We start from the raw sequence: 144,179 nt of genomic DNA, 5'->3' as shown, positions 1-144,179 counted from the left end.
GAGGGAGGCTTCGGTCTGTCAAGCATCGTCGTCGATGCGTCGCTAGGATTCCCCGTGACTATTACCCAGTGGTTCTTGGTCTCTTCAGCTTTATGGGAATCTAAGTAGGTGTGGCAGCTGACTTCGCATTCTTTTCCAAAGTATGTCCTTGAAAAAAAAGCAAAACCACCACACAAAAACCTAGACAGAAACTCCAAAACAGCCTTTTCAAAGCTGGCTCCGAGGTCCCTTCCGGCCCGGATCATGAGAAAGAATTAAAGCTAGTTTAAAGGTAGGTTGTAAACCTGGGGATGCCTGGGCTCACCTTATCCAGAAGGTCCTAGGAACTGCGAGTGCCTGATTTGTATGGCTATGGGCAATGACAACTTTTGTATTGGCCTAGAAAAATGAACAAGAAGGGGGAGGCTTTAAATTTCCATATTTTGATTGATTGATTGATTGGCCCTTGGGCCCTATTAAAGTGCAAAGTTCCAGAAACAAAGTATTACTAAAATTTGATCAAAGCAATTTAGAATGGAATTAGATAAAATACAATTCAAAATGAAATTGGAGTAAAATGAAATGAAACTGGATAAAATACAGTCTAAGATGAAACTGGGAGAGAGTACAATAATTTAAGATATGGATAAAATACGATAAAATTATATTTCGGTGTTAACCCCTGCAATCTACCCCAATCAGTCCCACATATGCAGATCTCAGCCGGTCCATTTGGCTTATTTTATTTGCTTATTTCAGTCAATTATAGCGGCTCAGAATTTTCAAGCATAGAATATAAAACACATTTCCTAGTAAACGTGTTTGGCATACAAGTATACATAGTCCTTGACATAGAACTGGTCGCTGAGCAAGAGTTTGAAGTTACAATGGAAGCCCCCCCCTCCAAAAAAAAAACTACTTACCATCCATTTCTGAAGTTACAATGTCTGCCTATCCCAGAGTCATGTGACTGCATTTTGGGCAGTTGGCAACCACCTTGCATTTACGGCTGTTTGCGGCACCCCACAATCACACAACTGTGATTTATGACACTTTGTGGGAAACCAATGTTTACCTCTTCTGAGAATCACAGTGTTTGCTTTACGACAGGGGTCTTCAAACTTGGCCCTTTTATGACTTGTGGACTTCAACTCCCAGAATTCCTCAGCCTGCCTGCCTGGTAGAGGAATTCCGGGAGTTGAAGTCCACAAGTCATAAAAGGGCCAGGTTTGAAGACCTCTGCTTTACAACTACGGCTTTCATTTAATGACTTCTGCAAAAAAAAAAAAGGTGGTAAAATTGGATCTGGTTATCTGATGGCCCGCTTTGTGACTGTTATGACTTACGATCATAATTATGGGGCTCAGTTATGGCTGACGACTACCTGTATCTTTACATCTCTTTTCTATCCCTGCTAATATTGACCATATGTTTGGGGGCTAATGCTAATGTTACCCTGTCCCTCTTGTACTGTATAGTACAAACAATAGCATAGAGTTTAGCTACTGGCTAAGAAAAATCTGAATGCTGATGTCACTCATGTACACATAAACCCAGACTGATGTTGTCCTGAAGTACAAAAGCTAGGAGCAGGAAATAATAGATGGAGAAGTAGAATATTAGCTTATTTCAAAAGCTGTAGAAAAAGGGCTGTTATGCAAACTGGAAAAGGGCTGGATGAGGCTGATAAAGTTAAAGAGGACATTTAAGACAAACCCAGGGACGCAGTGGCTCAGTGGGTTAGGATGCTGAGCTTGTTGATCAGAAGATTGGCAGTTTGGCGGGTCGAATCCCGAGTGCCGCATAGCAAAGTGAGCGCCTGTTACTCGTCCCAGCTTCTGCCAACCTAGCAGTTCGAAAGCACGTAAAAAATGCAAGTAGAAAAATAGGGACCACTACGGTGGGAAGGTAACGGCGTTCCGTGCGCCTTTGGCATCTAGTCATGCCGGCCACATGACCACGGAGACGTCCTCGGACAAGCGCTGGCTCTTCGGCTTTGAAACGGAGATGAGCGCCGGCCCCTAGAGTCGGAAACGACTAGCACGCATGTGCGGGGGAACCTTTACCTCTAAGACAAACCCACCAACAAAGCTAAGAATGAAGTTCAGAATGTCTATGAGATTCTCAGTCATCCAGGACACGGTTGTCTCCAAGATGTTTTTTTCAAGAGGCAGCTGGACTTTCTTTATTTTCCCTTGAAGTCATTTCACTTCTCATCCAAGAAGCTTCTTCAGTTCAGGTCCAGCACTGAAGGAGCTTTTCGAATGAGAAGTGAAAAGTCTTCAAGGAAAAAATGAAATGAGTCGAGTTGCCTCTTGAAAAAGCACTTTTGGGAAATTCAGCATGGCTATCCTTTAAGTTCTCTCTCACACACTCACATTCTCTCTTTACAAATGCAGATGTTTTCTTACAGGGATTGGCAAACCTTCATATTCCAGGCGTAACTGTGGATCTAGGAAGATAACTTGCCAGGCACACAGGTATGAAAGTTCATCCGTCATGAAGACGGGCTGGAGAGAAGATTTCTTGGCCAGATTCTGAAATGATCTATGGTCGCTGGCCAAAAACAGCTGGAAGTGAAAACATAAGGAAGTGATTTGCCTGGAAATTAGATCACCACTGTTGAAAATTGACAGAAACCAAAAGGGGAAAAAAATACCAGTATATTTACTGTTCCCTGTGATCTAAGATGATCAGAGTTTGCCCTCTCCCATTTGCAAATCTGAAGCTGAATAGATGGGGGGTTCTGTATAGTTTCACAGAATGGGAGTAGATACAGAAATACAGCTACTGTATATTGAATCAGAAGCTGGGACCTTTGCCAAAGTTACACTGATCTAAAATTTGTGCTTGGGACACAGATGAAATTTTGAAATTGAACAATAGGATCCACTCATGGACATCTCCAGGGAAGGGGAGTTAAGAAGAAAAAAAAGGTCAAGATGCAACAATGCATCTCGGGTTATAACTCTGAACTGGATTAGGGAGTATATAAAAGTTGGAAAGTGTTTCTTAGGTGGTTTCATCCTATATCAGATTATTTTTAACTCAGGCTTATCTAACTAGACTTCAGTTCTCCTGACAAATGCATTTACTATTAACTCCTCCCAAAATGGTTTTCTTTATGAAACATTAGACTTATTAAAATGATGTTGTTTATCACTAACCATTTTATCCTGAAATCCACCAGCTGCTCCAAGGCCAAAATTCTGCCCGAATCTAACAGGTTCCCCCATGGCTTCTCCTTCGAGGCTTTAATATAAGGAGAAAAATATCAATGCAACACAACACAACACAATACAATACATTTACTTTAAAGCAACTCCTTTAATTCTATATACAGGAAATGTTTTTCCCTGGGAGTCTAAGCAAAAGGGGAGGGAAGAGTCACTTGGTTCCTAAAAGTTTCCAGTTCAACTTTTCATGGGGAGAAAGAGAACTTTTGGGAAGGAAAGGTAGAGACTTTGCAAGATATTTCAATCCACAAACTTGATGGCCTTCTTTACAAATTTTCAACCTACACAGCAATAAAAGGCTGTGAAGCAGCCATCATAAACCAGCAGAAAATGTGTGTGTGTGTGTGTGTGTATACGTGTGATGGTGTGTATAAGAGACAGAGAAAAAGGATTGATTTTAAACTGGAACACCCATTGAAAATGATAAAATTACAGTACTGCTAAGCACTCATCAAGGAGTTAAAAAAAACAACACACGCCTGGAGTCAAATCTGCAGTCAGCGATAAGGATTTCATTTCTAACTAAAAAGAAGGCAATTCCAGGTAGGGTGGGAAAACATTCTGATCTGGAAACTTGGAAAAAAGCTGCCAATCAGGGATGGCAAGGAGCTGATTCATCATCTCTTCATTTCCCTACATTTACATGATACATTTAGAGCAGGAATGAACAGAAGGACTGTCCAGCTAATAAATGGGGCCGTATAATATGCAGGGTAGATTTGGCGGTAAATTTGGGAGATTCTGTGTCTGATGTGCCTATTTTAGGAGTCGGTGAGAAGTGGTACTCTCAATTTTCAGCAATTGTAACCAGACGAGGAAACCATTCTTGCAGGTCTTGGAGAATCATGTTGCCCACCTTTGACTTACTGTTTTAAGGCCATATGTGACCTTCAGACTAATTCCATGTGGTTCTCAGGCCAACTGCAAACATGTTAGGTTCACCCTACCAGCTGCCCTCGGTGTGACATCATCATCATGGCTCCTCCCACAGTGACATCACGGCCACATCCATTGCTCCCTCCCTTTCCCTCTCAACATTCACTAGGCTTGGTCCTTTACCCATCTTACTGCTAAATCTTTTTGCAAGAGAATCCCACCTTAAAATCCGAAATGCATTCCGCCCCACGGGGTTCACATGATTGATTGCACTCAAGTCACAGGGAGCTGACAAATTATCACCCGTATACAGAGTCGATATATCCGGATTCACAGCCAAGGACAGATTTCCACCCATAATAAAAGCTTTTTCCTCCGGGAGTCTAGTGACGTCTAGGTTCATTAATAGAACTGTGTCTCCAAAATGAATAAATCCATCTTTTGAAATGGAAAGCTGCTCCTGTGGGTGAGAAGAGAGAGGAAGATGGTTAAGTGTGCACACCCTTTGCCTTTTCCACAACACACGGCCATTGAATTTGGTGGCTGGAGCAAAGGAGTAGGGAACAAAATGCAAGTATTCTGGAGAATTAGGAGAACTCTCAAAAATGTTTTGTGATGTAATACCTTCTTGTAAAGAGTATCTTTCAGTCTTCGGGATTTCTGGATTAGCAGTTCTCCATTTTCTCTTTTATATAAAAAATCTTTCAACGATTCCTATTTTTAAAAGAAAAAAAAGCTTCAATTAGAATTTAATCTGTATCCTGTATATTACTGCAGCATGATCAGTTGTATAAAGTCTGCCACCTTAGGAAATTCAGCCCAAATGGCTAAATCCCATATAAAGAATGAAAACGAAGGCATAAAAGAACTATGAAGAGGTTTTCCCACCTATGATGACAGAGTAAATGTGTGAAGACAACAATATTTTGTAGACATGCACAGTGAGGATGCTTGAGGAATATAGTTGTTGTAAATTCTTGTATAAAATAATTTGTTGAACCAATGCAACAGAGTAGAAGGTGATCCAACAGCTTCTGCCTCTTTCTATGGCTCATAGAAATACATTTTTTAAATAAAAAAAAAGAGAGAGAGAGAGAATGCACATTTAGCATGCAGGATTAAATCCCTATTTCTGGAATACACCAAATAACTCACAAAATAACACAGAATGAGATGGAAATTTGGGTTTAACAAAACAAGGCAAGTATCAGGCTGTAAATAAAGAAAGACTGCTGCTATAAGAGTCAGCAAAATCTAGAGTTATTGCTATCAAATCTCCCTCTCCTATTGTGCTCAACAAAGTTGCTTTTGAGATTTGCACAAAGAGCAAAACACGAATGGAACAATGTAAAGGGTGGAGTGTTTTTATTTACCTCCTCTAGGCACACGTCTTCAAACCAATTTCCAAGAAGCACACCAGGACTGTATACCCGGCCACTTTTACTTGTACGAACATTGATCATCTGGAGAGGATCAGAAGTGAGGTCACCAGGCTGACTTAAAGAAAACGACACTTTGAACAAGTCCACGATCAGCAAAATAACTGATCAATGTTGGGTTTACAGGTCGCTATGGGGACCAGGATTGGCCAGGATTGGTCTAGTGAGACTGGGCTATTAGCCAATCAGAATCGATCTGACTAGAATGGATGAGGGAAGATGTGAGAACTTATCTGCATCCTTTTAATTCCAAAGCGGGACTGGAGACAGCCACAAATGAGACACATTTTTGTAAAGCAAAAAGAGGAAGAATGCGAAAGTACAACTTGACAAGCTTCTTTGAGAGACAAACACACGTATGGATATTCCAGATTAAAAATAAGTGAACCATTCTTTCTCACAGCTTTACAGTGAATGATATTGTGTTTTCAATGAAGGCAATATTTTTTAAAAAAATAAATAAATGATAAATAAACAAGATAACATGCACAAGAAGAAAATCAAGGAAGTGAAAATTGTAGTTAACACTGGGGAAGAAAGGGATAAGCCAAGTGCTTGTATCTCAAATTGTTTGTGTATCTCCTTCCTTTTTATAGTATTTAAGTCATCTATTGATACGTAAGAAGAAAAAAACCCTCCCTTTTTAATGATCCTGTAACACTTTAATTGGGGTGGAGTCAAAGCTATTGACTCTACCCCAAATTAATAATAATATCCCAAATTAACAATTGTTATTGATATGTAAGAAACACATAATTAAATTCAGAACAAAGGCATGGTTGTTAATGTATTGGCTTAAAAAAACCCAGCATCCATTCAACACAACCATCACAGTTTAAAAGTCAGTTTTAACTTGACCACAAATGTTTTCACCTGCCAAACAAACAAGGATAAATTTAGCCTGATCTTTCTGTGGAGGACTTCCACATCTTGAGAGATGCAATAAAAAAAAGAAACATTTCAAATTTAACAAGCTGTTGGGGTTCACACCAAAGTAGACGAAATGCCAAGTATGGAAATTTTACATAAACAGAATACTAGTTGTGAGGAAGGAAAGTGAGAACACCCAAGCTGGAAAACAAAGATTTGTGATTTCACAGTATTTACACTGTCATAACATAACAATGTGGTAGCGGATATATGAATTCTCATAATTCAAATCATGAATAGTTTGATATTCTCATCAAGAACTCTGTTCCAAACAAGCTTGCTTTTACTATATCCAACTTTAAAACAAACAACTTCTAAATATAAAAACAGAACAAAGGGTTTTGTGGCATTCTAAAGAGCGAGAAGTCTTTTCCAAATGAACATTTAGTGTGTTGTTGGTAAAGACTAAGATACTACAAATTCCTATTTATTTTGGTCACTTATTAGAGACATGTACAATGTACATCACTGGCATTGCATATTTTTAGGATATCTGACATACTGCAGATCATATGCAGTACTAAAATATCATTTGTATATTTAGTAGGACAACCCATTTAAAAGTTCTCAACTTTGCAGCAGCAGGATTATTAAGGACTATACAACAGCTCCATCTTCTGGAATATATAAGACAATGCACAAGGTGACTAAATTTATTTTAAAACTGATCCCTAGATTACAAAACTCTCCTGCTGGATACTTACATAAGAGAGTAGATAAACATTTGTTTTTGCTCAAGTTTATTTAGAATTCCTAATTAAGACTTTGGAACCAACTTGTAGAGATTGCCCCATTTATAGTAATCTGATTAAAATGCCTAGCATCATAACAAGACTGTTTTTGAATTCAAACTTGTTTTTTTAAAAACCGTTTTAATTAGGTTGGCTGGTTAATCTCTGAATATTTGTACAGAAGATGTATACAAACCATCTTTAAAGGGAAGCTGAAACTTAAGTCTGCAGTTTTATACATGTTTATCTTGAAGATCTCTCTCTCTCATTAAAATCAAAGGGACTTGTTTTCAAATAAAATTGGGTTGTCCTGGACATTACATATTAGCTATACAGAATTTAATTTCTGGGTAATTGTTATCCTATTTCTTCTGCAATTCAAGCAAAGCTTAGTGAAACATTTTTTTTTCTTTTGCAAAAGTGCTATATATCAAATCTTCTACAGTTGCTTTAATAATAAACAAAAGAGATTCCTTTCAGAATGCTTTCCTGTGATTATCCAGACATTCTATTAAGCCATTTTAGCTGGGTATCAAGACACATTAAATGCACAACTATATTTTAGTCTAAAGAACTGTGCAAACTTGGCCACTGTGGTTCATTTATGATTAAGTGTATCATGTGAGCCCCCCAAAAGGAATTAATTTAAGAGACACAGCTGAGCGAACTAGACACATAACTGTGTGACAAAAACCTATCACAGAAAGGTAGAGAAAAGGAGGGAATTATTTTAAATAAACAATTACTTCCCATATGTCACCATCAATACATCAATGGCTAGTAACCCATTTTATTTTGCTTTATCATAGAAAACGATTGAAAGCCTGTTTTCCAAATCCTAAATCATGAAATGGATTTTGAATTTGCCTTTATCCAGAGTTGGAATTGGATCAATTCTGTTTTTAATCAGCATGATCACACCAAATAGTGGGGGGGGGGGTTGTTTTGCCATTGGGAGAAGCATGTCAGTTAAGTGCATCTTTGAACACCCATTTGGACCACTCATTTCCTCTTTGGCAGGAAGTTCCCCATCAAGGGGATTTTTGTTTTTTAAGTTTTCCACCTATTCATAGTTGTTGGGAAGGACACACCCAGGCTGAGCCTCCTTCCTATATGCAAGTCATTCTTCTCTTCACAGCTGGGAAGAAAAACTTCACAAAAGTACCATGGAAATTGAGGACTGTCCTTGACTCCTTTAACCACTAATCGCCTCTCTCGTCCTTGCCTCCGCTAATTCATTACCCATAATTACTTTTATTTTTTTTTCCCAGTTTCCCCTTCAAGGTGCTGGTGATGACCTATAAAGCCCTGAATGGCGAGGGTCCGGGATATCTGAGGGAACACCTGCTGACGGCATCAAGCTCCCTTCATCCTGTGCGCTCCCACAGGGAGGGTCTTCTCAGGGTGCCGCCGGTAAAAGATTGCCGGCGGATAACACCCAGGGGCAGGGCCTTCTCTGTGGGTGCGCCTGCCCTCTGGAACCAGCTGCCCGTGGAGCTCAGGACTGCCCCCGACCTCCGTTCATTCCGCCGGGACCTGAAGACCTGGCTCTTTGAGCTCTCTGGCCCAGGCTGAGAATTTTTAACTGGGGCTTTTATTTTCAGGGATAATTTAATCTTTTTAATTGTCTTTTAACTTTTGTATTTTGTATCGGTGTGATTTTAAAATGCCCTGTAAACTGCCCTGACTCCTTCGGGAAAGGGCGGTATATAAATCTAATAAAATAAAATTAAAATTAAATTAAATAAAAAGAGCAGAAGAATGCAAACATTTACAGCCAGTTTGATGTAGTGGTGAAAAGCACTGTATTAGGAACTAGGCGACCAGGAGTTCTAGTCCCACTTCAAGGTACAAATCTAGCTGGGTGGCTTTCAGCCAATTCCTCCCTCTCAGCCCTAGGAAAGAGGAGGCAGGGGCTAACCACCTCCAAAAAGTTACAGTAGGAACAAAACTGCAGGGACTCGTCCAGAAGTCAAGTCCAGTTTGAAAGTACACACAAAGAAGCAGGGCTTTTTTTCTCATAGAATGCTCAGAACGGCGTTCCGGCACCTTTTTTGGATGGAACCTTGTAGGGTAAGGCAAGGCGGGTTGTATGACATGTGTGAGTTCCGGCACCTTTTTCTTTTACAAAAAAAGCACCGCAAAGAAGGTTACTATTAATAAAGGTAGGGCGGCTCTGAAATTAGGCAAAATAGGGTGATTGCTTTAGACCAGAGATTTTGACTATTGGAACATGACAATAAACAGCTAGCTATTTATCCTTAGACTCAAAACTCTGCAAAAAATGACTGGATAATGGACCATGGAAGGAAATTTGTAGCAAAGAACGTGTGTGGGTGTGGGTGGGTGTGTCTGTGTGTGTGTGTGTGTGTGTGAAGACTCAAGTTCTGGTTTTTGTTGCTGTTGCTGTAATGATTATTGTGGATTGTGACTCCTACCTGGCCAACAAGGTCCCAAGATCCCCCCTTTGCTTTCCAAAGTGGTTGTCTCCAAACAGAGATCCATGAATAGCAAGACCAGGTTTTCAATCATTACATTTTGGGTAGATGCCCTGTATAAATCGTCACCCCATTTTAGGTTTTTGGTGTGCACATATCTGTCAGTTGCAGGACAGCCCTGGAGAAGGAGAGCTGATCCAGAGTTTGGCGTTTCCTTTTTCTTTCCTTTTTCTTTTTAAATCGTCTAACTTGGCCTCTTTTTTGAGTTCCCACCCAGTGATATAATTCCTGGGAAAAATGCCCTTGCGAGAAATATGGGACACAAGGATTGGAGCTAATGCTCCATTCTTTTGGGACACCTGCAGATGTTCAGCGTTTGTTAAGCCATGGATTAAAAGGAATGGAGAATTTTTGTTGGGGTGGTGGTTGGACAAGAGGATAAACGGGCAAACAACAAAGCAGGCATTATGAGCCTCAATCTTGATTGGAATGTGAAAGATTTTTGTTACTAAGGAATCTAAGTCCTGTCCAAGTTACCTTCTTAATATTAGCCTCTCCAGCAGGGCCATTCACAGCCATTATTAGAAAAAAATAAAAGCTTGTGCTTATTTTATAGTTAATCAAAGCTTAGTAGGTCAATCAATTTATTACAGTCTTAGGCCAATACAGATAGTCCTCAACTTCTGAGCACAGCTGAGCCCAACGTTTCTGTTTTACAACCTTTCTTGCCATAGTTGTTAAGTGAATCACTGCAGTTGTTACGTTACTAACGCGGTTGTAAAGTGAACCTGGCCTGCCCATTGACTTTGCTTGTCAGAAGGTCGCAAAAGGGGATCACGCATAAATATGTTCCAATTGCCAAGCACTGAATATTGATCACGTGTCTATGGGGACGCGGCAACGGTTGTGTGAAGTTAGTCATATGCCACTTTTTTTTGCAGTGCTGCTGTAACTTTGAATGGTCACTAAACCAATGGTTATAAGTTGAGAACTACTTGCATTCATCTCGGTCAAAACCTACATTTGGGGTCTGATAAAACCACTTTGCGACCCTTTGTTTTAATGTTGTAATTTGTTCCGACTTGCCGCACTATAGCTTTCCGTGTGCTTTTTAACCCATCTGGGGACCAACGAAGAAAGCTTACTTTAATTTGGCCATTGTTGTCTGCTTCTAATATTAGAACGCTGGAAGCAGTTCAAGTCCTGGAGGAATCAGCCCTGCATTTCTTCGTCAAAGTTCCTCTCCTTTCCTTTCTTCCCTCCCAAGTCGTATCAGTGAGCATGTGGAAGCAATTACGATGAAGAGCTTGCGATTATATTCAAAGTTCCACGTGATTTGTAGTGGTTAAATGTTTTGCTGGGTGGGGAAGGAGGATGTTTGAAAGAGAGGAGGGAAAAATTGTGTCCTTGTTATTCGTTACTGGTACTTTTTAAAAATTTAGAATGATTGCATATCCGTGGCAAAGATCTCTGCAGATTAGGATGGATTTGGAACTACATAATTTCAGCTCTTAAGAGGGTTCAGGGGATTAAATGTTATTGTGTATTCTTTGGAGTTATTTTAAATCAAATATAGTTTAGAGTTGGCAGTTTTACTTTTTCCGCATCATTTCCACCAGTACTCTTATTAATGGTAATATCATTAAGGGTAGAGATGGGGGGATTCATTTTCATCTGCAAATTCATTTTTTCATTTGAAATGAATGTAACATTCTTTTGTTTTCATTTTACACGATCAGGCTAATAAACAGAAACTGCCTTTCAAAATTTATCTCTCTGAATGTTGCATTCAGTTGCCAACTTGGAAAAAAACAAACCCTTTGGTATGAAACAATTAAAAAAGTACATATCTCCACAAAAGTCACATATAAATATTTCCCATTTCAGGCAAGATAGTGTAAAAAGGCCGTATATTTCAGCAAAATTATGGACCAAAATATAACGCTTTGAGGAAATCTACTGTATATAAAAATATGCATTTTGGTGCAAAGAGTTTTAAAAAAATAAAAAATGGGAAGTGCAACAGATTGAAGTTGACAGATTAGAAACGGAAGAAATGGGGAAAACACTAAACGGGGTGCCTTGAAGCTGAATATTGAAAAGTAGAAATTGAAATTGATTTTTCTATAAAAGAAATGCCTCCGTTTCCCTGATTTGTATTAACTATGCGAAGGTTGCAGTCATTGATTTTATAATGAGACTTTGGGCATCTTTTGGAGCCTTAGCAAGACCAAATCCACTGCAATGGATAGCAGAATATAGACAGCAAATTCTTTACTTTGTTTTGAAATCAGCCTGACTTTGCGACCTCCAGCACAGATGGTTGTTTGCAAAAGGCCCCAGGCCTGTCTCTACTGCCTGGTGCTTTCCAGATGTATTGAAATTCTTGGAGCTGTAGGTCAAAGCATCCGGATGACACCAATTTGGGGAAACCTGCTGCAGAAGAGCAGCAGATGTACTTGCTGGATGTTAGACTTATTTCAGCTAGTTTACATTTCAATTCATTTCTCCTCCTACCGACGGAAGGGATTCCTACACTTTAATGGCCAGTTAGTTACAGATGCTATAAGGCAACTCCACCTAAATTCACAATGTCACAAGAGGTGTGTGTAACACCCCTGAATTTCACTTTATTACTCCCTCCCCCAAATTCTGCAGCCTCTCTGCTTCCCATACCCCACACCTAAAAAAACAGTGGCAATTGTATTGCACATCATGCCCTTCACCTGGTAGTAATTTCTGCTTGTCTGAATGTTGACTATTGAAGGGCAGGGTTTTTTCTCCTGCTCCCTTTAACACTTAGCACTGTCCTTTCCCCTCCAAACCGGTCACTCCTAATTCCAGCTTCAGAGAACTGGCTGAGTAGTGAAGCTAATACAAACCAGCAGGATACTTTTGCAGCACTGTGTACATTTTCTCCCTGTGATGTCACCCCTGCTGTCGGCTTGGGACAAGCACTTCCCACTCCACCGTTGTTGGCGGTTTTATTTATTTAAATTTGCCATCAGAGAGGATGGATCATTGGCTTGTTCTCATCCATGTCGGGGATTTAATGCATGCATTAAATATGAATGAAAGGAGAGTTGTTGGGGTTTTTTTTTAACATCGTTCCCAATGTAATCTAAACCTCCATCAAAATCACATTCCCCGCCCACCATACAAAATGAAAAGCACACAGCCTGCTCTCAGACAAACAGGCAGGAAAACTGATGACATTCCCTAAAATACAGCACACATTTATTTGATTTTTTAGATGTATATTCCACCTTTTGTGCAGAAAGTGCACAAAATACAGCATAAACTTATTTGATTTTTAAAAAAATATATATATTCTACCTTTTGTGCAGAACTGCTTCAGGTAGATTATATGGTGCTTCATGCTCCCATTTTTATTTATTTTATTTATTAAATTTTCATGGTGCCCATCTCCCCTAAAAGATGACTCCGGGCAGTGACAACAACAATTCTATAAGGTGGATTTGGGTTGAAAATGGCTGGCCCAAAGTCACCCTCAGCTTTAGAGGGTGGATAAAATAATGCATTCTTGGCTCTTGTCTAGTGCCTTAAACATTAGTTGGCAAAACATGACTCATAACCTATTCAGCTGATGCAACCATATTTTAAAACATATCCAGGTGATTGAGTAAACCATGATAAAGCAATCTGTAGTACACTGTAAATTTAATGAGAGTCATTCGCACAATGCACAATTATAGCTTAGTGTTAGCCACAAATGAGCCAAAATATCTTGTTCAACACGTTAAGGGTTTTCATCACATTCGGAATTCCAGTACAGCCCGAGTTATGAACGTTTGCGGGCTAATTATAATTCAGCTATCTTCACATGGAGCTTCTTTTCTGAAGTCCCTTTGCTTAAAAACTGTTTTAATGGCAAGATAGGCAGCAAATAAATTTAATAACAAATAATGTCAGTGTTGTCGTCATCATCATCATCATCATCATGTTTGGTTTTGGAATATCGCTGTTTCTGACATTGATGCAGAAGGAACAGACAGACAGCCTGGGCATAAGTCAAGAGAAGAATCAGGCTGGAGTCATTACATGACCAAAAAGTCTAAATTAGCCCCTCTTGAATTCTATTGATTCTTATCTAGTGACAATTTAATGCTGACCATTAGTTGACTAGATCCTCGTGTATAGACATGAGCAATAAATCAGCTTAGTTGGAACTTAACACATAATCCCGATTCTTTGCGCCTGACATCAGACATTGATCATGATTTCAAACTCTTTAAAACTTCCATTTTTAATCCACTTCTCAGCTTCTGTAGACTAAAGTCTCCCCTGCCTTTTGGTGTGTGTGTGTGTGTGTGTGTGTCTGTGTGTGACGTGAACTCCCTTGCCATGATGGCACATGTTTCTGATTTGAACACTGTTGAAAGAAACGGGAAAGCCTAGTACCACAGATGGGTTTCTAACCAGGCAGGTTTCAAGAACGATCTGGTGACACAGAGCACACCCGATTCGGAGCTCTCGTTTGGGTTGCAACACAACTGTGTTCTCTCTTCCTCCACCCCCGCACTGGTTTTTTCATTTAATAGTGGAGATATTTATAGAAAGCTTTTTCATGCAACAATCTGCCAGAGCAGTAACGTCACGTGAACATGCTGTCATTAAAATCAGGGCGAAAGGGTAAGTAAGAGGAAAATATAGAAATTACCCACCTTTTAAATGTTTGAACTTGGCAACAACCAGTTGGGTGGGTCCAAGATAAAGCTTTTTTGTCCAAAGTTTAGCAGAAGGGAAGGGTGGGAAAAATTTTCTTAGTCATTCCACAGCCTGTTTTGTTAAAAAAAAAACAACAACTATCTGACCCGCTGTGTGATTTACACGAAGGAAACTCATCTACTATTTTGAAATATAGAATTTAAGGAAGTCTCTTTCTGTTGGCCAAGTTTTTATTTTACCCTTGAAGAATTGTGAATGAATTCTGCACTACACATGCAGTTGGGGCATGTGATAGTTAAAACAATTAATCAGTGGAACAGCCTGTCTCTAGAAGCTGTGAATGCTCCAACACTGGAGGTTTTTAAGAAGAGACTGGACAGCCATTTGCCTGAAATGGTATAGGGTTTCCTGCCTGAGCAGGGGGGTTGGACTAGATGACCTCCAAGGTCCCTTCCAACTTTATTATTATTGTTGTTGTAAGTTCCTTTCTTCCCACCCCAATTTAAATCCTACATCAGCCTAGCCATTCTAGGCATCTGATGAAGAGAAATGCAGCTCACCAAAACTTGTACTTTTAAATAAAATTTGTGAGATGGAAAAGATGCTGCTTGACTCTTGATTCATTCAGTCACACACACACACACACACACACACACACACACACACACACACGGTTACTGGGCTACTGTGTCTAGAATTTGAGTTTTGCCTTGAGCTCTGTATTAAATTACCCACTTTAAACATCTACATGGAGTATCAACAGCTTGTTGAACCAGCATCAGATTGGAACTAGTGAAAATATGTCTGCTGTACTTGAAATGATTCCTGCCCCTCCCCATTTGCATGTAAGGGAAATATCCGTAAGTGAAGCAAGCAACTAAATCAGCATTTTTCAAACTTGGCAACGTGAAGATCCGCGGACTTCAACTCTCAGAATTTCCCAGCCAACATGGCTGAGGAATTCTGGGAGTTGAAGTCCATGCGTGTTCAAGTTGCCAAGTTTCAAAAACATGGATGGAAAAAGCTTGTCTGGAAGCACGCGGGCATCCCATCCTGCCCCAGAGAGAACCTCCTATTGTCCTTTAAAACCAGCTTGGCATGTTTCTGAAACTACCCTTTTCAAAGGACAAAAGAAAGAAAATACAGGACACAGAATCATGGTCTCCAGTTATAAGAAAAGCGGCACAAGTTGAAAACTGGAGAAAATGCCGTAATGGGGAGAGGAATTTGATGGCGGACCCAATGGTCCTTTCTTTTGCCCCATGTCTTCAAGGAGATGTAATTTATTTAATTTATTATGGATTTTGTCTAGGTCGGAGAGCTTGAGCTCGTCAGCCACAAAAGCCTCTTTCAACTCTATAATTCAATCACTACAAAGTCCTGCAAAGACCAGTGTTAGAAAACAAATTAAGCATTAAAATGTGAACACACACACACACACACACACACACACACACACACACACACACACACGGAGCCTTCTATGAATAGCCCAAGAGAATTAGTTTAAACTCATTACATTTAATTGGCTCTTAGGAACTTAAGAGGAACATAAATAGTGTAGTCTCTTTATGGCATCAATTATTGCTAGCCCTAACCTATCATGGGAATTTTTTTCTTCCTTTCTTTTCTTTCAATTAAGTACTGACCTCTTTCTATTTGGGGCAACTCTGCTCTACGTCTAAGAGCATTCTTGGTGAGAAACTCTACCAAGCTCTGTGTAGAAGATCTATTCCAGCCTAAATCGGCCAACAGGGCTGAAATAGTTTCGCTCATTCCCTGACCACGCTAAAGGAATCTTTTTCATTCAGAAAAATCAGATCCAAGGTAACCTACCGTCTAATGTGGAGGCGGGGGTGTTCCCTCAAATCTTGGCAACTTGAAGACATGTGGACTTCAACTCCCAGTATTCCCCAGTCACCATTCTGGGAGATGAAGTCTATATCCTAAAGTTGCAAGCTTGAGAAACACTGTCTAACAGGTTAACGCTGCTATACATTGAGGTACGTGTTTTTAAGCTGCGATCCCAAAACCCAGTTTGGCTGCATTTGCAAAGGATGGCAAAGGACAAACTAGTCCAACCTGATTTATCCAGGCATATTATGGAAAACCATCCCCAAAAGGATTTAATAAGAAAGCAATAGATAAACCAAGAGAGCAAGAGTGGGTGTGCATAAATAGCCTCATTGAAGAGTCCTCTTCATATTTTTCAGATGTGGGATGTAGTAGAGGGCGGTTTTTGTTCTTAAGGCTATTTTTTTGCCTGGGCCCAAAGATTTCCTTACTGCAATGTAGATCTGACATGGCAGCTTTGCATTCACATGCTCAGGTATTCATGGAAAGGACCTCACCTCCTGAAGCCATAACCACGAACAAACCATTGCAGTTGCACTCATCCATCACACTAAGTTGGTACCAAGTCTGTTTGTTTGCTGCCTTGGATATAGTTTTTGACTTCTGGTGACTTCCTGGACTATCCGTGTAGTTTCTTAGCAAAGTTTTGGTTTTTTTTTTTGCTATTGCCTCCTTCTTCCTAGGCCTGAGGGACCGTAACTCTAACTGACCCAATGTCACTCATCTGGCTTCGTGCCTAAAACAGAACTACAACTCCCAATTTCCTGGTCTCTATCCTGATGCCTTAACCACTACACCAAGGTAGTGCTGGTACTTACCTTTAAAGCCCTACATGGCCTAGGCCCGGGATATTTGCAGGACCGTCTGCTGCCGGGAACGATCTCCCATCGCCCAGTGCACTCACACAGAGAGGGCCTCCTCAGGGTACCGTCAGCTAGACAATGTCGGCTGGCGACCCCCAGGGGAAGAGCCTTCTCTGTGGGAGTGCCAGCCCTGTGGAACCAACTCCCCCTTGAGCTTCGGATGGCCCAAGATCTCCGGTCCTTTCGCCGCAACCTCAAAACATTCCTTTTCCATCAGGCTGACCTGGACTGACGACAGGGATTTTTAAAATGTTTTAAATTTTATTATTGGGGCTGCTAGTTTAATCCTTTTTAAACTTTTGTATTATTGTATTTTTTATTGTTGTTAGCCGCCCTGAGTCCTTTGGGAGATAGGGCGGCATATAAGTCCCAAAAATAAATAGATAGATAGATAGATAGATAGATAGATAGATAGATAGATAGATAGATAGATAGATAGATAGATAGATAGGCTTGCTAAGTTTGATGGCTTAATTAGAAATCATGGTTTGAAAAGTCACTTGGGCAGCTCATTCCCAAGTTGTACACCTGTTGACAGAGCTTTTGCTCTTCAAAAAATAGAGATTTTTTAAAAACACAACTCATCCCACTTGCAAGTGAAATAGCTTTCACTTGGAGAGCTCTTCCCAAGTGAAAAGATGGAAAGACAGCTCAAAGGGAATTCAATCGGCCTTTTTTCCTCCTTTTACAGGAAATGGATGAAGTCTAGGCTGAAATAATTTCTCAGGCTGTTTTTTAAACTGCTGCTGTGGAGGAAACATATCCTGTTAACAACAGGAAACCAATCGCCTTTGCTAAGTAACCGAGTTCTCCAGCATAACTGAGGACCAAGATAGGGAGGCGGGAAAAATGCAAACTGGGTGCCTGCTTGAGGATGAAAGAGAGCTATTAAATGGCCTGGAAACTCCATGCAAATGCAGCCAGGCTGATGTGGAATAGGGCACATGATCCCTGTGGGACCCAGACTGAAGAAAAGGACTATGTGCGGGAGACATTAAACATTGCTATTTTATAATGGAGAGTCACAGAAGGGAATGCACTTCTTCAAAATAGGGAATGTTTTCCGGAAGAGGGTAGCGTGTTGCTTTCTTCCCTTGTGAATTTTATTCCTTTGAAGAGCATCTTCTCTAGCTGTTCCTCTTTTTTTATGGCAAAGATGTTATCTCCATCCAGCACCGGATCCATAGTTTTGGTTGTATGTATGGGGATGCTAAGAGTTATGGGCCTAGCCTTCCCTTACATTATGGCCTCTCCTAAGAGTCCTGAGACTGATCAGTTAGGTCCCTGATTCTGGGCATTTTGATCTTAAGTGTTGGGTATGTTGTGTAGTAGTGCTGCCATGGATTCTGGATCTATGGACATAAAGAGTGCTCCCGCAAGAGAAGCTAAGAACGTTATTCAAATGAGTGCAAATACTGGCAGGGGAATTCTGGGAGTTACAAATTCACCCATCTTAAAGCTGCCAGGTTTGAAAAACAGGGATGTAACCCTTTTGCAAGTGGGTGGAAGAACACCAGTTCTATGGAGCCACGATTCTACCATTTGCACGCTTAACTTCAGAGCAGTCAAAATTTTGCCACAGATAGGGAGGGCCTTGTCATAATTTGTCATTACTGTTTATCTTGAGTAAATGATAGGAATTCCAAGGGCACTTCCTTTCACCCCCTGTTCCGCTATTTCAAATTATGCTCCCAGCAAAAACCTCTCAAGGTAAAGGATAAGCACATATCCCAAGGTTGAATTATCTCGGTTTACTCACAATAACATTAGAAGAGACATGGTCAAAAAGGAGAATTTGAGCTGCTCAAGTAACAAATTCAAAGACTCAACCAGCAAAGGGTCCAGAAGGACAATGGCAAAGCTGGGACACAGAACTCCGAAGAAGGCTGTTGATGAGTTACTCTCTGCTGGGGGAGGGGCTTTTCTTCAGGAAGCTCCCTCCACCCCACCCAAGTCCAGCTGTTACTCATTATTTTAAGGCTACAGGGCTACTCCTAATTCCCAAATAGACAATTGTTCTTCTGGTGGCCTTTGAAGTTGCGGGTTCCTCCTCAGATAGCAACAGCAACCCAAATATCATGTTTACAAATCAGGCTAAGCCATGATGTGGTTGATTTTTTTTTTACCATAGCACAAACCCAACTACTGTGCTTTAACTATGGTTTATAAAATACCTTAACCTGGCCTCCAGGGATTAAACATAGAAAAACAAAGAAAAGCTTAGTATGATGTGCAAATTCAGCCAGAGTCTGTCTCTGTCTCTTTCCCTTCTTAGAAATTGGCGGCTGACACAAAAAGAGGTTTTATTTGGGGAATTGGGATTGATTTTCTTTTTTTAATATTCATGCAAGAAGGGGATGTACAGTGCCATGTCTGCAGTTTGAATCCCTTTGCACCTGACTCCAGTCGTGAATCTTAAAAGTGACACTAAAAAAATGGGAAGAGGTTTTCCCACAAGCTGAAACTTTTATATTGCAACCTCCTATGTTATTTCTATAGTGGATGAGTTAAATTCAATTTATTAGACATACAGGAAAGTCTCAAGAAGTCTGGCATTTTATTTTTAAGCAAAAACGACCCCAATAAAACCAGTCAGCTATGCTGACTGAGGAATTTTGGGAGTTGAAGTCCATGAGTCATAAAAGAGCCGAGGTTGCCTATCCCTGCCCTATATCATTTCAGACAAATGACTGTCCAGTCTCTTCTTAAAACCTTCCAGTTTTGGAACATTCACAGCTTCTGGAGGCAGGTTGTTCCACTGGTGTTCTAGCTGTCAGGAAATTTCTCCTTAGATTCGGATCCATATATTATCTGAGAGTTTCTGGTGATGCAGTAACTGCTCTTCTGTGGAAAGCGACATGAACATGACAGAACAAGAGAAAACGGAAAGGTGATGTTTCATCTGAGTCCATATCAATTCACAGACCTTTTCAGAGCGTTTCCACATTGTTTTCCTTATGACAATGCAAAACGAGTTAACTTCATTGTGTTTTTAATTCGCTGACCAGCACACCACCTTGAGATGTCCTTTATGCCATGGTATTTCATCCAAATGCTAATCAGGCCTGATCCTCTTAGCTTTTCAAGATCAGCCAAAATCAACCAGGCTACTCAGATGCAATCTGATCTGTTCTTCATCATTTTCCTATTTTAGTGCTGTACATTCCACTAGCCCAAGCAAACGGCCAGATTTTTAGTTTATTTTGAAAGATATAATGCTCAGCATGGCCTGATGAACCACGGTTTGCTGAACAAATCATCCTTGCTTGGCATTAGCATGTTGTAAAGAATGAATTGGAAGCCACCAAGGTCAGATTCACAGAACTAAAGCCAATGACATTATGGCTTAGTTGCATACGAGCGAGTCTTAAAACTTCAAGTTGTTATCCTGTTAAAGTTATTTTCCCAAGGAATAATATATCCAACTGTTGAGAATTGGAAACTGTTCTCCCTGCTTAAAGAAGTTGGATTGTTTCCACTGTTGCTAGTGAACGGCATATTTTGTAATGCTACAGGACTTAGTTCCGAATGCAACACTTGTGGCCAGTGACTATTCTGCCCAGTATTTCAAATCTGGGTAAGAAATTATATCAGACAGTTCTCTATCTTTAACATGAAATACCTAAAAAAAATTGCATCTGATGGGTCGGGTGAGGGGAAAAAAAAGAAATATGACTGTAAGGGCTTCAAATTATTTTCACAGTTTTTGCTGTTTTGTTATTTTGGACCAAAGAATTACCAATAAATTTGGTACAAAATTGTAACCCCGAGAGGAAATTGGCAATGAAATCACAGAGCATTTACTTGAAGCAATTCAACTCCCCCTTTTTTACGACCCTGTAGTCCCTTAATTTGGGATAGAGTCAAGGTGACTGAATGGAGCTGAGCATTTACTGGCCGGATGCCCTTCCTGAGGCCTACAGAGTTCACAACAGATAATTTTCTCTTTGCACCCTAGGAGAGAAATATCTGCCGCTACCTAAGATTGAACTCTCAACTTTCCGAGTGGGAGGCAAGCATCTTCACCACTAAGTCAACCCCAAATTAAGGGATTATTAGAGGGTTGTAAAAAAGGAGCTTTAAAGGGAGTTTGAAGCAGTTCAGACCAGAAGGAAAGCCCAATGACCAAGAACTTTACACCAGTGAAAATACTCTAAATGTATCTAATTGGAAACTGGCTGCTTAGTTTCTCCCCATCTGCACACATGGACTGCATTCCCTTGCAAGCTCTTGACTCATTTCTTTTAAGTAGGTCTTCCTGTTCTTAAATCAAGGGCAGCAGCAAACAGTTATCTCTAGCTTCAGCAAAATGCCCAAATACAAACGTTTTAAGGGAGAGAAGACAGCAGTTCTAGACTTAAAACAACAGATGGACTTGCTCTCTTGCTGAACACGCCACATCAGAGTGCACGGAAAATGGAATTCAAAAGCTTTTCCAAACCGCAGCCTGGGTGAAAAAAATAAATAAAATAAATCTGATCAGAGCGCTCTAAAGTACAGCTTATCCCCAAACAACATTTGCCAGAATTTTAACAGTAGCTGAATAAAACAACACCTCCACCTTATGAGGCCAATAGAGGCGGGGGGGAGGGAATAAAGATTTAAGTCCATAGACTTTATCCTAAGAATTTCTTTAATTAAGAAGGATCAAAGTCAGGCATTTTGTGTCCCGAAAACACAAAACGTGACTCACACGTCATCAGGGCAAACACACAGACATCAGAAGGAGAGGAAGACAGAGCAAAGGCTTCAAACCCTGACTTCAGCAGGAAGTCAGTGGGAAAAGGAAGGGTGGGGCTCAATAGGGTGTAAAAACACTTACTTCTAGGAAAAGATTTTTTTTGAGTTCTGGGCAAGATGCTGAATTTTTGGAGACTGCTTCATTTCATTGTCATTGGGTGTTGTTGTTGTTGTTGTTGTTATTATTATTATTATTATTATTATTATTATTATTATTATTATTTTATTTTAATCCCATTTATATCCCGCCCTTCTCCGAAGACTCAGGGCGGCTTACAATTTAAGCACAAACCAATGTGCTTAGCAGTAGCCTTCATTCTATGTATATGCCTGCTTATTAGGGCTTTCACACAAACCCCCAAGCGGCATTATTACAAAGTCAGCTTAATTGCCCCCAACAATCTGGGTCCTCATTTTACCTACCTGGGAAGGATGGAAGGCTGAGTCAACCTTGAGCCTGGTGGGATGCGAACCTGCACTAATGGCAGGCAGCTGGTGTTACTTAAGGAGGCATTAGCCCACTGCTCCACCAAGGCTCCACCAATTCACACAGTCAGCCAGATGTTCAGACTGGATTTGGCATTTTTGTTTACCTATCAAGTCCTTACCAAGGACCTGGGATAGGCAGATGCCGATGTTTGAATTGATGGTATTACAGATCTTGTTGCAGGATGGAAGCTGTTCCTACTAAGGCCGCCTTTTGCAATTGACTGATGGCGAATTTGTCAATGCCAATGGTGTCCAAGTGGTGCTCCAGTTGTTTTGGAATTGCACCCAAGGTGCTTGTTACTATTGGTACCACCCTTGCTTGCCTTTGCCACAGTCTTTCTATTTCCATTTGTAGGTCTTTGTATTTTGTTATCTTCTCCAGTTCTTTCTCGTCTATTCTGCTGTCTCCAGGTTCTGCCATGTCCACTATCCAGATGATGATGATGATGATAATGATGATGATTTTAAAGAGCCAAGGAACAAGCTACATATTATGATAGCCGGGCCAGAAATGAAACCTTTGCAAAAAAAATTTGCATGGGGATAAGAAGGAAGAGGCAAGCTTGCAGGGATGATGCTATGAATGAAAAAAGGATCATTTTCGTAACACTCATTTTAAAACACATACTTCACTTTTCACTTCGGGTTGAAACTATCCAGATTAGTCAGTCTGTTTAAAGTCAAACCCAATCAGCATCCATTCATCTTTGGAAATGTCTGAAAATGGCTTCTCCCCAACCCTCTTATTATTACTTTTTTTCCCCTCTCCTCGGGCTATTTGAGAACTTTTAAAATATTTGTCTTTGTGTTGTTTTTGAAATGAGGCAGTTTGTTGGAGTTATGTTGAGGAGGTTTGCTGGGACACCTTTTTCTGTGGCATAGAAACCCAGATGCTTGCTTGGTTGGGAGATGCAGTCAAAACCCTTTATCCAGGGGTTCCTCCTGATTCTTCTGAATCAAAGTGTGGGGTGCCAAGGTGATTGTAAAAATGAGACTGGGCAACCGTTTGAGCAGGATGGTATAAGGTCTCCTTCCTTGAGCAGGAGGTTGGACTAGAAGACCTCTGAGGTCCCTTCCAGCCCAATGATTTTCTACGTTTCATGTTCGAAACAGGTGGCACAGCCGTTCACTCATGCCCTCCCTTCTCTGATCCAAATCAAGGGAAATGCAGGAATCCTGCACCTACAGTAGTGGCCTAAATTGTGGAAACCTTTTGGGAAAAGTGTACAGTAGCAATGCCACCTTTGGTTAAGTTTCCACCCATTTTTTCTTCTAATTTCTTTATAACTGTAGCCTTGTTCACTTAATACTACTATTTTACATCGCTTTCTGGGCAACCAGTCAACTCTTTGCACCATTACTTTAATTTTATTACGTTTTACAAGCTCACTAAATGAAAGAACCCAAAAAAACCCAACCAACTTGATAGGGATCACGTAAAACACGGACAAATGTCCTCCTCTCAGCTTCAATACATGACATCAATAACTGAGTCCCACTGTGATCTGATTGGCTCATTGCCAAAACACAATGACACCTCTCTAAACATGCTCATTGGCTACGATCAGATGAAGGAAAGCTACCTGATATCAACCTAAGCAAGTTGTGGTTCCTTTTTCTGGTTATTTGGCTGTACCTTTTCATAGAATACAGTACAGATGATTGAACAAACTATGTTGCTTTACGTTCTTGATTAAATTATCTTTCCATTGATATATAAATTTATGGTACTACTCCAAAAATAAAAAAGTGGTGTTATTAGCCATTAAGCCTCAAAAGTACACTTTCCCCAAAAGGTTTCCGCAATTTTGGCCACTACTGTAAGACATAAGACAAAATTCTGTTTTGATGGAGATGTTGGAAGCAAATTCTCTTTCGTCGAATGAAAGCTGGCAGAAAAATGAAGATTTCTGCTCTGCACTGCTAAAAATAGAATAGTGGGATATCAGTAGAATGAGACAATCGAGTCTCTTGTGGTAGTCAGCTTCACTTAATGCTATTTCAGGAAGGCCTTCCATGCTGTTGTCCACCAGCAGCCTACATCCATTTAAAATCAATAGTTCCTGACCCGTGTTTCTGAAATACAGTCATATTGAACACTCCCTCCACCAACTTCCTGTGTACAACAATCCTGTGGAGTAGATTGAGACAAAAGATAGCAAGGTCATCCAGTGACCTTCCACCACCAAGGGCAGACTTAAATACAGAGTACCCTGTGTTGCGTTCCTTTCTCAAATATTACATTGGAAGGCCCTTGAGGAAAAAAAATATCTTTTTTTTAAAAAAAATGTTGGTTCAAAGAAGAGATGGTCAAACTTTTTTCAGGCTCCACAACCTGTTAAGAAGAAGAAATTTCTGAGCAAGAGTTAAAATTCTAGTGATAAAAAAAATGGGCTGACTTCAAGTGAACTTTTTTCCCTTTGTCATGGGACATCACCGAGTTGAGCCCTAGCAAGTCCATGAAACAGATTGGAAAAACTCAGTAGAAGGTATCAAGAATACTACAGGTAGCCCTTCACGTACAACCATTTGTTTAGTGACCTTTCAAAATTACAACAGCACTGAAAAAGTGACTTACTTGCACTTAAGAACATCATAGCATTCTCCCATGGTCACATGATCAAAATCCAGGCGTTTTGCAATCAGCAATGTACAGTAGTGGCCAAAATTGTGGAAACCTTTTGGGAAAAGTGTACTTTTGAGGTTTGATGGCTAATAACACCACTTTTTTGGGGGAAGTAGTACCATAAAGTTATATATCAATGGAAAGATGATTTAATCAAGAAGGTAATGCAACATAGTTTGTTCGATGATCTGTACTGTATTCTATGAAAAGTTATAGCCAAATAACCAGAAAAAGGAAGCATAACTTGCTTAGGTTGATATCAGGTAGCTTTCCTTCATCTGATTGTAGCCAATGAGCACGAGTGTTTAGAGAGCCAATCAGGTGTCATCGTGTTTTGGCAATCAGCCAATCAGATCACAGTGGGATTCAGCTATTGATGTCATGTCATACTGAGAGGAGGACATTTGTCAGTGTGTTACGTGATCCCTATCAAGTTGGTTGGGTTTTTTTGGGTTCTTTCATTTAGTGAGCTTGTAAAACGTAATAAAATTAAAGTAATGATGCAGAGAGTTGACTGGTTGCCCAGAAAGCGATGTAAAATAGTATTATTAAGTGAACAAGGCTACAGTTATAAAGAAATTAGAAGAAAAAATGGTGGAAACTTAAACAAAGGTGGCATTGCTACTGTACACTTTTCCCAAAAGGTTCTCACAGTTTTGGCCACTACTCTATTTATGATGGTTGCAGTGTCCTGGGATCATGTGTTCTCCTTTTGCAACTTTCGAAGCCGGTTTCTAACAACCAAAGCCAATGCCAGAAGCCGGACTTGCTTAATGATCATGCGATTCACTTAACAGCTGCAAGGAGCGGGGTTTGAACCTATAACAATATCCTGATCAAGGAAGTACCAACTCAGACAAACAATCAAGCAATAATCAAGGAAGTACCAAGGAGAAAAAAACATTACCAGCACCGTCAGGGCAGGCTACTGTATATCAACAGGATGCAAACCCCACTCCCTTCTAGCACGGATGATGTCACCTAGTTGGGTAATGAAACTACGCTGTTCCCTGACACCACGGGATGACCTCGCCAGGGCTCGTTGCCTTGGAAGAGTGAGGAAGATTCTCAGGGATGACTCACACCCTGGACGGTATCTCTTTACTCTCCTACCATCCGATAGGAGATATAGGAATATAGCCATCCGTACCAACAGGCTGAAAAATAGCTTTTATCCGTGGGCTGTTAGGCTTTTAAATGGGACATAATCTTATGCGGAATTGACTTGGGAGGCCGGTGTGTGGTATAGTTGGTTCACATAGTGTGGTAGGATGGAGGGTTTGTTGTCACTGTGTGTTGGGCGGAGAGAGCATGGGGGGGAGGCTCAGCTAATCTCAAAGTACACATGTTGTACTTTGATAATAAAGGATTATTATTATTATTATTATTATTATTATTATTATTATTATTATTATTATTATTATTATTATTATTATTTGCACGTAGGTTCAGAGAGCACCACGGACTCCATAGTTCAACCTTGAACTACATTTATTCTTTCCTATTGAGATTGGACTTTTGTGTACTCTCCGCTGCCATCTTACACCCTTACAAGCACAAGCATACCAAACTCCACCCACAAGAATTAATTTCCTGGTAAATAAAGTTCAAAAAAACAAATTGTCTTTCATCAAACTGAATGAGGGGAAAAACACAGACACATTTATATGACTAGCATTTTAAAGAAAATGAGAGGAGAATTATCTGGAATGCTGTATTTCTTTCCAAACAGAAATTGAAACTGCACATTTTCTAAGTCTGTAAATTTCCCCAATTTTCCTAACTCGGGGGTGGGGAATAGTAACTTTCACTTCCATTTGAAGTAACCAAGGCAAGAATAAACAAATATTCTGTCTCTCCAAATCTTGATGTTGCAGAATAAAAATATAACCCAGCTGCAAAATGCAATCATAGATATTTTCATGGATGGTGGAAAACCCTGAACAATCCCATAATAATCTGTGCAGAACATGATCAAATGGAGTACCAATGGGGAACTAGCTGAAACAAGCAGAAATGCTTACTGAATTACAGTATACTAGTGAAATGTGCCATTTCTACGCATCCATGCAACATTTCAACACACAAATTTATGGTCAATCCTGCCACCTGATATATACCATCATCACAATTGGATTTAAACCCCCCCCCATAAAAAGCACGCTGCAATTGCAAAGAAACTTACTAAACAGAAGGCTCTGTTCACACAACATGCTAAACCGCTTCTTATTTTACCATAGTTGATTGACTAAACCACAAGAGGTTGGATTCACGCAACACTCTAATCCAAACTAAACAAAGAGCATTACAGTTTAGCACAAACGAGCATGGGATATATTCATGTCTTGATTTATCCCCTTTTCATTTCAAATTAATCCCAAGACCTCAGACTATTTAAATTCCATCTGCAATGGGAATTACTTCTGAGTGAGTATCTAGGAATGTGCTATTTTGCCTATCCAAATCCCTTGGTTTTAATAGGCATTAGCTCACTTAGCTTTGCAAACAATCAGGCTTTCCAGATCAAATAACCTATGCTATTTTTTTCCCCACTGTCCCACTTACATTTTAAACAGGAACACCTAATATTTTTTAAAAGCCTCTGCAGATCAATATTTTATGATGAACCAACCTATTCCAAAGCAAGTTACTTTTCTCTAGCTCCAAACACTTAAAGAAACGTAAGTATAGAGACAACTACAACGGAAGTTAGGAGTGTTTCCAAGAGTTAGGAAAGAAGCCAAAGCAAAAACACTGGGCCTAATCCAGCGTATATAATAGGTATAATGATAAAGAAATTGTTAAAGATCAAGACCTATTGTTGCCCAAATGGTCAATATTATTTTTATTTTAGGCAGTTCCCACTCTGTTGTAGTGGAACAACCAATCACTAAGTTATCAGGGAGAACCAATGGTTTGTCACTACCATCTTCCCCAGTAATCCATCCCGGCTGGGTGATGACAGCACAATAAACCTGAGTTAATCAAACATGACTCCTATTCATATAGGTTATTTAATCTAAATGAACCATGCTATGGCTTCACATGAAGTTTGGGTTAGGACGCTGAGCTTGTCGATCAGAAGGTCGGCAGTTTGGCGGGTTGAATCCCGAGTGCTGCGTAGCAGAGTGAGCGCCTGTTACTCGTCCCAGCTTCTGCCAACCTAGCAGTTCGAAAGCACGTAAAAAAATGCAAGTAGAAAAATAGGGACCACTACGGTGGGAAGGTAACAGCGTTCCGTGCGCCTTTGGCGTCCAGTCATGCCGGCCACGTGACCACGGAGACGTCCTCGGACAAGCGCTGGCTCTTCGGCTTTGAAACGGAGATGAGCACCGGCCCCTAGAGTCGGAAACGACTAGCACGCATGTGCGGGGGAACCTTTACCTTTACCTATCATACTCAGGAAGGGGTTCAAGAACATGAATGCAACAGCACTTAAGACTTATTTACCGCTCTATAGTTCTTTACAGCCCTCTCTAAGCGGTTTACAGAGTCAGCATAGATGACCCCCAACAATCTGGGTCTTCATTTTATCGACCTTAGAAGGATGGAAGGCCGAGTCAACCTTGAGCCCTGTCGGATTGAACTCCAGGTGGTGGGCAGAGTTTGCCTGCGATGCTGCATTCTAACCACGGCACGTCCTATCCACCAACACCTCTATTTTTCCCCATCTAGCAGAAAGAAAACCGACTTGTTCAGGTGTTTTTTTAATTATCAGTGTTGGAGAATCAAGGGCTACAGTGAGCAGAGAAGTGACAGACAGAAACGGCAATGATGGAATAGCTGGGATTTGGGACCTTCCCACTCACCCCTAATGTCTGCGTCTCTATTCCTGCTCCAGTTTTCTCTAGCTGCATTAAATGCATCTCCTGAATGCAACGTGGGTTGTCCTATTAGGGATAAAACAGAAGTAGGAGGCAGAAGCAGTGCAGGAAGGAAACCTGCCTGCTCCACCCCTGAACAGCGTCTACGAAACTCAAATTGGAGGACTGCAAGGAGCATTCATTGAACATCAGTGTAGTTAAGATATCCATGGGTCAGGTGTAAGTGACATCACAGTTCTACATTTCATCATGCAAATATTGCATGCAATATTATACTGTATGTAAGTATATATGCCAGATGAGGGAGTCAAGCTATTCTCCAAAGCACCTGAAGGCAGGACAAGAAGCAACGGATGGAAACTAAAACAGAGAAGCAAGCTAGAACTTAGCAAAAATTTCCTGGACGTGAGAACAATTAATCAGTGGAACAACTTGCTTCCAGAAGTTGTGGGAGCTCCATCACTGGAGGTTTTTAAGAAGAGACTGGACAACCATTTGTCTGAAATGGTATAGGGTTTCCTGCCTGAGCAGGGGGGTTGGACTAGAAGACCTCCAAGGTCCCTTCCAACTATTATTATTATTATTATTATTATTATTATTATTATTATTATTATTATTATTATTATTATTGCTTATGCTTGAGATCATGGCCATGATTAGGAAACAGCTGAAAACCCTAAACCTGACTTGATTCCAGTTCAACCATGACTTTTTAAAACAGTTTAAGAAAGGGAAAAAAATAATTGGATACAAACATCCAGCCTGATGCCATTGAGATTTCCAAAGGTAGGCTGGTCACTTTTGTTTGCAAAAGCCCTTTGGGTAGATCTTCTACTGGTAGAGCCAGGAGAGAGGTAAAGTTCAAGAATAGGTTTTGCCAGTTACTGATCTTTGTCTTGAAGCAATGATTAAGTCCACTCCCATTAAAACAGCGGTGTCCAACCTTGGCAACTTTTAAGATGTGTGGAGCAGCTCCCAGAATTCCCCAGCCAATCATGCTGGCTGGGGAATTCTGGGAGTTTTAATCCACAATTTGCCAAGGTTGGACACCCCTGCATTAAAGTATTCTCTGGAAATTAAGTCTGATATATATATTAGTGACACGTTCATACACCCTGCTAAGCCAGTGTTGCTTTAGTTATGATTTGGATAAACCACGACTTTATAAATAATGGTTTGCAAATCATAATTACTACAAATTACGTTATGTCAAAAGGAAATAAAATTACACGATGGCTTAACACGATGCATGAATCCAACCGTTAATCTACTTTCTCTAGACAGCCAACTAGCACAGAGATTAGGATGTTGGGAGTAGTATTGGGAAGACCCAGGCAGCAGCCTGCTTCCATTATGGAAATTCTTCAGTTAACTTTCAGCCAGACGACTCTTATTAGGAGAATAAAATTAGGGAAGGTTGCCTCGAGTTCCTGAGAAACAGGATGATAAAAAGATATTACACACATTGTTCTTGACTTTTAGAACCATTCATTCAGTGACTGTTCAAAGTTACAATGGCGATGAAAAAAGTGACTTATGACCGGCCTTTACAATTGCGACACATGATCAAAATTCAGCTGCATGGCAACCCAGCATACATTTATGACAGTTGCTCCCTCCCAGGGTGCTTGCCATTTGCAATTTTCCCCATTGACTTCCGCCAATGTAAAGTCAATGTGGGAATTGACTTTAAGCTGATTTGCTTAATGACCACAGGATTCACTTAGCAGCTGCAGTTATCCGCTTATAAAACTGGACGTGACTCACTTTCAACACCCACTTTGCTTAGCAAATTCTAGTCCCAGTTGTGATCATAAGTCGGGGAACCGTCCTGTACACTAGTGCTTCCATTTTGTGATAAAGGTTTTCAAGGAAAATATTTTATCTCATGTTTCAAAATCTTATGCATACATCAATAATCAGATCACACAGGCAGGCATATGTGTGTACGTGAATGCACAATGTTTCTGTTTATTCCAAGTAAGATCACCAACGCAATGACTACAGTGGTTGTGGCTCATTTCATGGCACAATCCTGTATCTTATACAGAAGTAAATTTGACTTCAGATAAACCTAGGGATTAATGTACCGCCCGAGTTTCTTGCAGACAAAGAGGTACGGCTGGATTACAAACACACTCTAGCCACAAAGGACATAAATAAGCACCGGCAGTAGAAATCCTCTTTTACTACTCTTTAATGTGTTAAGTCTTTCTAATAAAAGTTTACTGCAAATTAGTAGAAGCCAATCAACGTTAGCCTTTATTGTCTGGTTGAATTTTTGTTTGTTTGTTTGTTTGCCATTTATAAGTGAAGCAAGTCTAATAAGCTGAGTTAAAACAAATTGTAAAAAACATGAAAGAACTTGCCCCCCCCCAGTGGATCCTACTGGTTGATCATTTTATTAAAGATGCCAAGAAAGAAACTCCTTTCCTTTGCAAATAGCTAATGAGAATTCTTTTGCTCCGATTGCAGAGGTTTCTTTTCAGGAAAAACATGCTGGCTAAAACCAAGCCATCATCCACTACAACAGATATCAAAGGAGAAGTGACTTTGCCAAAAGCATGACAAATGCCGATATCCATGCTTTAAAGGAAACAAGATGCGTTTCTTGAACCAAGGGAATCACTCCAGATTATCACTTGAAAGGATGGGAACAATCCCTGGTCCAGAAAGGCTTATGTAGGTATGGTTCATTATTATTCATGACATATTATTGCCTGCAATACCTCTGAGGACATCAGAGGTAGCTGCAAATCCTTTCCTATCTTAGCACCCTAACACCTTGAAGATTTGCTAAGGTAAGCTGCATCCCAGAACAGAAATATTACTATGACAAATTCCCCTTTATTATCATCATACGAAATACTCTATACGGGTAGCTCTCGACTTACAAGAGTTTGTTTAATCGCTATTCAAGGTTACAGCAGCACTGGAAAAAGTGACTGATCACCGTTTTTCACATGACCATTGCAGCATCCCCCATGGTCAGGTGATCCAAATTCAGATGCTTGGCAACTGACTCGCATTTATGACAGTTGCAGTGTCCTGGGGTCACTTTTGTAAACTTCTGATGAGCAAAGTTAATGGGGAAACCAGATTGACTTAACAACGGTGGCAAGACAGGTTTTAAAATGGAGCAAAACTCACTTAACAAATGTCTCAGCCACAAAAATTTTGGGCTCGTAAGTCGAGGATTACCTGCAATATGGTCACCAGGTCTTGATCCTACACACCTAGGACCATAGGCTTGCCACACAATTTTGTCTACTCCAAAAGCAAACCTCACAGAGCAGGGCTTACTTCCCAAGATGTCCACATCTAGAAATCTGTATTTTAAGGCCGAGAAACTCAACATGTTACAAGGAGAAGCTCCTAAGTGAAAACATGAAGGCTTGTTTCTGAATGAATATATCTAAGGTCTGAGTGGACGCTTTTTTGGAACATTTGGATCAGATACAGTACAGCTCATTTGGGAATATTCTGGAAAAAGAAAATAACCATTCAACTTCTCAAACTCCAACTTTGGCAAAGAAAAATGCAGGTGAACGCAAGCGAAGGAGAGGAAAAAGCAAAAGAATGTGTCGTTTTTTAAAAAAGTCAAGAGAATTCAAATCTGCAGAAGCTCATAGTAAAATAAAATCTCCTTCCGAATCATCCGCTTTTGGGGGAAGAAGTCACACTTATACAACGGAGGATATTCTTTAAGTGTTGAGAGATTCACAAAAGGCTGAGAAAACAACATTTTAATAGATGAAATAAATACTCCAGTACATGCAAGTTTAAAAAAAAACCACTGAAAAAATAATTAAAACCCAAAATCACTCGTTATAGTGTAATTTACCGAATCCCTATTTTAACACACTCACAGTAGCTCCCCCATTGGAAAATGACACCCAGCCTCATTGCTTTCCTTGCAAATGCACTTCTAACCCATCACTCGATTCAAAAGTAACCATACAAATCAAAACTAAAGTCGTAGCTACACCCATTCGTAAAAGTTTTCTTTCTTCTAGAGTGTATGAAAACTGAGGTAACTTTTTTATTTTTTTTTCCTTTTTCATCTTCCTGCTCAACTAAACAAAATAAAATCTAGGAGATTTTGGTAGAGCCACCCTCCTCCCGCAAAACCCCCCATCTCCTAACATTTTAAAAATCGCATCCAGCACGATTAAAGCTTGGACCCCCATCAGCAAACCTTTCCTAGGACCGCTGTAACCCCTGCTTGGCCACTGGCTTCAACAACAACAAAAGAAGCAATGAAGCACAATCAGCTTGGATGCAGCCTTAGGAATAATTCCAAAGTTACTAGCCTGGGCAAGGTCCTAGGAGCCTGCTGACAGCCAGCAATAGAAGAACAGAGAATTTAAATCATTTTGCACAAGGCCTACGAAAGAGGAGAGCCTTGTCCTCCAAGAACTGACCTTGATTTTGGACCAAGCAGAAGGATATGCGGTTGCTCGCTTGCCTGAGCAGAATTCTACCTGCCTGTCTCAGGCCACTGCAAGCCACCTACAGTTCCATGCTTAAATTGTAAGGCTGCTTGGATGATTTATAGATTTGGAGTGTGTGGGGGGAATGTACAGTCCCATTCCTTCCCCAGATAACAGACATCCATGCTGATTATGACATGTAAGCTAAAAAAAAAGCATGGTTTTACTGCCTCCTCACACTATTATTTTAGCAATAATAATAAGAATTAAAGGACTGCGCTACACAAATTCTTTGGTATACAAAAAGAAAACCTGGGGCAGAAAAGGGGTTTTCTGTTAGAGGCGGCCATGCAATCTAAAACTGAATAGATTAATTCACAGAATTTGCATTTGCTGGCGGTAAAGTCCGGGGTGACGAGCGTTCCCTTAGGGCCTGAGATAACAGGTTGCAGCCGTCAGAGACCGCACACGCCGAGTTCCTCAACCTTTCCCTATATTCAGTCATCTTGGTGCTACTGTCGTTGTGTTGGGCTATATCCCTGAGGCATTGAGTAAGGAGCACGCAAGCCGAGACGACACTCATTGCACCACCCAAAATGGCCGTCTGGACAGATTTGCCCTCTGGGTTGATGGTGGCCGCTCTGCCCAAAAACTGAGGCTCTGTGGCAAAACCCACCAACGCACACACAGACTGCACCAAAGGTCCACTAAACAAGACGCACCGGTTGCGTGTCAGCTCGTTGGGGGATGTCTTGACCTCCCGGACGCAGGCCAGGAGAGCAGAGGCGCTGGTGCTCATGCATTTGACGCTAAGTTTGAACTGCTCCTTGGCAAACCTATCCTTGGACTTCTCGCTGGCCAGGACGCAGGCGTCGGTCAGAAACTTCAAGTTCTTGGACATGTTCTGAGAGACCTCCAAAAGGAGCTGAGGGCTTAGGTCAGCGAGAGGGGTGGTCTTCAAGATCCCACACCCATGTTCCACCTCGTGCTTACATCTGGTCACCTTGTAGCGATCCACCAAGCCGGGTGAAGCCGGCTGAGCCCCTGGCGTCTCCACCGCTGCCAGGTAAGCCGCGTGGGCCGAGCACTCTGTCAAAGAGACCACCAAGTCCCCCATCTCCCCCAGGATGTCTCCCACTTCGGTGAAACGGCCCATATTGAGTTGGCTCTGGACGTCATGGGTCAAAATGGAGAGGCCTTTGGTCCTGGCGATGATGGTGTCCCTGCACTTTTCAAAGGATTCTCCGAAGACAGACAAGCTCTCCGTATGGACCGGCCGGCTCTCGCTGGATAGCAGGAGCAGATCCGCTACCAGCTGCATCTTGATCTTGCAGAGGTCACAGGTGGCCACAAGCTTCTTCCTTGGCAAAGAGCTGCCGCTGGGGGTGGATGTCTCAGTAGTGGACTTGCCAGAGCCGCCGCTAGCCATGGTGCCGGAGGGGCACACGCATGCCTCTGGGGACCCCACTGCTGCCACCACTCCGCTTCCAGCTGCCTCCCGAGGAGTCCCCGCTGAGCCCGGCAGGATCGCTCTGCCCTTTCCGCACCATCATTCCATTAATCTGCACAAATAAACCAGAGTCTCGGAGCACCAGAGGAAGAGAAAGGGGCTGGCCGACCCACCACCAAGTCGGAAGCAAGCGGGCGGAAGCAGTGGCCAGTGTCCCTCCACCTTCTCCAGAAAGGGCTGCCACTCCAGACACCGGTCACAACAACACCCAGCCTGCGGATGAAAAATGCTGCGGTGGTCGCCACTGGCTCATGGGACCCTCAAACCCTCGATTCTTTGAGGGCATCTTCGCGGCTCCGGCTAACTTTTCTTTCTTTCGGAGAGGGGCCAGGAAAAATGGGATGCAGACCTGCCAATAGAAAGAGCAAGGTTAAAACTTCCCGGCTGGCTGCCTGGCTTCATTCGGCAAAGATCTCAGCCAGGCGGCCACCCGACCCACCCAACGCCAGCCCCGGACAGACTTCACGCCTTGCCAAGGGAAGCTGGCCCCGCGGCGCAGTCAAAGCGCAAGACCGGCGCACCGCCCGTTCGCTCCGCCGCCGCCAACCCCCCTCGCGCGGAAAGCGGGCGGGCACCGGTCTTCCTCTCCCCGCTATCAGGAAGAGCAGGCGAGGGTGTGGCCGGGCTCAGCTTGAGCAGCAACGGCAGCGGGCGGAGAGCGAGGGAGGGAGGGGAAGGGAGAGCCGGCTGGGCTCGCCAAGAAGCGTTTTTACGCGCTCACCTCCGGAGCAAAGGAGGACACCGGCGTCCGGGGGAAGGAGCGGGCGGGAGGTCGAGGCAGCGTCTCTTGCTCGGCGGCCCCCTTCTTCCTTTCTTTCTTTCTTTCCTTCGCCGACCCGGAATCCTCTGGGCCGTTTCTCTCCTCTTTTTGCCCCGATCACGCCACCCACTTGGCTCCCCCGTTTCCGGGAAGACGCATCTCCAAGGCGTTGGCGCATCCGCTTGGCGGGCGGAGAAGTTCGGGCTCGAGTCCCGTCCCCCCCCCCCCCGCTCAGGTGGAGGGCTGCTCGGGGAGTCCCGGGGGACGGGATCCTGGCCGGCTTCGGTCCCCTCCTCCGGCCATAGCTAGCTTTTCTCCCTCCCCACCACCCACCCACCCGGGAGGACGGCCCGACTTCCAGAAGGGTGGAGGGCTCCCGAGGCCGGAAAGCAACACTTCCTATTGGGGTTTTGGAGGGGGGGGTTTCCCTCCGGACTTCCCAACTTTAAAAAAAAAGTGGGGGAGGGATGCCTGCTAAGCGGCGCCCGCCTCCGCCGTGGCTTCCACCGCCCGGCCGGGATGCCTTGGCTGCTGCATGGCTGGGAAGGGCGGGCGGCCGTGCGCCCTAGCCGACGCGCCTGCTTGCTTGCTTGCTTGCTTGCCTGCCTGCCTTCCTCCCTCTCCCTCCTTCCTCCGCCGCCCTTTTCCCTCCCGTTGCCTCCGCTGCAACCTCGCCTTAAGCCTATAGCAATCTTTTGTGCGGCTTGTCGCCGCCCTTCCTTTTAAATGCCCACGCCCGCTGCTTACGGAAAACTCCTCCCCGGTGGAAGCAAAGAGAGGAAAGGCGGGGCGGCGGCGGTAGCAGCAGCGACGCCGGGCTCCAGCTTCGCGTCGGCTGCTGCGCTCCCGGGTTGGGTTCGGGTTTGCGCAAAGCTCGCCTTGGCTTCTCCCCTCTCTCCTTAAGGCAGCGTTTCCCAACCGTAGGAACTTGAAGATGCGTGGACTTCAACTCCCAGAATTCCCCAGCCAGCATAGCTGGCTGGGGAATTCTGGGAGTTGAAGTCCACGCATCTTCAAGTTCCTAAGGTTGGGAAATACTGCCTTAAGGGCCAGCGCGGCTGCTTACCCGCCCTTGACACACACACACAGGCGGCTTCGGGCGCCTGTCCAGCTTGATCGAAATTGTGCATTCAGTCAGGACCAAGTCCTTCCCTTTAAAAAAAAAAAGAAAGAAAAAAGAAAAAGTTATGACTGCATTAACAATCTGAGGACCCAGATTGTTGGGGGCAATTAAGCTGACTTTGTAATAATGCCGCTTGGGGTGTGTGTGTGTGTGTGTGAAAGCCCTAATAAGCAGGCATATACATAGAATGAAGGCTATTGCTAAGCACATTTGATTTGTGCTTTAAATTGTAGGCCGCCCTGAGTCTTCGGAGAAGGGCGGGATATAAATGGGATTAAAATAAAATAAATAAATAAATAATTCTCCCCGCCCCAGTTATCTTTAAAAAGGGACTTCTCCCTTGGAGGACTTTAAAGTAGGATAATGCACGTGGCTGGGAGGGCTTCCTTTTTTTCCCCTTTTCCTTTTTCGGGGAAGGGTGGGTTTCAAATCGAGGCCATCCATTATTAGTCCTAATAATCCTCAACTGCTAAGCTTGTAAGCCGCCCTGAGTCTTCGGAGAAGGGCGGGATATAAATGGAATTAAAATAAATAAATAAAATAAAAAACTCCATTAGTTGGGCAGACCTGGCCCATCTACCGAGAGGCTGGCAACACTGATTGATGTCTAACGATGCCAAGGGAGTTTTTCCCCAAGCCGGCTGTTTTGTTTTGATTTTTTTTTCTGCCCCCCCTCCCCTCCCCTCCCCTCCCCTTCTTCAAGCTGGAAAAAAATAAGGGGAGGGAAGGCGGAGGGAGGAAAGCAATAATAACAATGCAAACTACTGAGGTCAGCCCATTGGTCTCGCAAGCTGATTGGGCCGCGGTTTTGTTCCTCTCGGCCAATTAGGAAACAGCACAATTAAAAAAAAAAAAAAAGACCTGCGCTGTCTTTCATTCTTGGACCAGTTCCCGATGTTTAAAAGAAGGGTGGGGGGTGGGGGAAAGTGTGCATGAAACCGTTAAAACAATAGGTCGTAAAATGAGTAGCAAAAAAAAAAAAAACAGCACCGTACTGTAACACCTCCGTGACCGCCACAAGGTTGGTGAGAGGCTGCAGGCTGGTTTTCATCCTGCAGCTGGTTTGGGGAAAGCATTTCTGAGAACTGATTGGCTGGATTCAGAGGCAACATATAAGATAAAAGGAGTAGTTTGTTGGTCTGCAATGTATGGAGCAAATTCTGCCTGGTTTGGGGGGCGGGGGTGGTGGTTATAGGCTTCATTTATGGATTGTTTGGGGGCATGCAAACACCCGGGAAGTTGTGTTAACTGCAGTGACAATCTTGCTCTCTTCTCCTTCCTCACAATCTAGACTGGCACGTCTCAGCAAGCCATTGGGGGGCATTGCTTTTGATTTAGCTTGTGCCAGCCTACCGTACTGTTTCATATTTGCTGGTGTTTACTTCCAGCGTTAGCAAGTTGTGTAAACAGAAGATTGTACAGTTAAGCTGCTGAATTCCATCCTGTGGTCTTCATGAATCAAAATCAAAGCATCCCTAACAGATGACTGAATCTGTCTGGTGGAAATAAATAAATCCGTTGCTTTTCCCGTTCATATATTGTACAAGCCATGGATCATCTGTGTTTTGTAAATAAACTGTAATCTGAATGTACCCACCTTGGTTTGCAAACTATGTGGCTCAGGGTGCCACATAGTGTACCAATTCACAAAGGTGGGTAGGTTCACCTCCATCCCAAATGAACCACGTTATGATTTTTGGTACCTGTATCCACCCTTCCCAGATTATAGAAGACTAGTGATTTCTTTTCTTACAAATATGATCAGAATTCTACACCAAAATGAATAAATATGTTTTGCCTACAGACCCTGAGAGATTCTCTGGCTTTCGGGGGTTTCAGAAACCTACCCACATTTTTGTAGATACAGGTAGATCTCAATTAGTGTTGATAATGAACCCCATGAAATGGTCAAATTATTTGAATTTGCACTATTGAGAGAGATTTCTATGGAATATAGGGCAGCTGGTTACAGCCTGACAGAAACGGACATGAAAAACTTTAGACATATTTTTATAAATGTATTAATGTAACAGCAAAACATTTCACAGAACATACCTACAACTTAAGCTCATCTTTTTACAAAGTCACAGAGTAGCTTCTTGTTTCTAGAGCAGTTCTAGAAAGCAAAATAAAGACAAAATCTAAATATCATTCCCATCTCTTCTAGTTAGACAGATCCCAGAAAGACTTAAATAATTCAAACGGAAGATACAGTATCTTTATATACTGTATAAAGCTTTCTCCTGTATTCTGCTGTACTTCAAAATGAGCCTTTGCTATTTTTTAGCTTTCCCTTGAAAGGATTCTTCCTTTTCTTCATTTTGCGCACATTTTAAAATTATCACCATATTTATCAGATCACATCGTATTGCATGCGGATTAGTGTCCCAAACTCCAACGCATAACCCTCACACTGGATTTTGGCTTGCATTAATGCAACCTGATATCAAGGTAGGATTCACACTAAATATCTCATTAATCAAACTTGTGACCAACATTGTACATTCTCCAAGGCTAGGGGGAGCTTCTTTTTGCTTGAAGGGAAGTCAAGATATTAATTCTGCAAACGAATGAAATGCTGATCAGAAACTCTCTGGTTGCACATGAAATTTTAGCGATCAAGAGCTGTCAGACTAATAAAAGTGACAACTACTTTGTGAGTTTGCATTAGGCAACTATTACATTTGGGAGGCCTCTGTGAAAATCTTGCCATACATTTCAGAAAATATAGATTGGGTCAGGAAATATAGATTGGTTGCTTCTGCCACAGAGCTGGGCAACATACGGGTTTGGTTATACACAATGCAAGTCAGGAAGGGTGGGAGCTGACTTAATTTCTACTCAAATGTTGTGAACTCCTTTGATGTTAACAAAAACAGGCCCAAAAGGGAGTCTCCAATTCCTGTTCCCCATTTAAACAAACAAAAAACAACAACAACCAACCACACTGATATTCTGATATGAACGCCCTTTTAAAAAAATATCCGAAGACCAGCAAAGTCATCTAAAAACATTGCCTGGCATCTGTGATTAAAAGATGATGAAAATATGTATAAAAATATAAATTATTTATCTATTTACTTATATTCTGTCAGAGAATTGAGCAGCAGCTACCCAGGTAAAATCAGAGACACTAACAGGAACTTGTAGTCTTTTAAATATGTACATTTTTTTATTGCTCAACATTGTGCAGAAAAAACAAATGCGAGATAGGGACACGGGAACATCATGAGGTAAATCAAACCCACAGAAGAAAAGGTTGGGAAAAACGGGAAACTCCCCCTCTATACTTAACAGCAACCAATCAGAGTGTAGATTGCCTCATGCATGAGTCATCACTCTCTCATTAATCAACTACAACTGTGTGTTCTGGGCCTATTGCACACTTTGCTGTTCCAGCTATTAACAGAGTATTATTAAAATAAATATCTATAAAAATAAACATCTATAAAAACAAATTATTTATTTATTTAGTTGTATTCCACTTAAGGTGGCAAACATATCCAACACCTCTTCCTTCCTCCTCTTATTTTCCCCACAACAACCCTGTGAGGTGGGTTGGGCTGGGTTGGACTGAGAGTGTGTGAGTGGTCACCCGAGCTGGCTTTCATGCTTAAGGTGGGATTAGAACTCAAAGTCTCCTAGTGATTGGTCCAAAGTCAGCCAGCTGGCTTTCATGGCTAAGGCAAAACTTGAACTCATGGTCTCCCACTTTCTAACCTGGTGCCTTAAGCCACTGTTGTAGATAAACCAAACTGGTTCTCCATATGATTGATTGATTTATGTATTATGTATAATGTATAACTATAATTTTAGTACAGCAACTAAAAAAATGATGTATCCGTGCTGTTGTAAGTTTGAACAATGGCTAAACATACTGTTGTAAGTCAAGTTATACCTATTTATGATAGCGGTTCTCTAGGGTTTTCCATCCAAAAAAGGCTACAATATGTTGCAAACTACCTGGAAGTCAATAAATACAAAGACCAATAAAAGAAAATAAACATCTGCAATTGCCAATGTGTAGCAAACCAACTTCCTGATGCTGTACCATGAAGATTGTGTTTACAAGAAAATAACAGACTGCATCATTTATTTGGCAGTTCCCTTCTAAGCATGTGGATTCAAAAGTAAAACACCTACATGCCATGGAGCTTCCTCCCAAGGAAGTTTATACAAGGTTACAGCTTGGGATAACTGTGAATTGGGACTCTAATGGAAACTGAATTCCTGCTTGCTTTTTTTAAAAAGAAAAAAAAACACGACAGCAATAAAACGAGCGTTTTTTTACAATAACCAACCAAATCCCCCCCCGTTGGAATCCAAAGTAGTACAGCCCGCCTCCCCCCTTTCCTTCTGCCCCACTTGTACAGCTCCTCGTTTTAAAAAAAAAAACCTGCTTGTCGCGCCCAGCTCCTCCCGATTTTTTCCGGTTTGAGGCCTGCTGCGCCTGCGCAGTAGGTCTCCCCGCCAGGTGGGCGGGCAAATCCCTGACTTCCTGCTCCGCTTCCCAGCGGCGGGAGAAGATGGCGGCGGCCGGATCGTGGCTGTTCCTGGTGGGGTTGGGGTTGTTGCTCTGCGCCTGCTTGGTGGCTGCGGAGGAGCCGAAGAAGAGCCCCGACAAGCCCGCGAAGAAGAAGAAAGACATTCGGGACTATAACGATGCCGACATGGCGCGGCTGTTGGAGCAATGGGAGGTATAGGCGAAGAGATGGAGGAAGAAGAAGAGGAAGAAGAGGGGGAAGAAGCTCCTTAGAAGCCCCCACTGTCCGTTTCCCCCTTTGCTGCCCTCTCGAGAGCGAGGCCTGGATTCCTTTGGTTCCACCAAGCAGCCTCAATCCTGGCTAGTGCAATAAGCCGCCATTGGCTAATGCAGATAACGTGTGCATCCTTAAGCCATGATTTGCAAAGCCCAGGGGTCCCTAAGGTGCTCTTTCACGAGGCAACTGGGCTTTCTTTTTTCTCTTTGAAGACGTTTCGCTTCTCAACCCAGAAGCTTCTTCAGCTCTTGACTGGATGGTGAGGAATGGAGTCAGCGTGCAGTCAGAGCTGAAGAAGCTTCTGGGATGAGAAGCGAAACGTCTTCAAAGAAAAAAGTCCACTTACCTCGTGGAAAAAGCACCTTTGGGACAACCGTGACCTGCATGATGGAAAATCTCCATAGACATAAAGCCCAGGGATCATTTCATCCAGTATGGTAAGCCCAAAGTAAAAAAAAAAAACAACCCTGCATCTCAGGCCATTTAGCAAGGCTGGGGCGGCACTATTTTACACACACACACACACACACAGTGCTGCTAAAACCATCCTGGGCGTTGGGTGGATCTGGCCATTGTGATCATTTTGCACCCAATCACTTCAGGTTCTGCTTCCCTGGGGGGGGGGATGTGGGTGGTCTGAAAATGGGAGGGTGCGTTCAATAAATACATGCATTTTATGTATTTATTCAATCTGCCCATCTTGTTTGTGTGCCTCTGGGTGGCACACAGCCGATAAACAAAATGGAGATGCTTGTTGAGATGGATGGCTATAGGAATCGAGTAAAATACAAAAGTCAATTTCAAGAATTAATCTCTTTTCACCTGTTTTGTCACCCCTCCAATGCTTCAGTACAAAACCATTAGTTAAACATTAGAAATAAGCGAAATAAGCTTTTCCAGATCTGGTGCTGGGTTAAGCTCGATGTCTGGTTGGCTGAAGGTATGGGTAATTATAATCCTGTACATTTGAAGGGAAGTCTGTTGGGGGAAGCTGGATTATGGTGCGGTATAATTCACACGATTGGCATTGTTTTGTTGGTTTTGCAGGGGTGATGTAATTGATTAACAAATTGAGTGTAAAGGATGCAAAAGGAATAAGTGGGTCTATTTTTTTCAGTAATAGGCTTATATCACTTGGAGATGATTAAGGCCTCTTTCTTTTCAAAGTCTTTTCAAGGTTCTTGTTCTGTTTCAAACACAGGAGGATGATGATATAGAAGAAGGAGATCTTCCTGAGCACAAGCGCCCATCTGCACCGATAGACTTCTCCAAGATTGATCCAGGCAAGCCCGAGAGCATCTTGAAAATGACCAAAAAGGGGAAAACTCTCATGATGTTTGTTACTGTGTCAGGAGAGCCAACTGAGAAGGAGACGGAGCAAATTACAAACCTGTGGCAAGGAAGCCTTTTCAATGCCAATTACGATGTACAGAGGTAAAAGCCTTTAGAGTTGTGTGATTTCTCCCCCTCCTCCCCTGATTTCTTTTTGCTGGAGAAAAAAAAAGGAATAGGTAGCATTCTCCTAGTTATAGCTGTGATTCCCTGTGTCCCATTGTAAACATAGCTCATCTTTAGTGCTGGTTGCAATGCTCCATGGTCATGTGTCCATGATTCACAGTGTGTGTTTTTTTTTACAGTTTCTTGCAAAAAATGCCCTTAAGAATACATGGATTTTACTTAATGACACCTGCAAAAATAAAATCGGGTCTAGTCGTGTGAGTGCCTTGACTTAATGACAGAAATTTCAGACTCCATTATGGTTGTAAGTCAAGGATTACTGAAATAAATTTAACCTGATCCCCATATTTTAAGAATTAATTTATTTGGGGAAGAAAAATCACTTTCCAGGTAAATGAGCCTTGGTGGAGCAGTGGGCTAATGCCTCCTTAAGTAACACCAGCTGCCTGCAATTAGTGCAGGTTCGCATCCCACCAGGCTCAAGGTTGACTCAGCCTTCCATCCTTCCGAGGTAGGTAAAATGAGGACCCAGATTGTTGGGGGCAATTAAGCTGACTTTGTAATAATGCCGCTTGGGGTGTGTGTGAAAGCCCTAATAAGCAGGCATATACATAGAATGAAGGCTACTGCTAAGCTTGTAAGCCGCCCTGAGTCTTCGGAGAAGGGCGGGATATAAATGGAATTTTTTTTAAAAAATGTAGTATTTTATCAACTGAGCACTATACATTTGTGTATGTAGCTAGTTTTCCTCTCTCCAGTGTTTTTTCTCTGATCTAAATTGACACCTGCATGCATTTTCTGGGGAGCAAACCTTGGTGCAAGGGTTGTACACTTCTTTGTTTCACTTTGTGTGAAATGAATACATATTTTTACCTCTGGGAGAGGTCATACATTATATGCCCTAAATAACTGGGGTTGATTGCAGTTGGATTTTAAGCACTAATCCAGTCTTGCCATAGGTCTGTTTTAGGTTATTCAGACAATACTATTTCCACACAGGTTTGATGCAGATGTTTAGTATTTTACTTTGAAGTACCACAGGATGTGTGTGTAGTAATAGCTTTTAAGTCATCACATTGAAAAACAGTAGCTTTTATGTCGTCACATTACTGAAATAGCTTCCTATCTATCTATCTCATGCCAAACTTGCATATAAGGCTCCATTTAAACCAGTGGAAAAAGTCTTAAAAAGGTAAAAAAAAGTATTGTATGCTGTAATAAATCCCAGTTTGAGCACCGTTTACTTTTTTAAAAACGCAGGTGTGCCAGTTAACACTTGAATATCCAGATTCTGGATTTATTCATTAATCATATTTATATGACCGCCCATCTCACACAAACTCTGGATAGCACATGACCATATTTCTGGATTTCTGCCTCCTGGAATGTAGTTTAGAAACGACTAACCGCATATCTTCTAAAATCTAGGTTCATTGTGGGTTCAAACCGTGCCATCTTTATGCTGCGTGATGGAAGCTACGCGTGGGAGGTCAAAGACTTTCTGGTAAATCAAGAGAGATGTGAAGATGTTACTTTGGAAGCTCAAGTCTACCCTGGTAAAGGAGGCGCAGGAAAAGAAAAAAATAAACTGAAGCCTGACAAATCCTCCAAGAAAAAAGACGTCAAACCTGGAACCGTTACAGAGAGCAACCATGCAAGCAGAGTAAAAGAAGATCTTTGATAAATGCACCGAAATACTGTAAAAGAGATTTGGAACATTTCAGAAAGAAAAAACGGGGTCGGTTTTGCAAATTTCAAAGCATTAATGGTTAAGGGAGCAGTTTACTTATTAATGGGTGGCATTCTTTGAGAAACAGCAGTCGGTGGTTAATGGCTGTGGGCTCCTTATATTCAATCAACCATTAAGCCTCCACTCCCTGTCAGTATTATGGGCTGTGTCCAGGGGATGAGAAGGATGGTTGAGGGGGGTCTCCACTTGGGAAGCTGATTTTTCCCAGTGGTATTGCAGAGGACTCAAAAGAATAGGGAGAAGGAAAAGCAGAACTTAGAAGCCGCCTGATTTCTCAATATTGTGATTAATCCAAATGAGCGATGACACTTTCACTGCATCTTAAAATTTGTAACTTGAGATTTGTCACTGATTATACCAAAACAGATCCACAGCGACTGTAGTTGATTTGCTTCTAAAGTACTGATAATCCATTATTCTGCACCGAAATGGGAATAAAATTTTCTGTTAATTAGCTAATCGCACTAAATCAATTAATGTACTTATCGATAGTGTAAAAAGGGAAGAAGAATACCCACAGATAACAGTCCAGTTGATTGCCAAAATAAGATGTGTGGGAATGTAGTATGTTTTTTCTGCGATAAACCTATCCACGCAAATGGATATATTACAGGTTGCGTTATTTTCTTCTAAGATGTTAACAAAAAAAAGTTCAAGTTTGCAGCCATTATGTTGGATTTCATTTGCTGTTACAGTTCTATATTCAGTGCCATGAAAAATGTGCAATACTTGGCAGGTTTTTTTTTTCTTTAAATGATTTTTTTAAGGTAACTAAAAAAAAAGTTGCTGTCTGTGTGAATGCTTCTTCCAAAACTTCAATAAATTTCTATAATTTTTTTCAGAAGAGATTGCTATTTGGAATTCTTTATTCTCTTACTCTGGTATCTGATGTCAGCCCAGACTATCCACATGGTGGTGCTGTCTGTATGCCAAATAACAGGAAATGTGCTTGTTTTGAAATCTGGCTAATGTAATGTGTAACTCTCTTCCAGAAGCTAAGCCTGTTTTAACAAATTGACATTTTACACATGAAGGTTGTTCTATAAAAGCTTTGCTGCTTTGAACTTTGGATGGTGATTGGAGTGATAATTTACTGTTTTTTCCTTGATGTTAAATTTATCTGCTTCTTCTCTCTATTCCCCCCCCCTTGATTTTATTTTTGAAAGAGTTTTTCTGGCATTCAGTTCACAAGAACAAGGACAAATAGGTGTATTATTGCTCCAGCAGGTCACAAGATTTCTCCTGGGGTGAAATGGTGCTGCTTAAAGAAAGGCAAAATACTTTGCTTTGTATTTTTTTAAGACCTCGAATGAGAAGCCAAAGGCAAGATTAGAAACATGCCTGATGGTTTGTTTGCATGAAGGATAAATTTATTGTTGGCTATTTTGGATTGTTTGTGAAATGGGATTGCAAATCCTGAGTTCCGGTGCAAGACTTTTGTCAACCAGTGTAACCGAGAGAGGGAAAAATGGCAGAATGGCAGAACCATCTGTAAGGTAGCAGAAAAAGTAGCTTCAACATATTAACAATTTTATAAAGAGCTTTCAAGGGGCAGTGTGCCGACTTTTGAAATAGATCTGCAAACATCCCAAAGGTGCTTTTTCCAAAAGGCATCTGGGCTGTCTTGGTTTTTTTTCTTTGAAAAAAACTAATTGAAAAAGTTTCTTGGATGAGAAGCGAAACTTTTTTAAAGGAAAAAAAAAGCAGAACAGGTTGCTTTTTGGAAAAAACTTTTTTGTGACAACCTGGATGATTGAGAATCTCCATGGACATTTAGATGTGCAGACATTTAATGATGCCTTTACCTGCCTTGTATTTTTTTAAATCTACACTGGGCTTGTGAGAGACGTAGAGAGACACCAACATATTTGAAGGGGACAAGGTTGGAAATGTAGATAAGTCATGGTTTAGTGATGATAATTGGGACTGGTAACTTGGTTGTTAAATGAAGTGGCCACTAGTGACTGCTTACAATCTTACTTCAGCTATCCCTTGCTTTGTAAGATTTTTAAATGGGAGGATTGATTGTAAAATTACTTTTTCATCACTGTTCAAACTACAAACGATGACTGCCCAAGGCAGTTGTTAAACTACGACTATCTACACTTTTCTTTCTATATTATGAAATACATAAGAGCATCAGTCTTTTTTTTCTACAGAAAAAAAGGCTTCCAGTGTCAAAGATGTGGTCACTATTAAGAGCTGTTAATAATCTGTTTTATGCATATTCATTTTTTTCTTCATCCCCCACGCCTTCAGAACTGATGAAGCTTCTTGGATGAGAAGCGAAATATTTTCTTCCTCCTCAAGGAAAAAACAGTTCAGTTGCCTTTTGAAGAAAGAAAAAAAAACTCCTTTGAAACAGCTTGGCAATCTTGTTTACCAGCTTCCATTGAAGAACTCCACTAAGCACATTAATTTGTGCTTAGATTGTAAGCTGCCCTGAGTCTCCGGAGAAGGATGGGATATAAATGGGATTAAAATAAATAAATAAAATAAAGAACAAGCATAAGATAGATGGAAGATTGCTGTATTAGCTTGTGTTGGCCCAGCTCGTCAGCCTGTGGTTGAATAAATCAAGTTCACTCAGTTAACCCAGTTGTTTAGGCTTGCATGAGAGGCTGACGTACAAACCAGGATAGTACCATATTCTAGCAATGCCTGTTGTGCAAATCCAGCCACAGCTAGGATTTATAGAACGTCTCATGGTTAGGAAGTAGAAGCTGCTTCTCAGCAACATTTTAGCCCTTTTGTTTCCCAAAGTAATTTCTTTCAATTAGGGCCACAGACCAAAAAGATTGGGGTTTCTTTTGCTTATGTGGGCTGCTTAAAATACCAAAAGTGAATCTTGACTGTTTGGGAATTGGGACTGTAGAAGTGAGTCACATCTAAGTAAACAGTGAACAGAATGCCAGTTTACATAGAACAGGGTGAAGACTGTGGTTGCATTCCTTACTTTCACCAACTGCTTGGAAGGAGGTGCCCAAATGCAGCTTTTCATTATTTTATTTATTTCATTAAATGTTTATGCCGCTCATCTCTCCTATATGGTGACTCTGGGGGGCTTTTTAAACGTGTCCTTCATTCAAACGGTGAGAAATTGCTCTTGATACTTTTGCTGTGGCATGTTAGTTTTTGGTTTTTAAAAAAAGTTTTTAAAGGGATGCTTCGTATACATAGATGAAGCACAAAAAGTAAATAATTTTTTCACTCTTAATAGTAGAGAATGGGATGAAAGGTATCTTAGTAGTTTAGCATAATAAAGTCACCAAGCAGGGATAAACAATTGTCAAATTGTGTTGAATTGTTTATTTCAATAAAATGGGTATTCCAAACCACAAAACGTTAAGTTGCAAGTGAAAACATTTGGAAACGAGAGGTGTATCGTATTTTTTTTTTAAAAAAAGGATTTATGTCAAGAGACCGTGTACCACACCTGCGGCCATTAAAAAATTTCAACTGCAAAGAGAGCACTCCCTACATTTTTTTTAATTTTTTGGCAACCCCCCCCCCGCCACCGTTGTATCATCTTTGCTCTCTTCGGTTATAACCCTTTTTGTGCCTTTGCAATAAATAAATATATCATTCCCCCGTCAAGATTATTATCATTTTTTTTTCTTTAAAAAATATACAAAATGCTGTACATCTTGTTCCGAAAAAGGACCAGCTATTTCGGGTTTAAAAAAATTTGAACTGACATACGGACAAAAAACAAAAGATCATGTAAAGTGGACTGTTAAATGAAACAACTTGCTGTGGATATCACTTCAGGAAAGTCCCGGTTCAAAGAACGTAAATGGTCAGTTGGATGTCGGAAGCCTTAAAAGGGTCACTCTCGACTTACAGCCATTCATTTAGTGACAACACTGCAAAAAGTGGCTCATGACCGTTTTTCAGGCTTAAGACCGTTGCAGTATCCCCAGGGTCGCGTGATCAAAATTTGGATGCTTGGCAACTGATTCATACTTAAGACGGCTGCAGTGTCTTGGGGTTGTGTGACCGTCTCTTGTGACCTGACAAGCAAAGTCAGATTCACCTAACAATTGTGGCAGGAAAGGTCGTAAAAAGGGGACAAAATTCATTGAGCAGATGTCTCAGCAACAGAAATGTTGGACTCAATTGCAGTCTTAAGTTGAGGACTACCTGTACAGAAGGGCACAAGCTGGAGGCTCTTGGGTTAAAACTGCCCTTAATTACTATCACCATTGTACAATATTCCCCCTCAAGGGCTTTTGAGATTTTTATTTGCTGATCCAGGAATGTGGGCAGGGGGCGTATACACAGCCCTGTTTGCCTATAGCTCAGTATAGTTTCAATTATTATTAAATATGCGTACGAGGGAAGAAGTAACAAGTTTCAGGCTAGGAAAAAGGGTAGGGATTCCTCTTTAGCCAAATATATCCTGTACATTCCAAGTAATTGTTTCATGAACGACGACTTCCTATGACGGGATCTCCATGGTCTTGTCGTGTGAGATTCCCACCATCTCAGCAACAGCTTTAATGCAACTGGCAAACTTAACACTATCCTCGCGTTTGAATGAGACAAGAAACGGCGTCTGTAAAATCCCCCCTCTTGTTCACCCTGCGCGGTGCCCGTTAACCAGTCTCGCAATACTGGCCACCTCTTGACATTTGGCAGTTCTTGCTAGCTGTGCATATTGGCTTTAGCTTACACTTCCTTATTTACATAGCCAGCAGTACCACGTAAAAGTGGGATTCATTTCCTGAGTCTGCGTTTGAACATTCAAGATGAGTGAAAGGCTGAACTGGAGAAGAAGAAGAAGAAGCACCTTCTGCACGTCCAAAGAATTCAGGACCACAGTGATCTACAAATCAACCAAGAGGTGGCCACGGTGCCTCATAGAATTGAGATGAGACAAGATGAGACCATTTCTTTAAAAAAAAACAAAAAACCAACAACAACAATAAAAGCAAACTGTTGCCCTGAACCTGCTGGCAGGACACGGAATCTGTTAGTAATCAAACGGATCAAACCAAGTGGACTTGTTTGATCAAGGAATGTTGGTGGTTCAAGGCGAAGGCTTATTTACAGTTAACTTCTCTCTTATGTACAGCAACAAAATATATTACATCTTCGAAAAGCCATCATTCCTCTCATCCTTTTTTTCCCCCTCTGGAGGGTGTCTTCAAAGAGAGATGCTTTCTCAGAGTTTCATTTTCTTGACCACGGGAACGGGCAGTGCTTGGAAGATTCTCACGGCCTCCTCATTGGTCTCCAGCTTGATCCAGAAAGGCTGGAAGCTGCCCTTGTAGCCAACAAAAGCCATTTTATCTATAGATAGATAGATAGATAGATAGATAGATAGATAGATAGATAGATAGATAGATAGATAGATAGATAGAAAATAAATAAATAAATAAATAAATAAATAAATAAATAAATAAATAATTAAATAAGAGTCTGCAGTGAGCAAAACTGATCCGGGACACTATTTATAATCAATACTCTGCAGAGAGTGTTTTTCAGCATCATCAGAGGCCGTTCCCATGAGTGCCACACTTTAAGCCAGCAGCATCTTTTCCTGAGAATATGCATGTGGCTTTCTCTTCCTTTGCCCTATCAAGAACCTTTTGGAGATCATAACCAAAAGCATCAAATAGAAGAAGAATTGACTGGTCGTTATTTTTTTGCATATTGAAGGTGGTTGATCCTTTCCATCTCCACGCTTCAATTAAACTATGAACAGCCCTTTCCCCCCCAGTTTAATGGAGATTAGATATTTTTTTTTTAAAGTGAGTGGGATGAATAGCAGTTGAACATGTTGCCATTCTGCATTTGGTGATGCAGAATTTCTAGGAATGTTCTGAGTATGGAGAACCTGGTGCTTTGTAAAGTCTTTTCTCTCTCAGATGACCACGTTGGGAAAGATGGAGCTGATGTGTGGAATACTTAAAATCCCTCTCAAATGCACTTTACCTTCAGTAAAAATGTAGTATTTTTGAGGGCTTTTCCATCCAAGTTTACTTTTCTGATGCAGAAACTATACAATCTTTGTTGCTCGAGAACGTAGGATTTCTAGACTGATTGTATTTGAAGCACAGATGAATTTTATAACTAATATTCATTCTTTGGTGGGGTGGGACTGCCTTTGAGTCTGTCTTGATTCCTGATGGCTGCCTGGATAAGTCCTTGGTAAGTTGCCAAGGTAAGTTCATGGCAAAATTTCAGAAGTGGTTTGCCTTTGTCTCCATGCTTGGGCTGAGAGAGACTGACTGGCCCAAGGTCAACCAGCTAAGTAAAGGTAAAGGTAAAGGTTCCCCCACACATGTGTGCTAGTCGTTTCTGACTCTAGGGGCCGGTGCTCATCTCCGTTTCAAAGCCGAAGAGCCAGCGCTTGTCCGAGGACGTCTCCGTGGTCACATGGCCGGCATGACTAGACACCAAAGGCGCACGGAACGCTGTTACCTTCCCACTGTAGTGGTCCCTATTTTCTACTTGCATTTTTACGTGCTTTCGAACTGCTAGGTTGGCAGAAGCTGGGACGAGTAACAGGCGCTCACTCTGCTATGCGGCACTCGGGATTCGACCCGCCAAACTGCCGACCTTCCGATCGACAAGCTCAGCATCCTAACCCACTGAGCCACCGCGTCCCTTGCTTGGGCTGAGAGAGACTGACTGGCCCAAGGCCAACCAGCTAGCTTCATGCTAAAGGTGGGACTAGATTTCACAGGCTGGTTACTAGCCTGCTGCTTTCACCACTACACCAAACTGGCTCTCCATATCAAACCATCCTAAAAGAAATTACTGAATTTTTGGCTAGAAAAAGGGAAAGCTAAAAACTCTCCTCTCCAAAGCTTCCTTGCCTTAAGGATTTCAACAGTTCACCAAAATGAAATATTTGGAGTATTTTCAGATGTTAAAAAAAAAAACAGACAGACAATTCTTAACGGTTTTACCATCTCTTTTTTTCTCTCTACTAGCCTTCTGTGTGAAAAGACACAGGGCAGTAAGAAAAAAAATGATCTGAAAAGAGCAGCCATAGGAGAGCAAAACTGGCTACAAAAAGTGCTCTTTACAAAGTCAGCCATAACAGAAATATAGCACATTTCATACCATATTTTCTGATATTAATAATGCATTACCTTTCAGTTTAAAGCCTGGTTTTGCTCCAAGTGTCTCCAGGACTTTGGTCCATGGACTTTTTGAAACAAACCTTCCTTTTGAAGTCATCACCACTATAGAACTAGAAGAAGGCAGAAAAAAAATTACAGGCATCATTTGATTGAATCGAGTTGTTCGCCAAAAACTGATGAACTGAACAGCCGTACTACAGTCATGGTCATAAAAACCCACAGAATTTAACAAGAGTTTTCCTTTCTCCAATCGCCCCAAACTTGCTCAGTAAGCCTATTTAAATCTGATTAATTTATTGTGGACGTTCTTTTGATTGTCGATTATACTGATGAATAATTCTGGTGCTAGAGGCAGGTTGCGTACTGCAGTGTGCATGATTTTACAAGCATGCCTTCTTTCTGAAAGCCTTACTTGTTTCGAATGTTGTTGACATAATTGATGATCTGAGCTGGGATTCCTTGTAGAATAAGATTTCTGAAACTCTTCCGGTCAACAACTTTTCCCTCGTGACCATCAATCACCACTACTTGAATACCCTCTTCAGAAAGATAGAAGGACTTGCCATCAACCTACAGAAAAGGAAGGGATTATTCACGATAATCTCAGTAAAGCATCTCTCTACTTATTAGTGCATATCTTAACCGCAGCAAGACTGGCAGATGCCCAAAAATGGAAAAGAAAGGAAACAGCCACTGAAGAAGAAATAATAGATAAAATTTTAGCCTGCGCTGAAAGGGATAGGTTAACCCTAGAGATGAAAAATAAGAACGAAACAGAGTATTATGAAATTTGGCAAAATCTGTACAATTGGTTAGCGCAGGGGTGTCAAATTCAATTTCATTGAGGGCCGCATCAGCATTGCGGTTGCCCTCAGGGGGCCGGGTGGGTGTGGCCTGGGTGGGCGTGGCCTACTGGGTGGGCGTGGCTAGAGTGCATATGGCCTACTGGGTGGGCGTGGCCAGCTCTACATCATTCACATCAAGGGTGCCTATGGGGGCCTGGGCAGGAGTGGGACAGATCTGAGGGTCTCTGGCAGAAGGAGGGTCTCTGGGCCAGGGCCAAGGCAGCGGGGGCCGTTCCCTCACTGTTTCCAGGATGGCTTCGCAGGCCGCATGAAACCACTTCGCGGGCCGGATCCGGCCCCCGGGCCTTGTGTTTGACATGTCTGGGTTAGAGTTAAGGAGGATCGTTGAGATGACCATTGTTTGATTGGTTGATAATGTAAGGCTTTCTTATTAGCACCTATATAATGGACACAACTGAGTAAATATAACGCTGAGGACTGAATGACAGTTTACTAAAAAAATCGACAGATGTTATACGTATGTACAGTCTGTTATACTCTGTCCTGTTATGGACTGTATTTTAGGTTTTTGTTATTTCTTTCTGTAACATAAGATAATACTAACAGTAGTGTTGTAGCTAGGGAAGTTGAATCATGTCCACTTTTGTTTTTAAATGTATATTTAATAAAAATTTTCTAAAAAACAAAAAAACCCTACAGGAAAGGAAAAAGCGATCCTTAACATCCTCCAAGAATGGAGGTTTGGGAAAAAATGGCTGCTTGTTCTGAACGCTTTCTTTGATGCTTCATTTTGGATTTATGTGGACTGCTTACAGAATTCTAAATTGAACCCAAGACGAACATCCTTATATAAAAATAAATTAGCAAGTTAACAAGTATTTTTTTTAAAAAAAAAACAAGCAAACATATTTGGGGAGCAATCACTTACTGAGATGTAGGCAAAGTCATCCTTGAGATGATAATATTTGGTTTTGTAGCTGTCTATCTTCAGTTCTACAAAATGATCCTTCTTGTTCTATTTTTTTTAAAAAAAGAAAGAAAGAAAACGGCGTTTGCATCTGATCTTCAAGGATTTTCTAAAGAAACTTGGAATATTGAATCAGATCTGCACAATTTATGGCCTTGCTTTGAAGGCCTCATGGGCAAGATTCCAATAAACCTCTTTGCTTTCCTTCTGTGGTGTAAAATTAGAAACTTTCACCCAGGTGGAAGATGATATAATAGACTGAAATGTTATTAACACTACAAAACTAAAGCTAATCACGAGAAAATCCTCTTGGCTTAGATGATCCAGGACTGGGGTTTAGTTCTGTAACTGTGTTCACATGTTATGCTGAACCACAAACTGGTTATATGGTTTCAGCCTGCATGGTTAGTTCTTGAGTCAGTGGCTTGGGCGGACTGGAACATTTTATTAATTGAGCAAACAAGTATTTAATTAACCATGGCTAAAGGATATTGAGTAAATACAGAATATGTCAGATAGGATCCCCTGTCAATAAACCTCTCTGCCAACATATGAGGAAAGTTTCTCTACTGAAGCCAACAACACTAAGAGAGACTCAAATCCAGGCCCCCAGGCTTAACATACTCTGAAGCTTTCACTAGAGTAGGGGTCTTCAAACTTGGCCCTTTTATGACTTGTGCCTGACTGAAGAATTCTGGGAGTTGAACTCCACAAGTCATAAAAGGGCCAAGTTTGAAGACCCCTGCACTAGAGTCAAAACAAAGCCTTGAAAATCCAGGAGAGAGATTCCCCCAAGGAAATTACACAAGTAAATAAGTAAATCAGTGTACCATGTGTGCACTTGGCAGTTTTTTGGGCATCGGCACGTCCACTGTTGCCTTCTCGGCATATTTTGGATAAGCTAAAACTTCACAGTCACTGGTACCAGTTTGCTTAGGGATATTGGCTTTGATCCTGATCCGTTCACAGCCTCGGATGGAACAGAATGCAAATGGCTCCTTCTCGTGCTGAGCTTTCAGTTTGAGAAATAACAACCTATTAAAAGAAAAAAAATGAAGAAGGCGAGAGTTGAAGAGCCATGATTAAGGGCATGATATACTCATAATAATCTAAATAGGAAACAACTCTTCCTGCCAGTGGCAAAGATGTAACTCCACAGGTACTGTCCAGTGGAGATGCACATCTTTTTTCCTTCTACCGGGAGCCTGTATCCATAAGGGATAAGTGTCAATGCTGCTAACGTCGGATGTTCTTGCTTTGACAATGTATGGAGATGCAGCTATTTTCCTTCTTATGTTTTACTCTTAGAATTAGAGTTAGAATTAGATGATATTGCGGGGGAGGAGGAGGAATGCACATGGGAGTTAGTTAGACATAACAATATTGTAACAATGTGAGATGCAAGGTGTTTTGTTTTTTTTAAAAAATAAGAGATGATAAGAAATGGCAGGTTGGAGAACTGGAGGGAAAGCCTGCATTTCAAACTAATTGGAGAATGTGATTTATGACTGTTAATTGGAGGAGGGAATTGTGCTTGATACTATGTGTTCAGGGAAGGGGAATTCAGTTTTTGGCTTCAACTATGTTAAGTGCCGATATTATGCTACTCAAATAAAGATTCTTTAAGGTAAACAATGCCTCCAAGTTCTTTGAAGAGTTTCATCTGTTGGAACCACGACATTAGGATTGATTGTTTTCTCTGGGGCAGGAGGGACTGCAAGGGACAGGCCTCTAAGATTTTAAACCAAACACTCTTCCGGTTTGTGTGAGTTCCCATTCTCTTTTAGATGGCAAAGAACAACTCTGGACAAGTGTGAAAAACAGCTCTCTCCATGTTCTCATGAACATTTTTTTAAAAACCAGTGAAGGTAGATGCAGCTAACGTATTGTCCCATGGAATGAAGAGGTTAAGACTGCTGTGTGACAAAGTTGCAAGGCCACATGTGGTATTGTTTTTCTTGTTGAGGATGTTCCCATCAAAAAGGATGACAATGGGCAGGATTTGAACAAAGAAGAAGTCATAGGGATGACTTAGCTTGTCATGCATTCAAATCCAATCAGAAACATCTCTTTCTACCGCAAGCCCAGGAAAATTTGAGAATACTTGTTAATTTCTTACCCAGTGTCTTCATCCCAATAGTAATAGCCTTTGGTAGGATATCGATATTCAAGTTTGTCCATTTGAAGAGCTGGATAGAACACCCCAGTTTTGTAGGTTTTCTTCAAAAGGCGATTGTGAATATCTGAGAGAATGGAAAATGTTGTCCCTTTAGGATAACAAAATCCAACTTGGATCCAGTCATTCCTAAATAAATAAAAGGAAAATAAGCATTACTAAAAACAAAAAGTTCAACCCCAAATCTCATGACTATGACTTTTCTGGAACATGCCACAAGCCAAGTCAAATATTTAGCTTTTTTAAAAAAGTGATTCTTTCCATGCTGGCTTAAAAGCTTAGATGCTGGTGCTTAAATAGTTCCAAAATGATTTAAAGATCCATTAAAGTCATATGGAACAGTTCTGCAGTGGTAGGTCTTTGGCTCTGAGTAAAGAAGAAGATTGACCCATTTTGTGTATTAAATCATTAAATCATGACTGCTTTGCCTCTCTTTTGCAAGAACTTAGAATATTTAGGTAAAAAGATGGTAAAACGTAGAATGAAAATTTTGAAATTATGATGTCAGAGCTAGAAAATTATAATGTCTTTCAGGGGTCCCAAACCCCTGGGGCTGCAGCCCCGTACTGGACCGTGGAAACAGCTGGCAAGTGTGTGCCCACATACAGCTTTACTTGCACCCACAGTGGGCAGGTGAGTATGTGTGTGCAGCTCCCTTTGTGTGAGTGGCGCCACTTACACAAATGAAGCTGCATGCACGCACACTCATCCGTCACTTGTGCAGAACCTTCCATTCTCCCCACCGGTCCACAAGGCTGGAAATGTTGGAAACCAGTGCCCTAGATGATGGCCATTAAAAGTTCAGAAAGTTTTTTTTTAGGGCTTGCATGCTCACTTATTGAAATTGATGAGCCAGATAGCTAATTCCTCAGGAGCTGCCTTGTCCCAATGGATGGTGTAGCCTTTCTGTAGAGTGATCACAGGCTGGTATTGTTGATAATGGGTACTTTTGCTCAGAGCGCCTTCTAAATACAAGGGGTGTGTATAGAAGTCATTTTTGATGATTTTCATCTTCAGATTGGATGATTTATATGCTTGGATGTACACCTGTTCAGGAAAGAAAAGAGAAAGCCCCTTTTATAGTATATTTAATTATAGTATAGTATAGAATGAAGTATGGGACGCTAATTCTGGCAACTGCCAGCAGTTCGATCCTGACCAGCTCCAGGTTGACTCAGCATACCATCCTTCCGAGGTCGGTAAAATGAGGACCCAGATTGTTGGGGGCAATAGGCTGACTTTATAAACCACTTAGGGAGGGTTGTAAAGCACTGTGAAGCGGTATATAAGTCTAATTGCTATTGCTATTTATTCCCAGGGGTTTTTAAATTCCTGCCTTCAAAAAGGACTTTCTGTCCATCTCTATCTTTCAGGCCAATGGCATTGTTTTTCTTTTTAAGCTATTTAAATCTTTCATGTTGCGTGAAATTTGGCTTCCCATTCAGCTATTAGTCAGTGCATGGAAGAAATGGAGCCTCATAGAAGGCTGTAATTGAGTTTATTGGGTTTTTTAAAAAAAAACTTCTAGGAATGGGGCTTGATGGAAAAAGCTTCATTTTACTAATTCTGTTATATCTTAGGGTTCCTATTAGATTGCAAATAGCTCATAAATTCAATTTTCACCCTGTCCTAGGTGTGGCAGGGAGCTGTGAACCAACAGCCCTCCAAATCTGTTGCGCCCACCACTATCCCTACTACCTGTGCGTAGCGTCCACTACAGATGGATCCTCTCCAGTCTGGAACTTCAATGCAGTCTCGATGTTTAATGAGCCAATTGTCCTCCTTGATAAGGTATGATCCAGGGTATTCTGACACAGAGCCGTCAACATCATGGAAAACTGATGTTTTATCGCCATCCATGTCCAACCCATTGAACCAAGGTCCAGGTTCCCCAAAGAAAACTCTAGAGGAAATCTACAAGTGAGAACAGAGACCTACGGCTTAGTAAATGTTTGAGGCGGAACACAACTTGCTCCCCATGTGATGACCTCCGCATATATATGCTCATGGTTCTTCTCCCAATAGTGGAATAGATGTTCATCACTTGTTTATTTAGACAGACATTTTAATTGAAAAGTGTGATCATGTGACCCCGGGGTGCCAAAGGCCATTTTGATCATGTGACCATGGGGACGTTGCAATGCTTGTGTGAGGACAAGTCATAAATCACTTTTTTCAGTGCCATTTTAACTTTGAACGGTCACCAGACGAACGGGTATAAATTGAAGACAAAGATAAATCCCTAAAATGGGATTATGATGGCATCAACAACAAAATCACTATAAACATAGCCAAAACCAACTTGTAGATCCTTTATTTGAAGCTAAATCCAAACTCAGTTCAACGCACCAATGGCAAATGTACAGGGAGGAAATTCTGTCATTGGGGCAGAATTTCCTTTGCAAATTCTGCTGGAACTCGACTGTGCCTCCAAGATTTCTTCTTGGCACAATCCTTCAATCCATCAACCTACCGTGAAGACAAACTCACCGGGACATCTTCGAAGAACAAATTTGTGACGTTGTTATTGGGACAACTTTGCCAGGCATTGTTCAGGCGGAAAGCCAGAGCACTGGTATGTCGGCCTTCTAGCGCAGCAAATTTTCGGAAAGTGCAATTCTGAACGTTGATTGGCCCATCGTAGAACTGGATGCCTCTGATTGGGAAGTTCCTGAAACGTATTGGTGAAAGATGTGCATTAGGTTCTAAAGGATTGCCAGAAAGCACAAGTGCACTGATGTAAAAAAATGTTGAGACTCTAGAAAGAGTGCAGAGAAGAGCGACAAAGAAGATCAGGGGACTGGAGGCTAAAACATACAAGGAACAGTTGCTGGAATTGGGTATGTCTAGTCTAATGAAGAGAAGGATGAGGGGTGACATGATAGCAGTGCTCCATTATTTGCAGGGCTGCCACAAAGAAGAGGGAGTCAAGCTGTTCTGCAAAGCACCTGAAGGCAGGACAAGAAGCAACGGATGGAAACTCATCAAGGAGAGAAGCAACCTGGAACTAACAAGTAAGTCAATAGGCAATGATACATAAAACCTGCAGGTTACTTGAGCATTTGAAAACTTAGGTGAAGAAATTAGCTTCTACAGTCTTTCAAGTGTATATGTAGGAAGGTTTCAGACTCCTATTAACACACCTCAGGTTTTTAAAGCTGTGTTCCACTTATGAGTAGCCCTGTACGCCTCTGTGTTGAATATTTTATATTTCAACTATGGGGGACATTTTTGGCTGTGACTGTACCATTTATCCATCCATTTATCGAATAAATGTGCCAATCCCTTAAGAAGCAATATATTCATTCTTTCATTCATTCATTCATTCATTGCATGAAACATTTCCCAAAAAAGATTCTCAATAAGTGACTACAAAAAAAAACCACAACAGAAGTTGGGAGAGGAGGATGGGAGAAAAGAAGTCAAAAGCAATGGCTTGGCGCTTTTAAATTAGCCAGATAGCAACTCTTGTGCCCAAAACTAGTTTAATTGGGTGTTTGAGAAGTTGAATGAACTTCAGTTTGGACTGATTTATTGAAATGGGAATCTCAAATGTGTTATCAGTAGCTGTTCATTTGTAGAAGAGCAGAACAAGGAAATGTCTTTTTTCATTTATGGTCTCTTCAAGTGGCAGCTTTAGAAAAAAGAAAGAATAGAATTAAATTCTAGACTGGTTTGGAAACCTGAACCCAACAAGAAAATTTCCAGAGAGACACTCACTGTCCAATGGGTAAAGTCCGTCCGCCGTGGTCTAATCCTCCAGGTCCCCAGATGTTGTTGTCCATCGTTTCGGTCCCTGTATTCCCACTTTCACCAACAAAAAGGCTGTTTTTAATTTCTTGTTTTGATCCGTCATCATGCGGGAAAGTTCCACCACTAGGAGAGATCAAAATGGCTGGTCAGCATGGCTTCTTGGGCCAACTCCTGCTTTTCTGTAACTGCAAGAGGTGAAAAACTCTGAACAGGAACCAAGAGTGCTTACCTAGCCAGAGTGAGGCCAATGCCGTTGTCAGCAAACCTACAAAAAAAGAGAGAGCATTCCTGAGTTAGTGTGGAGCAGACATGTCAAACACAAGGCCCGGGGGCCAGATCCGGCCCACGAAGTGGTTTCATGTGGCCCGCGAAGCCATCCTGGAAACAGTGAGGGAACGGCCCCCGCTGCCTTGGCCCTGGCCCAGAGACCCTCAGATCTGTCCTACTCCTGCCCAGGCCCCCATAGGCACCCTTGATGCCAACGATGTAGAGCTGGCCACGCCCACCCAGTAGGCCATACGCACTCTAGCCACACCCACCCAGTAGGCCACACCCACCCAGGCCATACCCACCCAGCCCCCTGAGGGCAACCGCAATGCTGATGCGGCCCTCAATGAAATTGAGTTTGACACCCCTGGTCTGGAGAACTGGATTCCTGTCTGTGCTTAATGACATTATTAGTTAGGCTGTTCAGTTTGCTTGGTTCTCAATAACATCCCCCCATTGTTGCAGTGAAAAAAAAATCATGATTTCTTAGAGTAAACAGGCTTCTTTGAATATTCAAGGATGCGGAAGGAAAACTCATTATAAAGAGGGTTTACAATCTGAATCTATGTGTTATTCAGAAGTCCTGATTCTCCCAGTGTGGTGTTAGATTACGAAGCATCAAGGGCGTAAACAAGACCACTATTTATTTCACTGCACTTTTCAACCAGTATTAAACATAACAGGAGCTGTAAACCTACAGTTAACTCAATAAAGGTATTTCTTTAATAAAACCCGAATTTTGCAAGTCACCTACCCCCAGATCATTTTGATGAAATCTTTCTGTTGGACCTTCATAACCAGTCCTTTATATTCTTGGAAAATTGTGGCTCTGATCCTTGTCATTTATTCTGAACTCATGCCATAAAGTTGAATGACAGTTACAGAGCATGAAGTACAATAATGCAAGGTTTTATTTTATTTATTTAATTATATTTTTATACCGCCCTTCTCCCGAAGGACTTAGGGCAGTGTACAGGGCAATAAATATAAAAAAGCAGAATACAAAGTTAAAAAACGATTAAATATTTAGCCCAGTTTAAAACAGTATTAAAACATATTAAAACCTCAACCCTAACCCATCAGACCAGGTCAGAACTGCTCGAATAGATATGTTTTTAAGTCGCGCCGGAAGGAGCGGAGGTCAGAGTCCGTCCGGAGCTCAACCGGCAAGCGGTTGCATAGGTCTGGAGTGCCCACAGAGAACGCTCTCCCCCTGGGGTCCACCAATCGGCATTCTTTGATTGGAGGCACCCTGAGGAGGCCCTCTCTGTGGGAGCGCACTGGATGGAGGGAAGTTGACGCCGGCCGCAGGTGTTGCCGTAGGTAATCCGGACCCATGCCATGTAGGGCTTTGTAAGTCATTACTAACACCTTGAATCTCACCCGGAGGGCAACCGGCAGCCAATGCAGCTCACGGAGCAAAGCTGTAGCATGGGAGTATCGGGAGACCCCCAGCACAACTCGCGCGGCTGCATTTTGCACCAGTTGGAGCCTCCGAGTGGACTTCAAGGGCAGCCCCATGTAGAGAGCATTACAGTAGTCTAGACAAGAAGTCACGAGCGCATGAGTGACTGTACGCAAGACATCCCGGTCTAGATAGGGTCGCAACTGGCGCACCAGGCGAACCCGGGCAAAGGCCCCCCTAGTCACAGCTCCGATATGCTCTTCTAAAGACTGCCTAGACAAGTCTCTACTGTTTTCTTGGCAAGATTTCAGAAGCCATTGCCTTCTTCCTAGGGCTGAGCAAGAGTGACAGGCTCAGTGTCACCCACCTGGTTTTTCTTCCTAAACTGGGACTAGAATTCATGGTCTCGCCATTTAGAGCCCAGCACCTTAATCACTACACCAGAATGCACTTTACAGTCTAACTTAGCTGCAGGATTTCCCGGTGTCTCCATCTATTTACTATTCAGATTCAATCCTGCTTATTTTTTAGACCAGAAAGTGGGTCTAAATTTAATTGTAGGAGAAAAAAAAACATTATGGGATAGAAAGACAGGAGAACCCCTTAAAATTATTAAATTAAATTAAAATCACTGCATTAAAAGTGCAAGCAAGTGATGTTCCTGCTTTAAAGCCAATTACTCTTGCCTTCCCAAGTTGCTGAACTAATAAATCATGTCAATTGCAATATACTTTAGCATACATGCTGTCGCTCTAGTGTAGTAACAAATATTAAAAACAGCTAGATCCCTACAGCTATAAAAATACCTAAGTTATGAAACCTGGAAACTTATTTGAACTTGGCCTGGATAAACACTGCCAAAAACTTAACAAGCTGGAAAAAAAAACTTTCTGGGATTTGAAAAAAAATAAAAAGAGCTGGGATATTCAAATTGATTGTTAATATACAATTACAAGGGGTGTTTGGGTAAAAGGAAACCCGAAGGCTAAAAGGAAGAGAAACAAGCCTATACAATACATGATTCTTCCTATTCTGGTGAGCCTTCACTGCCATGTGGCACATTTATATGTATTAAATCTATATTCTACTAAAAGTCTCATTGTCATGACTGCTAACTGGGTGAAACAGTGCATCATAGGGCAACAATTTGAACCAAGGTATCTCAAATGGGCTAACTGACAGAGTGTGTCCAACATCCAGGATCTATGACAACCAAGGGAATGAAATTTGAGGAAAATTGTGGCTGCTTTCATGCTACTGGCTGCTACTGGGCTGCTGGGCTGATGCTGTGGTCACATGATCTTTATTTTCAAAGTTCCATGACAGTTTCTTAGCCAGTCCCATAGTCCTTTGCTCCCTCTCTCACTCAGCACTGACCTGCTTGCTGAAAAGGGAAGGGAAGGAGATTTCCGATGCTCCTTGCCAGATTCCCAACAAGGAAACTCAATGAGGAAGCCAGTAGGAAGTCGGAAGTCACTCCTACTTCCACAACTTTTTTTGGGCCGCCTTTGGTCATTCTGTTTTTCTATTCAGCTAAAGAAATATCTCTGAAACAATGACTCAACAAGGCACTGGTTGTCCAGTAGCAATTAAAATTAACTACTGCAGCATCATCTTCTACTGTGGTTTGAAGCTAGAGTAAATAAAGCTCCTTGTTCCAAGGAAGTTACTAATCTAAAGGTCAACAGAAAGGAGAATCTGCCTTTTGTGACTTGAAAGCAAAGGCAGGATAAAGAGGATAAGCAAAGTTTAGGACCAGTTTAATGCTAAATGTGTATTACACATTTAAGCTAGTTTTAATAGGATTTATGTCTATAAATGTACATGGAACTATCAAGACAGCCGGCTTGGAATTATGGTTAGGTGCTAAAGTTGAAACCAGGAGATTTTGAGTTCTAGTGCTTTCTTAGACATTAAAGCCAGTCAGACTAATTTCGCTCTCTCAGGCCAACCCATCTCACAAACGTGGGTTTGTGGGGAAAATAGGACACAGGAGCACTAGGTACACTATGCTGTGCACTGTATATAAAACAAAGGTGGGATGTCCGTCTAAGAATGAATAAAAAATTAAGAGCTGCACGGAGAGGGAACACAACTCAGAGGACACCCTGTGTAAAAGCCTGGAGGCCAATCCTTGGCATTTGCAATTAAAAACAAACAAGCACCAGCTACAGGTGATGAGAAAAAGCTCTGCGTGAACCACCATGGAAAGTTACTGCCAGATGTAAATGCCAAGACTGAGTAGGATGGACAAACAGTAAGGCCTATTTTAAGGCGACTTGTCAGTTCTCTGAGGCAGCAGTATCGCCAAATTCCCAGAATCTTTTTCGTTATAAGAATTATACTGAAAGATACGTGTCATCCTGCAATTGTACCATCTAGAGGTATTTTTTAGAGTGAACTCTCTTTGGAAGAAAGGGAGGGAGAGACCCCAATGAAATAATATAAGAGTACGCCCTTCAAAGAACAAATAATGATAATCAAAGACCTGGAGGCTAAAACATATGAAGAACGGCTGTGGGACTTGGGTTTGGCTAGTCTAAAGAAAAGAAGAAATGGGGTCAACATGATAGCAGTGTTCCGGTATTTGAGGGGCCGCCCCAAAGAAGAGGGGGTCACGTTATTCACCAGAGCACCTGAAGGCAGGACGAGAAACAACGGTTGGAAACTGATCAAGGAGAGAAGCAACCTGGAATTAAGGAGAAACTTCCTGACGGTGAGGACAATCAACCAGTGGAACAGCTTTGCCTCCAGACATTGTGGGCGCTCCATCACTGGAGATTTTAAAGAAGAGACCAGACAGCCACTTGTTTGACACAGTATAGGTTCTCCTGCTTGAGCAGGGGGCTGGACTAGAAGACCTCCAAGGTCCCTTCCAGCTCTATTCTATTCTATTCTATTCTATTCTATTCTATTCTATTCTATTCTATTCTATTCTATTCTATTCTATTCTATTCTATTCTATTCTATTCTATTCTATTCTATTCTATTCTATTACCAGCATTTCATTTCATTTCTCTTTCGGCAATTGCTGTTAAAACTAACTTTGGATTTCTGTAGATTGTTGGACAATTACCGTCAGAAATGTTACTAAGCAACATTCATGTTAATCCCTGCTTATCTGAGATAGTGCTTGGCTGTGTGTACAGGTAGACTTCAAGTTACGACCATGACTGAGCCCAAAACCTATGTTGCTAAGTGAGAAATGTGTCGAGTAAGTTTTGCCCTATTTTACGACTTTTCTTGCCGCATTTGTTAAGTGAACCACTGCAGTTGTAAAGTCAGTAACACGGTTGTTAAGTGAACTTGGTTTTCCCGTTGACCTTGCTTGTCAGAAGGTCGCAAAAGGGGATCCCGGGACTCAGGGATGCTGCAACCGTCATAAATGTCAAGCATCCAAATGCAAATCACGTGACCATGCGGATGCTGCAACGGTCATAAGTGTGAAAAATGGTCCAAAGTCACATTTTTCGGCGCCGTCGTAAGTTTGGTCCCTAAGTGAACTGTTGTTAAGTTGAGGACTACCTGCAGATTAGAATACCTGTGTATTTTTTTTTAAAAAAAACTGTAGTTCTCAAAAACAAGAGGCTGTTTTGTCTTAAAGTAATATAGGCTGTCCTTAGACCAGAACAGGGGGTTCTTCAAACTTGGCCCTTTTATGACTTGTGGACTTCAACTCCCAGAATTCCTCAGCCAGGCAGGCTGGCTGAGGAATTCTGGGAGTTGAAGTCCACAAGTCATAAAAGGGCCAAGTTCGAAGACCCCTGGACCAGAAGAAGGAGAAGGAAAAATGCAGGCTTGGTTCTCAAGATACCAACAGACTGAAGCTCAAGAGCAAAACAGCAGTCACGTGTTTTGCAGAGTTGTGTTGCCAAGCTCAGATTTCTGCAACAGGATCTGATCCAGGTGTGCTAGGACTACGCAGCCAGCCAGTGGTTCTGAGGGTTGGGACTTCTAACATCTGCAGACTTAACACATTTGGAAGATATTAGGTTGGGGAAGGTTAAGCTACCAATTTGCCACAGTAACCACAAACACCTGGTGGAATGGATGGAGTCAGCATAGCCATTGTTTGTTGAATAGGAGGGCAATTTCCTGTGTCAAATAACCACACCAGAGTTGCTTGCACTCCTTGGCTTCTACCGCAGGCGAGTAGCAACCTGGAAATTTGGGGTGACTCCAGGTCAAGTGGAATCTCACTAAGACAAGAAATATTGGAGGGTCAGCTTTGAGTGGAGCTGTATTAAAACTTAAAACAATATGAATGTTTCTGTTTAAAGCAGGGGTCATAGAATCATAGGACTGGAAGGGACCTTGGAGGTCTTCTAGTCCAACCCACTGCCCAAGGCAGGAGACCATGTTGCATCTTGGATAAATCTGATTGCAAAGGTATCTGCAGAGGGTTCAACAAAAGTCATTGTGGCCACTGCAACCAGTAAACTGCCCCCTTTTTCATGGAAGCAAACCAGGGTAGGACTTCAATGCCAACATCTTGCTTTTTTTTTAAAAAACCAGCCTTCATCCCCTAGAAAACCCTGCAATGAGAATTGGTTAAAGGACTGGAGAATTAAAATCTTCAAGACCTAATCCCAGACATCTGATTTTGCTGGAGCCTGCCCAGAGTCCTTGTGGGCTGGGGCAGGCTATAAAAATTGTAAACAAACGTTAAAAATAAACACGTAATTGGTTAATCCGGCATTCTCAGAAAGCAGAATAAGGAAATTGTCTTCCATCTGTACGAGACTTTTGCGCTGAGCATGGTTTACGCACCCTTTTCGCCAAGGAACACTGTCTTATGTCTACTTCCCTGGCACTGGAATTCTGAGCAGTCATTTGCGGCCACATGAAATAAAAGCACCAGACCGGCTGCTTATGTTTTGCTTTCAAGGAAGAACAGTCTGTTTAAAACTCTTTTGTTGTGGCATATTGTAAAAGGGTGCCTGCCCACTGACGTGCATAGCCAAACTCACATGGTGCACTGACACAGGCTTCACAGACAAGCTGGGGTTAAATTTGCAAAAACAAGGGGCCTGTTGCCTTGCTGGTTGTCATTTCCACCTCAATCTCAGCCAGTTGATAGACTTTGGGAAAGGAGACTAAGTCCCGTCCAGCTTCTATAAAAATGGGACTGAAGAGAGATAAAACTCACTGGCAATCATCCAACCACACATCTCCTCCTCTCAACCAAGCTCCGTGGTCCTGGTTCTTATAAGCGATAAAACGCCGAATTAGAGCCGGCTCCCTGGGCTTCAAAGGGTCAGCATCCTTGTGTGGGCTGTACCTGGAATTGCAAGAGGCAAAAAGGGGATCAGCGACCCCAGTTCTCTGGGGAAACACCTTGAGGTCGGCTGCTTTGATATCAGCCCGTCACAAGTTCCTGCATCCCAGTCAAGCTTCTAGTTCTCATTAGAGAACTTCAAGGATCGGGAGATGCAAGAGAGAGAGAGAGAGAGAGAGAGAGAAGTAAATCGGCATTCTTGAAGATGATTAGGAAACATATAGGGAATGAGAACTTAAGACAGAGACTTGAAGTAGGAAAGGTGTTCCCAGGTAATAAAGTTTCATGGTTTGGCAGGTCAGATCCGCTTTGCCAGACTCAGAAAAGAATGCAAAATTTCCCATGGATATGAACAACTATCATTCCAAATCAAAGGCCACCAAAATCAGTTTACCTTCCAGAAATCAGAGTCAGGATTGGCCGCTTGTCTTTGGCCGATGCTGGCGTTGTTTTAACTCCATTATCAATTATCATTCCAGCCTGGGGAGAAGGAGGAAAGGCAGCTGGTAAGCAATATCTACTCTAATAAATTCTTAGAAGGTGGGGAAAGTATGCATCTTTTTGGGGGGGCCTACAATATCAACCCCAGCAAAAAAAAATTGATGCCTTATCTCAGACATGTCAAACACAAGGCCCGGGGGCCAGATCCAGCCCACGAAGTGGTTTCATGCGGCCCGCGAAGCCATCCTGGAAACAGCGAGGGAACGGCCCCCACTGCCTTGGCCCTGGCCCAGAGACCCTCCTCCTGCCAGAGACCCTCAGATCTGTCCCACTCCTGTCCAGGCCCCCATAGGCACCCTCGATGCAAACGATGTAAAGCTGGCCACACCCACCCAGTAGGCCATACACAGTCTAGCCACGCCCACCCAGTAGGCCACGCCCACCCAGGCCATACCCACCCGGCCCCCTGAGGGCAACCGCAATGCTAATGCGGCCCTCAATGAAATTGAGTTTGACACCCCTGCCTTATGTGGTGCAAAATGGATTGCACTCTCTTTTAGTTTCATGAATCATTAGGTTTCATGATTCTACTCCACTCCATATTCTATTCTATTCTATTCTATTCTATTCTATTCACGCCGAAACTGCACCCACCCCATTGCCGGCAATGGGGGAAAAGTTGTGATATGTCGCGTGACGTTATGTCACGGGAGTATGAACAGTGACACAACAACAGCTTTCTATTTCAGAAATTGGAAGAGAAAAAAGAAAATGCAGTTTTTGTGTCTTTTCATGGCAGCTGGACTTACTCTGTAATTGGAGTGGGCTCGATTATTATAAAACGAGCCCATTGGAATGTGCTCCGAATAGCCAGGTGGGTACATTCCGACAGAAAGTCCTGTTGGTACGTGATGCAAAACAAACCAAAATCCTGTTTCCTGCAAAGGAAAACAACAGTTTCAGACTAAGACAGAATTGGGTTACATGAGCTATTATGTAAACAAGAAAAATCTAATTTCTCTCTGTGTGTGTGTGTGTCTCTGTGTCTCTGTGTGTGTGTGTCTCTGTGTCTCTGTGTCTCTGTGTCTCTCTGTCTCTGTCTCTGTCTCTCTCTCTCTCTCTCTCTCTCTCTCTCTCACACACACACACACACACACACACATATATATATAATGGCCCACCAGAAGTGCATGGATACCACTTCCAGAAGTCCATTGTAGGCATTGGAGACCCAGGCCTGCATCACATAATAGAACCGGTTCTTCAAGTATTTGAATTCCACCACTGAGGAGGGATAAAACACGGGGCTAGGCTGGACTCACTGCACAACCACATAAGGACTAAGGTCCATCCTCCCTAAGTTCCTTGGAGCTTTATCTAATTGTTCCCAGAAACAGACTGCCAGACTGGGGAGATTCCCGTACTATAGGCAGAACATAATAAAGTATGTTCTCTGAACTCTGCATGTGTTGATCTAGTTGTTCGTGTCTGACAGCATGCATGGTCTAAGTAATTAAAGCTTCCTAGGGGATCAAAGACCACAATTCTGTGTGACATACAATTCTGCACCTGCTTCCTTTCTATCCCTTCTACAAGAGAAGGACATTTTGCCCTCTTTGTGTACATTATTCTATTCTCTCCTTGGCATCGTTGTGCATGAGAATTCCCATCAGCCACATAATGTATTGCAGTTTCAGGCTCGCTTCTCCTACACGAGTCCTCCAATAGCAAAAAGAGTTATATCAAAAGAACATCAAAGGAGCTCCTTTGAAGCCTATTACTCTCCCACTCTCTCTTGGATCCTTCAATCTCAAACAAAGATTCAATAAGATCAGCTGCTTTGGGGAAGCTCTTGGTTACAATTATGCATAAATCACAGCTCTGGACTCTCAATTGGAAAATGTGCTAAAAAAAAAGGATGTGCACAGAAACATCTTTGCGGAACGCTTTTCAGGAAATCTAATTCTCCCACACCCTAAAAATAATACTTTTTATGTGTGTTTAGAGTGCGATCAATTTTAATGTAAGAATGGGGTAGTCTCTCGCAGCTACTTAGGGAACAAGAGGGTTATTTGACACAAATGATCTGCAGATTGGCTGACGGGTTAGGAAGGTTTTGTTCCCAACCCAAGTGGGATGAAAGAATCGTGTCCCGCTGAGCATGCCCAAATGGCAAAGCCACTTTTGTTCCCATCAGAAAACTTTTGCCCCGAGAGCAGAAATCACCAAACTCACTTCGGATCCTGCTGCTGCGCAGTTTACAAGGTTGTTGTGTGGGTTTGCCAGCCAGAAAGTTGAGACGGCACTGTTGGATAAGAAAACCAAGAATGAGAAAGCAAAACAGTTGCTTGGCAGTGAGATGGGCAGCATATAAATTTAATAAATAAATAAATAAAATAAAGCCCAAACATTTTCCCAATGCCAGGTCTGCAGAGGAGATGTACATTTAGGGAACAGAATCAATCTGGGTCAGATAACGTGGTGACAGACGGTGTAATGCAGTGAGATGTCCTTCATGCTCTCTGAACTTGGCTGCAGATGTTTCATTACCCAAACTAGGTAACATCATCAGTGCTAATGAACTGCAGTGTTTCTCCTTCTCAAGTTTAGACTGGGAATTGATGAAACGCACACCTAAAAGTTGCCTAAGGTTGAGAAACACCGGTGTAGTGACTGGTGGCATTTCTCTCCATCCCAGCCCACTCCCACTGGTGCCCCGTTTTCTCAATTTCACCATTGTCCCTGCAAGGAAAGATCTCATCCCAAGTTTGAAAGGCTGCTGGAATTTCAGAACAAATTCTGAGTGACGTTGCAAAACAACTCTGATGCTATTAAAAAGCCATTTCTGTTTTATGAGTGTGCCTATCTGCAAGAGAGTTAGGTTAGTGGGCTTAAGTGGCAATGCATTTGCCCCTTCTGGCCTTTTGCCATATCTAGATTTTCAAGAATTTTCCAGATGCTTAATTTCTTTTATCACCCTTGGTTCCTCCTTCACTGTTCACTTTTTTTCTGTCAAGCAACTTGGTTTTAATTCTCCATTAGCAGAATTGCTTTGCAGAGTAGGCATGTTCACTGCTCCTTTACATGGGACCAGAATGTTGACTTGATTTGTATTTGGGAAGATGAATAATACATTGCAACACGTGTCAATTTTTGTCCAAGCTTTCTTTGGAGGCAATTTTTATTTACTTATTTAACTTTTGCCTAATTCCATTGCAAATAATGTATTATTCGATCCAAATGTCTTTGTTTTTCTCTGCATGAAACAAGAAGTGGCTAGTCTTCAAGTAAGGCAGTCTATCTATCTCTTGAAGCCTTGTCCTTCAAAATCAATTTCAGAAGAGCAAAGAAGAAAATTGAAAGGAGGGGAATATATATGTCCAAACCGTCTGCGTTATTAAAGTAAGAATGGACCTGGGGAGAGGTTGTTATTTGCCATTACTTTCTAAGACAGAAAAATTCCTTCTGGCATTTTTTGTGAAAAATAATCCAGGATAAGTAGAAGAACTATTTTCCTCGGTCCCGGTGGGCTGTTCACTTAAGAACTGTATGATGTATACATGGAATTTTATCCAGTTCAATCGATACCCAGAAACCCTAACCCTAACCTCAAAAAAGAAAAAAGAAAAACAATGAACAAAAAGCTAAATCTTTGTCTGAAATAACGGCTAGGCATTCTTAAATAGGAATGCTGAATTAAGCGTGCACTTCTATTTTCCCACTGGAGAGCCAAACGATTAAAATGATTTTGATTTGGTCTGATGTGTCCTCATGGAAAAATGCCTTTTTGGAACCAAACGTTCAGGTGGCTATTTCAGGCAAGTAAAACAACGAATTTTTCATTTGATTATGAGTTCCCCTTCTATGCTCAGCGAGCCGTGCAACGTTCTGTAAAACCAGAGATAATTAAAAAAATAAAAAAATGAAAGGTTTCCCTGCTCACTTGCAATCCTGTCTAGGTTTGGGGACATATCCTGGATAAGCATCTTCAGTAATGGTCTTGCACATTCTTGTGTCCCGGTCCGAGGGTAGCAAAGTGCCCGGTTTCACCACAAGTCCGAGGCAGTGATCAAAAGTATTACGTACTTCTGGGCCATCTTCAGTGAAGAAACAGTGGCCCAAAGAGTCATATCCAACCACGTCCTTAATCTGAATGGACAAAAGCAGATGAAATGGACAGAAAATGAATGAAAGCAAGTACATAGAAGAGGCTTTTCCTTCACCAATATAAGGTATCATGCAGTAGATTATGAGAACTATAAACTTAATTCCCTTCTAATCCTCTCCCGCCCATTCCTTCCTTCCATCCTTGGAGCATCATATGCCCGAAAGAAAACAGGCCTTTAAGTCAGAGAATTTATAAACGATGCAATGCCTAAAAAATCAGACAAAGGAACGGGATGGCCCTCTTCTCCCATTAAAGCCAGAGCCGTGAATTAAAAATGGAATTACCAGTAGCAGATGCATTAACGGCCATAGTTGGTCAGTCTCGAAATGCATCTGGAAACTCTTCCCTTTGGATGGCTCTTTGCCAGGCTTCATTAAATTTTACACCCAGGGACCACTTCCACCACATAGAGAGAGAGAGACCCTATCAATGTTTTCTGGCTGAATGTGCGACCCTGCAGCCATAAATATCAACCCCGCTCCCCATAACTAAGGGCCAGGATGTTAAGGCATCACATTTTGCCTCGCAGCCTCAGTTTTTAGGAAGGCAACAAGGAGAGCAGAAATGCAAGGCATTTCAACCAGAGCAGCATTTTACAATTTAACCGGTACAGATGGCAGGCACCCCAGACTGATTTACTTGCCTGTCCTGAGTGTGGCGTGTGTGTGTGTGGGGGGGGGGGGAGTTTGTTTCAGTTATGTATGGTATTTTTTCACACCAGATAAGCTGGTGTGGAAAAGCCTTGGTGGAGCAGTGGGCTAATGCCTCCTTAAGTAACACCAGCTGCCTGCAATTAGGGCAGGTTCGAGTCCCACCAGGCTCAAGGTTGACTCAGCCTTCCATCCTTCCGAGGTAGGTAAAATGAGGACCCAGATTGTTGGGGGCAATTAAGCTGACTTTGTAATAATGCTGCTTGGGTGTGTGTGTGAAAGCCCTAACAAGCAGGCATATACATAGAATGAAGGCTACTGCTAAGCTTGTAAGCCGCCCTGAGTCTTCGGAGACGGGGCGGGATATAAATGGAATTTAAAAAAAAAAAGCTGTCCCATTAGCAGTGTTTGCTGCCTGGGCAGACGATCCATGCAGTAAAAGACTAGTTGAAAGAAACTCCTAAGAGCTTCTTTAGACCGTGAGGCTCTGCTATCACAAACATTATAATAGGGGGGTTGCAATTTAGTGGTTTCGCTCTAAAATTTGGTCCCTGGTATGTACAGGTATGTCCAGAAAAACTGGATATGGCTGTCAATAATGTTAACCATATTAGCCTAGATGAACTTATAATTTGACCCAGTACAAGATGAATTCCTGTTTTTGAGAGCAGCCTTGTTCTTTTGATAGAATAGATCAGGGGTAGGCAACCTTGGCTCTTTTATGACTCATGGACTTCAACTCCCAGAATTCCTGAGCCAGCATGGCTCAGCTTGGAAACCTCTCCCTTTCTCCTCAGCGTGGCTGCCTTAGGAATTCTGGGAGTTGAAGTCCACAAATCATGAAGGGGCCATAGTTTCCCCATGCTGGCTCAGGACTTCTGGAAGTTGAAGTTCACGAGTCATAAAAGAGCCAAGGTTGCCTAGATGCTTTCCCAAATACTTGCAGTTCTCTGTATACAGATGCAATTCCTTGGGAGCGTCTATAGAGATTCACAATCATCCAGGTCATGGTTGTCTCAAAGGCGCTTTTCAAAAGGCAAATGTACTTTCTTGGTTTTGGTTTTTTTCCCTTGAAAAAGCTTCCTTTCGAAGCTTATTGGATGAGAAGCAAAACATTTTCAAGGGAAAAAAATATCAAGAAAGGCCAGTTGCCTTTTGAAAAGCACTTCTGGGAGTTCCTTGCAAGCTAATCTTCAAGTCACCCCAACTGAATTTGCCTAAGTTCACTCCCATTTCAGCATATGTACAGTAACTCTGCGGCCTTCATCCTGAGGCTGGCTCATGCCTATGACTCATATACACGGCACCTGCAACTTGTATTTAATTTATGTTATTGAAGCAATTGACCTGCCGATCCACCTTGCTGCGGTGAGATGGAGCAGCTAGCAGCAAAACAAATAGATCAGCAATCCAAAACAATCCAAAACGACTACAACAACAATGAATATACAGTACGCCAAAGTTCCAAATAAAACTCTTCCAGTTAACAAAGGACTGAGAGCAAATAACTAACCAACGGGGCTGACCCAATCTGCTGCTCTTGATGCTTGCGTTTAAGTTTGCTTCTAAACAGAGAAGACAACATATCTCTGTTACAGCAGCTTTACCTGGTTGCGGGTGTAGCTCTGTTTGGAAATATATTAAATCACCCCCAAAAGGAGACAAAGTTCAAGTGATGGATTAAGGAGCGTCTTGAGGAGTTAGAAGAAGAATGGGGAACGGTCCCATCCTGGCTGATATGACAGCCACATGTTTTGAGGATGCAAGAGGGATCACCACCCCTTCATCCAAATATTACCTGCACTAGGATCACCTTGCAAGTAGAAATTCTTAGAACCTAGCATGGTTAATCTCAAAAATATTAAGCAGGATTCAACCTGTAGGTTGAACTGAACTTTTTTTTAAAAGAATCCTGGAAAAAGGAAATGTCAAACTATTCTAGTATCGTTACCAAGAAAACAATATTGGTGGTCTACGAAACTAGCAGCTGTTGAGTTCATCTCAAGTGAAATTTTATCTCCCCACTCCTTACGTGGATGCATAATAAGATCGAAGACAGAAAACCCATCAGTTTCTCTCTACCTGACCGCATCTCGTGTTTGCAGCAATAGGAGAGTCGAATCCCAGCATCTTACCAGCAAACCGTTGGAGCCATGCACGGTGACACAACGAGAGAAGGTGTGGTGGATGGACATATCTTTCACATAAGTAGGTGGCTGGTAGCCTCCCTTCTCATCCACGTCTTGAGCCATGTGGAAGTGAATTGGGTAGTGTCCCAGCAACTGCTGGCCCATATGCTTCAACTCCACGCCTTCCATGTGGACCGATTTGAATCCAAGTCCAATCTAGAGAGCAGAGATAGCTCAGTGAAAATATGGAATGAAAGTTTCCGAACTTGCATCTTTAGGCAGGTTAAAAATACACAGCCGCTGCACACGATCTGGGGCATCCAGCCCAAATGAAGTAATTTAAAATACTGGATTTTCTTTTTAAAGGAGAAAAATAAATAAATAAGCAGGCTCTTAATTCTCTCTAACAGGAAGCAATGGAAAGGATTGAGTCCAGACTGCAATAATAATCCAATGCAAATTAATGGCAGCATTTCAGAAAGTTGATCTGGCATCCTCCAGAGGTGCTGGACTACAATGCTATCTTCCCCAGATGAAAAGAGGGGGGGGAAGCTATAGAAAGGAAGAACTTCCAACTGTCTTTGCTACAGATACAAACGTGAACTAGAATGTCTCTTTCAACTAGAATAAACCACTCCACACAGTGCTTCTGCAGTCATAAATAGTTCTAGTCATCCAGTTCCAGAGTTAAAATTTCATTTCTTTCCCTTTCAAGGAAAAAGCCCCAAAGAAATAAAGCTAGCAAAAGTCTTTTCTTTAATCAGAGCAGTCAATTTCGCCATCTCTGGCGTTTTATTTTAGGCTATTGATTCAGAGAAGATTCCCAAGCCAAGCAGAGCTACAAGCCGTACCTTGATGTGTCCACCAAAAGTATCAAAATCAAAGAAGGAGCACAGATGGGCATTATAATCGTAACATCTGGCCTCCATCTCGCCCATCACCAGAATGTTTCGGGTAAGCAGTCCGACTTCAGCCCGCATATCAACTCCATCAATTATCTCTCCTGTGTGAAGGTAGTTGGATTTTCCTAGGGGAAAGGATAACATCCAAGGTGTCACAAAAAGGGAAAGATTAAGTTAATGGGGGAGGTTCAGAGAGAAATAGATCAGCACAGCCAGGAACCTATCCTGAAGGGTGGGAAGGGGCCAGGACATCTTGTGAAGAAGACACGAAACAGCAAAAGATGGGAAAATCCATTGTCCTCAATAAACTGAATCCGTTTTCCAAAGACACAGCCATATCCGTACCAAAAAACCCCAAGTTTTATGCCTAGATCAGGGGTAGGCAACCTTGGCTCTTTTATGGCTCGTGGACTTCAACTCCCAGAATTCCATGGCTCAGCATGGAAACCTCTCCCTTCCCCTCAGTGTGGCTGGCTCAGGAATTCTGGGAGTTGAAGTCCACGAGTCATAAAAGTGCCAAGGTTGCCTACCCTTGGCCTAGATCATGAAGACCTATCAGAGTCTTACCACATTTTTCCATATAAATATTTGATTCTCTCTCTATATATACCGGCAGTGCTCAATTTACGACCACAGTTGAGCCCAAAATTTCTGTTGCTAAGCAAGACAGTTGTTAAATGGGTTTTGCCCCATTTTACAACTTTTCTGGCCACAGTTGTTAAGTGAATCACTGCGGCTGTTAAGTTAGTAACACAGTTGTTAAGTGAACCTGGCTTCCCCTTTGCTTGTCAGGTGGTCACAAAAGGGGATCACGTCACCCCAGGACACTGCGACCGATGTAAATATGAACACACCCCCCCTTGCCACGTGGCTGAATTTTGATCACGTGATCATGGGGATGCTGCAACGGTCATAAGAGTGAAAAATAGTCACAATTCACTTTTTTTCTCTAGTGTCATTGTAACTCTGAATGGCCACCAAATGAATAGTTATAAATCAAGGACTATCTGTTACATCTATTCCAAAGTCCAAAATTTTGTGAGTTTGCAGGGTAACAAAGTGGATTTTGTTTGTCGGAATGAACAGTGCCAAAAGTTCAAAAAACATTTCAAACAAGCCGTTCTCTTTGCTCAAACACCCGCCACGCTGATCCAGAAAAGTGGATTATAAAACATCCACCTGGAAGCTGCAAGGTTTTTTTCTTTTTTATGCTAGCCTCAGCTTTCAGGCACCACGTGTTTTCTTAACTATCTGCCCAGACCTGCTAAGAATGTTAAATGCCTGCAAGAATGTTGAATGTGTAGCAAGAGGTTTCCTTGATACCTCATGTGCTGGATGCTGTTTACACAAAGTGCTTTTGCTGATTTGACATGATCCGAGATAAGGGCACAACCACCGGGTGGTTTGAGGTAAGTTTGGGGTAGGTGTGTTTTGCTCCTTTAGAAAAGGTGATGTCATGTTTATGACCACAGCCATTAAAGTTAAAGGAATTGCCGTGTTTGATGGCAAACATACCCACGGCAAAAATGAGTTTATTGAGAAGCGATGCCATCAGAGCGGTAGCTAGATGTGTGCACGGTGTCCTGCATTAAATAATCCAACCACATCTATGAGCAACTCCGGGTATACACAAAGCATAGCTGGAGAGAGATGGTATGCTTGCATTTCTCCTGGATCCGACTTAAGGCTCTTTAAATTATGCCTCTAGATTTGTTTTTGTTTTCTTGTCCTTGAAGGCCAATCGTGTTTACGATTCCAGCCTTCGGCTGAGCTGAGACTTGCATCAAATCTTACATTGTATCAGGAGTCAGATTAAATGTTGAATGGAATAAGTAACATGCAATTCATGACATACAAAACAATAATAAGGAAGTAGTGCCTGGAGAGATTTTTCAATATTCTGCAGGTCAGGTAAATTTGCATTACTCAAAACCTAGTATAGCTTGATGTGTGTGTTTTTTTCTTCTTAAAATAAGAGAAAATTTATCCACCGTGGGTTATTAAGTATTTTTTTTTTACAAAACCTTTCCAATTTCAGAAGGGACACGGTGGCTCAGTGGGTTAGGATGCTGAACTTGTCGATCGGAAGGTCGGCAGTTTGGCGGGTCGAATCCCGAGTGCCGCGTAGCAGAGTGAGCGCCTGTTACTCGTCCCAGCTTCTGCCAACCTAGCAGTTCGAAAGCACGTAAAAATGCAAGTAGAAAAATAGGGACCACTCCGGTGGGAAGGTAACAGCGTTCTGTGCGCCTTTGGCGTCTTGTCATGCTGGCCACATGACCATGGAGACGTTCTCGGACAAGCGCTGGCTCTTCGGCTTTGAAACGGAGATGAGCACCGCCCCCTAGAGTCAGAACGACGACTAGCACGCATGTGCGTGCGGGGGAACCTTTACCTTTACCTTTCCAATTTAGATTCTTCATGTGTGGTTCCTGCTTATTAAGATCACCTTTGAAACAACTAAATAAAGAGAGGAATGTAAAAAAAAGGGGGGAAAGGAAGCATTTTTACTTCTTAAAGGCTTTTGCTGAAAGAACTGAATCAGAAAGAGAGGAGAGACTAGACATTCACCTGTCTGAGTTGGTATAGGTTCTCCTGCTTGAGCAGGGGGCTGGACTAGAAGACCTCCAAGGTCCCTTCCAATTCTATTCTATTCTATTCTATTCTATTCTATTCTATTCTATTCTATTCTATTCTATTCTATTCTATTCTATTCTATTATTATTTTGCACCTTCTGATGGTGCAAAAAACCCCTCCCTCTCTAGTGGATTTCACCTATCTCTTGCAGAATTCTTGAGGGATTGGCCAGTCCAGCTGAGAACTTCTGGAGATCTGTGCATATGCAGGGCACTTACTTTAGGAAAGATGGCACTATATAGACTCTGATGTATGTATTATTAACAGACTTCCTCAAGGCTCTATTCATGAGCAATTGAAATGAATAACTACCATTTTAAAAAAAAAACATGCAAAAGCTTTTGCATTGGGAGAATCTGAGAAGGTAAGTCAGAGGGAAGCCTTGCTTTCCCCAGACTGAAGACGAAATTTAGCCTTGGAGTGGTTTTCCAGCAATCATACTCTATCAAAATAGTGGTTGGAAGCAGACCAAATTAAAGATTGACTTGGTTTGCATTTAATTTGTCAAAATTAAATATCATTAAGGTGAGAATTCTCCAGCCGGATATTTAATCATTTTCTTCTTTCATCAAACAAAAAATTACTTCTTAGGAACAGCTTTCGAAGATCTGGGGCATATCTCACAAGGCTTTTGTGAAAGACATGTTGTGAAACATCAGGCGGGGACATAAATCAATGTTAAAAAGTTTTTAAATTATCCGTCTGGAGACGTGCCATCCTAGCATGGAATTTTCTGAGCCACACATTCTGAGGTAGTAGCTCACAGAAATCAAAACACTTCAGATATTTATCTTTATAATAAGCACTGCTCATTGCTTGCTTTACTTCCTATCTACCTGTCTGCATTCATTACATGATCATAACATAAACTGGTTTCTGAACAAATCTGTTTTCACTGGATGATAAGCCAGCCAAATGAGCTGAGCCTTCACACAACATGCTCAGCCACAAAACCACTTAGCCAAATGCTGTATTTGGGGCAAATGGATCTGCTAAACCTAATCCATTTCAGGATGTTGAGTGAACACAATTATGGGTGTGTTTGAACTTTAGCCAGTTGTGAAGGGCAAAACTGGCATAAAAAAAAGAAAGTAAGTAAAGGTTCCCCCTGTTCAGTCATGTCCGACTCTACGGGGCAGTACTCATCTCCATTTCCTAGCCGAGGGAGCCAGCGTTGTCCGAAGATACCTCTGTGGTCATGTGGCCAGCAGGATTATTCACCAAGGCTACAGAATGGTGCTACCTTCCCATTGAACTGGTACCTATTTAACTACCTGCATTTGCATGCTTTAGAACTGCTAGGTTGGCAGGAGCTGGAGCAAGGAACAGGAGCTCACCCCATCACATAGTACTTGGGTCTTGAACTGCCAACCTTCCAGTCAACAAGACCAGTGTCTTAACCACTAGTCCACTGCACCTCCAAAAAAACCCTGGCATTATTCCTTCTTAAAGAATGCACAATAGACAACTGGGCCCTGGTAAGCCAAGCCTCCATCTGACTTCAGACGTTTCCTACACTTACTGCATACTGTTAGGATTCCCATGGATTTAAACATAAACCTTTGCAGAAATCTATGGATAACCCATTTTGTATTGCCCAGGTCAGGGTCAAAGATATAGAATATAGAATAACAGAGTTGGAAGGGACCTTGTAGGTCATCAAGTCCAACCCCCTGCCCAAGCAGGATTCCCTACATAGAATAGAATAGAATAGAATAGAATAGAATAGAATAGAATAGAATAGAATAGAATAGAATAGAATAGAATAGAATAGAATAGAGCTGGAAGGGACCTTGGAGGTCTTCTAGTCCAGCCCCCTGCTCAAGCAGGAGGACCTATACCATATCTGCAAAGCCATACTGAAAACAGCCCTCTTTAAAAAAAACCAGACTAGTCTGCCTGATCATTTTCTCTGCCAATTTATTCACAGTTTTATCTCTTACATGAAAAAAAGGCATTGCATCGTTTCTGTCCACATTCGATTCTCCCCAGATTTGAAAGCAGCCTCACCTCCACATAGTTAAAAGTCTAAAGATAATGGCTGGGATTTTAGGTTTTGTTTGATCTCCTGTTCTCAGAACCACCCTTCCTGCTTTCCTGTAGTCCTTTGTCTGCTTTTGCTCCAAGCCTCCAGTTCAGTAAAGTCCGGATGCAAAGCATCAAAAGCATTGACTCCTTCACAGAAGGTGGAAAACTCTCAACTCAGAGCTCGCCCATGGCAGGAAAACCCACATCTGATACAGTGAGGAAAACTGAAATATCTCAAATGAGGGAGGTATTTCCTTTTACCCATTTGCCTGTCATGGGGATAGCGGCTGTTTAGAAAACGAAATCATCCTACATTTTGGATGCCAAACTCGTTCTCCTTCCATTTTATGTTATTAAAGAAAACTTCCTGTTGAACACGGTTTCCCTGCTATATTCTTGCAACGGCAACCAGATTTCAGCATAGCAGTCATTAAAGCAGACATGTCAAACACAAGGCCCGGGGGGCCAGATCTAGCCCGCGAAGTGGTTTCATGCGGCCCGCGAAGCCATCCTGGAAACAGTGAGGGAACGGCCCCCGCTGCCTTGGCCCTGGCCCAGAGACCCTCCTTCTGCCAGAGACCCTCAAATCTGTCCCACTCCTGCCCAGGCCCCCATAGGCACCCTTGATGCGAACGATGTAGAGCTGGCCACGCCCACCCAGCAGGCCATATGCACTCTAGCCACGCCCACCCAGTAGGCCACGCCCACCCAGGCCACACCCACCCGGCCCCCTGAGGGCAACCGCAATGCTGATGCGGCCCTCCATGAAATTGAGTTTGACACCCCTGCATTAAAGGAAAGGACACAGTTGTGAGACAGGAGTGTTGAGGAAGGAGCTTCAGGAAATCGGTTCCTTCCTCAGTAATGTTTTGACTTTCTCTTCCCACGAGAAAACTCAGATCTGGAGAAGGCTGCTGATATCTGGTCATAGTCACTCATGCCCTAGTCATCTCCTGGGTGGACTACCGTAATGTGTTTTACATGGGACTGCCCTTGAAGAGTATCCGGAATCTTCAGCTGGTTTAGAATACAATTGCTCAGCCAATTATGCGTGCCCTAAAGTTACATCTCTGGTCTGTGAGCTGTATCGGTTGCTAGTATGCTTCTAGGTCCAATTTAGGCTACCTGGTTCTGACTTGAAACCCTTGAAAGTTTGAGGCTGGGTTGTTTGAGGGACCACCTCTTCCTGATAACACCTGCCCATCCCATTAGATCCAGCAAAAGAGTTACGTTGTGGGTCTCTAATGGGATAACTGCCTATATGCCTCTCCACCAGTTAGAAGCCTACAGCTTCCAGAGCTCTTAAAGTCCTCTGAAAGTCTTAAAAGAACTGGGCTTCCAAGTTCACTGGTTGATAGACCTAAGGTGAATATGGGTTTGCATTCCCACAACACCCTTAGTTAGTTTCTTGAACCAATTCAGTTTTTTTGGGATCTGTACAATATTCTGAACCACAAACTGAAAAAGCACAACCTTCCCCACCCCACTAGACAATGTCGGCTTGCGACCCCCCAGGGGAAGAGCCTTCTCTGTGGGAGCGCCAGCCCTGTGGAACCAACTCCCCCATGAGCTTCGGATGGCCCAAGATCTCCAGTCCTTTCGCCGCGGCCTCAAAACACTCCTTTTCCACCTGGCTGACCTGGATTGACAGGGATTTTAATTATGTTTACAATTTTAACTCTAATCTTTAATTTATTTCAATTTTAAATTTTAATTTACTGTACAGAGACCTTTAATTTTTGTTGTTGTTAGCCGCCCTGAGTCCCTCGGGAGATAGGGCGGGATATAAGTCCCATTAATAATAATAATAATAATAATAATAATAATAATAATAATAATAATAATAATAATAATAATAATAACAACAACAACAACAACAACAACAACAACTTCCCCCTGGGGAAGTTAAAACTAACCCAACCTTGCTTGTGGTGCAAATGCAGCCACTAAAATCATAGTCAAATCCAAAAAAGTCTTGTGTGAATGCAGTCGAAGAGTTGTCATAAATGAGAAAGTGGTGAAGATGTCAGTGTGCAAACCGCTAGTTTCCTTCACTCACGGGGTTTTTATTTTTCATCTACTCGTTTAACATGCTTGGCTTTAGAAAGGGTAAAAAAAAAAAAAGGAAGGGAAAGTTGGCATATTACAAAGTCCAGGCCTTCTTGTAACATCATGTGCTTTGGGATCTAAATCTGCCCTGGAGATAATCTTGAGAAATAAAGAGAGCAGGTAGCTACAACTTAGTGCTTTCGTTGGAAGGATGCCAAGGGGAGAAAAAACAAGGCAAAGATAAACTGAATTGATAGAAACCAACTCTGGGTGACTGGTAGCTCTTTGCTTTCTGATAATTGGGTGTTCTTCGCCATCCCCATCAAGTCTGCCCGTGTTTTTTTTTTTTTGTAAGGAGATAACCTTCCTCTCACGGCAGCCATTTTATGAGAATGAACAACAACAACAACAACAAAAAACCCACCCTCAGATGCCAAATGTCTAATCTGTTTTGATGGCTGTCTTGAAATGAACCATCGATGTTAAATTGCCTTAACTTTAAAGAGCAGATTGGCAGAAAGGAGAAAAAGGCTTCCCACAATTTCAAATTAAACCATTTCAGCTTCTTTCCTACTGATGGAGCAAAAGGGACCCGATTGCTCTGAAAGGCTGTTTATACCACGAATTTAAATTGTTCCAAAATAGCTCCCTTCATTCACCAAACACTCTGTGCAGAGAATGTCAACATATTGGTGTCTGTGGATACCGGCAAAGGTACTTTATCGTAACCCAACCATTTTGGAGAAAGCATTAAAAAAAATCTGAGGTTTTTGTGTTTTTTTTTTAATCCTGGACCACAGGTCCATGTGTGGCCTCGGGTCTACAATGCAATGTAAACCCATCCATAGGAAGAGCAAAGCAGCAACTAAGGAGAAACTTCCTAACTGTGAGGACAATTAACCAGTGGAACTCCTTGCCTCCAGAAGTCGTGGGCGCTCCATCACTGGAGATTTTTAAGAAGAGACTGGACAGCCACTTGTCTGAAATGGTATAGGATCTCCTGCTTGAGCAGGGGGCTGGACTAGAAGACCTCCAAGGTCCCTTCCAACTCTGATATTTTGTTATCCTTGGGACAAGCAGAAGGAAGGGATTCATTAAGATCTTCTTCAGCCCCCTTCCCAAGCACCCTCTTTTTCAGATGCACCTGGGGTCTAGGACAGACATTCAACATTCCGTTTTCTTTCTATTATCTCTGGATATCTTTGGGGTCACACTCACTTAGTGTGATTTTTCCAATCACGTAAGTGTTGCTGAACAAAGGGGGTGGGGGTGGGGACAAAGAAAATAGAACTGAGAGACGCTTTCCCTGCAGAAAGCTGCCTGCCGTCTTTAGTCATGAGGCTATGATGCATTTAAAAAAAACCACAAAAATATTTTTTTTGGCACAAGCCAGCCACTTTCTTTCAACCCTGGCAACCACAGGCCAAAAAAAAAAGCTGTATTTCCTTCTGAGCCACTTGCATCAGAGTTAACGGGATTCACGATTTAAGGATGACCTACACTGTGACAGAGGTATGGGCTGATCTGATCTTCCTTTCTGTTCTGTACCAGCCTACTACCGGCCCTGCAGAAAAGGCAGGGACAACCCCTTTACAAAAAGGCAAGAGGCTGGAACTAAGCCTGCCAAATTTATTGACATAAAACAGAGCAAACAGAGCCAAACAAAAACACGAACCATGAAACAGGAGCTATTCAAACGGTTGCCTTCAGCAAACCAGCCCTCCCACGCATTCCCCTTTTATACAGTTCAGGGCGTGGCTTCTCTCTGCCTCTTTCCGAGGTGCCCAATTGCCTTCCTCTGTTTACTCCTGATTGACTGCCTCCTGCGTTGGGCATCCTTGAACAGGGCCAGCTGTGGGTCATCTTCATCCACGCTGTCAGGCTCACACAGCTGGGTCTGTGTAGTGACCAGATGGGAGGGGCCTGGCTGAGGGCTCTGCGAAGCCTCTAGGCTGTTCTCTGCAGGCTCTCCAACACCCCCCTCCTCCTCCTCCTCTGAATCGTCCGACCCAACTGCCGAACCCACAGGCTGACCCTGAATCACAACACTTTCTTCCTTTCTTATCCAATCCAATTTCCTTGCAAAGTCAAAGAGCCATCAACAGTCCCACCCGGCATTAATCCCCTGAGCTGACAGATCACCCAAAGCTCTAGTTGGCTAAAACATGGTTTTGGAATAAGCTACAGTTGTATGGACTCACTTATAGTCAGAAGAAAACACCAGAATTATAGGAACAGAATAACAAAGTTGGGAGGTCTTTTAGTCCAACCACCTACTCAAGCAGCAGACCCTATACAAACCCAGACAAATGATGGTCCGATCTCTTCTTAAAAGCCTCCAGGGATGGAGCACTCACAACTTTTGAAGGCAAGCCAGGATATTGAGCACAAGGGAAGGATCAAACTATAGAGCATTAGTGCTGAAAAGCACCTTACTTAAATTATCTGAGTAACTTTACATCTATTCTGGAAAGTAGAAGGGATTACCTTTTGCAGGTTGTGTGTGTGTTTGTGTGTGGTACGTGTCTCTTCAAATCAGTGTGACTCCTGGCAACAGCCAGGATAAGTCCCTGCAGTTTCTTGGCAAGGTTTCCGTGGTGGGTTGCCACTGACTAGTTGCTAGGACTAAAAGAGAGTGACTGGCCCAAGATCTCCTAGCTGGCATTGTGCCTAAGGCAGAGCTAGAACTCACAATCTCCCAGTTTCTAGCCTGATGCCATAACCACTACACCAAACTGTCTAAGATTACCCAGTAATCATACTACAGTATTTATTGGCACTTGGGTTCTTGTATTCTTCCACAGTCAGTTCTAACTTCTTCTCTGTACTTTTGATCATATCCTTGTCATATCACCTGACTGCCTATGTCCACAACATGCCCCACATATGATCACGAATTCCACGTAGATGAGTTCACAAACATTCACTCCTTCCCTTGCCAGCCAGCCCACTTGCTTTCTGGGCCAGGCATGGAAGAAAGAAAATATCTTCTCTCTACACCCCTCATGATCTGGCAGAGCAGGGATAAATTGCACCCACAACCAATCTGCTTGGTTAGAAAACAGTTATTTTCCAAAATCAACCACAACAACAACCCTCTAGCAGCTTGGGGCAATATGCTGACTCTGTAAACCGCTTAGAGAGGGCTGCAAAGCACTGTGAAGTGGTCTCTAAGTCTAAGTGTTATTGCTACTGCTATTGCAGGCTAATTCTGCCTACTGCCAGGAGTTCGATGCTGACCGGCTCAAGGCTGACTCAGCCTTCCATCCTTCTGAGGTTGGTAAAATGAGGACCCCAGATTGTTGGGGGCAAATAGGCTGACTCTGTAAAGTGCTCAGAGAGGGCTGCAAAGCACTTATGAAGCGGTATATAAGTCTAAGTGCTATTGCTACTGCTATTGTACATCAAGAACAATAGATCAACTATGTAACTTAATATTTAGTAATACTCTCAGCCGCAGAGATACCCACACAAACACAGGACTTTAGCTCTCCTTCAAGGCGTGATCCATTCAGCCCTACCTGCCACTTTGACTTCGTTGGGCTTGCAGGCTCTGCAGGGCAAGAGTTCAAACTCTTCAGCTTGGTACATGGAATAGTCCGTGCTGGCCACCACGATCTTGTCTCCCACCTTCCACGACTGCACATTGTCAGCCAGTCTTAGGATTGTACTGTTCACGTTGGTATCCACCCGCACGGTGAGCTTGGGTCTTGCTGAAAAGCCAACAAGGGAAAGGAAGTGGATGAGGACAGGAAGTGCAGAGAACATCTCACGTTCTTCTTCTCCAATTCCCCACGGCCCAAACATGTTTCTTACTCATGAAGCAAGGATTTTGGAAAGACAAGACAGCTGTTGCTGTCAACCACAGGCTAGTTTTGTGTGTCTTCCTCTTATCCGGGAAGCACAATAAGCAGCTCCTCTGTTGTTGTTATTTAGCCACAATCTACCACGTAGATCTGATGATTATAACCAGGAAGCTGTCATTATTGTTATTTACACACAGAGAGAGTTTGCACATAGCCATTATGGAAAACAGTGTGAGGTTGCCCTATCTTCCCTTCCATTCCCTTGACAAAAGCCTGAGAAAAAAGCAGAAAGGGCCTCTGTGTGGATGGTAGCCTATTGAGTGCCATTCACACCGGACAAAATGCCCCGAAGAAAATATTCCATGCATGTAGAAAACTAGCAGGACAGGGAAAGACTTGAACATAGACTTCACCTGGCTGTACTTGTTTGCCATTTGAAGTTTTCTAAAACAGCAAAAAGAAAACCACCCTAATACACAAATAGTATAGCCCTTTGTGCCATCTCAGGACTCTGTCGTGTTCTATGTCCTTTTAGAGTCAGCCCTTATATCCTTTGTATTTCAGCAGCTGGGAGAGCTGCATGAAGACTAGTAACCTCATACAGAGAATGGAAAGCCAAGTTGGAAATGGAGAGCATTTGCGTGACAGAAGCTACTGCAGAAAACCCAAAGCTTTAGACTCGTGCAAAGACTGCACTTCTGCTTCGATCTCTGAGGTAAAATTTCCTGCTGCCTTCAGAATATATACATCAGTAGAGCAAATTTCAAAACAGTTTCCTCCCAATTATACTGTGCTCAACTTTTGAGAATGAGTCACCTACCAGGTTGGCCACATAAGAAGCGCACTCTGTAGTTATGACAGCCTTTCTCCGTCTGCTCTGGGCCACGGCAAAAAAACCTATAATCATGGCCTTTTTTGTATAGGACCTCAGTTGCCAGTTTCGTTCCCTCAAGTGTGACCGCCTGGGAGGAGAATCAAAATGCAAACACAATAATTGCCAAGTGTATGACCGTCAAGCATAACAGCTCGTAAAACAACAACTGGAACCATAGGCTCAGAAACACTTGTGAGAAGGGGAAAAACAAGTATTTTCTGCCTGGTAACTTCTTATCTAAAGCATTGCAGTGAGTTGAGTGGAAGAGGAATTTACCTCGAAGGCATCATGATAAACACAAATGCATATTTCACACCATCTCTACTGGGTCCCCCCAGGTCTGAGGTCATAATATGAGCCTTACCAAGCAGTTCTTGGCTTTGGACTGTAGTTATGGAAAACCTGTTCTTTTCTTCCTCTTAAGATCGTCATTAGATGCTTTGTGCTCTTGAACATTCCAAGGCAAAAGTCCCTTACACTTAAAATGGATGGGTTTTTTTTTTACTGGTGGCCCTCAAATGCGCTTCGGAATGAGAGATTTTATCCACTTTTTCTTCTTTTCAGCCCAAACCAAAAGGCTTCTAATTGACCCAGGCTCTTCCATTATATTGCAAGATTCCTATTTTAAGTTGATGGGATGCATAGAAATAACCTGTCAGCTGTTAACACTTCCATCTTTTATTTATTGATGGGATTTTCATCCAGCCTTTATCGTTTTTATAAATAATTCAAGGCAGGGAATAAGTTATTTCTTAAGTTTGTACTTGTTCTTGCTTTTGTCAAATTGATTAAACGATCCCATTTTAAGGGACCAGGAAGTGGATCTTCACAATGGTGGTACCTCTCTCTTCAATGATATCCCTCCTGCAGATCTGTAATCCCACGCCTTATTGATTTTTCACATTTTTTTTTGTTCTCCCAGGCTTTGATTTGTGATGTGTTATGGGGCCAGTGTTCTCTTGGTCGTGTTCCCTTTTCTTTGACGTGTTTTTTTTGTTTTTATTCTTTTTGAGTGATTAGCTACGCAGAGTTCCGATGATCAGGTAGCCTCAAAATAGACATATCAAATTCAAATTCTCAAAGATTTTGCCTTGTGAATTTAACAGCCTATGAGTTATCCTGAGACTCATCATCACCATCCACTTAAAACAGAATACGGGACAAAGCAAAATCGAAGTCTGCTTCCATCAAGTGGGTACATGACCAAGCATTTTGACCTGTGCTGGGAATTGTATCAGTATTTTATTTTTTTTAACAAAAATAAATGTTGATTCAAATGTCTTTTGACTCAAATCTCCTGACTGACTCAAATATCTTTTTGTTTCATGCTGCCACTTGTTTAAAAGGCGCACGGGCCTGATGACACCCAGACTGAAAGCCACGTGCTGAAGACAACTCAGCAAGAAGACAGAGAATAACAATTCTGACAGAAGAACGATCGATTCCAGGTTGATCCAGGAGCGAGTCCAACATAACACGCATCAGGTTGCTCTCTATGAAAATAATCCGTGGGTCGCAGGCTCCTTTGATGGCTCGAGGCAAATCTTTTCTTTCAAGTGCTGTCCCTCAGGGGTGTGTTAAAGATTTTGCTTTGCTTTTATTGAGTGGTGCCAAGTTCTTCGCGGAAATCTGTGAAAACTTGGGAGCGTTTTTTTTGGAACAGGGCAGATTACTGACTCATCATTGTTAAACGATGATAAATCATCATGAAATGGTTTGCGATGGGATTACTTGTTAGGATTGGCAGCGTGATGGCTTCTGATCCATCCGTGACAGAAGAATGGAATTTTCTTAATTAGTTGGCATTTCAAAAGAGGGATTATCGGTATCAGACATGGCAGATAGGACCTAAAGAGGGACTGCACCCAACACACATGTTGTACACATGATCCTCTACCTTGTTCCACAAAAAATGTGATATTTAATGCAGATTTCCTTCCCTCCCCTCTCTCAAAATAATAGTTTTTTTGGGGGGGGAAGATGTTCAACTGTTAAAAGTGTTGCTTGAGAAAAGGAAGTATTCACACAATACAAAAAAAAGTTGTTGAGACTTTGGAAAGAGTGCAGACAAGAGCAACAAGAATGGTTAGGGGGTCGGAGGCTAAAACATACGAAGAACGGTTGCAGGAATTGGATATGTCTAGTCTAGTGAAAAGAAGGACTAGGGGAGAAATAATAGCCCTGCTCCAATATTTGAGGGGCTCCTAAAAAGTCGAGGGGGTCAACCTATTTTCCAAAGCACCAAACGGCCAGATAAGAAACCATGGATGGAAACTAACCAAGGAGAAAAGCAACCTAGAACTAAGGAGAAATGTCCAAACAATGAGAGCAATCAACCAATAGAATGGCTCGCCTTCAGAAGTTGTGGATGCTCCATCACTGAAGGTTTTCATAAAGAAACCATTTGTATGGAATGATATAGGGTCTCATGGACTAGAAGATGAGGTCCCTTCCAACTCTATTATTCTATGTTCTATGTTCTGTATATCGGCTGCATTGGCACTTCAGCTGTAGGGTGCAATCTTGTAGCGTGAAATTTGGACAGTCATTTGTCTGAAATGAGATAGGTCTCCTGCTTGAGCTGGGGGTTGGACTAGAAGACCTCCAAGATCCCTTCCAGTTCTGTTATTCTATTTTTCAGAAATGGCAAATTTCATTCATGACCCAAAAAGCTGGGATCCTTGACTCTTAGGTGTTTTCATGCTGGCTGCAGACCATCCATCTCACACCAGCCTGAGCAAAACAATACACTTTGCCAATACTGAGCAGAACCCAATCCATCGAAAAGCCCAAAGGTCTCATAAACTTCAAAAGAAATTATTTCTATTTTCCACTCTATTGCACAATGATTGGAACAGTAGGTCATGCCAACTGGAAAGTACAGATGGATGGCTTTTAATGTCTTCCCATTTTTCATTTTTTCAGATCCAATAGGTTGAAATCTACTTTTTTTTTTTAAAAAAAAAGATCATATACTGTATGTGTTTAGCTGGTCATTTCTCCAGGTTTTTGCTTGAATTTTTTTTCATGCAGAATTTTGCTAACTGTTTCCCCTAACAGTATGCATTTGAGTACCATCTTTTCCTGACAATGTAGATTTTGAATATTAGAGATGTTTCTCTAAGAAGAAAACTGAGACTTGGGTAGAAAAATGGCAAAGTGTGATTTTTCAAATGAGGCTTAAGTTTTGCTTCACATATTTGTTCATGCCTCAGTACATTTGCATTCAAATGCAAACCATACAAATTTCTCTCTCATTCCTATCTGGAGAGAGAACCACCGTCAATAATAATAATAATAATAATAATAATAATAATAATAATAATAATAATAATAACAACAACAACAACAACAACAACAACAACAAACAACAAAAACAAAATAATAACAATAACAATAACAATAAAAAACAAAACATGCTTCAATTGCAAAATACAGTAACATCTGCCCATAGGACCATCCCATTCAAGCATACCCAAAGCAGATAAGACCAAATAAACCCCACTTTTCTCAGATAACTACAAAAAAAAAATCTTCAATCCAAAAAACCCAATAGTACAAAGAGAAGCAAATTATGGGAAACAGGTATAATGATAGAGCAGGGTTCCCAAACTTGGCAACTTTAAGACTGGTGGACTTCAACTTCAATGTGGCTGGCTGGGGAATTCTGGGAGTTGAAGTCCACCAGTCTTAAAGTTGCCAAGTTTGAAGACCCCCCCCTCCCTACGATAGAGGATGATTACTTCGTATGACATACCTGGAGATCGATAGGATGATCACAGATTTCTGGGTGAGCAGCTCTTAAATCTAAGAGTCTCTCTCCATCTTTGGATTTTGATATTTTTGGCTTCTCAAACCACTCAGTCCACTCAACATCTGGGGAAAAAAAGAAACAACTCAAATTAAGGTCATTTTGGACACAACGGGCCTTAACGAATGCTGGAAAAAATGTGCTGCTCCATAAATGTGCCAAAAAATATTAGCAAATCTGTTTAAAAGCTACCCACTCCTGGTGTTTTCTCCAGGTCATCAGATGATGTCCCAAAACACATCAAGCTAGTGATGAACAGAGAAACCAATCTTTCCACAGGACCTATTTGGCCTTTGAAGGACAGGCTGAGAAGAAGAGACATGGCAAAACCAAAATTAATGGGCCCAGGATGGAGCATTTATGGTTTACTGGTTGATTTCAAGGTTTGATATTGCAGAGATTCTAATGACAACATAACCAAATAAAGATTAATCTGAGTGTTCTAGCCCCAGGCTCCTCAACCTTGGCAACTTTAAGACTTCTGGACTTCAACTCCCAGAATAAGCGACATTCTTTTTTCATTTTAATTTATGTTTATTCCAAACGCATGCACAGCTCATAAAATAGGGCTCTCATGAGAAATTGACAAAGGTTAGTATGTCCAAAGTGGACAGTTGATGAGGGATTAGAGCAGCATCTCAAGCTTCTGGAGGACCGCAGAAGACCACCTGGTCATGTGACTTCCAATCTGAGTTTGGATCTCTGAGCATCTCTTCTGAGCAACTGGAGGGAGAAATGAGTTTAAGACTAGGAGAGGGAATTTGTCTTGAGGCCAATTGCTGCTATGCATCTTTAAATTTAGCTCCAGATTTAGTTAATTTCTCTGTGGGGTGCTACAAATGGGTGCTGGAGGGCTGCCTGAGCTGTGGTGTCACAGTGGTTAGCATGCAGTATGGCAGCCTATTGAGCTCACTGCCAACAGTTTGACCCCGACCGGCTCAAGGTTCACTCAGCCTTCCATCGTTCTGAGGTTGGTAAAATGAGGACCCAGATTGTTGGGGGCAAGAGGCTGACTCTGTAGACTTCTTAGAGAGAGCTGTGAAGTGGTATATAAGTCTAAGGGTTATTGCTATTGCTTATAGCCATTGTGTCATCACTGGTCTGGCTGTGGTGAAAAGAAGCTATCAGTTCCTTTGTGCGGCATCAAAACAGCTTGTAAGGCCCCTGTCTACTATGGGACCAAAAGGTGGAAATTCAGTGGTTCTCCCTGTGTTGCTGAGCATCTACGTACATCGGGGCCAATGCTGAGGGATGTTGGGAGTTGTAGTTCAGCCTTAGGTTGATTTTTGCATGTTGGGGTTGAAGAATATTGGTAACTGCATTGCAAAAATCTTACCTTGAACCCACTCACTGGTTGAAGACACATTGAAACGCTCTCCATTATCTGCCTGGAACAATTTGAATACTTTGGCTAGAGCTGAACCTTTGCGTCCTGCAAAAAATCATCATCATCATAATGAGAAAATACCCAAATGGAAAGCAAGAGAAGAACATCTTAGCAATCCTCAAAGCTGCAGTCAGTTATGGAGAAGCTGTCAACAATTCAGTCTTGATGTTTCTTTGCGGGATTTAGAACACACACATGAGGGACCTGCACAATTTTAAATGTAAGCGCTAAATATCAGCATGATTGTTTACATCATCTCTTAAGCAAAGTTAATTGTCAGCCTGAAAGGGAGTGTCTGCAAATTCAGCAGAATGAGGGGTGTGGGGGAGGAAGGAATATGAATTACTTATTCTGGTTGCAGAATAGATACAAAGGGACTTAAAGTGGAAGACTTGAAGAGGTTCCAAACAAATCGGCTGTAGAGTAAAAATATAGGGATAAGAAGGTTATTCGAGTCACTTTTTTAAAATAATTCCACTAGGTTTTTCACTCAGATTTAGCAAGGAACAAGACGTTCCCCTCAAGTAAAGTGAGGAAAGCTACTTTTTCCTAACTTTCAAAATGCAGTTACATTGCAGTTTGGAGACATTTCTAGGAACTAGCAACAATCCATTCCTAATTTCTGGAATTGTTAGAAAAAATTTGTGAGCTTGAAGGGAGCCAGCAGGGAAGAAGAATTTTGCAAAATAACTTGCCTGAATAAATTAAAGTTTAACATGCTGCAAAGTAAATGTTAAAATAAATTCTAAAGTGAGGAGGAGGAGGAGGAGGAGGAGATGCAGCTCTTTTGGCAAAGAAGGAAAATTTGGGGGAAATTTTAAAATGGGGTTTAGACCATAATATGAGAGACACACTATCAAAACATACCATTGGAGCAAAGAATGCTTTAGTCTCCAATCTCCTACTAGAATTGTGACTTTGTAGGAAGCTATCCATGAAATTTACTCTACTCATGGAGGTGAGGTGTGCAAACAAAACAGAAGAGCATAAATTGGCAAGTTTGAAATTTACTACAATAACAAAGTTTCTTTTCCCAAACTCAGCTTCACTCTATGGTTGAGCCCTGGCCTGTCCCCAAAGTGTCACTAATTGCAGAACAATTTGGGGGGAAATTGAAAATGGGGTTTAGACCATAATATGAGAGACACACTATCAAGACATACCATTGGAGCAAAGAATGCTTTAGTCTCCAATCTCCTACTAGAATTGTAACCTTGTAGGAAGCTACCCATGAAATTTGCTCTACTCATGGAGGTGTGGTGTGCAAACAAAACAGAACAGCATAAATTGGCAAGTTTGAAATTTACTGCAATAACAAAGTTTCTTTTCCCAAACTCAGCTACACTCTATGGTTGAGCCCTAGCCTGTCCCCAAAGTGTCACTAATTGCAGACAAATTGGGAGCTCGATGCTAGTTAGTTTAGCATCCAGAGTTTCAGCTGTGATCTGGGGCTAGGTATGAATCATGGATGGTCAGCCAAGCATAGTTAGAACCCTTGCTCTTCCCCAAAAGACTAGGACAGGGGGGAAAGGGGGCAAGAACTTGCTGTGATACTTCAGCAGATAGGATTCAAAATCTTAGAAAGGAATCTAGATTTTGGGTCTGGTACCTCTACAAAGTCAAGAATACGATGACAGTAATCCTTCCAGAATTTGGGTGCAGTGTATGCCTCCCAGCATACACAAAGGACAGCACAGCAGGAGGCTGATGGTGCAGATCAGCAGAGGGGCTGGACAGCTCCGGGCGATAACTGCTCACTCAGGATAAGCCTAATGACTTAAGCTGTTGACAGCCCCAGGCATGGTCAGCCTGGTGGGAAGCCAGGATCTACACCTATTGTTACCTGCACTGGCAGGAAGCCCAGGTTTGAACTGATTGGATGCCATCCACCTGGGCAGGTACAAATAGATGCCAGGCTTCCCTGTTTCCCCAGTTCGTTCTGTTCAGAATAAACTCATCTTTACCCCAGCTCTGTGTCTATCTTTATGTGAAGGACGCGACTTTACATTGGCCACTGCTTAAAATGTGTAGCCTTTCATTCCCAGAAAGTTCAGCCTGAATTTTGAGAACTGAAGCCCATCTGTCTAAAAAAACATCAAGGCTGGAGAAGACCGATGTAGGTTCTCCATTCCAGATAACATAAGCCCTGGCTTCGAATAATACTTGAAGTAGCTCAATACCTTATGCCAAAATGCCACTCAATATAATTTGACTGCCGTTATTCGAATGGCCATATCCTGGTAATTACCTTTATATTCAACATGATCTTCCACAGATGACAAAGGTTTTCCTTTGACTGTAATAAAGCTCCAGGGATGCCTGTGGAATTAAAAACAATGCAGATACTCAATATTACTTTGTAAGAAATGCATGCATCTTTTTCAAAATATGGCTTGTTTTGTTCTCTTTTCACAGCTCCCCAGACAGACTAGACTCTGAGATTTTTTTTTGTAAAGTTCTTGAGTGAAGCTAGACTCCTGGTGCCTGCATCCAGCTGTTTTCTTGGCAGCTGGATGGAAGTGGTTTGCCATTGCCTTCTGTTGCAATGTGTTTTTGACTTCCCAAGTCTTGCTAGCTTCAACCTGGCTGAAATCAATGGTGCCTCTGCACTTATTCACACAGAGACATATTTTCCAAGAACATTTATAAAGCCAGAAAAACCTTTTCTTATCTTAATGAATTTATTTCCTTCAGCTTGCAACAAAGCAAAGAGTTACGACTTCTAAGGATTCCATCATGCAAATGCCTTACACTATAAACCTCATCAGTTTCCAAGTTGACAAAGCTCCAGCTTTGGATGAGAAAGTTCTCATAACTTCTTCAGAGAAATCCCAACAGGGATCAAAACCAGGAGGAAGTAGCTCTGCAGAGATTAGAAGTTCCAAATTCGTAGAAATGCCTTTCAATGAACTGAAAATATCTGGCTTTTAATTCCACTCTCTGGAAGAATCAAGACTAGGCAAAGGATGGAGCAGAATACAAAGAGGGAAATTATGGGAAACTTAGAGACAGATCCATTTTATTGATTAACTGACTAAATATTTCTCTCTGCGTGTTTTAATAAATATGTGTCTGCCTTGAACTCTTGGAACTCTGAAAAGTTAGCAGTGATATTTATAGATCCTTCTAAAATCTTTTTCTTAATATATTATTTTTGCTATTCACTTTTTCAAACCAGACAGTTGCAGAGGTTACTAAGAACATAAGTAGAAGGACACAGATTTGGGGACGGGGGAAAATAACCAGACATAAACAAGAAGAAAATTCTTTGTCCTATCAGAGTTTGCCCTGCTGTTTCAAGCAACAACTTCATAAATTAATGGCATTGGCCACTACCAAATGAGAATGACCTGGTGGGAAATTCAATACAGCCTACAGGATTCTAACTGGGATTCAAAAGTTTAAGAAATCAGAGGAAAAGGAACACATTATTGAGCATAAGGTTTACAGAACTTTCCATCATTGCCCTATTTAAGTTTGCTTCTCTGTGTGGTTAGATGGTGTTAGATGCCATTAGCTGCATTCTTGATTCCAAACTGGCTGTTTATTCATCATCCGTAAAGTAGGTTAGAAGGCCATTTTTGCCCAATGCTGCTTGAAGAAAAAAAAAGGCAACGGTTTTATTGAGAAGGAGATTTGCACATGGAGGTTGCTTGATTTTGAGAGGCAGTTTGGCCTACTCAGTGTACGGAGAAGATGGCTTATTGAATAGAACAACCCAATGTAATGGGGGACATAGCAGGACATCATCCCTGGTCATTTCAACTCTAGTCTTTTAGTCTTAGTCTTAGCCTTATAGTCTCAGTGTCTTAGTATCTTAATGTCTAATTTCTGTTATGCACATTTTCCTGCAGATTTTAAGAAAAATAAACATGTAATCCAGAAGAGATCATGACTCAAAAAGACACATTCAGTGTCCATTCTCATCTGGGACTGACCAAGCAGAATCCATGTGTCAATTCAGTAATATTGCCTGTTGATGCTTCAAACAAGACCTTTCTTCAGGAAGGGTGGATGTAGGAGAAGCAGTGACAGAGCCTGGGATGGAGTCAAAAAAGGAATCAGCCTAGAATCTCTACATAGCCACAAACAGATTTAAGACCAACCTCCTATTGTTATCCCTGATCTTATGCTAAGATAGTGCTAACCATTCGTTGTATAGATTCCCGTGCCTAGGAATGGCTAGTAATAAATCACTTTAATTAGAACATCGTATGTGGCCCTGATCTTTTCCATCTAGCAGTGTTCATGTGAACTGGATGCAGACAGAGGTGACAGTGGCCTAGCCATCAATGTCTGACATAGCAGTCTCACCTCCCTTTATATCTGCAACAGTTTTCACACTCCTTTTTCATGGATAGGACAAGCAAAGTTAGCCAAAAGTTCTTCTATTTATAGTTCCGTTCTATAAGGCCTCCTGATTGCACAATAAAGTCAACCAGCTGATTGAGAAGCCACCCATTGTTACTGTCTGCCTTGGACAGTAAAGACAGAAAATTGTAAAGCAACTGGCAGGCAACAAGTACACAACTGGCTGTTCTCCATTTGGCCAGAGAACTACATGTTACTTTAAAAAAAAAAGAATGACAGAAACTTAAGGGAAAGATTGATGAGGAGAGAAAGTGGGAGAAAGTGCTTAGAATTGTGCAGGGCCCTGGGGAACATTTTGCTAAACCCCCTCCCATTAGAAAAAACACTAATTGAAGCCACCAATGGCAGGAAGAGTTAGCCCACGTTTAAGCTGAGCCGGCAGTCAGCGCGAGAGGACAATGGCAGCATCCCAGCGCTGCAGCAAAGGCTAGAATGGCTTAAAGCAAAAAAATATGTTTGCACTTGACAAATTGGCAGACGGAAGAGAATTTGTCACTCTGCCTGGAATCGCTTGATTTCTTGTCTTCAAGGTACAGATATTGGACAGGATTAAGAATGCCGTTTTCTCCAACGGCAATCATTGTTTTGGTTTCAATCAAAATAGCGAAGGCTGCCCAAGATGAGGGATGTCTAATTAGAACAATTCTGAGCAATAAAATCCCTGGAGGGGGTTGCTTGGAGCTGTTATCCCGAGCAGGAAAAGAGAGAGAGAGAGAGAGAGAGAGAGAGAGAGAGAGAGAGAGAGAGAGAGAGAGAGAGAGAGAGAGAGAGAGAGAGAGAGAGAGAGAGAGGAGAGAGAGAGAGAGAGAGAGAGAGAGAGAGAGGCTGCTGCTTCTGGATAGGATTTGGACGTGCCATGCGGAAAAGGAATTTGGAAAGACTGTGAACTGCGTCCAGATGAGTGGGATGGACAAGTGGGAGAAACTGCAGGTCAGCCTCCTTAGAAGGCTGGGGGAGAGAAGATTAGCTCCCATGCCTCCAAACATCAAACCCAGCCACAAATACTTGACAGAACTAGATCAGCTAAGAATACATTCTAAAAAAACAACAACCCACAAACATTGGAGAGGCAGTGTTGTGTACTGGCTAAAGTAATAGAGCAGGAGGCCCAATTCAAGTCCATCCTTGGCTCACTGGGTGACTTCAGGCCAGTCAGTTGCTCTCATCCAAACGTATTTAACAGGGCGAGGATTTCTTGGGAAACCATGGAAGAGTGGGTGTTGTTTATGCCACCTCCAGAAAAAGCAGGGTATCATAAATACTCCCACAACACTCTCACAACTAGAACTCCAAAACTAAAGTGAGGAACCACAGGCAAAGCAATCGCTTCTGTCGCAATCCTCTCCAGGGTTATTCATAAGTAAGGCAGGCAACCTACTCCCAGGGAGAAAAAAAAATGCTTCCTTAAGATTGCAGCTCTTTCTTTCTTTTTCCTCATAACAAAAAGACCAGTCTGGGAGGTTTAGGGTGGTTGGTTTAATCAAGATTACTCAGCCTTCAGAGTGTAAATTAGTTGATGGGTCAGAATTCCTGCAGTTTGTTTTTGTTTTTTGGGGGGGAGAGGAAGAGTAAAAGAGAGGGAATTGGCTCTTACGGAATCCCACAAGAAATAGCTTCCTATTGACGGAGACCAGGGATCCATCGCTGTCTCAATCAGGAAAAGGCAAACTTCCCGTGGTTAGGAATGTTGAGAACCTACTATAGAATTGAGAACAAACTACACAGCTCTCACCAAATGGTGAACAGGAAACTGTCAGCCTTGTGAGGTGTCCTTCCAGGCAGGAAGCACGCCCAGATGAACCAATTCTACCTTAATGTGAAGTGAGATTAACAGAATCTTGCAAGTCTGAAAATACACACACACACATCGGTCGCTTTTACAGCCCAAGAAACTACGGAGGGTCCTGCAGGCTCTGCTGACTCTTATCTTACTGTCCCCCACCCCGCCCCCATCTCTGAATGTCATTCTTATATATACCATTACAGAAACCAGTGACTCCATTTAAGCTTTAGTAGAAGCGCAAGGCCTTCTTCCTCCAGCAGAACTACCGTATCCTGTTTGGGGCAGTTGGGCAGGTTTCCAAAAGAAACTATGAGATACAACCACTCTGATTTCTGTTTTCACTGGGGTCCCTCTGGAGCCTGAAGACGCTATTATATGCACCAAGAGGATGCTATGTGTTAGCGATTTCCTTTGCAATGTGCGAACTTCCTGTTTCACATCCTTTGAGCTAGAAGAAACTTGCAAACAGTCAGGATTCCTAGAGAGGCCAAGGATACAATCATTGGATGCATTGATGCCCATGGCGGTTATGCTCTCTTATGGAGCCCCACAACTGCTCTACAAGACCTTGGAGGATTTTTAGAGCCTTCTGTGGAAATATCCAGGGGACTGAACATGGGACCTTCTACACACAGGATTTCTGAATAGTCCGATTTGCACTGATTCATTCAATTTTGAAGCATTCCTTCAAAACTGGATTGATTTTGATCCAGCTATGTGGCTGAAGCCATCTCAAGCAGCGTCCTTGGCCTCTGAGTACTCTCAGATGAAAAGGGAGGGGAAAATCACTGTGAGAGATGTTTGTCCTCTTGGGTGGAGGGTGAGGGGAGGAAAGTGGAATTATTTCAGATCCAGGAAAAGCACAATAAGGACTTTGTGTTGTAACCCTGGCAGGACAGGCTCCTACCTAAAGCCAAGGTGGAGGAAATGCTTGCTGCCCAGTTTGGTCATTGCTTTCCTGGCCAAGTCGTCCAAATTCTTGGAGCCTTCATCATTGACCGCAACCGACAAGATCATGCCGTCCTCCACAGCATTCAAATATTGCACAAAGCGGAGGCTTTCGCTTTTGAGTTTGTAGGTGTCAAATCTGAAGAAACACAGACGGGACATGTGAGAAGTAGAAATATCTGCCTTTGCCATGTTAGTTCATGCACAGGCACTCTGGAAGATGCCATCAATGCTGGCTTTCACACTCAAGAGAAGCCAACTCTGCAGGATAGGGTGACCTGCAGGTATCAGATAACTCACATCCATCCCATTATAGTAGATTTTTCTTGCCATTATATGGGAGCACAAGCTTTGGCCTAGGAACCAAATGCATTCCTCCATTCCTTTCTAACTTTTAAGCCTTTAGCTTCAAGTTTGTATATCTTTTACTCCTTTCACGATCGTATCATTGAAATATAGGATTCTACCGGAAGTGCTTATTCATTTTATGATGCCGGTCTAGTCCCTAATTAACCAACTCGCTCAAACCACTCTCTGTGCATTCTACAGCCCTCTCATCCGTTCCTGCTTATTTTCAGGAATTTAAACACTGTAATTTTAAGCCTGACAAAGTAGAAGGGGCAATCAACTTCAGAATGAAGTTTAAGAAAAATGTGGGTTTGACCTCCAGCCAAACTCCCTGCCTAAACCACACCCATTCCCCCCCCTTCTGTATTCACCTGCAGCCTTCTCCCGTTCCAAAATCTAAATACATTGTATCCTGCATTCACAAGCTATGTTTGCGCAATACCTCTTGGCCAACTCAGGTAGAGAAACAATCAGTGAATTTTCACAACAGACTAAACTTGATTAGCATTAACCATACTAAAGATCTTATTCTGGTTTTTCACGTTCTGTGAATTTAGTCTATTGGGTTCAATGCACCATGCAAAATGGATTAAGGGTAATTAGGAAGCATGCTGGTCATGAAATGTGGGAGACAGTGTTGCATTGGGACTGGAGATCCAGCTTCAGGTTTACTCTCAGTGAATCTTAACTCACAAAGTGAGAGTGATAATGGAGGAGAAAATATGATGCATGTTGCCTTAAAGTCCTGGAGGAGAGGTAGGATATAAACTCAACAACTGCACAAACTGCGCAAAACATACACACGCTTTCTTTTTAATGTGAATGCCACCATCCTATATATGACTTGTTTTCTATTCTATTTCAATTAAATTTCCTTGGACTTCTTAAATTAGTTCACAAGAAGAAACATTAATGCACTCTTGAAAATGACACGAATGCATCCAACACTTAAAACCACCACCAAATCAACATTTATTTAAATGGTTGTCTTTGTGGGAGCATCTTCAGGCGGTCAACTACAGGAAAATTCTCGCTGGGGACCAGATCCCACCAATAGCCTATAATTACTGCCTGTGGCAGCCAGTGTATCATTTAAAAAAATGTAGCACAACTTATTAATGGTGTTTTTGCAGTTCCGTTTGGACCATGAGGTCAGAGTGGCTAACTGTTTGTTTTTGACCTCTGGGAAACAGTATCAAGAAGAAAAGAAAAATGTTTGCTTGCATTAGCTGAAATAGAGAAAGATTTTGAACTCTTGACTCACCGATCCGAATGGACGACAGCTGCCGTCTTTGGATCAATGACATGGACGATGATACCACGATGTCCCCAGCTTCGTTCAAAGTAATATCCCCCTTCTTCCATTCCCCCTGGATTCAGAGTCTTGTTTAAGAAAGTCCAGGACAGCTTTCGCTCACCGTGAACCTCAAGAGTTCCCCTGTTAATGACGCCGATGTATTTTCGCCCAAAGTAACTGTCAGGCTGGGTGCCGTCATCAGCCCTGTGGAGTTAATTTGAAGAGCATTTTTTCCCCTCACCTTTGGGAATTTGCTGTACAGCAATAGTCAAAGTGCCCCAAAATAAACAGAGTGTACTAAAAAGCCATCGGTTCAAATAATCAAATAAAGGAAGATTCATTGATGAATAAATATTTTCTGAAAGCAGCAGAAAATAAAATCAGGAAAATTTATGATGTTGCAGCAGAAACCGGAAAGGCCACCAGGAAAATTAAAATTAGAACAGAACAGAATAGAGCAGAGCTGGAAGGGACCTTGGAGGTCTTCTAGTCCAGCCCTCTGCTGAAGCAGGAGGACCTATACCATCTCAGACAAGTGACTGTCTAGCCCAGACATGTCAAACACAAGGCCCGGGGGCCAGATCCGGCCAGCGAAGTGGTTTCATCCTGGAAACAGTGAGGGAACGGCCCCCGCTGCCTTGGCCCAGAGACCCTCCTTCTGCCAGAGACCCTCAGTGAAGTAGCCAAGGACCACTCGGGACGACAGGCTAGTAACAACAGATTTATTTAAGAGCAAAGGCAAACATAGAATAACTCGTCCAGCTTTTATAGCCGGCAGCTGGTAGTGAGGACCAATCAGCGGTGTTCATTTTGGCGCCCTGTCAGGCAGGGACCAATCCGCGTCGTCTTTTGTTGACAGCTCCGGCTTCCGCGTGTCTTGGTGTTTTGACAGCCGCGAGCTGTCAGTGGTTGCGCCTGCGCTGTACGGTGGACGCTTTGACAGCTCAGGCTTCTTCGTAGTCCGGCGTTTGACAGCCGCGAGCTGTCAGTGGTGGCGCCTGCGCGGTGCGGGGAACTTTGACAGCTGTCAAAGTTCCCGCGTGTTTTCTTGTCAGGCTGCTTTTAGTTTATACGCTTGCTGCTGCCGTATTATTTGAACAGTTAACATATATACATCTCTCTCAGGGGATTGTTTACGTATATAACACACCCCTTACCCCTCCCCTGGTGCGTTTCCGTCTTCTTGGATGTTTGAACCTGCCCACTGATAGTCTTTTAGGTAGGTGGGTGGTCTTCGATTCCTGTTTGAGTGGCGAAGGGGTGGAGGGTGGTGAGGTTCCGGGTCTTCGTTTTGGTGTTCTTCTTCCTGGTTTGGAATAGGCAGCATTTCCGGTGGGAGCTGTATGCTGGCATTGGTTGGTTGCCCAGAATTGTGTGGTGGTTGTCTGGGTCTGAGCTGATCAATATGGCGGCGTATGTTGCCCTGTGCTTGCGTAGCTATAAGGTATGAGATGGGCCCTGTTTGTTTTATTACTGTTCCTTGTACCCACTTGTTTTTATCTGTGTATGATCGTGCCCAAATCAATTGACCTGGGTTGAGTGTGCGGGTAGGGTGGGGGTGTGGTTCTTTTTCTGGATACGTGTCAGGGTGCAGTCTGTCCAGACGTGTTATTAGCCTTCTCCCCCATCTTAATTCTGCTGGTGATTTGCCGGTCGTAGAGCATGGTGTTGTGTGTTGTGCTAAGAGGAACTGGCTGAGGCGCCTCTGCCAGTTTCCTTTAACGAATTTTTTTAATGCTTCTTTCGTGGATCGTACCATAATTTCAGCCATTCCGTTTGACGAAGGGTGGAACGGCGCCGACGTGACCAGCCTAATACAATTCTTCATAGCGAAGATCTGAAATTCACGAGAGGTGAATTGAGGCCCGTTGTCAGAGACTATGGTGTCAGGTAAGCCGTGCGTAGCGAATATTTTTCGTAAAGCTTGAATAGTGGCTTGGGACGTTATTGTTCTAAGGGGGGTGACTTCCAGCCATTTTGAGTGGCTGTCTACTACAATTAAGAAACTTTGGCCTTGGATGGGTCCCGCAAAATCTACATGTATACGTGACCAAGGGTTTCTTGTTGTCTCCCATTTATGGATTGGAGCCTGGGGTGGTTCATTCCTGGTCTCTTGACAGGTATAACACCCACCTACGTACTTTTCTATTTGTTTATCTATGCCTGGCCACCACACATAACTTCTAGCCATCGCCTTCATTTTTACAATTCCAGGGTGTCCTTCGTGTAAAATTTGTAATGTTTGGTCTATGTTTCTCTCTGGTATGATGACCCTATTTCCCCACAGCAGGCATCCTCTATGTGTTGAGATCTCATTTTTTCTGTTATAATAAGGTTGGAATTGAGGTTGTGGATTTTGAGCTGGCCATCCTGTTGTGGCCCATTTGAGGATTCTGGCAAGTATTTTATCTTTGGCAGAATTATTAGCTATGATGTTTGCAGTCAGGGGGCATTCTGGAAGTTGGGAGATTGCTAAAATCTGGCTGGCTGGGGCTGGGTCTGGGTCCCTGGTTTGTATGGGCAGTCTGCTGAGGCAGTCAGCATGACCCAATTCTTTACCTGGTTTATGTATTAGTTGATAGGAATAGGCTGCTAAGAAGGTTGACCATCTTAGCATTCTCGGGGAGAGAATTTGTGGAGTAGTTTTGTTCCACGTGAATATGCCCAGCAGGGGTTTGTGATCTGTAATTATAGTAAATGGTCTTCCATACAGGTAATCGTGAAATTTTTTGACCCCTGCTACTATTGCTAGGGCTTCCCTGTCGATTTGGGCGTAGTTTCTTTCAGCTTTGGTTAGAGTGCGTGAATAGAAGGCTATGGGTCTTTGTGTGCCGTCCTTGAATATGTGACTTAAGACAGCCCCGATTCCATAGGGAGAGGCATCGCAAGCGATGCATATTGGGGTGTCCTCCCTGAAAAGGGTGATCGTTGAACTGTGACAGATAATCTTTTTTAATGATTGGAAGCTATTCTCATGTTCTTTGGTCCAGGACCAAGTTGTACCCTTGTCTAGGAGTCTGTGCAGAGGCTCCGCAATAGTGGCCTTATGGGGGATGAAGGCATGGTAAAAATTTAACAATCCTAAAAAGGATTGCAGCTCTTGCTTATTCCTAGGACTGGGTGCGGTTTGAATAGCCTGTAGTTTTTCTGAGGTGGGGTGGATGCCCTGGCTATCTATTTTGTACCCTAGGAATTCAGTGGATGTGACTCCAATAGAGCACTTTTCCCGCTTAAGTTTGAGGCCGGCTTCTCTGAGCCGGCTTAGCACAGCTGACAGCCTGTCAGCTAAGTTCGCTTCGTTTTCTCCGGCGATGAGAACATCGTCGAAGTAGGGGCAGACCCCGGGTATTCCTTTCAGGGTCTTCTCCATGATACCCTGAAATATACCCGGGGCCGCCGATATGCCAAATTGGAGCCTCTTTACCTTAAAGGCACCGCGGTGGGTGACAATTGTCTGGGCCTCCGCAGTGTCCTCAGTGACAGGTAGCTGTAAGTACGCCTGAGCGAGATCGAGCTTGGCGAAAAGGGTGCCCGAGCGGATGGAAGCAAATACGTCCCTTACCGCTGGCACCGGGTAGGCATGGGGGCTGAGGGCTAAGTTGACTGTCGCCTTATAATCAGCGCACAGTCTCACTTCCCCATTAGGTTTGATTGGGGTGACGATAGGGGTCTCCCAGGTTCCCCCTTCTGTGGGCTCAAGCACCCCTAGTCCTACGAGGCGATCAAGTTCGTTTTCGATTTTTTCCTTAAGGGCAAAAGGTACCCTCCTGGCTCTTATCTTAACTGGTTGGATTGCAGGGTCTAACTGTAAGGAGATGGGGGGACCCGTGTATTTCCCTAAAGTGCCATCGAAAACGTCGGCGAACTTATCGCAAACGGCTTCTAGGCTGGGTGTTAGGATGGTGTTAACCCCAGTTAAAGCGATACCTAATGGACTGAACCAGTTTAGTCCTATCAAATCGGTGCGGTTCCCTGGTGTGACTAAAACCTCCAGGGGCCCCTTGAACCCCTTGTACTGCACTACGACCCTGGCTTTTCCTTCCACCGGAATGGGGGTTTTCTGGAAGTCAGCTAGGTGTACCTGAGTTTGTTTCAGGGGGATTTGTCCTCGGCCCTTCTGACAGATCTCCTGATAGGTTGTTAGAGAAATTAAGGAAACTGCCGACCCGGAATCTACTTCCATGTGGCAGGGCACCCCCTGAATCCTGACCCAGATCTTAACCTTGGAGCTTATGCTGTTTACCCTGTCCACAATCTCTACCAGGGGCCCTGGGTGGGGTTCTCTGCTGGCCTGGGCAGCTGGCCTACCTGGGGGGTTTGCCTCCACCTCATTGATGTTGTCCCGGCCCTTGCTGCGGCACACCGGCTTGATGTGGCCGGTCTTCCCGCAATTGTGGCATTTCGCGTTCCTAAAACGGCAACCTCCTCGGGCATGATTGCCCCCGCAGCTGGCACAGGCGGCTCGTTGCTCATAACGCGGTGGCGGTGGAGGGTTCCTGGCTCCCCGGCGGTCCGACGTCTTTCCCCTTCTCGGCTGTCGGTGCTCCATTCGGCGTTGTAGGGCTTCTCCGTCGGTGAAATCTACCGACTCTCCGCTGTCGCTGAAGGCTGCGCTTTCCTGGTAGACGGTCGCGGGGGTCTCTGGGGTCGTGTTGGTCGGCTTCTTCTTGTGGCTGTGTTCGTATGCCATGATCTCCCTGGTCAGCTCGGCCAGGTTCATGTCGGGTTTGGACGTCAGTTTTTTTTGTAGCTTCTCGTCCCTCAGACCGATCACCACCTGGTCTCTGATGCGGTCTTCCAGGTCGGGGAAGCAGCAGTTCCTTGCGGCATGCCTGACCCCGGCGATGAATTCGTTGGCGGGCTCGTCCTGCCGTTGTTTCTTTTGCGCGAATTGCACCCGCCAGTATAGTTCTGATCGAGCCGGCATGTAGTATTTGCTCAGCTGGTCCACCAAGTCCGCGTAGGAGACTTCAGTGATGGGCACTGGGCTGAACAACCCGACGGCTGCATCGTACACCGGGGGCCCGCTGATGTACAGCAGAGCGGCGGCCTTTGCTCGGTCGTCAGTGATCTTACTGACGAGGAGGAATCCCTCGACTTGGCCGAGGTGTGATTGCCATCTCTCGGGATGGCGGGTATCAAACTCCCTCACACGGCCGAAGTTTGCCATGTCGTCCGGTCCTGGGTTGCTCCGATGGAAGTTAAAACTTCCGTGACAGCTCTTGCCGGGAACTCCCTTCCTCGGCCGTGACTTCAGCTCCGGAGCGATCCCATCCTCGTCGCCAGTGAAGTAGCCAAGGACCACTCGGGACGACAGGCTAGTAACAACAGATTTATTTAAGAGCAAAGGCAAACATAGAATAACTCGTCCGGCTTTTATAGCCGGCAGCTGGTAGTGAGGACCAATCAGCGGTGTTCATTTTGGCGCCCTGTCAGGCAGGGACCAATCCGCGTCGTCTTTTGTTGACAGCTCCGGCTTCCGCGTGTCTTGGTGTTTTGACAGCCGCGAGCTGTCAGTGGTTGCGCCTGCGCTGTACGGTGGACGCTTTGACAGCTCAGGCTTCTTCGTAGTCCGGCGTTTGACAGCCGCGAGCTGTCAGTGGTGGCGCCTGCGCGGTGCGGGGAACTTTGACAGCTGTCAAAGTTCCCGCGTGTTTTCTTGTCAGGCTGCTTTTAGTTTATACGCTTGCTGCTGCCGTATTATTTGAACAGTTAACATATATACATCTCTCTCAGGGGATTGTTTACGTATATAACACACTCAGATCTGTCCCACTCCTGCCCAGGCCCCCATAGGCACCCTTGATGCCAACGATGTAGAGCTGGCCACGCCCACCCAGTAGGCCATACGCACTCTAGCCATGCCCACCCAGTAGGCCACGCCCACCCTGGCCACACCCACCTGGCCCCCTGAGGGCAACCGCAATGCTGATGCGGCCCTCAATGAAATTGAGTTTGACACCCCTGGTCTAGCCTCTTTTAAAAAAAATCTCCAGTGATGGAGTGCACATGATTTCTGGTGGCAAGCTCTTCCACCGGTTAATTGTTCTCACTGCCATTAGGCGCCAAAAGAAACATGCTTTGTGAAGCAAGAATTCCATAACAGGGGAAGCTACTATGGGATAACTAGTCAGTAGCAAAAAGATTCAAACAGATCCTAGTCAGATAATCCAGATGTGAAGAAAACTTCCAAACAGCTCTACTTGCCCCTGAAGATATATCTTTGGAAGTACTGTTCTCATCCCGATTCTCAATTTTACAATCTCAGAATTGCAAAAGTTTGTAATCGAGTCTCCAAATATAACCCGAGGGTTGGGTTGATTAGGAATATATAAGAAAAGAGTTTTGTATAGGCAATGATGGGTCACATCTAACCTAGACCCTGCCATTGGCGCTTCAAACTAAAATCCTTCACCAGAAAAAAAAAACCTAGGTAATTTTAATTGCATTCTATCTTAATAACCTTCAATTCAGTCTGTTTTTATTCTTGGGAGTATCCGTTCTGATCTGTAATAATTCTACATATTTCTGCAGGGTCCAACTTTGAACTTTGACCCATATCTGCAAAATTAAGTATCTGCTGATAAGCATCCTTCTTCTCAGTGCAGTGTAATAATTTGGGTGTTTAATGCATCAGATCTCTGCTCCTCCATCCATCCATCCAACAACAACAACAACAACAAAAAAGCCTTGTGGGGCTAATCTTCAAAATTATGGATGAGGTTGGTTTAATTACATACCGTCCATATAAGATGATTGTCAGGCTGCTCCGGAAAGGGCAGTTCTCACTCCCAATATGTAGTTCTCCATCATTTTCTATCCGTATATGACGAGTGCGCAAAACAATGGGGGCTGTGTTATCTTTAATCACTAGTTTTCCTAACAGAGGAAAAGCAAAAGCGGTATTTAGTTGGTTGATTTAAAACCGTACTATAAAGTTAAGATTTTCCTTCTGTATTATCCATGCTTGGATTTCCCGGTTGTACCTCTTTTGAAGGAAGGCAAATGATAAACATGGTCTATAATGCGTATTTTTAATCTTCTGATTTTTTCCCCTCTCCTTGCTGGATTCTCTCTAAACGAATTCTCTACAAAGAAAGGCTTTCTCTTTTTCAGAAGGAAAAAAAAATCAAATTGGTGATCATTGTCTGTATAATCCACAGATAATTCACCCACAGTTTTGGTTTCTGATCCACATGGTTGACTCTTTCTTCGGAGGGGGGCGTCATGCAGATTGGGTGAAGTGTGAACTCAGTGGATTGATCAGACTTCTATATTACAGAACAGACATGTGAGCAATTAATTAAAAATGTTTTACATCCTTCGCTTCTGCAAGACAAGTAGAGAGTAAGAACATACACGGGCCAGCTCTGTTTGGCACCACTAGCCAACAGGGCCTTTTTTTATAGCAGACTGTGCCTTTACCCATCCTATAATTATGGACTCTCAATGAATGATTAGGAGGACATTGAAAAAGGAAGTGGGAAAGAAACACAATAATCAAATTTGCAGTTTCTCCAACTGGGACAACAACCCAAGCTTAGCTTAACTGCAGACAAGGTAGCTGATAAAATATATTCCCCAGAATTTCCACCCTGATATTGACCAAAGTTGGTTTTATCCATATTAAATTTAACACTGTTTATCTTGACAATGCTATATTTGTACCCGCATTATATGAGTTCTCTTTGTCTTTTAATTTAGTGGGGAGCAGTACTCCAACATAAATCTCCCCATAAATAGAGGCCAACTTTCTTGAGAGGAAGTCCAACAAAATGTTTACTAGATGATGCTGTTTATGTAAACCTGCCCTTGATATAAATAACTGAAAATGTCTCTACCAAATCCAGTCATTAGCTAAGAAAGCAGTGTAACATTTATCCCTGGAACCAGCAAACTAGAATACCAGAGAGAGGCATGCAGCCTTGCTTGCTGAGATCCTGGGAGTGAGGAAAGTGCTTTTGTTTTAGAACAAATTAAAAAAGGAATTTTGCATTCATTCCAAAACAAAGGTAATAAATAATGAAACAAGTATATTTATCATTACTTGCATTGATACCTATCTGGATGGGAGTTAAAATTTCCTCTAACGGCAATGAAATTTGAATAAAGTGGGTTCCCAAAGGCTGTCATATTATTGCTCCCAAATGGTGCCTCATTCCAACTTAATTGTCCCAGAATGCCCAATGCATTTCATCACTCTATTCAATAACAATCTTGGCAACTTGAAGATGTATGGACTTCAGCTCCCAGAATTCCCAAGCCAGCATATGTTGAAGTCCAGAAAAATTCTGTTCTAGGAATCTGGAAGAGGTGGATTCAGCTGTCATCCTAAATACTTGAATATTTAACCTAAATAGGAAATTAGATGCTTATTAGCTCTGGTGGCACAGTGGCGAGAATGCAGTACTGCAGGCTACTTCTGCTGACTGCTGGCTGCCAGCAGTTTGGCAGTTCGATCCTGACCGGCTCAAGGTTGACTCAGCCTTCCATCCTTCCGAGGTTGGTAAACTGAGGACCCAGATTGTTTGGGGCAAGAGGCTGATTCTATAAACCCCTTAGAAAGGGCTGTAAAGCACAGTGGAGCGGTATATAAGTCTAAGTGCTATTGCTTTTGCTATTAGAATAAAATGAGATCCGGCATCAGATAAATAGGGGTTTCATGGGAAAAAATATATCAAGAAATGAATGCAATTTTTAAAATCACTTTAAGACTATTAAGCTTATTTTCATTTAATGAAGGTTTTTTATAAAACAAATGAGTAAGCCCTTCTGCACTACTGCATATAACACAGATGTTACAGCTTCTCACCAAACCAGCCTTACCTCCATTTGTGATGACGATGGAATGAACGGTGGCAGAAGAAGATAAGAGAAGCTTCCGGCCTTGGCTAATGTTCACGCGATTCCCTTCGTCATGTCCTGGCTGCCAGGGTTCCAGTTCTGGATCCAAATGGGGACAAGGTGGGAACATTCCTGTTGGCACACACAAAGGAAACATGGACTTCTCTATCTGGTACATAGAACAGAAGTCCATGAAGCTCAGAGGGCAATGGGATCACTTCTGAAGCTGCTGAGTTAGGAAGCAGAGAGAGAATGAAAAATTGGGCTGAGGGGCAGAGATAATTTTAAGAATGGTGTTGCTTTCCCCCCCCCAACATTTGTATTTGTATCTTGTTAAAATTTTCTTCAATATAAAGTATTTTTTTAAAAAGAGAGGACTGATTCCTGATACGTGGACAATAGAGGAACAGGTAAAAAATCTCAAGCCCATCTCATTCTAATGTAAATATTTTTGTGACATCAAAAGCCTGTGGGAAGGCTAAATGTCAGACTAGCGGGACACGTTGACCTGCTCAAAAGAGTAAGGTCCGGCCACTATGTTCACTGGCTCCCTATCCTCTAGATCTCCAGCAAGGCATTCCAGAGGTAGACTTAGAAAATAAAAGGGTGGTAATTGTCTTCTGATAAAAGGGTGTTTTATGACTGCCCCACACCCCTATTTTACAAGAGGTCCTAAACAGGCTTTCAACATTCCAACGTTGGCCTCCAAAGTTGGGCATTTCTTGTCTAGAATATTCCTGCTTTGGCTCCTATGAGGACAGGCCCAGATGACTCAACAGAAGGCACCATTTTAATAGGCAACCATCAAAAGCTGGTAATTCAAGGGTGGGTTGGGGGCAATTTTAAGTCGCACAGATGGTTAATGGCCAAGCTTGGAAGATAAATCAAAGAACCGATTGCAAACTGCAGCCGGGACAGTGACAGTTTTACAGCCCTTATCTTAAGTGTCTCTTTCTCTTTGTCCACTCTCTATTTGCCTCCCGACACAAATGAAATCTCTCATCCAGCGCAAACGTCCCCGTGATTTAATACTCAGCTACAAACCCGCCTTCCCCCCATCTTTCACAAGATCCAATCAAGAAGCCTACTGACTTTTCAGATAAGCTTTAATTGTAGCTCAGGACATCTTACAATTTGGAGCACACTTCTTTAAAAGTCAGAGAAAATAAACAGGTAGAAATTAGGCCACAAAAACAGGGCTGACGTTAGTATGGTGTGTTGTTTTAATGTCTCTCATGATAAACCGGGAGAGATATTAAGTGGATGTTGCTTTTAACCTAGGAATTTCCTTTGTTGAAACAGAGAGTCTTGCAACAGCTCTTACCCATATGTTGAGCGGGTAGCATTAATAAGACAGAAAGTGTGCTGATGGCCAGGAACATCATTGGATGTGTAAAGGCCTCTTGATCTTCTTTGTCTTCTGCAAACCTGCAAACAGGAAAAATCAGAGCAAGAGGAATCATTCAGCATTTGTCCGTGTATGTTTCATATAAAAAAAGGATCATCAAGCAAGATTAAGCTTGACTATATGACTAAGTAACATGTTAATGTATCCTTTTTCTTAACTTGGCTGCACAAAGGTAAAAATTATGCTTTTACATTCGCCCACACCGGCTCACCTTTTTATGCACCCTTTGCATGGGCTTAGTATTAAAATTGGATGGCATTATAAAAACAATGGGGATAAAAGCCTTGCGCAAGTACCACCAATTCATGTGGTGGAAGAGTCATGTGGAAACAAGAGAATTTAGTCTCAAGTTATCCCCGGCTTCAAAATCTATTTCAGCTTTAAGTGTGTATATCTTAAAGCTCACCCCCTTGAAACAAAAAGAGTGGTGTGATCACGCACCACACAAAGAAGGAGCATTTAAAAACTTTTAAGATGAAAGTCAATTGCACACAAGAACAAAAAAAAAACAACCCAAGAATTGTGCAACTCTTTCAGATGCAAAGTTTATTATTTATTTATTTATTTATTTATTTATTTATTTATTTATTTATTTATTTCATTTCATTTCATTTCTATGTGTCCTTTCTCCTCTAAAAGATGACTCTCATGATAAACTGGGTGATATATTAAATGTATGTTGCTTTTAATTTGAGAATTTTCTTCATTGAAATAGTGAACTATTATCATCTCTGGGCTAAATTCAATAAATTAAAAAAATATATTTTTTAAAAAAAAAGATTAGATAGATAGATAGATAGATAGATAGATAGATAGATAGATAGATAGATAGATAGAGATATCATGGCTAGATTGATAAATATATTCAGCACATTTTCAAACGGCCATCAAATACAACGCGAACATCAATAGATACAGCATAATCATAAAATAACCCAATATAGCAGAAAGAGAAATATTTCAGAACTTAAAAATTTAGGAACAAGAAAACAGAAGAATGCCTAGTGGTAGTCCTTCATTAATGGATACCCCAGTAAAGAAAGTCTTCTTCTCCTCCTGTCCTCCATCAGATAGTCAAGGCATCCAGAGGAGAAATTTGAAATAAAATCTCAGTGAAAAAGTGGGCTATCTTATTTTTTTTTTCTTGCTGATTACTCCATATGGCCACAGGTCAGGCTTGGTATGAGAAGGTAGTGTGAAGGAGCCAATATCCATCCAGCCAGGATTGAGGAAAGACAAAACTTTCATTTCTATGCAGAAGCAGAAGAGGACGCCTCTGAGTTTCACACCCAAGGAGTGCATTACAAAAAGGCAGAGTTATTTTTACACAATTTGCTATAAGAAACAAAAGAGGAATGCTGATAGATTCATGACAGTCGCACATGCTCACAAAACAAAGCCATATTTAATTCCGCTCCATTATCATGTAAATCGACTACCTTGTATGGGTGATTTTTTTTACTATTATAATGATGAACTTTCCTTTCTTCTGAACACTTGTTCAGATTCCCCTAACCACTGTTTTTAAGCTAAATATCATGACACCTTCCTAGATTTTAATAACTTGCAAGGTATCATAGCCAAGTGTCAAAACCACAACCTGTTAGCCAATCTTATATAAGAAACATCTGTGGTCAACCTATGACATGTTATAGAAGTGTTAAAGAAGTGTTAGGCAAAGACACAGCCAAGCTAATGGTTCTGGCTATAGTTAACTCATAGTTTCAAAAGCCTGAAATTACTTTTCTGTTACCTATTTCCTTAGCTTCTTATGAGTATAACTCTGTGGTTTGTATCTCATGATTTATGTTGATCGCTTTTATTAGTACCCTATTGTGATTTATGTTGATTGATTATTTAGTATCCTATGACTATCTCTGAGTGTTGCATCATTTGATTTATAATGATGGTATTTTATAATTGTGATCATGATTTATCACCTGTTCCTTGTATGTACACTGAGAGTTTAGGCACCAGAGACAAATTTCTTGTGTGTCCAGTCACACTTGACCAATAAAGAATTCTCTTCTCTCCTCTCCTCTCCTCTCCTCTCCTCTCCTCTCCTCTCCTCTTCTCCTCTCCTCTCTCCTCTTGTCCTCCCCTCCCCTCCCCTCCCCTCCCCTCCCCTCATCTCTTCTCTTCTCTTCTCTTCTCTTCTCTTCTCTTCTCTTCTCTTCTCTTCTCTTCTCTTCTCTTCTCTTCTCTCCTGTTCTGCTTATAAGCCACCAGGCCCTCAAGAAGGGGGGGGTGTAAGTAAGATAAGTAAGAATCAGGAAAATTTCCACTCGTCCTATAATATTTACGGGAATAATTAGTGCGGGGGTTGAACCAATGTCAACACTGAGTGGCACCATGAATAAAACTAGGCGAGGCCATCCTTTTTTTCTTTTCTTTGGCATGCTTCCCTCACTTTTCTTGACATCCCTTTTAGTCCCTCTCTTCACCTTTCTGATACCATCTTTCCTTTCTCTCAGCTCTTACAAAACAGGCTAGTGCAGAGCAGGTAAGTTGCTTCCCTCAGACGTATGAAGTCCCTACTTGCAAAGAGCTTTTGAAATTGTGCCAGGAGCCCTTTGTGATGGTTGGCCTGATATATGAGAATGCATTTCCTCAAACTTCATTCAAAGCCAAAATTTCTACATCCATAGTAACAAGGAATTTGGATGCCAGGATCACTTCTTTAACCCAGAGTTTCCTTGCTCCTTGAACCTCCAACTAATTCATTGTTTAGATGATTAATATCATTTGTATTTTTAAGAATGGCTGTCAAAACTGGTGGACAAAACTGGTGGCCATAACTTCCAATTAGGAGACAGAAATGGATACTCACGCAAGGAAGAGACAGTTCTAATATCTTGCCGCAACCTAGCGGCTTCAGATCTGTTAAAATCACATCTGTACAAACCGCAAACATCATGCTAGCTGCAAAGTCTGAGAGCTTCAATGCCCACACATCCAGAAGATACCAGGCTAGAAAAGGAATAGCTGTAGATCAAAGAGACAGAACCTCTAACCATGAAAGAAACAGGTTGATTAATATTTAGACCAGTGTATCTCAACCTTGACAACTTGAGGATGTGTAGACTTCAACTCCCGGAATTCTCTCGTCTGTCTGGGGAATTCTGACAGTTGAACTCCACACATCTTCAAGCCGTCAAGGTTAAGGAACACTGCTTTAGAGAAACTGGAATGCTAATGATATCAATTAAATTGAAACTAAAGAGTATACCAACCTTTCCACAGCTTTTTCATCCTATTCATCCGCCCCAGCAAGACTATGAGAATTATTCTAAAGCACAAATGCGCAGTTGCCCATTTGCCAGTGCTGTTGAAATAATTGCCGTGCAGGTAGGCGAAAAGATTATCAGCCACTGCAGTAAACAGGTCAATGGCATTTTAAATACAAAGAATGCTCAACCTCTTCTTAACAATTATACCGGATAAGACAAGGCCAACAATATTAGACAGCATTCTTAGACAGCATAAAGCACATCGCTAAGACTGGATTCCTGCAGAGAAAAAAATGCAGATCTGGAGTCTCAAACTGCAGCACAAACCTGGTGCCATGTTAAAAGAGACGGGTAGATTTCTTTTCTTGCTAGTCAGCCAGCCAGATTGATTTGGTTACTGCAAGTTCTGACAACATGTTAAACCTTAGAGTGGGATAACACGCAACATTCCCGTATTTCCATCACACAGAGAACTAAACAAATATATCACATTATGGCTTGTTCTTAGAAACAAACCAAGATAATGGATGGGTTTCCAATACACACTGGACATGAAGTACACAACCATGTTGTAGCCTAGTTAAATGTTGTTTTTCCCCCCCTGCAAACCCACTCTTGATGTGGATCACCTTTTTCCCAACCAGGCAACTTGTTAGAAAGTACAACTCGATGTATCTTGGCTCAGGAAGAGCTGAAAAAACCCTGTAAAGGTTTTTCTCAATGTAAAGACATGTCCATGAATAAATCACTCAAAATACGGAAGCTCAAGCCCTTGAAGAGATGGCTACCTGCTCCAAGCAGAACCAGCCAGCTTTTAAATTCCATCAGCAGCTGCATGAATAGGCCACTGTTACTCTTCATGGGCAAACTAGGTTCTCCAATTGAAGGCAGAACATAGATTTTCAGCCTGTTTGATTTTGGAGCTAGAGGTGGAGGAGGAAGAGAAAGTCAGAATTCTCTTCTTTACAGTGGAAAACACAAACCCAACTATTTATCATCTCCCAATGCCAGCACGAATGTGTAGAACTTCGCCTACTGCCAGCTGGCTCCATTAGCAATCTCCTAATTCCACAGTCACCTGGAAATACAGCAAATGCCTTTGAGCTTGGCTGGAAAATGATGCCTCATTATTGCCATCCCCTGGGAGCTCTCATCAAACAGCATTCTTATTTCCTTTAATGTTCTAGAAGAGCCATAGTTGTGTAGGAAACTCAAGAGAGAAAATCTGTTTCCAGAGATGATGCCCAAGTATGGCAGAGGACCTTGTGCAGAAGCCATCCGTAGACTTCACGGGCTTGGGTTTGCCAAGCTTGCAACCCCATCCTGAGTCTCATCTCCCTGCACTCCCAGAAAACTCAGCAAGAGTTCTTTCCGTCCCGTTCAATTGAATGCAATCAGTGTCATTTATCTAAGTGGGACTTTACTGAGATTCCGAATATGTGATTTTTATTTTTTTTACATGTGCAGAGAAGCTGCTCCCAGGTCTTGCTGCTCAAGAGGGGAAGCTGAGTCGGCGAAGGTCAGGAGACAACCTCATGAAGAGGCTGGTGCCACATTCCTGCAGGGATGAAGCCTACGAATAGATCTGTCCATGGTGACACCACATTCTTGCTTTGACTACCCACTCACTTGTCTAAAAGGAAACCTACCGTGACCGGATTCAAAAGTGCACCAAGCTGCCCTAAGGTAGATTTGGCATGGACTTGGTTTTTACTGCAAAGCCATCCGTTATGGTACGTTATTGCACAGCATTACTTGTTTCCCTCAGCAATAATTTATGGAAATATAATTAAGTGAACCATAGCTTATGCAGTGTGTGAACTAGGATAATGCTTTATTCCCCCCTCCAAAAGCAGGAGAAAAGATAAGTTACGATGTGGTTTTTCTAGTATGAATAAAAACCCCTGTCTCATCCCCTTGATGAGACAGATGCTTGGACACCTCCATTTGTGAAGGGGCCACTTTCTGGATAGAGAAAACCTAGTGCAAGAAGCAAAAAAAAAAAGACCAGGAATAATGCCAAGGAAGAGACATGTTCGAGGTCTTCTCTCAGACTTCAGAGCTGGCAAGATTTAAAGTTTAAGTGACAAGATTTAAAGTCACCAAACCAACCCCGTGCAGTGAAGTCTGTTCCTTTTAAGGAATCTCTGCTTGTTCCTCTTAAAAAAGCTGAAATTTAGCAGGTGTCACATTATCCTGCACAGAAATGGGAGGGCAGAGAAAGTCCGATGTCTTTCATGACATTCCAAAAGGTGTTTGTGATTTTACTGTTCAGAAAGTAGCTCACTTCTTATTAAGTAACTGGTTGAGCCAAAAGAGTTAGAAAATCTATTCCAATATAAGCTGGAAGGACTCTTAAACACCCACCCACCCACCCCCGCCACACACACACACACACACACACACACACACACACACACACACACACACACACACAAGTAGCCATTAAGGAGCTATTTGGCTAGGACATCAATGGGTTTTATATCTCTTATTCTAGCCAAAGGCTTGTTTTGAAAACATTCCCAGCCACTGGGATTTTTCCAGATAGCAAATATTAGCAGATGGTTGCTGAAAGCCAATAAAAAAAGGACCTTTGATAATTGCTTACTGCAGGTGTCAGTCTCCAGACAGAAATTAATGCAAAACAAGGCAGTGGTAGCTCACAATTGTTATTCAAGCCAGAAGGCCCAGCTGGGTCAGGGTGATGCCCTAGGATCCTTGGCGAATTTTCAACTACAATGTACAACACAAAACCTCCAGCCCACTCAATGCTCGAGGCAGAATATCCAGCCCAAGATAAGCAAACTGAGGCATTTTTTTTGGGGGGGGGGGACTAAAGTATGCATTGCAATCCAACCCAGTCCAATCCAATTAATGTAAACCTAACTGCTGGAACACGCAGCAGCCAGGGATTATGGGAGTTGTAGTCCCCTGCAGAATGAAAGGCACAACTTCTGGCAAATTTTTGTCCTCCCTTCCCAGAGCGGTGGGTCCCGTTGCTAGTCCAAAGTTTTGAATTCTACTGTAATGTGAAAGAGATTTCAATAAATAGAAGTAGATTTGCAAATCCTCTCCAGGGGTCAAAAGGGAGGATTTTTTTTAACATCATAAAACAAAACACGAAACCCCTCTGGTTTTTATAAGCAATATAAATTCAATGAAGTTGTCTACCTTTGCTTATTTGGGAACCACAAAAAGGTGGAATATGCAGAACTCTGAAACTCCACTGCCAGAGTATAAGAATAAAAGAAAACTTTAACTGTTTTTTCCAATATAAATCTTATTGAAATTTCATCAGGCATAATAACCAGACACTTGTACATCTCCTTTTAAGGATCAGAAACTCGCTTTATACAATGATGAAGTAGAGTGCTGCATTCCTTTAACACTTATCTACCTCTGCTAATTTCACACCAAATTGAACAGCTTCCCAAGTGTCACAGAACACTTTTATCACTGGTCCTCTAACTCCTTGTAGCCTCTGGAGTTCCACTGTATGCTGCAGTGTTTGTTCGCGCGCACGCAAAATACTGGACTCCACACGTCAAGGATCTGCCTTTGCTTCAGTTATTTCTGTCTGGATGTGCCCAAAAGTGCTGTTGTTCAAGGAAGCAGAAATTACACTGCAATAAATGGGACCTTCAGTATACAGCTTAAAATTCCAGGGCTAAAATCCGACTCTCCAACTCCTTAAGTACACTTCTCCAAGCCCCCTCACATTTGTACTGGGACAATCGTCACTTGCCAGCGACCCACAACATTGTCGGCCCTTAACAGAAGAACAAACCCAATTTCCATTCTATCCTAGCCCTATCTACATATTTTCTTCCAAAAAAAGAAAAGAAAAGAAAAGAAGTTTTATCCCAAACCAGTTTGGACATCTCTGCTTTAGATCACCGAGAATCCAACCCAATCCCTGATTCTACTGTAGCCAAGGATTTCCCACCACGACAAAACAAGCAGAAGTTCAAATGTCCTCATTTGCTCGATGAACAAATTATTTCGAGGTACAGGACAAGTCTTAGCTCGCTTGAAACCTACCTGGAGTAGTTTGAGGACTTGGCGTGCGCCTGAATTGCCCTTCAGTGACCCTTTGTGGTTCCCCAATTTGTGCTCTATTCCAATTGCTTGATTGGCCAGCTGCTGAAACCTGCTCACTGCTCCAGTCTCCTGTACTTGCTTGTTTCTTAGACGGTGGGGTGGAGACGTGTTTTTTTTTTTTGCCCTCCCTCTGTAGCATAGATCTTGTTTATCAGTGGCTCAACTCACCTTGTTTTCCCCCTTGTCTGGGTGGCAATTTGAGTGAATGTGTAATTTTCCAGAAGGTCAAACTTATTGTTTCCACATCTTCTGCTGGGCAAGTAATATTACCCGTGTCCCAGGCAGAAATTGTAGAGCATCCTTGTCTTTGTTGAGTGAAGGTTGAGATCTTCCACCACATGAGGAAAAGACACCGTTGCGAATGACGTTTTGTGTATCTCTGCTCCTGACCTAACCCTGAGAAACTCTCGACATTAAAGCAGTTCAGATGGTCTAGGAGCGTCTTCCTTCCAGTTCACAATTTCAATCCCGTGGAAGGATTAAAAAAAAAAGTAGACTTTCCACAAAGCAGCAAATAACTTTCAGGTCCTGCAAAAATCATTTCATATGTCTCAATGGAAATATTTTCTTCCTGCAGATCCTAGCAGATAGATAGATAGATCCAGGCAACCTTGCTCGTCTAGGATTGAGCAAGATGTAAATTTGCCCTTCCAAATTCCTGAATTTCTTTGAGGCTGTTTTGGTTCGGGGTGTTTTTTGTTTTTTAAAACAGCAGCCGAGAGTCCTTATGGATCCGTAGGTAGGCTTGAATGCCTGTGGGCAATAACTTGGGAACAGGTCGGAAGGCAGAGAGAAGCTAAGCAGGTTCTCACCTATGGGTGAGGCTTTCCTGAGAGGAAGATTCTTACGCCCTCTGCCTCCTACCACGGATGGCCAAAGCAAAATAAAAGTCAATCAAATCTACACACAACTGCCCTGGTTGATGATCCTGGATGCGGCGGCCTGCAAGGAATATTATCACGCCCCAAACTCCACAGGTATTTCTTTGCAAAAACTAAGCCATGATAGTAGAAGGAACAAAATTGCCCTACCTGTGTTTTACAGATCAGTTTTCAGCTGTCCTCATCTTTGTTCTGGGTTGTTGTGTTTTTTTTTCCGGGTAGCCTCAGGTGTCCTTCTGCCCCCAAACTCTCCAAACGTCCTCACTTTTTTATCTGACAGAGTTTTATTTTTGAGTCATAGAGGCAAGCGATGCTCCATGGTTTCAGAATGAGTCAGTGACATGATGTCAAGCAGAAAAGGAGGCAAGGCTGTGCCAACGAAGGAGAAATTGAGCCACCAGGGAACAAAGAAAAATCCAGAGACCTAACCTCAGAATGGCCTGGAGCTGAGCCTTAAAGGCTCCTAATACAGCGAGAGCGAAATGGAAGAAACGCCAGCCAGAGCCATCTGCAACCGGGCAAAATTCTAAAATGGCCAACTGCTGTGGCCCTTCTGTAGAATTACCCCAAAGAAAATATTTATTCCCCTATGAAGAAGAAGCACCAGACAGTCGCAGTTACTCAAAACAAACCACAGGACACAACACAGAACCTTCAAGCAAAGCAAGGATTCTATGCGGATAATTACAATTTTCCAAAACATCTAAAGGACAGTTTAACATTAGCGCTAAAATAATAGCTTTAGTCCTTCAACATCAGCCATCTCCGCCATCTCTGGATATACTTTTCAGAAACTCGGCGAGTTGCATAGAATTCTGGAGCAGGTTGAACTTAATTTTGCCTGGAAAATAAACCACAATGCATCGCAGCCTGCTAATTGTAGACTGACCAGTTTCTAAAAACTGAAGCCAAGAATTTGTTTTTTCAATCTTAGAGACAATTGAACTAGACATTATTCTAATGCTAGCAAAGTCAATAGGGAAAGATGGATTAGCTTAATGACCAAGTGAGCCATTTAACAAATGCAGTGATTCATTTAACAACTGTGACAAAAAGGACATAAAACTGAGTGTGACTCACTTAACAATCCCTTTGCTTAGCAATGGAAGTTCTGGTCCCACTTGTGTTTGTAAGCTGACGACTGCCTGTATTCAGGAGCCATTAAAAAGATATCTGCCATGAATCTTCCATGCACTTACCTGAGCAAAAATTCTATTGACCTCAATGGGACTTCCATTGCAAGGGAACTCTCAAATTTGAGCCCAACACACAAGGGTAATTGGCTCCAGTATCTGCAAATTTATCCAGGCGCAAGTGAATAAAGAGATGCAATTTACGGCTGAATGGCACCTTGATAGATTTGATTGAAAAGAAACATGGGTGTTGAAGGTAGATAGCTGAGGATGTCACTATCCTCATTACTGTTTCAGAAGGGGGGGGTGTCAAAGAGGCCATCTATGTCAAAACTGAACAGCCCTCTCTCAACAGAGAGGGAGAGATACAACATCATCTATCTCCAGTCTACAACACAGTCCTTTCAGCAGTTACAAGAAGGCTCCACACCCAGTTGTACCCCACAGGTGAACTTGAGGATGCAGGTAAACCTCCAAGTGGCCTCAATGACTCTCTAAAAGGCGGCAAATGACCAGTTGTCTGCAAGGAGTATATAAATCCTTGCGTTTCCCACCATCCGGTCAGCTCTGAAGCAGCTTCTTGGATGAGAAGCAAAACGTCTTCAAAGAAAAACGAAGTCCAGTTGCCTCGTGCAAAAGCACCTTTGGGACAAACATGACCTGGATGACTCTCCATACACATCCACAGGATTGTGTTTTGCTGTCCAAATTCAACAAAGTCATGAGAAGGCCTTGGGAGGATGCAGAGATATATATATCCTACAACTTACCCATGCCTTTTAGACCCAGTAAGCATCAATGCATTTAATTCCTTGTAAGTCTTCCACATCCTTGCCAGGATATCTCAGGAAAGAAGAGCTTTAAATATCTGGTTCCATTTTCCAGATCTGGCACTGGATGCCTGTTTGAGGATCTAAGGATGTTCCACTTCATCTAGAGAAACCAGGTGCGACCCAAGAAGCAACTGCAGGGAGTACCTTTGTGACTACAAAAAAACCTGCATTTTCAAACCAAAACTTACCTTCATCTTCCCAGGATTAAGGGAAGGGTTTGAGTTCCAGTGAAATTTAAACCCTTGTCCTCTTCTGCTTAGAAAGGAGCAGAGCTCGGCGTATGAAATAACACAACAAAGCTTCTTCCCCCCCCCACCCCGCCCCGCCCCTCAGAATACAGCAAAATGTATTTATTGGCGGTCAAATGAATGTAACATTTTGAAGGCATTTTCCAATTAAAAAAAAAAGTCCGTAACGGCCATCTCAGGAATACGATGTCGCACACCCTGCAATTAAAATGTTGCACGATGTAGCTGATTTAGCAAGCTTTCAAGAGTTTGTAGAATGGCATTCTGGGTTGTTCCCAAAAAGTCTTTGTCACATCGTCCATCCTCTGTGCTCTTCCCAACATTCAGGGGATACAATATTGGCGAGACTTGGATTTCTGATCAGCGGATTTTAATCCCAAGGGACTGGGTTCTCCTTGATATGCAAGCGTAGCAGAAGTCAACTGGAAGGAGAGAGAGAAACAGAAAAAGGGAAACGCAACTGGTCAGTTGGGCAAACATTGCAATGTTCAGTTCCCTGAATTCTTGTTAACACTTGCTCGCATTCCATGAAATGTGATATAGTGTAGCTTGCTTAACGTTGCCCCTCGAGATTTTTTTGTTTTGTTGAATAAGTGCCCATTTTTAAAAGACACTGAGAAGAAACCAGGATAGCCTCACCCAAGGACACGTAGGTATGTATTTCGGAGAGATCTTTTTTTTTCTGGCAATAGACCCTCATTCAGCATCTTTATCTTCCAAGCTCCTGAAAAGTGCTTTGCTTTCAGGACAAATTTTTGATCTCTCTTTCAGCTGTGCAAGATCCAGAATATGATCCTCTAATGGAAAAAGTATGCAGAAGAACCCAAACTCTTACGTTGGGTGCTTAAGATTGCTCTCATCAATGGACGCGTCTACACCCCAGGGCTGAATATTTCTGCTTGAGAGCTGGTAATTGATTTTCAATTCTGACTATTTCCATGACATTTGTGGCCAAACACACTAAAACGTACAAAGAACAGTTACAGTGAATTGGGTATGTCTAGTGTGCCTGTAACCGTCATAAAATATGAACCGGTTGAAATGTTGATTGCACGATCGTGGGAAAGGCTGCAAAGGTTGCAACTGTGAAAAATGGTCATAAGTCACTTTTTTCCAGTGCTGTTGGGACTTTGAGCAGTCACTGAATGACTGTTGTAAGTCAAGGACCTCCTATACTGAGAAATAATTCAGGCTGAGGGTCTACAGAAGAGCTCTCTTTATCTCACCTGCCTGCTTTTGCAGAGAATCAGACACAAAGGAGATCCAGGGCCAAGGAGTCCCTTTGTGCAATGGGCACGTGGGAGAGCAATGGGCACAATGGGGTCGACCCATTCAAGACAGCATCATTAACTCTAATGCATTTCTGTAGGAAGGGAGGCAGCTGGAGGGAGGGAGGGAGGGAGGGAGGGAGAAGGCCAAAACGCCTCCCACCATCTTCTCCTGCTTATGCAAGCAAAGCTGTCAGAGCTAAGGAATCCATAGATGGCAAACGCTGGGCCTTGTAATTACACAGCCAGCCTCTGTCTGCCTCCTGCTACGGCCACCTCCCAGGTGGAATGGGATGGCCTTTTGGAAATGGAGAGGGCAGCATGATTAAAAGGATGGAGGGCAGGCTCCACACGCCTTGCAGCTGGCAGGGGATGGATTTTAATTAACTCAACTGCAACCATCCAGAGAGAAATTTGGAAGTGGCAGGCCGGGAAGTGAGGACGGCGGGGGAATGTCAAAGGCCATGCCTTTTGGGAAAGGAGGAAAAGATTGACGCTCCATGTGGCCGCTTGTCAATATTTGCTTGTCAGAGATGCCCCCCACCCCACTGGCCCAGAACACAGCTGGTATCCCTTACTGAAGGGAAAGTCTCTGTATGAAGGCTTTTATTCCCAACTGTTCTCTGGATGGATGGAGACACGGCCATCCATGTGGTGGCTAGGTTCCTCCATCATGGTGACCTCCAAACTAGTTATTTTCACAATCAAGAGAAGCTAAGCTTCGGGTAGATGTGGAATCATGTGTGGCACTCTCTGGCGTGGAGAAGATTTTACTGCTGCTGAATGCAACACTTCGCATTTCTTCTCAGAGCCTCTGTTGTCTGAGGCTAAGATGCTGTTTAATGTCTCTGGAACCCTACAGCTTCCCCAGCCTTTCTTTCCTGCTCATTTCAGAGCATTGATTCAGATCAGCATTTCTCAACTTGCAAATTTAAGATGTGTGGACTTCAACTCCCATAATTCCCCAGCCAGTCTCTTCTTAAAAACTTCCAGTGTCGGAGCTTTCATAGCTTCTGGAGGCAGGTTGTTCCGCTGGTTAATTGTTCTAACTGTCAGGAAGTTTCTCCTTAGTTCTAGGTTGCTCCTCTCCTTGATTAGTTTCCATCCATCGTTTCTCATCCAGCCTTCAGGCGCTTTGGAGAAGAGCTTGACTCCCTCTTCTTTGGGGCAGCCCCTGAGATATTGCAAGACTGCTATCATGTCACCCCTCATCTTTCTCTTCATTAGACTAGACATACCCAATCCCAGCAATCATTCCCTATATGTTTTAGCCTCCAGTCCCCCAATCATCTTTGTTGCTCTTCTCTGTACTCTTTCAACATCTTTTTTTACATCGTGGTGACCCAAACTGGATGCAGTATTCCAAGTGTGGCCTTACGAAGCCATTGTAAAGGGGTATTAACACTTCAAGTGTTAATATAAGCAGCCTAGGTCCAAAGAAGCCCAATTAAATTCCCAATAACAGCAATCCTGAAACAATGCCAACAAAATAAAAAGGGCAATATGTTTAAAGAAACTTAAAGCCTCCTATTGTTACCAAATTTGAGCCTGCTTCATTTTTTTTATTTTGAATTTTATTTTTCACCCTTCTCCCACTATTTTTTTTTTGCAGGGTAGCAAAAAAAGCCTTGTAGACCTTAAACCAAGCCAAGCTCTTCCTTCCGTGTACCAATGTGATAGAGACACTTTGCAACACTGGCATTTAGAACGTGGAGACTAAATGTCAGTAATTTCTTTATATATATATATATATAATATCAGCTTACTTTGGGGGCCACGAAAGCACAAAACAGTATCCCAAACCCTAACATTACAGAAGACTAAATATTTGGCAATTGGAAATAAATCTGTTAACTTTCAGGGGAAGGATCAGAACTGCGTCACAGGGTCTGGCTTTCCTATCAGGGCAAGTTTTCCAGCCAAATATTCTTGACCTATTTTTCAGAAGAATTACTGTACAGGGAAAAACAAAACAAAAACAAAACCCATCAGGTCAGGTTAAATATGCTAAGTACAGGCAATTGGGTTTTTTTTTCCTCCACTAATGGCATCTACCACAATCTTTGAGGTACGGTGAATTCAGTTAATGATTTTTTAAGTCGAGGAGGAAGAGGAGGAGGAGGAGGAGGAGGAGGAGGAGGAGGAGGAGGAGGAGGAGGAGGAGGAGGCAGCAAAATCCTTTCTAAGGACTGGAAGAATTTTCAACAGTTTTCAACAAAAACTGAAACAGTTTTTAATTGAAGAAACACAGTTTATGAAGAAGAGAACAGCCTGCACTTTAAATCTGACCTCTGCAAAGATTGCTTTCACAGACATTTGAATTTTTATTTTTTTTATTATTTTTTTTAAAAAAAGTAAGTTTCTTGTTCCTTTTGAGACCTGGATCTTGCCCAGTTCAAAGGCAAGCCACTCAAGATAAAATCTGCATTTCACTCCATCCATAAAATGCTGGGCTTATTGTGTCTTTACACAACTTTCTGGTCATGTTCTGCCTTTGCATTTAAAAACTTTCGACCGAAATGTCACCAGTTTGAAACAATCCTTAAAAAAAATATATTTGAACAATTGATGCTCAAATTTCAGAATCTGTTAATCAACAGGCCTACAAAAGATGAGATCTCTTAATTCCTCTAAGCAGCATGCCATCATTGGCCTGCTTCACCTGTGAGTGACAGGCTAGAGAACAGCCCTGAGTCCAAGTGGGTGGGACTACAGCAAAGACATGGGAGGGCTCGATGGAAAAAGTAACCCGGATTCCCTTTCATTTTCAACTTAACCCTAATTAAATATTGTATCCCTTACTCCCTGATTCAAGGAGGGGAAATTGAGGGGTCCTTGGTGCTCTCTGAACCTGGCTGCAGATGTTTCATTACCCAACTAGGTTACATCATCAGTGCTAGAAGGGAGAGAGGTTGCAGGAGGAGGAGAGCTGTGGATTCCTTGGTGCTCTCTGAGCTTGGCTGTTTTCTTGCAGATGTTTCATTACCCAAACTAGATCATCAGTGCAAACCTTATTGCCTCCTAGCACTGATGATGATACCCATAATGACATGTCTGCGAGAAAACAGCCAAGTTCAGAGAGCAGCAAGGACCTCTCATTTCAAATCTGAGCTACAAACGTTCTTTTTTATTGGTACCACAGATGGGGAAATGTTCATTCCTCCAAGTCAAACTTTCTTCAGTCTTCTATATTCCTCCTTAAGCACCATAGAGTTTGCTGATCCAGTTTTTTTTTATGTCCATGCTGAAGGAGGAATCTGACCTTGCCCAATATGCTGTCCATGATTCCCCCCCCCCCTCTTTCCAGTCAGGTCTCTCCTCATCCTTTCTGAATGAGTCACACTCTCAAGCTTGGCTAAAAGCAGGGAATTTCAGCCTAGCATGACAGACATTGTCAAAGATGTTTAATGTATCTGACAGAGTTGAATTTGGATGGAAAACAGGAGGCTTAAATTAATGCTGATCCATGGATTTTGCCACTTGCCCTCAAGCAGAGATGAGGAATCATGGACGCCTACCAGCTTTGTCAGACTATCCCTTGATATTAGATATACTGGCCAGGATTGTTGGTAACTGGGGCACTGGGTTGATGACTTCCATGCTATGGCATTCACTCAGCCAAACCCTACTAGGATAAAAATGTTACCGCCCCAAAATTTTGTATGCTACAGCTCTTATGAGTAGGCTGGATCAGGAAACAACCTTCACAAAAAAATCTAAAAAACTGTATTATTGTTTTATCGAGGTTACCGTAACAGCATTCTCCCTTCACTCCACTTTATGCCAAAGAAAGTCAAGGTGGGGAAATCTTGACTTTCTTTCTCATGCTTTCTTGTTTTCTCAGGCTAAACTAATGTTTTACTTGAAGTTTCCACCTATTTTCTTCAAGAAAGCCCATCTTTGCTTTCCTAAAGAGTACATGATTTGCTTTAACCCATTGGGGGTCAAATTGAAAGCTGATGCTTCTCAGACTTGGAACGGAACTGGGAATGTTGTGTCGATATTTAAGCCCAGATAAATGAATTCAAGTCTTCCTCATTTGTGAAGCCCTGCCACCGCATTCAGTGACAGTTAAATAGGGAAGGATGGCTGTGTGAGAGCACTCAGATTGAGGATCATGAACTGTAGGAATCTGTTTTCAGATGATTTGACCTGTTTTTGCCAGCAGCCAGAAAGTTTGCCTATAAATCTTTTTTGTTCCATGTTTATGTGGCAAGCAAGAAAAACCACAAGGAATGTAGAACAGATGCAAAAAAAAAAAAAGAAGAAGACAGCATCCAACTCTTCTGCTTAAAATATACCCAAGGCAGAAAAAGATTTAGCATGTAAATAGGAAAGTGCAGTCACTGACTTACTTTAAAAAAAAGAAAGAGAAGAAAATGAAAGCGGGGGGGGGGAGGGGGAGGGGGAGGGAAATACCAAGTTTTATTGGAAAGTCTAGTGGCACCATTCATTTTAGAAAAAGAAAGGGAAAGAAAGAAAGAAAGAAAGAAAGAAAGAAAGAAAGAAAGAAAGAAAGAAAGAAAGAAAGAAAGAAAGAAAAGAAAGAAAGAGAGAAGGAAGGAAGGAAGGAAGGAAGGAAGGAAGGAAGGAAGGAAGGAAGGAAGGAAGGAAGGAAGGAAGGAGAGAGAAGAAAGAAAGAAAGAAAGAAAGAAAGAAAGAAAGAAAGAAAGAAAGAAAGAAAGAAAGAAAGAAAGAAAGAAGGAAGGAAGGAAGGAAGGAAGGAAGGAAGGAAGGAAGGAAGGAAGGAAGGAAGGAAGGAAGAGTAGTCAAAGAGAATCTGAAGATAAGACCTAGGATTATTTTCAGATGATTGTTAGTTGGAAAATGCTTGGGCTAATGATAGAACTTTTGAGAAGAACATGCTTAGGAACAACACCTCTTTTAAAGGGTTTTATCTATGGAACTGTGGGAAAGAAATCAACAAATGCAATGTTGCTACCAGCATTCCACATTTGATAATATCATTCAGAAGAACTAGGCTGGATCAGGCTTAGCTTTTTGACTTACCAACCGCCAGCCTGATGCATTCAAAAAGGTTTTAGCCACACGCAGGAAGCTTATCTTTCCATATTAATAAGATTAGTGGTCATTAATAGCCTTTTCATTCATTCATGACTGGGCTTCTTTTCAAACTGCCTTAAGTGCGTGGCCATCATTGCATGTAATGGCACTGCATTCCTCGGTTTAACTAACTGCTGGCTAAAGAAACGAATTCCTTCTTACATCAGTGTTTCTCAATGGTGGTGACTTGAAGAAGTGTGGACTTCAATTCCCAGAATTCTCCAGTCAGCATGCTACTCTGCCTTGTTTTAGGAGGCTATTATCTAAGACATATAGCTTATAAAGTTTATTTTAATATATGTTCTTCCAGGCATCTATCTTAACTGGAAAACATAGTCTATATCCCAAAGAGCCATGGTGGCACAGTGGTTAGAACGCAGTATTGCAGGCTAACTCTGCCCACAGTCTGGAGTTCGATTCTGACCGGCTCAAAGTGGATTCAGCCTTCCATCCTTCTGAGGTCAGTAAAATAAGGACCCAGATTATTGAGGGCAAGATGCTGACTCTGTAAACCACTTAAAGAGAGCTGTAAAACCCTATGAAGCAACATACAAGTCTAAATGTTATTGCTATTGCTATCTTTCAGCACCATTCTTCACCCAACAGCCACTTCCCAGACTTTACCTAATATATGTAGGTGTTTCAGGAAAACTGATTAGTGCACCATAAATCTCCCTGGCATTGGTTGTGTCAAAGAACCTCTCATACACAATTATGACAGAGCATCCATCCAGGCAGAAAAGGTATCTCCTGGCTGGGATACAAGAAAACTAGACCATATAAGTATTAAACTAACACTGACTGTTCCTTGCATACTTTCATGTATCATGTTGAATGACTGACCTACCTTATCGAAAAGCACCTTGGCATGATAATCTATCTCTGCCACCTTGAGAAATTGAATCCGTATCCACATGTACAGCATTTGAACGACTACTCCTGACAGCAACCTGAAATTATGTATAAAGAGGGTAGTTTGAATTAACTCACACAATTAATTATAGGATGTCAACAGGTAGGTTACTTGGACTAGAATATGATCAACTATTTGAATTTTTGCAAGGGTCAAATACATTAGATTCAGCAGCTGTCCATTTTTCTCTGGATCTGGAAGCTAAGCCTGATTGGATGTTTTTGATTTAATACCCTTACTCCCATATTCCATTGGTTCATTTACAAGGGTTGGGAGACTCTGGCACTGTTCTCTTTAATGTGGTACCCTCTGGATTACAACAACCAGTATTCCTACGTAGCCCAACCAGTATATATTGTAGGAATTCTAGGGATTGTAGTTGCAACCCATCTGGAGCTTGCCTTGTTGGAGAGGACAGTTGCAAAAGAAAATGAACCGGTTCGATGGACTGGCAGACCACATACAGCCGGGGTCCTCAACCTTGGCAACTTTAAGACGTATGGACTTCAATTCCCAGAATTCTGGGAATTAAAGTCCACAAGTCTTAAAATTGCCAAGGTTGAGGGCCTCCGACATGAAGGACCTGCAAAAGTACTTGAACTGAAACCAGCAAAGACTCATGCAAAGGCATTCATCTGGAACCTCTATATTGGAGTTACCTTCCATATTCACAATTATTGCAAAAACCATAACTGTAACAGCCCATGCCCTCCAGCAAGGCACCACCTTCTAAAACTCAGGAGGTCTGGGCTGGTTAGCCAACTCTTAATGCTCATATAGAGCCAGTTTGATCTAGTGCAGACATGTCAAACACAAGGCCCGTGGGCCGGATCCGGCCCGCGAAGTGGTTTCATGCGGCCCACGAAGCCATCCTGGAAACAGTGAGGGAACGGTCCCCACTGCCTTGGCCCTGGCCCAGAGACCCTCCTTCTGCCAGAGACCCCCAGATCTGTCCCACTCCTGCCCAGGCCCCCATAGGCACCCTCGATGCGAACGATGTAGAGCTGGCCACGCCCACCCAGCAGGCCATACACAATCTAGCCACGCCCACCCAGGCCACACCCACCTGGCCCCCTGAGGGCAACCGCAATGCTGATGCGGCCCTCAATGAAATTGAGTTTGACACCCCTGATCTAGTGGTTAAGGGACCCAGCTAGAAGGCAGGAGACCGTGAGTTCAAGTCCCATCTGAGCCATGAAAAGTCAGCTGGGTGACTTTAGGCCAGTCACACAACTCTCAGCCCAACCCACCTCTGGGCAATTGTTGCGAGGAAAATAGAAGGAGAAAGGTGTGTCGGATTTATTCTCTGCCTTGAGTTATAACAATAAACAATAAGGCTGGGATGCAAATAAATAAATAGAAGGCATTGAAAAGGATGCTTGAGTATTTAAATCATATAGGCATTTTTGTGTGGCTGTCTACTAGACACAAGACTGGCTCTTTCATTTGCTCAAAGGTGGCGATTATCCCCTTAAACGGGAAGTCGGGCAGTGCAGCCTTAAAAAGGCAGTTTTTAAGGTAACAATTTTGTACAACTTTTAATTTGGAAGAAGGAGAAGGCGGCTACAGGGAAATGCCCACCTGGGAACATGAAAAACTGGACTGAGCAACAGTTTGATGGTCAAGTGCTTGCTTTGATTGGATAAATCTCCAATCTGCAATAAGATTGATTATTGGGGATGGGATGGTAAGGAATTACTGGGGGGTAAAGAGAAAGAGGAAATAAAGAAAAAAAAATACCGCTAAAGCAGCAGCCAGCAACTTTAGTAAAGGTAAAGGTAAAGGTTCCCCCGCACATGCGTGCTAGTCATTTCCGACTCTAGGGGCCGGTGCTCATCTCCGTTTCAAAGCCGAAGAGCCAGCGCTTGTCCGAGGACGTCTCCGTGGTCACATGGCCGGCATGACTAGACGCCAAAGGCGCACGGAACGCTGTTACCTTCCCACCGGAGTGGTCCCTATTTTTCTACTTGCATTTTTACATGCTTTCGAACTGCTAGGTTGGCAGAAGCTGGGACGAGTAACAGGCGCTCACTCTGTTACGCGGCACTCGGGATTCGACCCGCCAAACTGCCGACCTTCTGATCGACAAGCTCAGCGTCCTAACCCACTGAGCCACCGCGTCCCTAGCAACTTTAGTACATGTTAACAAATAGCACAAGGCTGCGTAATCAACATTTAAATTTGTCTTTCTTCAAAAGAAGGGCAAAAGAGGATTCAGTTAAATCACATTTTTTATTTTTTATTTTTATTTAGTTAAATCACATTTTTATCCATACACGTTCTTTCTAACACTGAAATATTATGTGATTAATTTCCATATTTTTCACATAAATGTGAAAGACTGGGCATGATATGTACTGTAACAATTAAATGAACAAAATAAGGGACAAGAGGGAGTTTTTTTTAAAAAAAAAAAAACTAATGCACACGGTGAAATAAAGGACCTGCGGTCAGGATACATGTTGTGCATTAATCTCTTCATTCCCTTTCACAAATGACAACCATTTCTGAGTTGATTTGGTAAATCCTAAGGTAAAGGGATTTTTGGCGTGACTTAGTGTGTGGTTAGCCATTCTACAATTATTTTAAAAGAAAACAAAGCAAAACATTTAACTGACTGCCTCCATGGGGGAAAAAAAGTCATCCATCCAGATAAATTGTAATTACATTTGTTAAGGCCTTGCAAGTGAAGGGTGTTGGTTGTTTTTTTTTTTTTTGCTTTATTTTCCAAAGCATGTGTATTTAAAATACACTGTGTAAAACAAACATGTTTGCCAGAGCACAACAAAAGGAAAAGCTGAAGAACTCACAAACGTATGCAATTCTAAATCAGGTTGCCAACTGAGTTTGAAGGATCACATCAGATCATTTGAATCAATTTGATCCAGTTCAAACCATGTGAACGCATGCCTTTCTGACATCTAACTATTCCATTTGATTTCTCACATGGAAACTGATAAGCCCACCCTCCTATTTGGTAAACAGACATGAACAGCATCATGTTCAACTTTACATCGATCAGTTAAAAAATGCAACACCAAGTTCAGCGTTGGCAAAGTGGATGAATCACAATTACAGGATAAAATGCTGCTTCTCGGACCTTGAAGTCTCTGACTGATCAGGCTATCCCTATAAAACTAAGTCCTGCACTTCCACAATAATAAAACCAGCTAAAAGCATAAGTTTTCGTCTCCAAACTCACAACAGTTAACTACAAGAGGCTGTTAATTTAGGAAACAGAACTCTCCTCAATGCTATTAGACTTCCATCTCATTGAGCTCAAAGTTTAAAAGAAAGAAGTAGTTCTCAGACTTTTTTTTTAAAAAAATAAAGTTGTGACATTATGCATAATTGTGTGGTTAGACAATTTTTGGTAAACAAGCTAATTTGGGGGTAGCAGAGTGCACACTGCCTTAAAAGAGGGCTAGTAGGGGAAAATAAATGACAGTTGCCCAATTCTCATTGTGAAAGACCAATGTTAACAGACTGTCCTTCCTGCTCTGGAATTTACATTCTGCAGATGGAGGGGTCAAGAAGAGGTGTCCAAACATACGAAAAATTCTAATTTTAGTTCTAGAACTGTCAATTGTAAATTAAATACAGCCTCAACGCTTGGGGTTCTGCAGTGCAGACAGAATCTTTTCAGGACAGAGTGCATATTTTCTCCAAACACACTTTAAGCCACTTCCGATCAGTACTATTCTTATTTTTCTGAAATTAGGCACAAGCATGTGATTAAAACTGCGAGCTCACTTGTGTAATGGTTACTATTATTAGTCAATGTTTACTATGTTTGTTATTATCTGAACCACAGTACCCCTGAAGCTCAAAACTGAGATTAAGGACTTTAGGGACTCATAAAATGCAGATGTTCGGCACATCAGTTCAGAAAGACCTAGAATCCAATGGGAGGGAACAGGGTATAAGTAGCAAGCCTGCATGTTTCCCATGGAATGGGACAACTCATCACAGCCAATTCATCACAGCCAACTCACCATGGCCAACTAGCCACAGGACAGTTTAACAATTTAATTTTGTAAAATAATTTTAAACATAATTTAATTTTTGCCATTCAGGTTTCATTTTCTCCCTCCTCTTGCATCCATGCCACCATTTCTTCAATATTAGTGTAACTTCTGTCCCGCAGAGGAGGTGAGGTAGTCTTATACCCTACTACAGCGAGTTGTCCTAGACCAGGGGTCTTCAAACCTGGCCCTTTTATGACTTGTGGACTTCAACTCCCAGAATTCCTCAGCCAGCGTGGCACGCTGGTTGAGGAATTCTAGGAGTTGAAGTCCACAAGTCATAAAAGGGCCAAGTTTGAAGACCCCTGTCCTAGACTCTCTTTTCCATACTGAATGTCTTGGCTTCAATCACCATTCTCCCAACTACAGCTCAAATCCTGAAAGCTTATTAGTCAGTTGTTGTAGCTCATACTCTTAGTTCTGTACAAAGCAAATATCTCTATTCCTATCCAATCCCAGCTGCCCAGAGTCACTTTGGACAGGGGGATGGCTGGCCTATACCTTTAATAAATAAATAAAAATAAATAAATACAGGTAGTCCTCGCCTTACGACAGCTCATTTAGTGAACATTCAAAGTTCCAAAGGCACTGAAAAAAGTGACTTATGACCATTTTTCACACTTCAGGCAGTGGTGGGATTCAGCCGGTTCACACCAGTTCAGCAGAACCAGTAGCTAATTTTATTTTGTTGCCCAGGCCCAGAATGGACTTCCGGAAGCGGCATCCACGCAGAGAACCGGTTGTTCACCTATTTGAATCCCACCACTGACTTCAAGTTGCGACATCCCCATGGTCACATGGTCAAAATTCAGAAGCTTGGCAACTGACTCATATTTATGACCATCCGGGGATCAAGTGATCCCCTTTTGCATCCTTCTGACAAGCCAAGTCAAGGGGGAAGAAGCCAGATTCACTTCACAACCGCGTTACTAACTTCACAACTGCAGTGACTCTCTTAACAAACTGGGGCAAGGAAGGTTAGATAATGGAGCAAAACTTGCCTAACCCATGTCTCACTTTGCAGTAGAAATGTTGAGCTCAGTTGCAGTCCTATGTCGAGGATTACCTGTATTTAAATTAGCTGGCCCTTTAGAAAAATATTCAGATTAGAATCTTTTCCTTCCAAAGGATTACCTAAATCTACCTAAATGGCATGGGCCTGGATTATCTGAGGGAGCACCTGCTGCCAGCGTCAATTTCCCATCGTCCTGTGCGCTCCCACAGGGAGGGCCTCCTCAGGGTACCGCCGGTCAAGGATTGCCGACGGGCGATCCCCAGGGGGAGGGCGTTCTCTGTGGGCGTGCCTGCCCTATGGAATCAACTGCCAACGGAACTCCGGACTGCCCCCGACCTTCGTTCATTTCGCCGGGACCTAAAAACCTGGCTCTTTGAGCTATCTGGTCTGGACTGAGGGGTTTTAATGTTTTTAAATTGTGATTTTAATTTTTTGGGGCTAGACTTAATAATTTAATTTTATTAATTTTATATTGTATTGTTTTTAAATTTTGCCTTGTAAACCGCCCTGAGTCCTTCGGGAGTAGGGTGGTATATAAACCAAATAAATAAATAAATAAATAAATAATTTCACCCTGAAGTTATAGAGACCTTGCTTTGCTTTTCAAAAGCCATGTTTTTCCTACAGAATGCAAGAAGGCGAGTTTGGTTAGGATTCCTTGGCTTGTAGCCCACCGAGAAGCACAGAATTCTGGCAGGGCCATTTTGTAGCAAATGTGGGTGGTAAATTATACACAGGTAGACATGTTTGGTCTTGGAGAAACTTAACACAACTATTAATATCAATCCAAACAAGTTAAAAATTAGGCAAAAAGTTCCTAACCTATTCTCCCCTGGGGCCGTCATGCTGGTGCCATTCCCCTTGCGATCTTTACTCACCAAAATGTAATAATAATAATAATAAGCTGCCCGGTTGCAAGCCTATTGCTCACCGCCTGGAGTAGACAACTCCAGAATCACGCCTGCCAACATCTACTCTGGCAGGACTTTACAAGCAGGCGTAGCTTAAAAACAGCATCTCTCCGTGGGTGTCTATTTATGCATAAACCACAGGCTAAAACTAAAAGAAAACTATTGCTGGAGAAAATTACAGTGGAAGGGCAGGCTATGAATTTCACTCCGACTTCTGAAATCTATTCTAGAACATATCCTTGCATCTCTTTTTCCTTGTTAAAAAAAACAACAACAACTGAGAATTTTGCTGACCAGGATTTAAACAGATTATAAAAAATTTGCCCTATGCTTCCTTGGTTACTAACACAGCCTTAAAATCATTTTAGAATCCTTCTCCTCAATAGTTCTGCTAAAAAAACCCTTATTGGCTATATTTTTGCCTGATTACTAGTGCAAAAAAACACCTGAAGATTTCATTTGGCTTTCAAGCGTATTGGAAATCGCAGAATCCTCTCCAAGTCAGAGAGAAACCAAGCAACTAATCTCCCTATCTGCAATTCTTTTTGGCAATAGGATCCATTACGCACCATGGATATCTTTTCCCCTCCACTTTCATTATTAGAAAGCTGTTTCTCCTTCTGGTTTCCATCCTAAACGTTTGCTTTTGAAGAAACCAATATCAATATCAATATTAATCTCGGTAAAGTTCTGTGGAGCAAAATACACAACAGATCTCTAAACTCCGAAGCTACAATCAGCTTTAAAAAAAAAAAATATCCCAGGAGCTAGACTCTCAAACCTAAAGTAACTCTTTTGCTTTCTTTTGCTCTCAACATTTCACACCACGTGCTTATTTTTTTCTCTCTCCCCCCTTTTAAAATAAACTCACCCTAGCTCTGTTTACATCCTCTTGGAAGCAGCTCGCAAAATGAACTGAGTATCTCTTTTGCGGCGTCTTTTTCCTTTTCCTCATTATTATTTTTAATTGCACTGTTGACGTTTCCATTTGGGGCATGGAGGGAACTTACAGATGCCCAGTTCTGTTTCTGATACTCTCTTGGACAGCTGATGGGTCACTTACTTTTAGGAAGAAATTAGAAGCTAGGAGAAAGAGGAGAAAACGGGGGGAAAAATCTACCTATAGGCTATTCAGAAGAGCTCTTTAGTTTTTTGTTTTTTTTTGTGTGTGTGTGCAGGTTAGGGTTAGGGTTAGGATTCTTAGCAAGAGCCACGTTACACACAGTCCTCAATTTACAACAGTTCATTGAGTGACCATTCAAAGTTACCATGGCACTGAAAAAAGTGACTTATGACCATGTACTGTAGCTCTGCATAGATGAAAGAAAATTATTATTCTAATTCAGTGAAGAAAGAGAGAGAGAGAAGGAAGGAAGGAAGGGAGAGAGGGAGGAAGGAAGGAAGGAAGGAAGGAAGGAAGGAAGGAAGGAAGGAAGGAAGGAAGGAAGGAGGAAGGAAGGAAGGAAGGAAGGAGGAAGGAAGGAAGGAAGGAAGGAAGGAAGGAAGGAAGGAAGGAAGGAAGGAAGGAAGGAAGGATCCTGCAATTGTCTTGTTTTACTCTGTTGTTCTTATGTTATTCCCACTGAGAGCTCAATATTTATGAATTTAGTCATCATCTGTCGGATAAAATCGCTCGGATTCGGACCGGTTTGGACTCCAGCTGGGCAGAGTCAGGCGATCAGGACACGGGCGGTCTTGTCAATGTTATCTGGGAAGAGTTTGATTCTGTGACCCCTGATGAAGTGGACAGGATTATGGGGAGGCTGAGCTCCTCCACATGTTTGTTGGACCCGTGCCCTTCCTGGCTGGTTTATGCAGCTAGGGAGAGGACACGAGGCTGGCTCCAGGCGGTTATATCTGCTTCTTTGAGTGAGGGTTATTTCCCCACCGTCTTGAAGGAGGCGGTGGTGAGACCTCTCCTCAAGAAGCCTGCCCTGGACCCAGCCGTTTTGAACAACTTTCGTCCAGTCTCCAACCTTCGCTTTCTTGCGAAGGTTGTCGAGAGTGTGGTGGCGCATCAGCTCCCTCTGGTCCTGGATGAAGCGGATTATCTGGACCCCTACCAATCGGGTTTCAGGCCCGGGTACAGCACGGAGACGGCATTGGTCGCTCTGGTGAATGATCTCTGGAGGGCGCGGGATAGGGGACATTCCTCTGTCCTAGTCCTATTAGACCTCTCAGCGGCTTTCGATACCATCGACCATGGTATCTTGCTGCGGCGTCTCAGGGGATTGGGAGTGGGAGGCACAGTTCTTCAGTGGTTCTCCTCCTATCTCCTGGGACGCTCGGAGTCGGTGTTGGCAGGGGGGCAGAGATCGGCCCCTAGGTCTCTCGTTTGTGGAGTTCCTCAGGGGTCGGTTCTCTCGCCTCTCCTGTTCAACATCTATATGAAACCGCTGGGTGAGATCATTCGTGGTTTTGGAGTTGGGTATCATCAGTATGCCGATGATACCCAACTTTTCTTTTCGACCCCAAACCACCCCAGTGATGCCCTCGCCGTGATGTCCCGTTGCCTGGAGGCGGTTCGGGTCTGGATGGGGAGGAACAGACTTCAGCTCAACCCTGACAAGACTGAGTGGCTGTGCATTCCGGCATCCCGGGACATTCCAAATGTTCCATCTCTTTCTATGGGGGGTGAGCTCTTACCCCCCGTGGATAGGGCTCGCAACTTGGAAGTCCTTCTAGATTCACGGCTTACTTTGGAAGAGCATATAGTGGCCGTGACTAGGGGGGCTTTCGCCCAGGTTCGCCTGGTGCGCCAGTTGCGGCCCTATCTGAACCGGGATGCCCTGTCTACAGTCACTCATGCGCTCGTGACCTCTCGCCTTGACTACTGTAATGCTCTCTACATGGGGCTTCCCTTGAAGACCACTCGGAGGCTCCAACTGGTACAGAATGCGGCCGCGAGAGTTGTCTTGGGAGTTTCCCGGTACTCCCATGTTACACCTTTGCTCCGCGAGCTGCATTGGTTACCAGTTGTCTTTCGGGTGAGGTTCAAGGTGTTGGTTACGATCTTTAAGGCCCTACATGGCATGGGTCCGGGTTACCTCAGGGACCACCTGCTGCCGGCATCGACTCCCCTCCGCCCTGTGCGTTCCCACAGAGAGGGCCTCCTCAGGGTGCCGCCAGTCAGGGAATGTCGACTGGTGGCCCCCAGGGGGAGGGCCTTCTCTGTGGGGGCTCCGGCTTTATGGAATCAATTGCCGGTGGAGCTCCGGATGGCACCAGACCTTCGAACTTTCCGTCGGGGCCTGAAGACCCATCTGTTCGAATTAGCTGGTCTGGCCTGATGGGGGATTATGGGCTTTTAATTGTTTTTAATCTGTACTTTTGTTTTTAATTGGGCATGGATTTAATTCTTTTTTAATTTTTGTATAGTGTTTCTTATGTATGCCCTGTGAACCGCCCTGAGTCCCACCAAGGAGAAGGGCGGTATATAAATCAAATAAACTATAACTATAACTAACTAATATAGATCAATATTATTATTCAATAAGGCCACTACTTTTATGATGTTCCTCCAATAAGTTTGTGACTATAGCAACTAGGCCTTATATTGCTATACTTCTTCCCACTGGCTAGCAAGACAAAGCTGCTGTGCTCCTAAACAGGCTAAACTGGAAAGGAAGAGAACAATAAAAAGATGCTACCTCTTATGTTTCCAAGATCACTGCAGATGGGGACTGTAGCCAAGAAATTAAAAGATGCTTGGTCCTCAGGAGGAAAGCCATGGCAAATCTAGACAGCACACTAAAAAGCAGAGACATCACCCTGTCAACAAAAGTGTGTATAGTCAAGGCTATGGTCTCCCCAGTTGCAATGTATGGCAGTGAAAGCTGGACCGTGAGAAAGACTGAGCGCCAAAGAATCGAGGCCTTTGAACTCCGGTGCTGGAGAAGACTCCTGTGAGTCCCTTGGACTGCAAGGCGATCAAACCGGTCAATCCTAGAGGAGATCAACCCTGACTGCTCTTTAGAAGGCCAGATCCTGAAGCTAAAACTCAAATACTTTGGCCACCTAATGAGAAGGAAGGACTCACTGGAGAAGAGCCTAATGCTGGGAAAGATTGAGGGCAAGAGAAGAAGGGGACGACAGAGAATGAGGTGGCTGGATGGAGTCCCTGAAGCTCTAGGCGTGAGCTTAAATGGACTCCAGAAGATGGTAGAGGACAAGAAGGCCTGGAGGAACGTTGTCCATAGGGTTGCGATGGGTTGCAGCTAACAACAACAACAACAACCTCTTATGTTGAATCAAGGAATCATCCTACAGCTGGCACCACCTGGAGAATAAGGAAGAGCATCTATGCTGGAATAATGTATTGACATCTTTCTTCAACACTCTCTTTTGTTGAAATCCACTTCTCCATCTTATTAGCCCATAAAGCATGATAAATTCATGTCACAGCTAGTATTAGAAGAACAAGCTGGTTGAGATGTTCCCTTTTCTCCTAAGTGCTAGAAAACTGAGAGAGAGGAACTCAGATAGGAAAGCTCAGAATGGATTGTGGTTGACATAGCTCACATTTTCTAGTGATCATTATTATACAAGATCCACGGTTCTCGCTGAAAACAGCATCACCATGTTCCTTCCAGATTTTATTCCATTCCCAGCTAGAATGGTATAGCAACTCTTTCTAAATTATATCTTGTGCCAAGACCTCTTTTTAATGCATTCCACCTCCTGAGCCCAAGCTAATATATTCAAGTGAAGTATTCCAAGTGTTAACATTCCTTCCAATCTTACCCAAAGCAATTTGGACACTTCCCACTGTAATCATTTTAGGCCAACTCATTAATTTGTGTCTCTGCTCAGTTTTAATTTTAACAGACTTGCAACAGAGCATTGAAGAGAAGCTTCTTGCAAGTGTCTCTGGCAACGTTTGCTTCTGTTGGCTCAAGACAGGATGAGATTTTCAGATTTATTAGAGTGGCCTTCACTGCCAGTTCCACTAGAGGAGACTCTAGGAGACTAAGATAAGAATCAACAGTAGCAGACATACAGATCACTTCTCTGATTTACAAATCTTTAATCCTGAGTGAGAAAGGAATCTTCACCTTTGTAAAACTTCATTTTGCAAGGCGCAAGTTCTGTTGGTAGAACTATTATCCCTTCAGTTCTTGAAAATCAAAATTCTCTGGCATTATGGAAGAAGCAGAAGAAGGCAGGTCTATGACAACTCGCCAAGCCAACTCACCGCAGGACAAGATTTACACGAACATTGAAGAAATAGTTGAATAGAATCATTGAAGACAGGATGCCAAAGGAAGGCCAAAATGAAAGGTGAATGATAAAAAATTAAAATAAGTTGACCTGTGGCGACTTGGCTCTGGCGACTTGGCTGCAGCAAATTGTCCCATTCCAGGAGAAGGCACATGGGCACATGATTATGAAGACATGGGCACATGATTAAGTTAAGTCATTTATTCATTGTATGGAGCCACAGAGTGGGAGGATATGATCTACTTTTCCTGTCCTCAAAGCTGTCAAAGGAAAAAAAATACCTTGGCTATGCATATTTTGACTTGTTGTCCTGAGTGCTCCCTTTGTGTTTATGGCCTGTCCAATTTTTCACCCAAATTCACAGCTATGCTTATCCTTTCCCAAAAACTCTGTTCTGGTCTTCCTCACCAGGCAAGACCTGCTGAAAGTGTTCGCAAAGAGGCCCTCCATCAAATTATCAGCAATTGGATCCAGCCTTGCCTGAAATGTTAGCCATTTCACCCCATCACCCATTAAGCAAAGAATGGGTGCAAAGATGAGACAAGAGGATGAAATTATAGTGGTCGAACATTGACAGCAAACAGAACTTCCATCCTGCGATTATTACAGGTTTATGGACCTGGAAAAGCTTTACTCTAGCCTAATGCTAAACAAGAGCAGGTCCCAAATTATTTTTATGAGTTCCACAGGGGCAATTAAGATTCCTGTTGATGCATCACATTCTTGGCCCAATTATCTCTTTACCTCCACCCCCAGGAGCAGTGTTTCTACCCAACCCTAACAACTACATGGGTTTGCAAAGTAGAGCGGTAGAATTTACACACCATGCTATAAGCCAAAATTAAATAAATCTTAGCTTTGTAAGTTATGTCAACCTTGCAACAGCATGCTTGGTCACTAGCTGATATCAGCTAATAAATCTAGACCAGTGAAAATTCCATCTCTTCTAACATGTTCTGACCTTCCAATACATCGGTGGACTTTTTTTTTTTGGCACCAAGTCAGCAAAGCAATTAATCATACAAAAGGCTTAAGTGTCAGCATTACAGATGACCTTAGGAATGGTCTAACACCCCCTCCCCCCGCATTAAAATTCTTTAATTCCCCCATGAACTTTTCTTAGCCAATATAAAATATTTATTCCAGATACACTGTGGCTGCCCTCTCTAAAAGATCACTCTCCCTTCGCTATCTCGGTCCACTGGGGTAAAAATAACTTAGCCGTGCTATCAAGCTGAGTTTAGCAAGACCACACGATAGCTATTAAACATGCCAATCAAAGTTCCTGGTTTTGCACAATCGGCACTTTGCACATACTTCCCTCCTAACAGTGCATCAGGTTAAACATTAACCGCCTTCCTGAAATCTGCATGCGCCTCCCCCCACTAACTCAGTAAAATGGAAGACCTCCAGATCACCTGGATTTATCTAGCCTTGATGGGGGATGGGGGGGGTTATTGTTATTTTAATATTTGTATTTACTGTTTTTAGTTGGGCATATATTTAATCCCTTTTAACTTTTGTATCTCTGTATTTTTTTATGCTTGCCCTGTTCACCGCCCTGAGTCCTCTGGGAGAAGGGCGGTATATAAAAAAAATTATTATTATTATTATTATTATTATTATTATTATTATTATTATTATTATTATTATTATTATTATTATTATTATTATTATTATTATTATTATCTTTCTACATTTCCTCATTCTATATTTCCACCTACAGACACATCCCAACCACAAGGCATCCCCGCCTCAAATCAATTCCAACTTCAGGTCGCTCTCATCTTAAGACCTTAATGGAGCCCAACAGTTATGTTGCTAAATGCAACATTTGTTACGCGAGTTTTGCTCCATTTTAAAACCTTCCTTGCCACGCTTGGTTGAACGAATCACTGCAGTTGTTAAGTTGATAACTCGGTTGTTCAGTGAAACCGGCTCCCCCATTGACTTTGCTTGTCAGAAGGTCACAAAAGGGGATCACGTGACACCCCCCCCTCAGGACACCACAACCATCATAAATATGAGTCCGTTGCCAAGCGGGAGAATTTTTATCACCTGGCCATGGGGATGCTTCAAAGGTCAAGTGTGAAAAACGATCGTAAGTCACTTTTTCCAGTGCCGTTGTAACTTTGAACGGTCACGAAATGAACTCCTGTAAATCGAGGATTACCTGTAATTGGAATGATTATGGTACAATGGATTCCAGAAAACTAATATCATGCAAAGTTGTCACACTGTTCTCCTCCAGCTGCTGTGTTTAGGAGAATAATTTATTTGATCCCTATTCCTAATTCAGATAGGTTTCCACTGCTGAGTGTGGGGTGGGGGGGGACCCAATCAGGTAAAAAGGCATCAATTAGAACTGCTTGCTTTAAAAATCGAGGCTAATTGCACTAAAATACATGCAATATTTTATGGGCATGAAGAAAGCAAATGACAATTAATTGTTCTGAAACTGTGAAACTCAAGCAGAACCTGGATAGAACCATCAAGGCAAATGCTGGAGAAATGAAATATTCCACCAGCTCTGTTCATCTCACAACCGACATCCCCAATTTTTCTTGAAGAGACAGCTTTAAGATGTGCCTTCTGCAAAACCTAAAGAAATAGCTAGCCTAGCTTCATCAAGCTACTTCTTTATTTACATTTATCAAATTTTGGTATCGCCCGTCTCACACCCAGCACTCAAGAGAAGTCTCAGCTTTTAATCAGATTCTGCAAATGTCCTGAATATTTCAGCCAAAATCCTTAGCTGATAATTCTGTTCATTATAGTGCTTGGGAAAATCATCTCATTAAGGGATATCTTTCACTGCCCTGTCTTCAAAACTCATCTAGATGGAAGTGTTTACATTATTACAAGAGCCATGGTGGTGCAGTGGTTAGAATGCAGTATTGCAGGCTAACTCTGCCCACAGTCTGGAGTTTGTTCCTCCCCGACTCAGCCTTCCATCCTTCCAAGATCAGTAAAATGAGGAGCCAGATTGTTGGGGGCAAGATGCTGGCTCTAAACCACTTAGAGAAGGCTGTAAAGCACTGTGAAGTGGTATGTAAATCTTCGTGCTATTGCTATTTGCAAGTCTGGTTTTTCTTTCTTGCATACAAAGTGAACTGCCGATTTGCCAAATAAGTCTTCCAATATATCAGAGACTGTGAAGCATTCTTACCTCTTAGTAATGCTCACAGGGGCTACCAGAGGTTGGACTTTGCATCTGGAGAACCACAATGCTCAAGACTTAGAAGCCACACTGAAAATGACTAATTTTATCCTGGGATGTTGCCATAGACCAACACCATGTAGGTCAGCCCTGTCTAGACCAGTCTTTCTCAAGTGGGCTTCCATGAAATTCTGTTTCCAAGAAAGATTGTGATTGGGGGGAAAAAACCCTTTTAATTTTGCCTACCCTGTGGTGCTAGCTGTAGACATAATACAGTATTTTTTATGCAAGAGTTCCCTGCAACCTTAAAATCATTTCAAGGGTCCTTCCATGGTACAAAGTTTGAGAAAGACCCACAGCATCTGTCCAGAATTTTAGCCAGAAACGTCATCCTCACACCACTACGTGACTTTTTCTTTTACAGTATTGCAAAAAAAAAAATCACCATTAGCCTTCTGCTCATAAACTCAGCTGCTTTACCATCTCCTCCTCCACGGCTGCTTATAATCTTTGCTCGTCACCTTAGCAATGGCTTGCCATTTGTATCAGCCCGAGACTAAACAAGACTGAGAATCTTCTTGCTCTGCAAAGATGCTCATAAAATGAACCAGATCTGAAAGGGAGGCGGAAGGCGAGAAAAACACCAGCCAGAATGCAAGGATACTGTGTTGAATCCTCTGCATCTCATTTCCAAAACAGTCTAGCCACCATCTGCCAAGCAAGGTCAGCGGCTGCTCCAAATGGCTCATAAATGAAAATGCATTCAAGGCGAAGGAGTTTTGCCTGTAAGAAGTGGAGGCCAGCTATTTCAGAAGGAACAGAGATGCAGTCTAGGCAACACAGAGGGAAAGGAACGCAAGGAAATGTGGTGTTTGTGTGTGTGTGTGTGTGTGTGTGTGTGTGTGTGTGTGTGTGTGTGTAGGAGAGAGAAAGTAAGTTATATATTTTCAACCCTCTAGGTCAGGGGTCTTCAAACTTGGCCCTTTTATGACTTGTGGACTTCAACTCCCAGAATTCCTCAGCCAGGCACACTGGCTGAGGAATTCTGGGAGTTGAAGTCCACAAGTCATAAAAGGGCCAGGTTTGAAGACCCCTGCTCTAGGTGATGATCAATGGTGATGGTCCCCTACGAAAACCCTCTAAGTCAGTGTTTCCCAATCTTGGTAACTTTAAGACACGTGGACTTGAACTCCCAGAATTCCCCTATGTTGGCTGGGGAATTCTGGAAGTTGAAGTCCACATGTCTTAAACTTGACTAGGTTGAGAAGCACTTCTCTAAGTGATATTCTATTAATCAATGGGACAGCTTGCCTTCCAGATTTGTGGGTCCTCCATTGCTGGAGGTTTTCAAGAAAAAATTTGGACATTTATCCAGGATGATATAAGGAGCTCTGGTGACGCAGTGGTTAGAATGCAGTACTGTAGGTTAATTCTGCCCACAGCCTGGAGTTCAATTCTGATGGGCTCCAGATTGACTCAGCCTTCCATCCTTCCGAGGTTGGTAAAATGAGGACCCAGATTGTTGGCGCCATATGCTGACTCTGTAAACCAGGGGTCCCCAACTCCTGGTCCGTGGACCAGTACTGGGTCGCAGCATGCCAGCAACCAGTCCACACAAACAAGCCCCATCTATGGGATGCAGACAGCACACAAAACCATGCACCCTCCAGTTCGCAGAAAAACCTCTCTCCATGTAACCAGCCCTGGTGCCCAAAAGGTTGGGGACCTCCACTGTAAACCACCCAGAGAATGGCACAAAGCACTATGGGGCAGAATACAAATCTAAGTGCTAATATATTATTATATAGTAAGGTCTCCTGCCTTAAGCAGAGGGCTGGACTAGGTTTGGACTTCCAGCCCTAGAGTCTTATTCTTCTATCTCTGGTGGAATAAAGTCCCAAACTATTGTAGGACAGTTGAGAATTCTTTCAGCGAGAAAATTCCTGCTGGTGTGCGTAGGTACGTTTTATTCTTGCATCTCTAATGCTTTACATCATTTAAAACTTAAATAGCAGCGGCAGGTTTAGGCTACAAGGAGGTG

The 144,179-nt window shown here is 42.5% G+C and overlaps 4 protein-coding genes across 5 annotated transcripts in view; 1 reads left to right on the top strand and 3 right to left on the bottom strand.

Moving 5' to 3' along the window:
• Positions 1-15,097, bottom strand: part of CFAP161 (cilia and flagella associated protein 161) — a 15,194-nt gene extending 97 nt beyond the window's left edge. Inside the window, exons 1-8 of the mRNA XM_083371628.1 lie at positions 14,315-15,097; positions 5,465-5,554; positions 4,716-4,805; positions 4,313-4,551; positions 3,147-3,231; positions 2,391-2,549; positions 305-378; positions 1-147 (exon numbers count right to left, since the gene is read on the bottom strand). The exon at positions 1-147 is cut by the window's left edge and continues 97 nt beyond it. Coding sequence (XP_083227754.1) covers positions 1-147; positions 305-378; positions 2,391-2,549; positions 3,147-3,231; positions 4,313-4,551; positions 4,716-4,805; positions 5,465-5,554 — 884 coding nt within the window. The 5' untranslated portion in view covers positions 14,315-15,097. The remainder of the gene's footprint in view (positions 148-304; positions 379-2,390; positions 2,550-3,146; positions 3,232-4,312; positions 4,552-4,715; positions 4,806-5,464; positions 5,555-14,314) is intronic.
• Positions 15,098-18,923: 3,826 nt separating this feature from the next.
• On the bottom strand, positions 18,924-36,157 carry TLNRD1 (talin rod domain containing 1). 2 transcript variants are annotated; one of them, XM_083371627.1, is made up of 4 exons: positions 35,379-36,157; positions 33,870-35,006; positions 21,361-21,482; positions 18,924-19,879 (listed from the first exon to the last, which is right to left on the bottom strand). In XM_083371627.1, the coding sequence occupies exons 2-4, from the start codon at positions 34,574-34,576 to the stop codon at positions 19,824-19,826; spliced, it is 885 nt and encodes a 294-aa protein (XP_083227753.1). In that variant the 5' UTR covers positions 34,577-35,006; positions 35,379-36,157; the 3' UTR covers positions 18,924-19,823. The 2 variants fall into 2 exon arrangements, with proteins under 2 accessions (XP_083227753.1, XP_083227752.1); XM_083371626.1 differs by lacking the exons at positions 18,924-19,879; positions 21,361-21,482 and having other exon boundaries at positions 32,446-35,006; positions 35,379-36,147.
• A 4,892-nt stretch (positions 36,158-41,049) lies between these two features.
• On the top strand, positions 41,050-45,352 carry MESD (mesoderm development LRP chaperone). Its single transcript, XM_083371131.1, has 3 exons — positions 41,050-41,237; positions 42,502-42,734; positions 44,187-45,352. The coding sequence occupies exons 1-3, from the start codon at positions 41,067-41,069 to the stop codon at positions 44,437-44,439; spliced, it is 657 nt and encodes a 218-aa protein (XP_083227257.1). The 5' UTR covers positions 41,050-41,066; the 3' UTR covers positions 44,440-45,352.
• Positions 45,353-47,808: 2,456 nt separating this feature from the next.
• CEMIP (cell migration inducing hyaluronidase 1) lies at positions 47,809-120,489 on the bottom strand. The gene is made up of 29 exons (XM_083371190.1): positions 120,252-120,489; positions 110,053-110,156; positions 108,711-108,860; positions 106,625-106,763; positions 99,852-100,088; positions 98,199-98,378; positions 93,386-93,456; positions 91,087-91,182; positions 89,697-89,815; positions 85,886-86,027; positions 84,781-84,972; positions 74,497-74,672; positions 73,652-73,861; positions 70,642-70,847; positions 68,934-69,003; positions 67,508-67,636; positions 66,652-66,737; positions 66,129-66,260; positions 59,537-59,572; positions 59,275-59,430; positions 58,045-58,225; positions 57,253-57,468; positions 56,390-56,601; positions 55,498-55,683; positions 54,209-54,413; positions 53,340-53,426; positions 52,018-52,175; positions 51,615-51,715; positions 47,809-49,803 (listed from the first exon to the last, which is right to left on the bottom strand). The coding sequence occupies exons 1-29, from the start codon at positions 120,308-120,310 to the stop codon at positions 49,676-49,678; spliced, it is 4,164 nt and encodes a 1,387-aa protein (XP_083227316.1). The 5' UTR covers positions 120,311-120,489; the 3' UTR covers positions 47,809-49,675.
• Between the last annotated feature and the right edge of the window lie 23,690 nt (positions 120,490-144,179).

Source organism: Vipera ursinii (genome assembly GCF_947247035.1).
Source record: "Vipera ursinii genome assembly, chromosome: 11".
Classification (NCBI taxonomy): domain Eukaryota; kingdom Metazoa; phylum Chordata; class Lepidosauria; order Squamata; family Viperidae; genus Vipera; species Vipera ursinii.
The sequence above is the reverse complement of the archived record's forward strand: the minus strand, read 5'-3'. Positions and strand labels throughout refer to the sequence as shown.

Excerpts from the sequence above, each read along its gene's own strand:
- TLNRD1 (XM_083371626.1), bottom strand. The coding sequence starts at position 34,576 with ATGGCTAGCGGCGGCTCTGGCAAGTCCACTACTGAGACATCCACCCCC.
- CEMIP (XM_083371190.1), bottom strand. The coding sequence starts at position 120,310 with ATGTGGAAGACTTACAAGGAATTAAATGCATTGATGCTTACTGGGTCT. Across the intron at positions 67,637-68,933 it reads GCGCAGCAGCAGGATCCGAA|GAAACAGGATTTTGGTTTGT; the intron begins GTGAGTTTGGTG and ends TTTCCTTTGCAG. Across the intron at positions 59,431-59,536 it reads ATTGGCCTCACTCTGGCTAG|TGGTGGAACTTTCCCGCATG; the intron begins GTAAGCACTCTT and ends GATCTCTCCTAG.
- MESD (XM_083371131.1), top strand. The coding sequence starts at position 41,067 with ATGGCGGCGGCCGGATCGTGGCTGTTCCTGGTGGGGTTGGGGTTGTTG. Across the intron at positions 41,238-42,501 it reads GGCTGTTGGAGCAATGGGAG|GAGGATGATGATATAGAAGA; the intron begins GTATAGGCGAAG and ends TTTCAAACACAG. Across the intron at positions 42,735-44,186 it reads GCCAATTACGATGTACAGAG|GTTCATTGTGGGTTCAAACC; the intron begins GTAAAAGCCTTT and ends TCTAAAATCTAG.